The sequence below is a fragment of the Prunus persica genome, chromosome G1, assembly GCF_000346465.2.
Source record: "Prunus persica cultivar Lovell chromosome G1, Prunus_persica_NCBIv2, whole genome shotgun sequence".
In the NCBI taxonomy this organism is placed as follows: domain Eukaryota; kingdom Viridiplantae; phylum Streptophyta; class Magnoliopsida; order Rosales; family Rosaceae; genus Prunus; species Prunus persica.
In genome coordinates, this window is record NC_034009.1 from 21972467 (window position 1) to 22116645 (window position 144179).

Sequence of the window (144179 nt, forward strand, 5' to 3'; positions counted from 1 at the left end):
TCCGTTCTGAAATGGAGTGGTTGGTGTATTGCATAGTTTTAGCCATTGGAATTCACTCAAAACTCACCAAATGTCTCCTCCCACAACATTATGATGTTCCCCAAGTTTTGGACGCAATCCGATATCGATTGGTCCATGAAATCGGACAATTCAGGTTTGTACGAAGTTTGTTCTGAAATGGAGTGGTTGGTGTATTGCATAGTTTTAGCCATTGGATTTCACTCAAAACTCACCAAATGACTCCTCCCACAACATTATGATGTTCCCCAAGTTTTGGAGACAATCCGATATCGATTGGTCCATGAAATTGGACAATTCAAGTTCGTACGAAGTTCGTTCTGAAATGGAGTGGTTGGTGTATTGCCATTGGATTTCACTCAAAACTCAACAAATATTCCTCCCACAACATTATGATGTTCCCCATGTTTTGGACTCAATCCGATATCGATTGGTCCATGAAATTGGACTATTCATGTTCGTACGAAGTTCGTTCTCTAATGGAGTGGTTGGTGTATTGCATAGTTTTCAGCCGTTGGATTTCACTCAAAACTTACCAAATGGCTACTCCCATAACATTATGATGTTCCCCAACTTTTGGACTCAATATGATATCGATTGGTCCATGAACTTGGACTATTTATGTTCGTATGAAGTTCGTTCTGTAATGGAGCGGTTGGTGTATTACATGGTTATTGCGATTGGATTTCACTCAAAAGTCACCAAATGACTCCTCCCACAACATTATGATGTTCCCCAAGTTTTGGACTCAATCTGATATCGATTGGCCCATAAAATTGGACTATTCATGTTCGAACGAAGTTCGTTCTAAAATTTAGTGGTTGGTGTATTGCATAGTTCTAGAGATTGGATTTCACTCACCAAATGACTCCTCCGACCATATTATACGTTCCCCAAGCTTCGGACTCAATCCGATATCGATTGGTCCACGACACTGGACAAGTGAAGTTCGTACGAAGTTCTTTTTAAAATAGGGTGGTCGGTGTATTGCACAGTTCTAGAGATTGGATATCACTCAAAACACACCAAATGACTCCTCCCGCCATATTATGCTGTTCCCCAAGCTTTAGACTCAATCCGATATCGATTGGTCCATGAAATTGCACAATTCAGGTTCGTACGAAGTTCGTTCTAAAATGGAGTGGTTGGTGTATTGCATAGTTCTAGAGATTGAATTTCACTCATAAGTCATCAAATGACTCCTCCCACAACATTATGATGTTCCCCAAGTTTTGGACTCCATCCGATATCGATTGGCCCATGAAATTGGACTATTCTTGTTCGTACGAAGTTCGTTCTAAAATTTCGTGGTTGGTGTATTGCATAGTTATAGCGATTGGATTTCACTGAAAATCCACCAAATGACTCCTCCCTCCATATTATGATGTTCCCAATGTTTTGGACTCAATCTGATATCGATTAGTCCATGAAATTGGACAATGCAGGTACGTACCAAGTTCGTTCTAAATAGAGTGGTTCGTGTATTGCATAGTTTTAGCCATTGGTTTTCAGTCAAAACCCACCAAATGAGTCCTCCCACCGCATTATGATGTCCCTAAAGTTTTGGACTCAATCCCATATCCATTGGTCCTTGAAATTGGACAATTCAGGTTCGTACGAAGCTCGTTCTGAAATGGAGTGGTTGGTGTATTGCATAGTTCTAGAGATTGGATTTCACTCAAGACTCACCGAAGGACTCATCCCACCATATTATGATGTTCCCCAGGTTTTAGACTCAATCCGATATCGATTGGTCCTTGAAATTGGACAATTCAGGTTCGTACAAAGTTTGTTCTAAAATGGAGTGGTTTGTGTATTTCATAGTTCTAGAGATTGGATTTCCCTGAAAACTCACCAAATGACTCCTCCCATAACATTATGATGTTCCCCAGGTTTTGGACTCAATCCGATGTCTATTGGTCTATGAAATTGGACAATTCAGGTTCGTACAATGTTCGTTCTGAAATGGAGTGGTTGGTGTATTGCATAGTTCTAGAGATTGGATTTCACTCAAAACCCACCAAATGACTCCCCCCCTCCCCACTATATTATGATGTTCCCAAAGTTTTGGACTCAATTCGATCGATTGGCCCATGAAATTGGACAATTCAGGTTTGTAAGAAGTTCGTTCTAAAATGGAGTGGTTGGTGTATTGCATAGTTATAGAGATTGTATTTCACTCGACACCCCCCAAAATGACTCGACCCACTATATTATGATGTTCCTTCAGTTTTGGACTCAATCTAATATCTATTGGTCCATGAAATTGGACAATTCAGCTTCGTACGAAGTTCGTTCTACAATGGAGATTGGATTACACTCAAAACCCACCAAATGACTCCTCCCACCATATTATCATGTTCCCAAAGTTTTGGACTCAACCCGACATCGATTGGTCCATGAAATTGGACAATTCAGGTTTGAACGAAGTTCGTTCTCTAATGAAGTGGTTGGCATATTACATAGTTATAGCGATTGGATTTCACTCAAAACTCACCAACTGACTCCTCCCATAAGTTTATGATGTTCCCCAAGTTTTGGACTCAATCCGATATCAATTGGTCCATGAAATTGGACAATTCAGGGTTGTTCGAAGTTCGTTCTGAAATGGAGTGGTTGTTGTATTGCACAGTTTTAGCCATTGGATTTCACTCAAAACTCACCAAATGACTCCTCCCACAACATTATGATGTTCCCCAAGTTTTGGACTCAATCCGATATTGATTGGTCCATGAAATTCAACAATTCAAGTTTGTACGAAGGTAGTTCTGGTAATTGGATTTCACTCAAAACCCATCAAATGAATCCTCCCACCATATTATGATGTTCCCCAAAATTTTGGAATCAATCTGATATCGATTGGTCTATGAAATTAGACAATTCAGGTTCGTACGAAGTTCGTTCTGAAATGGAGTGATTGGTGTATTGCATAGTTCTATAGATTGAATTTCACTCAGAACTCACCAAATGACTACTCCTACCATATTATGATGTAACCCAAGTTTTGGACCCAATCCGATGTCGATTGGTCCAAGAAATTGGACTATTCATGTTCATACAAAGTTCGTTTTCAAACGGAGTGGTTGGTGTATTTCATAGTTTTTGCAATTGAATTTCCCTCAAAACTCACCAAATGACTCCTCCCACCATATATTATGATGTTCCCCAAGTTTTGGGACTCAATCCGATATCGATTGGTCCAAGAAATTGGACTATTCATGTTCGTACGAAGTTCGTTCTTTAACGGTATGGTTGGGGTATTTCATAATTTTTGCGATTGGATTTGACTAGGGGTGCAAGTTGGATTGGAAAATCCAATTCCGACCGATTCCGGTCCGAATATTTCCAAAAAAATCCGACTCTGACAAATCCGAATTCGATAAATGCCGAAGTCCGAAATTTCTGAAAAAAATCGGATCAGATTCGGAATGTACATGAAACATCCGAAATTTCTAAAATTTTCGATCCAAAATATTCCGAAATTTTCCAAACTCATTCCTATCCGATAATTCCGATATATTCCGATTTTTAAAATTTCGAATATTTGAAAAGCATTCCAATCGAAAAATTTCGATTCATTCCGAAATATTTTGAATTAATCCTACAAAAGTTTAGACAGCAATCAATATATTTAATTTATATGCACAACATTTAATGCATTCCCACAATTTTTAATTGGTCCATAGTTCTGTCACAACCAACAAAAGACACAATTTTTCGTTGATATTATTGGCGAAGATTATATATACATTATACATACATAATGAAAAATTTTAAAGTACATTTAAAAATATTAGTAGAAGGAAAAAAAAATTTGTAATGCAACCAATTTTGAATTCATCTAAATTACGTAGTGTATTGATTTTTTTTTTCTTTTAATTCTAACTCAATTTCTTGAATAGGACTCATTGAGGTATGAGCTCATGCATTTAATTATGAACATATTTTCTTTATAATCAATTGTCAAGGTGCTAATGTAGTACTATTTTCTTAATAATGTGAATATAAACAATAGGGGGTTACAAAAAAAATTAGGTACATCAATAGGTAACTTACCCTTAAAAAAGGTAGGACATTGACATGTTGTATCAAATACAAATAGGTATCAAACTCTTATTCATGCATGAATCATGATTATGAAAATTAAAAAATAGCGATGATCATAGAAACACATTGGGATTGAACCCTAATAGTAAGTATGTAGTAGCATCCAAGATAAAGTTTATATAACATTATTTTTTATCAAATATATTCACATGATATATAATATAATCAATAACATAATATAATATAATATAATATAATATTATAATATTATAATCAAATATATTCACAAGATAAAGTTTATAATATAATATTATATTATATTATATTATATTTGTAGATATTTGTTTAATCAATAATAGTAATTCGTGATGGCCAAAATAATGATGGCCAATTGCCATATATATCTCATTCAGGCAAATATATTCACGAGTATATTCACGAGAAAGTTTTATTTTATTTTAAAAAAAAAAGGTGAGAGAGTTTACTTTAGATCCAAATCAGAGTCCCCTCATATTCTCCCCCAGCAAGCAACAAAGAGATTTCACTCCATCTCTTGGAAAACCAAACGACTCTTCTCTTTCTTCACTAGAGAAGAAAACAAGATGGAACTTCAAACGTTTTCATCAATCTCACTATTAACCTCCTTCCTTTTGCAATACCACTGCAAGTCTACACCAAAATCTCTATCATTATTCACTATTCAGTAAGTTTTCTTTTTTATTTTCTCTTGATCTTGTTATGTATTATTGGGCAATTGAATTTGTTAACTTGTCTACCTAATTAGAATGAAATATTGAAAAAAATAAGAAAGTGTTTTCATTGGGGCATCCACTTCTTCTCTTTTGTTGCTGATCTCACAACGAGAGCAGCTCCTTGTTCAGGGTTATAAGATAAGAGATATTCGTTATTGGTTTAAGTTCATATCAAAATAGAGATTAGGATTCAGTTAGTAGAGTGAACTATCGAGATTCTAACCAAAAAATTAGACATTCCATGTTCTCAGAGAGTGCTCTGTCGGCTTTGCCAGTTCAAGTTTTTTTCGTTTTAAGGGTGTTAACATAGGGTTTTGAATAATTTATTTTAAGTCTTACAGGGTTTGATCTTCTAATTTTGTGTATCATTCTTGTGTGCCATTATCGGATTTTATTGCATAATTTGTGGTATTAAAGATGAACAATACATATTCTTATAGCCACTGGAACCACTTGCCTTTCTCTTTAAGTGGAAACTTTTTGTTATCATATGTCTTTTTCTTATACACCTAATAGATTGCCTGATTATTTTATATGTTTATTGCAGATCTAAAAATGGCACAGGACGTGGATCATAGCCCAGGTTCCCAATCAATTTCTCGATCAGGTTCCTGAGCAAGCTACCATTCGTGGCAATCCAAAGAAGCAAAAAATTACCAAGAAGTCTGGTTTAGCTGGAAACCATGGAAAATCTGAGGTATGGAATTTTGTTAAGAAAGTTTTGGAGGAAGAAACTGGAAAATACAAAGGAATTGCAATTTGTGTGTTTTGTGAAGCTAGAATTACTGCACCTTCTAGGATTGGCACTAATAAGCTATGGTCTCATACTAGGACTTGTAAAAAGTTTCCTCGTGATGAACAAGATAATGCACATACACTAATTTCTGTAATGGGAGGTCAAACTTGCAATTGGAAGTTTGACTAGGAGCTATGTAGGAGTTTTCTTGCAAAAATGATTATCTTTTGTGAACTCCCATTTAGCTTTGTAGAAAAGGAGGGCTTTAGGATGTTTTGTGAAGTTATACAGCCCAAATTTCATGTGGTTTCCAGAACCACAATCACAAAGGATTGTTTACAAATATATCATGAGGAAAAAAGCAAGTTAAAAGATTATTTCAAAGAGATTTCTCCACGAATATGCATGACAATAGATTTGTGGACTTCGGTTCAAAATCTTGGATATATGGCCTTGACAGCCCACTTTGTGGACAAAGATTGGGTCCTTAGAAAGAAAATCATAAATTTTCAAGTTCTTCCACATCCACACAAAGGAGAGGTTATTGCAAAAGCTATAGAAAGTTGTCTCTTAGATTGGGGAATAGAAAAGGTTATGACAATAATGCGAAGAATAATGATACATGTGTGATGGATTTAAAGAAAATATTTAACAAGAGAAATATGATGTTATTAGGTGGAGAGTTCTTTCATGTAAGGTGTTTTGCACATGTCATCAATTTGGTTGTGAGGGATGGAATTGAAGAGATGAAGACAACCATCAAACATCTTCATCGAAGTGTTAAGTATGTGAGGAGTAGTTCATCACGTTTGCAAATGTTTAAAAAATGTGCTTTGGAGGAGAGTGTAACTTGCAAGAGGTTGTGTGTTTAGATGTTAAAACAAGATGGAATTCAACATATTTGATGATAAATGCAGCAATGGAGTTTGAGAAAGTATTTGATAGGCTTTTGGAGCATGATCCATTCTATAGAAGTGAATGTGAACTGAAAAAAAAAAAAATAAAGAAGATGGAAGTGACCTGGGTTTGAAGAAAAAAAAAGGTGGAAGTGGCTGTCATGAGGGGGGTCCCATAAATGAAGCTGATTGGAGAAAATTGCGAAGTTTCCATATGTTTTTGGAAGATTTTTCTCTTCTAACAAAGCGTACATCTGGTTCTTATTACATCACCTCTAATACTTACTTTGATGAGGTGACACAAACTAAGGATATGCTCTTGCAATAAATGGGCAGCAATGATGTTTTTCTTAGTTCCATGGCTAAGAAAATGAATGAAAATTTTGAAAAAATTGTAACATTGATGCTTTGAATTGATTGCTTCTATTGTGCTAGACCCTAGATATAAATTGGATTATGTGACATTTTGGTATAGAAGTTACTTGGATAGTGATATTCTTCTAAGTGAGGATGAAAAAGATAAAAAAATTGAGGATTGGGTTGAAAGATTCAAAAGTATGATGTCACGTCTTTATCTTCATTATAAGTCGGAAGCTACATCTTTAGATGATCAATCTGCAAATTCAGAGAGTGTTGTGGCTAATCAAGATGGGAATCGATCCAAGAAGGAGATGTTTAAGAATAAATTGAAAAGAAAGGAGCATGCAGATGCTAATAATGATCTGGACAAATACTTGAGTGATGGAATTGAGGATGAATCTCCAAACTTTGATGTATTGGTTTAGTGGAAAGGGAAGTATGCAACCTACCATGCACTTGCAATAATGGCACGAGATGTTTTATCAATTCCAGTGACATCTGCTGCTACAGAATTTGCTTTTAGTACAGCTGGAAGAGTTCTTGACCCAGTTCGAAGTTCCTTAACACCGAATATCGTGGAGGCTTTGGTGTGTACCCAAGATTGGTTAAGATATTCCAAACTAGAGTGCGAGAGTGTTGAAGAACAACTTGAAGAGCTTGAGGAAATTGAAATTGGTATGTAACATCTGTCTTTAAATTATTTACAGCTCTTAAATTGCTTTATTTATTTATTATAGTATTGATTTTATGCTTGTTGTAGTTGTAAGCCAAGGGTTGAAAAATCTATCACATCAATGAATGGAACTAAATATGAAGGTATAGAGTTCTTTAGTTGAGCTTAATGATGGAACATTCACATTCTATACATTTAGTATAGTTTTCTTTCTTTTATCAAGTTTGATGATGGAACATTGTATATATTTTGTTTTGCAGCTTCTTTTATTGACAAATTATTTCAAGGAATTGGAGATGTTGTGCTTTTTAATTTAGAGAGGTGAGTGTTGATTTTTGTTCAAATAAATACTATTACTGTAACATTACCCCTTTTTAACTAACATCATAGAACTTCCCATCACACATGAATGTATGATACTTCTAGTTAATAATTACACCAAGAGATCTATATGCTTTGATATTCATCATTTTAGGTCATGACTTGCAACTGATTTCTTTGTTGCTGACTTCTATTCCTTCCATTCCATATATGTTTTTCATATCTTGTAGCAGATACAGCTTGTATCACTCTTGTACAGTCAACGATTTAAGGATATGCATTTTCTGAGTAGAACTAGCACTCTTATGTTCCTTCCACTTTTCTCTTCATGTGCCCATGTTGTCTACCGAAGTATGCATAACAGTTCACATAGCATTTGACTGTTCATAACTCCTTTGCATAATAGTTCAGATTATATATATCCTCAAAACGAGTGAGTAATTAGCTGTAACCTTGGAATTGTAGGTTGGCATATTCGTGATTTCAACAATGGTGTTGCAAAACATGATGTATTGATTAGCTAACTTCCAGTGATGAGTTGATTTTGAATGTATTATGGATCTATGTTAAATGTTGTAGTTTTCATTTTCTGTTTTTATTGTGGACTAGTTTAAATTTGAACATTATGTCATTTGAATGTAAACATTGGAATTCTTCTGGAATATTTTTTCCTGTTTGGTTGGCTTAATCATGATTCACAAGAAAATTTCAAATTTTGATTTCCCAAATTATTCTCCAAAAATGCCGAAATTATTATCCGAAAATATCAACTTCCGAAAATTCCGATAATGCCGAAAATTCCGCATTGGAATAGAGTTAATACATTCTGAAATTTTGGAATCGTACTCGGAACTAAAAGGTAATTCCTAAAAGTTTCGGAACGGAATGCGAAACAGTGGTTTCCGATCCGTTCCGGCTGAAAAACACCCCTAGATTTGACTCAAAAAACTCACCAATTAACTCCTCCCACCGTATTATGATGTTCCCCAAGTTTTGGACTCACTCCGACATCGATTGATCCATGAATTTGGACAATTCAAGTTCGTACGAAGTTTATTCTGAAATGAGTGGTTGGTGTATTGTATAGTTCTAGGGATTGGATTTCACTCAAAACCCACCAAATGACTCCTCCCACCATATATGATGTTCCCCATATTTTGGAATGAATCCAATATCGATTAGTCCATGAAATTGGACAATTCAAGTTCGTACAAAGTTCATTCTTAAATGGAGTGGTTGGTGTATTGCATAGATCTAGGGATTGAAGTTCACTCAAAACCCACCAAATGACTCCTCCCACCACATTATGATGTTCCTCAAGTCATGGAATGAATCCGATATCTATTAATCCATTAAACTGGACAATTCAAGTTCGTACGAAGTTTATTCTGAAATGGAGTGGTTGGTGTATTGCATAGTTCTAGAGATTGGATTTCACTCAAAACACACCAAATGACTCTTCCCACAACATTATGATGTTCCCCAAGTTTTGGGCTCAATCCAATATCGATTGGTCCAAGAAATTGGACTATTCATGTTCGTACGAAGTACGTTCTCTAATGGAATCGTTGGGATATTTCATAGTTATTGCAATTGGATTTCACTCAAAACTCACCAAATCACTCCTCCCACCATATTATAACGTTTCCCAAGTTTTGGACTCAATCCTATATCGATTGGTCCATGAAATCGGACAATTCAGGTTTCGTATGAAGTTCATTGTGAAATGGAGTGGTTGGTGTATTGCATAGTTTTAGCCATTGGATTTCGCTCAAAACTCACCAAATGACTCCTCCCACAATATTATGATGTTCCCTTAGTTTTGGACTCAATCCGATATCGATTGGTCCATGAAATCGGACAATTCATTGTCGTACGAAGTTCGTTCTAAAATTGAGTGGTTGGTGTATTGCATGGTTATAGCGATTGGATTTCACTCAAAACACACCAAATGACTCCTCCCATAACTTTATGATATTTCCCATGTTTTGGATACAATCCGATATCGATTGGTCCCTGAAATTGGACAATTCAAGTTTGTATGAAGTTCGTTCTCTAATGGAGTGGTTGGTGTATTGCACAGTTATAGCGATTGGATTTCACTCAAAACTCACCAAATGGCTCAGCTCAAAACTTTATGATATTTCCCAAGTTTTGGACTCAATCCGATATCAATTGGTCCATGAAATTGGACAATTCAGGTACGTACGAAGTTCTTTCTAAAATGGAATGGTTGGTGTATTGCATAGTTCTAGAAATTGGATTTCACTCAAAACTCACCAAGGGACTCCTCCCACCACATTATGATGTTCCCCAAGTTTTCGACTCAATCTGATATTGATTGGTCCATGAAATTGGACTATTCAGTTCGTACGAAGTTCGTTCTAAAATAGATTGGTTGGTGTATTGAATAGTTTTAGAGATTGGATTTCACTAAAAACCCACCAAATGACTCCCCCCCCACCAAATTATGAAGTTCCCAAAGTTTTGGACTCAATCTGATCGACTAGTCCATGAAATTCGACAATTCAGGTTCGTACGAAGTTCGTTCTAAAATGGAGTGGTTGATGTATTGCATAGTTCTAGAGATTGGATTTTACTCGAAAACTACCAAATGACTCGTCCCACCATATTATGATGTTCCCCAAGTTTTGGACTCAATCCAAGATCGATTGGTCCATGAAATGGGACAATTCCGGTTCGTATGAAGTTCGTTCCAAAATGGAGTGGTTGGTGTATTGCATAGTTCTAGGGATTGGATTTCACTCAAAACCCACCAAATGACTCCTCCCACCGTATTATGATGTTCCCAAAGTTTTGGACTCAACCAGATGTTGATTGGTCCATGAAATTGGATAATTCAGGTTCGTACAAAGTTCGTTCTCTAATGGAGTGGTTGGTGTATTGCATAGTTATAGCAATTGGATTTCACTCAAAACTCACCAAATGACTCCTCCCAAAACATTGTGTTGTTCCCTTAGTTTTGGACTCATATCGATATCGATTGGTCCATGAAATTGGACAATTTAGGTTCGTACGAAGTTAGTTCTGATAATTGGATTTCATTCAAAACCCACCAAATGACTCCTTCCACCATATTATGATGTTCCCCAAAATTTTGGAATCAATCTGATATCGATTGGTCCATGAAATCGGACAATTAAAGTTCATACGAAATTCGTTCTGAAATAGAATGGTTGGTGTATTGCATAGTTCTAGAGATTGAATTTCACTCAAAACTCACCAAATGACTACTCCCACCATATTATGATGTTCCCCAGGTTTTGGACCCAATCTGATATCAATTGGTCTAAGAAATTGGACTATTCATGTTCGTACAAAGTTCGTTCTCAAACGTAATGGTTGGTGTATTTTAGAGTTTTTGCAATTGGATTTCACTCAAAAATCACCAAATGACACCTCCCACCATATTATGATGTTCCCTAAGTTTGGGACTCAATCCGATATCGATTGGTCCAAGAAATTGGACTATTCATGTTCGTACGAAGTTCGTTCTCTAATGGAGTGGTTGGGTTATTTCAGGGTTTTTGCGATTGGATTTCACTCAAAACTCACCAAATAACTACTCCCACCATATTATGATGTTCCCCAAGTTTTGGACTCACTCTGAAATCGATTGATCCATGAATTTGAACAATTCAAGTTCGTACGAAGTTTGTTATGAAATGAGTGGTTGGTGTATTGTATAGTTCTAGGGATTGGATTTCACTCAAAACCCACCAAATGACTCCTCCCACCATATTATGACGTTCCCCATTTTTGGAATGAACCCGATATCGATTGGTCCATGAAATTGGACAACTCAGGTTCGTACGAAGTTCATTCTTAAATGGAGTGGTTGGTGTATTGCATAGTTCTAGGGATTGGATTTCACCCAAAACCCACCAAATGACTCCTCCCACCACATTATGATGTTCCCCAAGTCTTGGAATGAATCCGATATCGATTAATCCATGAAATTGGACAATTCAAGTTCGTACGAAGTTTATTATGAAATGGAGTGGTTGGTGTATTGCATAGTTCTAGGGATTGGATTTCACTCAAAACGCACCAAATGACTCTTCCCACAACATTATGATGTTCCCCTAGTTTTGGGCTCAATCTGATATTGATTGGTCCAAGATATTGGACTATTCATGTTCGTACGAAGTTCGTTCTCTAATGGAATGGTTGGTGTATTTCATAGTTTTTGTAATTGGATTTCACTCAAAACTCACTAATGACTCCTTGCACCATATTATAATGTTCCCCAAGTTTTGGACTCAATCCTATATCGATTGGTCCATGAAATCGGACAATTCAGGTTCGTACGAAATTAATTGTGAAATGGAGTGGTTGGTGTATTGCATAGTTTTAGCCATTGGATTTCGCTCAAAACTCACCAAATGACTCATCCCACCATATTATGATGTTCCCCAAGTTTTGGGCACAATCCGATATCGATTGGTCCATGAAATTGAACAATTCAGGTTCATTCGAAGTTCGTTCTGAAATGGAGTGGTTGGGGTATTGCATAGTTTCAGCTGTTGGATTTCACTCGAAACTCACCAAATGACTCCTCCCACCATATCATGATGTTTCCCAACTTTTGAGGTCATTCCGATGTCGATTGGTTCAAGGAATTGGACTATTCATGTTTGTACGAAGTTCGTTCTCTAATGGATTGGTCGGTGTATTTCATAGTTTTTAAAATTGGATTTCGCTGAAAACTCACTAAATGACTCCTCTCACCATATTATGACGTTCCCCATGTTTTGGGCTTAATCTGATATCGTTTGTTCCAAGAAATTGGACTATTCATGTTCGTACAAAGTTCTTTCTCTACTGGAGTGGTTGGTGTATTTCAACTTTTTCGAAATTGGATATCACTGAAAACTCACCCAATGACACCTCCCACCATATTATGTTGTTCCCCAAGATTTGGACTCAATCTGATATCGATTGTTCCAAGAAATTGGACTATTCATGTTTGTACGATGTTCGTCCTCTAACGGAGTGGTTGGTGTATTTCATAGTTTTTCCAATTGGATTTCATTCAAAACTTACCGAATGACTCCTCCCACAACATTATGATGTTCCACAAGTTTTGGACACAATCCGATATCGATTGGTCCAGAAAAATGGGCAATTCAGGTTCTTACGAAGTTCGTTCTGAAAGGGAGTGGTTAGTGTATTGCATAGTTTTAGCCATTGCATTTTGCTCAAAACTCACCAAATGACTTCTCCCACAACATTATGATGCTCCCTAAGTTTTGAACACAATCCGATATCGATTGGTCCATGCAATTGGGCAATTCAGGTTCTTACAAAGTTCGTTCTGAAATGGAATGGTTGGTGTATTGCATAGTTTTAGCCATTGGATTTCACTTAAAATTCACCAAATGACTCCTCCCACAACATTATAATGTTCCCCAAGTCTAGGGCTCAATCCGATATCGATTGGTCTAAGAAATTGGACTATTCATGTTCGTACAAAGTTCGTTCTCTAATGGAGTGGCTGGTGTATTTCATAGTTTTTGCAATTGGATAACACACAAAACTCACCCAGTGAAACCTCCCACCATATTACGATGTTCCCCAAGATTTGGACTCAATTCGATATCGATTGGTCCAAGAAATTGGACTATTCATGTTCGTACGATGTTCGTCCTCTAACGGAGTGGTCGGTGTGTTTCATTGTTTTTGCAATTGGATATCACTCAAAACTCACCAAATGACACCTCCCACCATATTATGATGTTTTCCAAGATTTGGACTCCATCCGATATCGATTGGTTCAAGAAATTGGACTCTTCATGTTTGTATAAAGTTTGTTCTCTAATGGAGTGGTTGGTGTATTTCATAGTTTTCGCAATTCAATTTCACTCAAAACCCACCAAATGACTCATCCCACCAGATTATGATGTTCTCCAAGTTTTGGACTCAATCCTATATTGATTGGTCCGTGAAATCGGACAATTCAGGTTCCACGAAGTTCGTTCTGTAGTGGAGTAGTTGGTGTATTGCGCAGTTCTAGAGATTGGATTTCACTCAAAACTCACCAAATGACTCTTCCCACCATATTATGATGTTCCCTAAGTTTTGGACTCAATCCGATATCGATTGGTCCATGAAGTCTCACAATTCAGGCTTGTACGAAGTTCGTTCTTAAATGGAGTGGTTGGTGTATTACATAGTTCAAGAGATTGAATTTCATTCAAAACCAACCAAATTACTCCTCCCACCATATTATGATTTTCCCCAAGTTTTGGACTCAATCTGACGTTGACTGGTCCACGAAATTGGACAATTCAGGTTCGTACGAAGTTCATTCGGAAATGAACTGGTTATTGTTTTGCATAGTTTTAGCCATTGAATTACGTTCAAAACTCCCCAAATGACTCGTCCCACAACATTATGATGTTCCCCAACCTTTGGACTCAATCCGATATTGGCTGGTCCATGAAATTGGACAATTCGGGTTCGTACGAATTTCATTCTGAAATTGAGTAGTTGGTGTATTGCATAGTTCTAGAGATTTGATTTCACACAAAACCTACCAAATGACTCCTCCCACCATATTATGATGTTCCCCAAGTTTTGGACTCAATCTGATATCGATTGGTTCATGAAATTAAACAATTCAGGTTCGTACGAAGTTCGTTCTGAAATGGAGTGGTTGGTGTATTGCATAGTTTTAACAATTGGATTTCACTCAAAACTTACCAAATGACTCCTCCCATAACATTATGATGTTCCCCAAGTTTTGTACACAATCCCATATCGATTGATCCATGAAATTTTGTACAAAGTTCGTTATGAAATGGAGTGGTTTATGTATTGCATAGTTTTAGCCATTGGATTTCACTCAAAACTCACCAAATGAATCCTCCCACCGTATTATGTTGTTCCCCAAGTTTTGGACTCAATCCGATATCGATTGGTCCATGAAATTGGACAGTTCAGGTTCGTACGAAGTTCGTTATGAAATGGAGTGGTTGGTGTATTGCATAGTTGTAGAGATTGGATTTCAATCAAAACCCACCAAATGAGACCTCCCACCATATTATGATGTTCCCCTAGTTTTGGACTCAATCCGATATCAATTGGTCTATGACATTGGACAATTCAGGTTTGTATGAAGTTCGTTCTTAAATGGAGTGGTTGGTGTATTGCATAGTTTTAGCTATTGGATTTCACTCAAAATTGACCAAATGACTCCTCCCCCAACATTATGATGTTCCCCAGGTTTTGGACTCAATCCGATATCGATTGGTCCACGAAATTGGACAATTCATGTTCGTACGAAGTTCGTTATGAAGTGGAGTGGTTGGTGTTTTGCATAGTTCTGGAGATTGGATTTCACTCAAAGCACACCATATTACTCTTCCCACCATATTATGATTTTCCACAAGTGTTGGACTCAATCCGATATCGATTGGTCCATGAAATTGGACAATTCGGGTTCGTATGAAGTTTGTTCTGAAATGGAGTGGTTGGTGTATTCCATAGTTCTAGAGATTGGATTTGACCCAAAACCCCCCAAATGACTCTTCCCACCATATTATGATGTTCCCCACGTTTTGGACAATGATTTTTGCTAGTCCTCGAGCAAAACTGAAACTAAAAACACACAGGACAATAAAATCTGACTAGACCACTTTCGCTGGTGAAACGATTGCACTAAGCATGTGCAACAAGCCTTTAAACCCCTAGGTGTCCCTAGTAGGAGGAGTTGTGTCTCCTGAGGGTTTACAGTGAGGACGCTCACAAACATCTGCATACTTGCAAGCAAATTGGTTAAAGCATACTTATAGCAAACTAATAAGAACCAATGAAAGCTTAGTCATACATTTGAACCACTAGTCTGCCACTTCAAAGAATCATATCATAAGTATAGTGTAAAAAATAATAATTACTCCATGTCCCATGACTTCAAAGACACCATACTCAAATGCCAAAGATAGAAATCGCCTCAACTCTAGTCCTCTTAGATATCACTCAAATTTTCACTCGAATCCTAAGGTGTGGTCACTCCTCAGCCATATGTGAGTGAAGTTATGTAAAAGGGAATCAAAATCCTCACGTATGAAATATGAAATAAAAGCGCAATTTCTGGACAAATCTCATGAAAGGAATCAAACACTAAGAATATGGATAGCACACATACTTAGCAGCACCCATGAATACATCCTCAAAGATCAGCTAGGTCTTTCACAAGGTTTGTAATGTAAGGCTTAGGTCAGGGGCTATGAAAGAAAGGATAAGAAATACGAAAGCTTGGGACATACCAAAGTGCCTTCCTTGTAAAAGCAGCAAGCTCTCCTCTTGAATTGATCTTTGTTGTTTGTTTGTGGCATCCAGGACCCGTGCGATAATGGAAGGATTTAGAAATTACATCCTCTTTGATTCTTTTTCTTTTCTTTTCTTTTTCTAAAACTTTATTTTTTTTTTCTGTTTTTTCTACAATTTCAGCACACATACCTCGATACACGCCACTTTCTTGATGTAGAGCTTGAATTATCTTTGTCTTCATCACTTTGGTATTCCCCAAACTATAGGGTATAGCTGTAATGGGCTAAATATCTCATATTGAGCTAAAAGGATACGGGGAAAAAATGTGAGAAAAGAAAATGGCTAAAAATGATTGGCTTCAAAATAAGGTAATGGCACACCCATAAAGGTAAGAAATTAGGCCTTGTGGTGGTTAAGACATGCATAGCCTAACATCGTCTCAATGAGTTCATTCATGAGTGTTACCAAACACATGGTATCTGTGAAAGCAAACAATTCTTAGCATTCAATCAAACAAAAATAATGAGATCATTTGAAATGAAATTGAAGCAAAAAGATAGGAGTACAAATACTTTAAACCCTCTCAAAGAAGTAAATAGGCTCAAAATCACTCACTAGGGTAGTCTCCACAATTCTTCTTCCAAAATTTGAGCATGATACTTTAACCACCATGATTCCAAGAGTAATAGCTTTGAAAAAAAAAAAAGATATGATACGAACTTTTTCATGACAACACAGTAGTCCTCATTGTAAACCATAGCCCTCATATACATTCACATTAGTAAGCAAAAGCAAACTTTAACCAGAACTAAAAACAAACGAAAATCTCACACCCCCAAACCTAAAATAAGCATTGTCCTCGATGCTTAAAAAAAAAAGAATGGAATGGATGCAATGCAAATTGGTACAGTGTGCATGGAATGAAATAAAATAAAAACTAAAAACTAACACAAATAAAAGGAAAGAACACAAACCCAGCTAGGTTGCCTCCTAGCAAGCGCTTTATTTAATGTCTAGCCAAGACATGGTAGTGTGTCTAAGTTGTCATAAACTCGAGAGAATCTATAACTACATAAACCTGCTCCTGTGAAACATTCTCCAAATAAGGCTTCAAACGCTGTCCATTGACCTTAAAACAGGTGCCATTCTTGATGTTTTCTATCTCCATAGCTCCATGGGGAAATACTTGAAGCATTTTGAATGGTCCAACCCATCTAGACTTCAAATTACCTGGAAAAAGTCGCAAACGTGAGTCATCCAAAAGTACTTTCATACCTGGTTGAAACTCCTTCCTAAGAATTGCTTTGTCATGGTAGAGCTTGGTTCCTTCTTTGTAGATCCTTGCATTCTCATATGATTCATTTCTGAGCTCTTCTAACTCATTGAGTTGGAGCTTCCTCACTGTACCAGCTTCTTTGAGATCAAAATTGAACTTCTTTATGGCCCAATATGCACAGTGCTCGATCTCTATTGGCAGATGACATGCCTTTCCAAACACCAGTCGATAAGGGCTCATTCCAATTGGGGTCTTGTACGCTGTTCGATACTCCCAAAGTGCATCATTCAACCTTAGTGACCAATCCTTCCTTGTAGGGCTGACGGTTTTCATCAAAATGTTCTTTATTTCTCTATTGCTGATTTCCACTTGTCCAGAGGTTTGAGGATGGTATGGAGTTGCCACTTTATGTGTGATGTTGTACTTCTTCATCAATCCCTTGAAAGGTTTGTTGCAGAAGTGACTACCACTATCGCTAATTATAGCTCTCGGAGTTCCAAACCTAGTGAAAATCATATCTTTGAGAAAATTCAAAACAAGTTTGTGATCATTAGTTCGTGTAGCTGTTGCCTCAACCCATTTTGATACATAATCTACTGCCACTAGTATGTATATGTATCCAAAAGAAGATAGGAATGGTCCCATGAAGTCAATTCCCCACACATCAAACAGCTCTACCACTAAAATGTTGTTTAATGGCATTTCATTCCTGCAGCTGATGCTTCCCATTTTCTGACACCTATCACACTTAGAGAAAAAAATCAAAAGCATCTTTAAACAATGTAGGCCAAAAGAAACCAGATTGTAAAACCTTTAAAGCTGTCTTTTTGGCACTGAATGACCTCCGCATGCCAATGCATGACTGAATGTTAGTATGCTTTGCTGCTCACTCTCCGGAACACATCTTCAAATGATTTGGAAAGCGCAATACTTGAACAAATAGGGCTCATCCCACATGTAGTGTTTCACCATTGAAAAGAACTTCTTTTTCTCCTAAAAAGTCAAATAATCTCTAATTGCACCAGAAGCAAAATAATTGACAAAATCAGCATACCATGGCTCTTTATCTTGAATGACAAAGAGTTGTTCATCCAGGAATGATTCGTTGAGAGGCAAAATTTGTCCATCTCCATAGTTTTCATCAACGAGTGATTAGCAACAACATTTTCACTCCCTTTCTCGTCTTGAATTTCTAGGTCAAACTCTTGTAACAAGAGTATCCATCTGATCAAATGTGGCTTAGCATCTTTCTTGGTCAAAAAAAACCTAAGAGCTGCATGATCAGAGTAAACAATAACTTTAGAGCCAACAAGATATGAACGAAATTTCTCTAAAGCAAAAACAACAGCAAGCAACTCCTACTCAGTTGTAGAGTAATTGAGTTGAGCATCATTTAATGTCCGACTTGCATAGAAGATTACGTGTGGCAGCTTATTTACTCTTTGACCTAAAACAGCACCAATAGCATAGTCAGAGGCGTCACACATTAGCTCAAAAGGCAAAGACCAATCTGGTGCCATAATGATATGAGCATATGTTAGTCCACGTTTCAAGGTATTAAATGCATTCATACAATCTTTATCAAAGTGAAATATAACATCTTTGGCCAAAAGATTGCACAATGGATAAGTGATCTTGGAAAAATCTTTAATGAAACGACGATAAAAACCAGCATGTCCTAGAAAGCTTCTCACTCCCTTCACTGAAGCAGGGGCTGCCATATTTGAGATGATGTCAATTTTTGCTTTGTCAACTTCAATACCCTTCCTGGATATTACATGTCCCAACACAACACCTTGTTTCACCATAAATTGACACTTTTCCCGATTGAGAATCAAATTTGTTTCTTGACATCTTTGAAGCACTAGAGACAGATGGTTAAGACAATTATCAAAAGAAGAACTAAAAACTGAAAAATCATCCATGAATACCTCAATAAATCTCTCAATCATATCTGAAAAGATTGCCAGCATACATCTTTGGAATGTTGCTGGGGCATTGCAAAGGCCAAAAGGCATCCTCCTATATGCAAAAGTGCCAAAAGGACAGGTGAATGTAGTCTTCTCTTGATCTTTCGGAGCAATCGCAATTTGATTATAACCTGAATATCCATCAAGAAAACAATAATATGCGTGACCAGCTAATCGCTCAAGCATTTGATCAATAAAAGGCATAGGAAAATAATTTTTTTTACTGTCCGAATTCAACTTCCTGTAATCGGTGCAAACACGCCAACTAGCTGCCGGTCTCGTTTCAACAAGCTCTTTATGCTCATTTTTTACCACTGTGATTCCAATCCTCTTAGGCACTACGTGAACAGCGTTGACCCATTTGCTATCAGAAATCGGGTATATGATACCCACATCTAGCAACTTCAACACTTCAGCTCTCACTCTTTCCTTCATGTGTGGATTGAGCCTTCTTTGTGGTTCACGAGTTGGTTTCGCTCCCTCCTCCAATAAAATTTGATGCATGCACATGGCAGGGCTTATTCCCTTGATATCTGCAATAGACCAACCAATGGTTGATTTGAACTCTTTTAACACCCTAATTAGCTTATCTTCTTCCAAAGGGGTGAGGTCAGATGCTATGATAACTGGGAGAGTTTCAAACTCAGCTAGGTAAGCATATTTTAGATGTGATGGAAGTGATTTAAGCTCAAGTTTTGGAGGTTTAACAACAGAAGGGATCAGATGTATGGCAGATGGTCCTAATGGCTCTATAAGAGGTGAAAAAGTGGAGGGATATGGTTTTAATGCTTCCAAGGCAGCCACCATCTCCATGAGCACTTCTTCATCAAAGTCATTTTGAGATTGACTCAAAACATATTGTAATGGATCATTGGATTGTGCCAGCAAAAACTTAGAGAAAACAAGTGAATCAAGCACATCAATCGAACAACAATCAATTGAACTAGAAGGGTGAGAAAGAGATTCAAACACTTTGAATTGTACAATTTCTCCCAGCATGGTCATGGTGAGGAGACCATTTTACACAGCTATGATAGTCATTGCCATGGTCATAAAGGGTCTCCCAAGCAAAATAGGTAACTCACGATCATGTATAGGAGCCTCTTCCATGTCCAACACTACAAAATCAGCATGCAAAATTAGTTTGTCAACTTGAACTAAGATACCTTCCACTATACCTCTTGGATATTTCACTGATCGATTAGCAAGTTGCAATGAAATAGTTGTTGCCCTCAAACCCCCCCAAACCTAATTGAAGGTACACTGAATAGGGCATTAAATTGATGCTAGCCCCCAAGTCAAGCATAGCCTTTTCAACTAGCTTGTCTCCAATGGTGATATTGATAGAAAAACTGCCCGGATTCTTGAGTTTTGGTGGGACCTTTCTTTGAAGCACAACACTCACATTTTTAGACACCATCACCTTCCCATTAGGTCCATACTTCCTCTTATAAGTGTTTAGCTCCTTGAAAAATTTCCCATACGCTGGCATATTCCTAATGACATCAAGCAAAGGTAAATTAACATTCACTTTACTTAAAATATCAAAATTTTCTTTAAATGACTTATCCTGCTTGCTTTTGGCAAGTCTTCCAGGAAATGGGATGGGAGGAGTGTAAGGTTTTTCAGCCTTGTGAAAAGTTGGAGCTTCAGACGAAGAAGTGGCATTGCTTGGATCGTCATTCGGTTTCTCATTCTCTTCTTAAGTGGGACCTGCATTCACATGATCAGGTTCATTAGTAACTTCATTGCCAACTGCATTATTAGTAACCTTACCACTTCTAAGTGTTATGATAGCTTTGGCTTGCTCTTGGTTCCTTTGAAGTATCACCGGTTGGCTTGGATATTTCTCGGGTTCTCTTTGACTCAAAGCATCAGCAATCTGACCTAATTATGTCTCCATTTTGGTTAGAGCAGCTGAATGTTGTTGGAGAGTACTATTGGAAGTTTGCTGGAATTGAACGGTGTTTTGAGCTAGCATTTTGACCGTATCTTCAAGCGTAGTGGTAGGCTTTGGTTGGAAATTTTGAAATTGATTGTTATTCTTCCATGAGAGATTGGGATGATCTCTCCAACCAGGGTTATATGTATTAGAGAATGGGTCATTCCTCAGCCTCTGATTGTAAGAATTCATGAGATTCACTTGCTCTTGAACGAATTCGGGATAAGCCTCACTAGCCGAGCACTGATAAGTAGGATGACCGGGATAGGCCTCAGCTATCTTAGGCACCATATTGAGCATAGAATCGAGCTTCTTTTCCAAAGTAGCCACCTACAAGGCGAGATCATTATTAGAACTCATTTCATACACTCCAACTCGTTTACCTCTTGTACCTTTGTGTTGAGCATTAGATCCCAACATCTCATAAATGTTATATGACTCTTGAACATTTTTTTTCTTCAAAGCTCCACCTACTGCATTATCAACAGTCGATTGACATGTTTGGGTTAGTCCATCATAAAAAATTTGCATTTGTAAGTAAAGAGGTAACCTATGATGTGGACATTGCAGCAACAGCCCTTTGAAACGCTCCCAACATTCATTGAAAGGTTCTCCATCATCTTGTTTAAAGTTAAAGATTTGCCCTCTCAAAGTAGCTGTCTTTTGAGTAGAGAAAAACTTCTCCAAAAATTTCTTAGCTACGGCATCCCAAGTGGTGAGCGAACCAGGTGCTAAAGTCATTAGCCAACTCTTTGCTCTATCTTTCAATGTATAAGGAAAAACCCTCATCCTCAGATTTGCTTCACTCACTCCCAGCAAAGGTAAACTACTCACAACATTGTAGAATTCCTTAATATGGGCTAATGGATCTTCGTTAGGTAAACCATAAAAAGAAGGAAGCATATGAAAATGTGAAGATTTGAGATCATAATTTCTAGCTTCAGTAGGCAGCAAGATGCACCAAGGTGAATTTGGTATAACCGATTGAGCATAATCTTCCAAAGCTCAGTTGTCATCATTATTGCCAGCCATCTCTTCTTCTATGTCAAAATTAGAGTTATCCAAATAATCTACACTCGCAGAGGTAGAAGAACTATTGTCCTCTTCTACACGGCTAGTCAGGGCACTAGCTGATATAGAATTCTCAAAAGTGTTGCTCTTTAACCGTTCAAGTCTTTGCCCTATCTCAGCAAGTGTATTTGACATATACTACCTGAGAAACAAAAATAAAATGAAATTAGGGTTTGAGAACAAGAAATTATAGAGGACTGAAATCAGTCCTCGGCAACGGCGCCAAAATTTTGTTGTATTCCTTCCAAGTGCCAATATATGGTTAGTATAGTGGTATAAGTAAAGGTGTCGAACCACATGGACTGATTGGACCTCTATAAATTACTAACCCTAACTAAAAATGAAAGTGACAATTTGAAAGTAGTTTTTGTGTTGTAAATGAAAAATAACTTAAAATGCAAGAAGAATGTAGCAGTGAATAATATATTGATGTAGAAAGAATAGGGATGAGACCAGGGATTTTGAATTCATCATTGTAAAACTAATTCCATGTTTATAAAATTAAACCGTATTTAACTACCAACCTGTTTCCAGAGTTCGTTTTACATATATATGATCAGCCATATGATGTGTGGATTTGATCAAATTCTCCTAATCTGCAACCTAATTGGGATGTTCAACTTTGGTTCCAAGTTAAGAGTCTAATGCATGCAAGAAAAGGTTAAAGAACTAAAGAAAATACACGGCAGGATGTTTGCACAACATTCTCTTCATTCATTCGCATGTCTACCAAGATTAAGCATGATGTTACTATAACCATGTCCAGATAATCTGTAGGTAACCTTAATGGTGATCAAACAATAAAATTGACAAACAAATTGAACAATAGATTCAGTGAATGAAACAAGAAGCAGATTGATGAATTGAATACTTTAACTTAGAAACATGGATCAATGTTGCAAGGCTACATCGAAATCCCTAGCTATGAATTTAGTTACACATCATGTTCAAAGAGATTAAAACAAAAATAAAGAACATGAGCGAAAATAAATTCATGAGAGGAAACCCTTGAACCAATTCTGATGTTGAACTTCTCCAAGAACCACCTCTTGCGCTGAGTCTTGATGGTGGAAATTTATGGATGGCTAGGGTTTTAGTGTGCATGAAAGGAGAGAATAACCAAGAAGTGAGGTCCAGGGTTGTGAAATTCGTCCAAAATAAATAGGCTCTGTAAAAGTGGCTAAAAGGCAAGTTTTTATGGGGTAAAAGAGGCTGCAAGATATTCTAAAGATATCCTAACAAATCAGCCTTTATTTTGCACATTTTTGCCTTATTTGGTACCTACAAATTAGGCTAGAAATCCCCATTGCTTTCCCATTCTGCTCTTAGTCTTCAAACAAGCCAAGTTCGCCTTGGATTCTTTATTTGGACTTCAAAACAGGTCACGAAACTTGTTTCCGCGCTTGAATAAGGGACATCTCCAAAAATGGCATGTTTTCATTTCTTTTGCCTTCAACTTGATCCTAAAGTAGATGCAACTGCATACTAACACAAAATAGGTAAAATGCAACAAGTTTAACTCAAAAACATCACAAATAGCCTAGAAATGGATGGTATATATGTATAAATATATGAGTTATCAGACAATTCTGAAATCGATTGGTCCATGAAATCGGACAATTCAGGTTTGTATGAAGTTCGTTATGAAATGGAGTTGCTGGTGTATTGCATAGTTTTAGCCATTGGAATTCACTCAAAACTCACCAAATGTCTCCTCCCACAACATTATGATGTTCCCCAAGTTTTGGACGCAATCCGATATCGATTGGTCCATGAAATCGGACAATTCAGGTTTGTACGAAGTTTGTTCTGAAATGGAGTGGTTGGTGTATTGCATAGTTTTAGCCATTGGATTTCACTCAAAACTCACCAAATGTCTCCTCCCACAACATTATGATGTTCCCCAAGTTTTGGACGCAATCCGATATCGATTGGTCCATGAAATTGGACAATTCAGGTTCGTACAAAGTTCATTCTCATATGGAATGGTTGGTGTATTGCATAGTTGTAGCCATTGGATTTCATTTAAAACTCACCAAATGAATCCACCCACCATATTATGATGTTCCCCAAGTTTGGGGCTTAATCCGATATCGATTGGTGCAAGACATTGGTCTATTCATATTCGTACGAAGTTCCTTCTCCAATAGAGTGGTTGGTGTATTTAATAGTTTTTGCAACTGGATTTCAATCAAAACTCACTAAATGACTCCTACCACCATATTATGAAGTTCCCCAAGTTTTGGACTCAAGCCGATATCGATTGCTCAATGAAATTGGACAATTCAGGTTCGTACGAAGTTCATTCTGAAATGGAGTCGTTGGTGTATTGTATAGTTCTAGAGATTGGATTTCATACAAAACCCACAAAATGACTCCTCCCACCATATTATGATGTTCCCCAAGTTTTGGACACTAGACCCACCAAATGACTCTTCCCACCATATTATGGTGTTCCCTAAGTTTTGGACGCTAGACCTACCAAACGAGTTGAATCCAAAATAGATTGGCATAAGAAATTGGACTATTCATGTTCGTACGAAGTTCGTTCTCTAATGTAGTGGTTGGGGTATTTCACAGTTTTTGCAGTTGGATTTCACTCAAAACTGACCAAATGACTCCTCCCACCATATTATGATGTTCCCTAGGTTTTGGACTCAATCCAATATCGTTTAGTCAATGAAATTGTACAATTCAGGTTCGTACGAAGTTCGTTCCTAAATGGAGTGGTTGGTGTATTGTACAGTTCTAGAGATTGAATTTCACTCAAAACCCACGAAATAACTCCACCAACAATATTAAGACGTTCCCCAAGTTTTGGACTCAATCCGATATCGATTGGTCCATGAAATTGGAGAATTTGGGTTCGTACGAAGTTCGTTCTGAAATGGAGTGGTCGGTGCATTGCATAGTTCTAGAGATTAGATTTCACACAAAACCCACCATATGACTCCTCCCACCATATTATGATGTTCCCCAAGTTTTCGACTCAATCCGAAATCAATTGGCCCATGAAATCGGACAATTCAGGTTCGTACGAAGTTCGTTTTGAAATGGAGTGGTTGGTGTATTGCATAGATTTAGCCATTGGATTTCACTCATAACTCACCAAATGACTCCTCCCACTGTACTATGATGTTCCCCAAATTCTAGGGTCAATCCGATATCGATTGGTTCAAGAAATTGGACTATTCATATTCGTACAAAGTTTGTTCTCTGATGGAGTGGTTGGTGTATAGTTTTAGCATTTGGATTTCGCTCAAAACTCACCAAATGAATCCTCCCACAACATTATGATGTTCCCCAAGTTTTGGACTTAATCCAATATCGATTAGTCGACGAAATTGGACAATTTAAGTTTGTACGATGTTTGTTCTGAAATATAGTGGTTGGTACATTACATAGTTCTAGAGATTGGATTTCACTCAAAACACACCAAATGACTCTTCCCACCATATTATGATGTTCCCGAAGTTGTGGACTCAATCTGATATAGATTGGTCTATGAAATCAGACAATTCAGTGTCGTACGAAGTTCGTTCTGAAATGGAGTGGTATGTGTATTGCACAGTTTTAGCCATTGAATTTCACCCAAAACTCACCAAATGACTCCTCCCACAACATTATGATGTTCCCCAAGTTTTGGACTCAATCCGATATCGGTTGGTCCAAGAAATTGGACAATTCAGGTTCGTACGAAGTTCGTTCTGAAATAGAGTGGTTGGTGTGTTGCCCGATTAGAACGAACTTCGTATGAACCTGAATTGTCCGATTTCGTGGACCAATTGACATCGGATTGAGTCCAAAACTTGGGAAACTACATAATATGGTGGAGGAGTCATCTGGTCAGTTTTGAGTGAAATCCAATCGCTGGAACCATGCAATACACCAACCACTCCATTTCAGAATGAACTTCGTACGAACTTGAATTGTCCAATTTCATGGAACAATCGATATCGGATTGAGTCCAAAACTTGGGGAACATCATAATGTTGAGGGAGGAGTCATGTGGAGAGTTTTGAGTGTAATCCAAGGGCTAAAACTATGCAATACAGCAACCACTCTATTTCTGAATGAAGTTCGTACAAACCTTAATTGTCCGATTTCTTGGACCAATCAATATCGGATTGCGTCCAAAACTGGGGGACATCATAATATGGTGGGAGGAGTCATTTGCTGAGTTTTGAGTGAAATCCAATTGCTATAACTATGCAATACGCCAACCAGTCCATTAGAGAATGAACTTCGTACGGACATGAATAGTCCAATTTCTTGGACCTATCGATATCGGATTGAGCCCAAAACTTGGGGAACATTATAATATGGAGGGAGGAGTTATTTGGTGGATTATGAGAGAAATCCAGTCTCTAGAACAATGCAATACACCAACCACTCCATTTGAGAACGAACTTCGTACGAAAATGAATTGTCCAATTTTGTGGACCAATCGATATCGGATTGAGTCTAAAACTTGGGGAACATCCTAATGTTGTGGGAGGAGTCATTTGGTGAGTTTTGAGTGAAATCCAAAGGCTAAAACTATGCAATACGCCAAACACTCCATTAGAGAATGTACGAACATGAATAGTCCAATTTCTTGGACCAATCGATATCAGGTTGAGCCCAAAACCTGGGGAACATCATAATATAGTGGGAGCACTCATTTGATGAGTTTTGAGCAAAATCCAATGGCTAAAACTATGCAATACACCAACCACTCCATTTCAAAACGAACTTCGTACGAACCTGAATTGTCCAATTTCATGGACCGATCGATATCGGATTGAGTCCAAAACTTGGGGAACATCATAATTGTTTGGGAAGAGTCATTTGGTCAGTTTTGAGTGAAATCCAATGGCTAAAACTATGCAATACACCAACCACACCATTTTAGAACGAACTACATATGAACCTGAATTGTCTGATTTCATGGGCCAATCGATATCGGATTGAGTCCGAAGCTTGGGGAACGTCATAATATGGTGGGAGGAGTCATGTGGCAGGTTTTGAGTGAAATCCAATCTCTAGAACGTACTTTGTTCGAACGTAAATTGTCAAATTTCAGGGACTAATCGGTATCAGATTGAGTTCGAAGCTTGGGAACATCATAATATGGTGGGAGGAGTCATTTGGTGGGTTTTGAGTGAAATCCAATCTCTAGAACTATGCAATACACCAACCACTCCATTTCAGAACGAACTTCGTACGAACCTTAATTGTACAATTTCGGGAACCAATCAATATCGGATTGAGCCCAAAACTAGGGGAACAACATAATGTTTTGGGAGAAGTAATTTGCTGAGTTTTGAGTGAACTCTGATGGCTAAACCTATGCAATACACCAACCACTCCATTTCAGAATGAACTTTGTACGAACCAGAATTGTCCAATTTCATAGACCAATCGATATCGAATTTAGTTCAAAACTCGGGGAACATCATAATGTTGTGGGAGGAGGCATTTGGTTTGTTTTGAGCGAAATCCAATAACTAAAACTATGCAATATACCAACCACTCCATTGGAGTACGAACTTCGTGCGAACCTGAATGGTTCGTAAGATGTTCATTCTGAAATGGAGTGGTTGGTGAATTACAAAGTTTTAGCCATTGGATTTCACTCAAAACTCCCCAAATTACTCCTCCCACAACATTATGATCTTCCCCAAGTTCTAGACTCAATCTGATATCGATTGGTCCATGAAATTGGATAATTCAGGTTCATACGAAGTTCGTTCTCAAATGGGGTGGTTGGTATATTCCATAGTATTAGCCATTGGATTTCTCTGAGAACTCACCATATGACCCTTCCCATGACATTATGATGTTCCCCAGGTTTTGGACTCAATCCGATATCTATTGGTCCACGAAATTAGTAAATTCAGGTTCGTACGAATTGCGTTCTAAAATGGGGTGGTTGGTGTATCGCATAGTTCTAGAGATTGGATTTCCCTCAAAATCCACCAAATGACTCCTCCCACAACATTATGATGTTCTCTACATTTTGGACCCAATCTAATATCGATTGGTCCATGAAATTGGACAATTGATGTTCGTACGAAGTTCGTTCTGACATGGAATGGTTGGTGTATCGCATAGTTCTACAGATTTGATTCCACTCAAAACCCAACAAATGACTCCTCCCGCCAAATAAAGTTGTTCCCCCAGTTTTGGGCTCAATCCGATATCTATTGGTCCATGCAATCGGACAATTCATGTTCGTACAAAGGTTGTTCTGAAATGGAGTGGTTGGTGTATCGCATAGTTTTAGAGATTGGATTTTAGTCAAAACACACCAAATGACTCCTCCCAGAATATTATGAGGTTCGCCAAGTTTTGGACTCAGTCCGATATCGATTGATCTGTGAAATTGGACAATTCCAGTTCATACGAAATTCATTCTGAAATGAAGTGGTTGGTGTATTGCATAGTTCTAGAGATTGGATTTCACTCAAAACCCACCAAATGACTCCTCCCACCATATTATGATGTTCCAAAATCTTTGGACTCAATCCGATTTTGATTGGTCCATGCAATTGGACAATTCAGGTTCGTACGAAGTTCGTTCTGAAAATGGAGTGGTTGGTGTATTGCACAGTTCTAGAGATTGGATTTCACTCAAAACCCACAAAACGACTCCTCCCACCATGTTATGATTTTCCCCAAGTTTTGGACTCAATTCATTATCAATCGGTCCATGAAATCAAACAATTCAGGTTCGTACAAAGATCGTTCTGAAATGGAGTGGATGGTGTATTGCATACTTTTAGCCGTTGGATTTCGCTCAAAACTCAACAAATGACTCCCCACAGCGTATTACGATGTTCCCCAAGTTTCGGGCTCAATCCGATAATAATCGGTCCAAGAAATTGGACTATTCATATTCGTACGATGTTCGTTCTGAAATGGAGTGGTTGGTGCATTGCATAGTTTTAGCCATTGGATTTCACTCAAAACACACCAATGACTCATCCCAGAACATTATGATGTTCCCCAACTTTTGGACTTAATCCGATATTGATTGGTCCATGAAATCGGACAATTCAGGTTCGTACGAAGTTCATTATGAAATGGAGTGGTTGGTGTATTACAAAGTTTTAGCCATTAGATTTCACTCAAAACTCACCAAATGACTCCTCCCACAACATTATGATGTTCCCCAACTTCTGGACTCAATCCGATATCGATTAGTCCATGAAATTAGACAATTCAGGTTCGTACGAAGTTCATTCTTAAATGGGGTGGTTGGTTTATTCCGTAGTATTAGTCATTGGATTTCTCTTAGAACTCACCAAATGACTCCTCCCACAACATTATGATGTTCTGCCGGTTTTGGACTAAATCCCATATCGATTGGTCCACGAAATTGGAAAATTCAGGTTCGTACGAAATTCATTCTGAAATAGGGTGGTTGGTGTATCGCATAGTTCTAGAGATTAGATTTCCCTTAAAATCCACTAAATGACTCCTCCCACAACATTATGATGTTCCCCAAATTTTGGACTCAATCCGATATCGACTGGTCCATGAAATTAGGCAACTTAGGTTCGTATGAAGTTCGTTCTGAAATGGAGTGGTTGGTGTATTCCATTGTTTTAGCCAATGGCTTTCACTTAGCACTCACCAAATGACTCCTCTCACAACATTATGACGTTCCCCAAGTTCTGGACTCAATCTGATATCGATTGGTCCATGACATTCAACAATTCAGGTTCGTACAAAGTTCGTTATGAAATGGAGTGGTTGGTGTATCGCGTAGATCAAGAGATTGGATTTCACTCAAAATCCAACAAATAACTCCACCCACCATATTATGATGTTCCCCAAGTTTTGGCCTCAATCCGATAACGATCGGTCCAATAAATTGGACTATTCATGTTCGTACGTAGTTCGTTCTGAAATGGAGTGGTTGGTGTTTTGCATAGTTTTAGACATTGGATTTCACTCAAAACTCACCGAATGACTCCCACAACATTTTATTGTTCCCCATGTTTTGGACTCAATCCGATATCGATTGGTCAATGAAATTGGACAATTCAGGTTCGTACGAAGTTCGTTCTGAAATGGAGTGGTTGGTGTATAGCATAGTTCTAGACATTGGAATTCACTCAAACCCACCAAAAGACTTCTCCCACCATATTATGATGTTCCCCAAGCTTCGGCCACCATCCGATATCGATTGGTACATGAAATTGGACAATTAAGGTTCATATGAAGTTCGTTATGAAATGGAGTGGTTGGTGTATTCCATAGTTTTAGCCATTGGATTTTACTCAGAACTCACCAAATGACTCCTCCCACAACATTATGTTGCCCCCCAAGTTTTGGACTTAATCCGGTATTGATTGGTCCATGAAATTGGACAATTCAGGTTCGTACGAAGTTCGTTTTGAAATGGAGTGGTTGGTGTATCGCATAGTTCTAGAGATTCGAATTCACTCAAAACCCACCAAATGACTCCTCCCACCATATTACAATGTTCCCCAAGTTTCGGCCTCAATCCGATATCGATTGGTACATGAAATTGGACAATTCAGGTTCGAACAAAGTTCGTATTGAAATGGAGTGGTTAGTGTATTGCATAGTTTTAGCCATTGGATTTCTCTCAGAACTCACCAAATGACTCCGCACACAACATTACGATGTTCCCCAAGTTTTGGAATCAATACGACATCGATTGGTCCATGAAATTGGACAATTCAGGTTTGTACGAAGTTCGTTCTAAAATGTAGTGGTTGGTGTATTGCATAGTTTTAGCCATTGGATTTCACTCAAAACTCACCGAATAATTCCTCCCACATAATTATGATGTTCCCCAAGTTTTGGACTCAATCCGATATCGACTGGTCCATGAAATTGGACAATTTAGGTTCGTATGAAGTTCGTTCTGAAATGGGGTGGTTGGTGTATTCCATAGTTTTAGCCATTGGATTTCACTTAGAAATCACCAAATGACTCCTCCCACAACAGTATTATTTTCCCCAAGTTTGGAACTCAATCCGATATCGATTGGTCCATGAAATTGGAAAATTTAGGTTTGTACGAAATTCATTCTAATATGGGGTTGGTTGTGTATCACATAGTTCCACAACATTTTGATGTTCACAAAATTTTGGACTCATTCCGATATCGATTGGTCCATGAAACAGGACAATTCAGGTTCGTATGAAGTTCGTTATGAAATGGAGTGGTTGGTGTATTGCACATTTTTAGGCATTGGATTTCATTCAAAACTCACCAAATGACTCCTCCCACAACATTATATTGTTCCCCATGTTTTGGACTCAATCCGATATCGATTGGTCCTTGATATAGGACAATTCAGGTTCGTATGAAGTTCGTTCTAAAATGGAGTGGTTGGTATATTGCACAGTTTCAGCCATTGGATTTCACTCAAAACTTACCAAATGACTCCTCCCACAACATTATATTGTTCCCCATGTTTTCGACTCAATCCGATATCAATTGCTCCATGAAATTGGACAATTCAGGTTCGTACGAAGTTCGTTCTGAAATGGAGAGGTTGGTGTACTGCATTGTTTAGCAATTGGATTTCACTCAAAACTCACCAAATGACTCCTCCCACAATATTAGGATGTTCCCCAAGTTTTGGACTCAATCCGATATCGATTGGTCCATCAAATTTGACAATTCAGGTTCGTATGAATTTCGTTATCTAAAGGAGTGGTTGGAGTATTGCATAGTTCTATCGATTGGATTTCACACAAAACCCACCAAATGACTCCTGCCACCATCTTATGATGTTCCCCAAGATTTTGGACTCAGTCCAATACCGATTGGTCCATGAAATCGGACAACTTACGTTCGTACGAAGTTCGTTCTGAAATGGAGTGGTTGGTGTATTGCATTGTTTTAGCCATTGGATTTCACTCAAAACTCACCAAATGACTCATCCCACAACATTATGTGTCCCCTAAGTTTTAGACTCAATCCGATATCGATTGGTCCATGAAATTGGACAATTCATGTTCGTATGAAGTTCGTTCTGAAATGGGGTAGTTGGTGTACTGCATAGTTTTAGCCGTTAGATTTCGCCCAAAACTCACCAAATGACTCCTCCCACCATATTATGATGTTCCCCATGTTTTGTGCCCAATCCTATATCGATTGCTCCAAGAAATTGGGCAATTCATGTTCGTACGAAGTCCGTTCTCCAATAGAGTGGTTGGTATATTGCATAGTTTTAGCACTTGGATTTCACTCAAAACTCCCGAAATTACTCCTCCGGCAACATTATGATGTTCCCCAAGTGTTGGACTCAATCCGATGTCGATTGGTCCATGAAATTGGACAATTCAGTTTCGTATGAAGTTAGTTCTGAAATGGAGTGGTTGGTGTAGCTTAGTTCTAGAGATTGGATTTCACTCAAAACCCACCAAATGACACCTCCCACCATATTATGATGTTCCCCAAGTTTTCGACTCAATCCGATATCGATTGGTCCATAAAATTGGAGAATTCAAGTTCGTACGAAGTATGTTCTGAAATGGAGTGGTTGGTGTATTGCATAGATTTAGCCGTTGAATTTCACTCAAAACTAACCAAATGACTCCTCCCACAACATTATGATGTTCCCCAAGTTTTGGACTCAATCCGATATCGATTGGTGCATGAAATTGGACTATTCAGTTTCGTACGAAGTTCGTTCTCTAGTGGACTGGTTGGTGTATTGCATAGTTATAGCGAGTGAATTTCACTCAAAACTCAACCAAATGACTCGTTACACAAAATTATGATGTTCCCCACACTTTGGACTCAATCCGATATCGGTTGGTCCATGAAATGGGACAATTCAGTTTCGTGCAAAGTTTGTTTTGAAATGGAGTGGCTGGTGTATTGCATAGTTTTAGCCATTGGATTTCACTGAAAACTCACCAAATGTCTCCTCCCACAAAATTATGATGTTCACCAAGTTTTGGACTCAATCCGATATCGATTTGTCCATGAAATTGGACTATTCATGTTCGTACGAAGTTCTTTCTGAAATGGAGTGCTTGGTGTATTGCATAGTTTTAGCCAATGGATTTCCCTCAAGACTCACCAAATGACTCCTGCCACAACTTTGTGCTATTCCCCAAGTTTTGCACTCAATCCGTTATCGATTGGTCCATGAAATTGGAGAATTCATGTTCGTACGAAGTTCGTTCTAAAATGGATTGGTTCGTGTACTGCATTGTTCTAGAGATTGGATTGCACTTTAAACCCACCAAATGACTCCTCCCTCCATATTATAATGTTCCCCAAGTTTTGGACTGAATCCGATATCGATGGGTCCACAAAATCGGACAATTCAGAGTCTTACGAAGTTCGTTCTGAAATGGAGTGGTTGGTATATTGCATAGTTTTAGCTATTGGTTTTCACTCAAAACCCACCAAATGACTCCTCCCACCATATTATGATGTTCCCCAAGTTTTGGACTCAATCCGATATCGATTGGTCCATGAAATTCGAGAATTCAGGTGCGTACGAAGTTTGTTCTGAAATGGAGTGGTTGGTGTATTGCATAGTTTTAGCCATTGGATTTCACTCAAAACTCACCAAATGACTCCTCCCACAACATTATGATGTTCCCCAAGTTTTGGACTCAATCCGATATCTATCGGTGCATGAAATTGGACTATTCATTTTCGTACGAAGTTCGTTCTCTAATGGAGTGGTTGGTGTACTGCATAGTTATAGCGAGTGGATATCACTCAAAACTCAAGCAAATGACTCCTCCCACAAAATTATGACGTTCCCCACGCTTTGAACTCAATCCGATATCAATTGGTCCATGAAATTAGACAATTCAGGTTTGTACGAAGTTCATTCTAAAATGGATTGGTTGGTGTGCTGCATTGTTATAGAGATTGGATTTCACTCAAAACCCACCAAACGACTCCTCCCACCATATCATGATGTTCCTCAAGTTTTGTTCTCAATCCGATATCGATTCGTCCACGAAATTGGACAATTCAGGTTCGTACGAAGTTCTTTCTGAAATGGAGTGGTTGGTGTACTGCATTGTTCTAGAGATTGGATTTCACTCAAAACCCACCAAATGACTCCTCCCACCATATTATGATGTTCCCCAAGTTTTGGACTCAATCCGATATCGAGTGGTCCGTGAAATTAGACAATTCATGTTTGTACGAAGTTCATTCTAAAATGGAGTGGTTGGTTTATTGCATAGTTCTAGGGATTGGATTTCACTCGAAACCCACCAAATGACTCCTCCCACAAAATTATGATGTTCCCCACGCTTTGGACTCAATCCGATATCGGTTGGTCCATGAAATTGGACAATTCAATTTCATACGAAGTCCGTTCTGAAATGGAGTGGCTGGTGTATTGCGTAGTTTTAGCCATTGAATTTCACTCAAAACTCACCAAATGACTCCTCCCACAACATTATGATGTTCTCCAAGTGTTGGACTCCATCTGATATCGATTGGAATGGTTGGTGTATTGCATAGTTCTAGAGATTGGATTTCACTCAAAACCCACCAAATGACTCCTCCCAACATATTTTGATGTTCCCCAAGTTTTGGACTCAATCTGATATCAATTGGTCCATGAAATTGGACAATTCAGGTTAGTACGAAGTTAGTTCTGAAATGGAGTGATTGGTGTATTGCATAGTTGTAGCAAGTGGATTTCACTCAAAACTCACCAAATGACTCCTCCCACAACATTATGATGTTCCCCACGTTTTGGACTCAATCCGATATCTATTGGTCCTTGAAATTGGACAATTCAAGTTCGTTCTGAAATGGAGTGGTTGGTGTATTGTTCAGTTTTGGCCATTGGATTTCACTCAAAACTCACCAAATGACTCCTCCCACAACATTATGATGTTCCCCAAGTTTTGGACTCAATCCGATATTGATTGGTCCATGAAATTGGACTATTCATGTTCGGACGAAGTTCATTCTCTGATGCAGTGGTTGTTGTATAGTGACAGGACCCGCCTTTGAAGTTCTTGGAAACCGGAACGGACCCTGTCTTTGTTCCAACTTCATCCCTATGTGGGCCCACTTACTAAAAACCGGGACTCTACCAAAATTTTGGCAGAGTCTCCCCTGCAAATTGAGCAAACCCAACAAAAATTCAACCTGCAACGTACATGAAAATATTCCCAACCAGCAGCATGCTTTCATCATACAACAAAACATACTAAATGACCTCCGGCCTCACAAGTAAAATCTAACATGGGCGATAATAGAGCACTACTGAATTTAGTTTACAAAAACAGTTGAGTAGAAGAAATTATTCAAATCCTAACTAGGGAAGTTCACAGTTCGAGCCTCGTACACCACTTGCACGCTTTCTGGAGCGATTACTGGCTCGGGGGCGCAAAACAGAAAACATGTGAGTGGACAAAAATAAGATTTGCATTTAAAACAATATAGTAACCCCACCATGTAAAAATGATGCTCAAGACATGCAGGTTCACAATTCATAATTTAATTGTTCAAAAACATATTTCATTGAAAACCTTTTAAAAACACAAATCACTCCATCCATAACCCTCATTCCCACAATTTTGCTGTTCCTGCCAACCCACTAATGAACTCTAATTTCTTCACTCTCCCAACTATATATATATATATAATTATATAAATATAACTATACAATATACTCATCACACTACCTAGGTACCGAGGAAACAATCCAACCAGGGGATCGTTTGACTAGGCCGCAGGATTTTCAGGTGCTATCCTGCATCTAGAGATGAGCAGTCCAACCGGGGGATGAAACTCCATAGCTCACACACCGGAACATCCAATGCCATGTGTGATGATCCCAAGCAATATACAGAGTATTCCCATACGCCGGAACATCCAACGCTGCATATAAAAATTGTCTCACACGCCGGAACATCCAACGCTACGTGTGAGACTGATAACCTATTCGTCCCATACGCCGGAACATCCAACGCCACGTGTGGGAAGTCTAATAAATGGGGAAGTCTAATAAATGGGGAAGATACTTACATAGTGTAATCAAACAACTTCTCTCCACAACCTCTCATATTCCTGTTCTTCCACACACTCACCTCAACAACCCAAGTATCCCACCTATAGAAAATATATATAACTTCCCCAAAATCCAAATAAAACATACTCTCGATAACCAAATATCCCAAACCCACAATATATTGCTAAAGTGCTATACAAACATTAAATTCAACCCATGAATATAATACATTCAATAAACCATTAAAAACATTATGCATAAATCTTTCATCAATAAAATCATGCATATGATTGAAAACAAAGTCCACTCACAAGTATTTCCACACTGCCTGACCACGAGAGGGTCCTACCTGTTGAGTACATGCTGTCAGAGCACCTATTTCAAGATACAAACCCTTAATTAATATAAAATTACTTCGAAGCTGAAATCACAAATTAAATACTTAAATCCCCAAGTTCCCAGTACGTGTTCTCGGAGCACCTATTTCGAGATACGAACCCTTAATTAATATAAAATTACTTCGAAGCGGAAATCACAAATTAAATACTTAAATCCCCAAGTTCCCAGTACGTGTACGTTGAACGAGGTATCCTAAGGTCCAGTTACATGTTTAGGAATCGCTCACGATTGTACGGTTATCGCTAACCCACAAACTTTGCATTATTTAATCAGAACATCCGGGGCTCCGATTCATGATCCGTGAAGTCCTACACGGTCCTAGGAATACCTAGAACAATATTTTTTTAATTGGAAAACGATCCAATGGTTAGAACCTATCGAACCCGGATAACGCACAATATGCGAAAATCCGTTCGATAGTCAAACGACGTCCGAATTGAGATCCGCAAAATCCTACGCACTCGTGACAACCTAAGGATCTCATCGGAACAAAGTGCAACTTCACCACCCTCGCCCACGCGCCGGCAGCGTGTGGGTGTGTACAAGAAATTCCGGTGACGGAAAAACTCCACACCCGAGCTCACCATCCCTACCCTAGCTTCTACTCGAGGTCAGGATCACATTATTCAACTACAAGGAGGTCCAATTCGGACGGCAACTTGCCGGAATTTCACTTTGAAATCCGGCCGAAACCTAGGTTTTTAAAATTGTTTCGACACATCAAATCGATCCAAACCTATCCCAAAAATAGCTAGAGCTCAGAAAATGGATGAGAAACCTCACCTTACACACCGGGTTTGGGCGACGGAGACGACGAAGCGACAACAGCGATTCACCGGTTCAAACCAGTTGAGATTGTGGGCGGAATTCGTGGTTTCTGACGGGGAAAGCTGGTGGTTCTGGTTCGAGGTTTCATGACGAATCGACCGGGACTGGTCTCGAGGCCTGGGGTGGTCGGATGTGGCGGTGGTGTGGTGGTTTTCGTCTCGGTGAATAGTAACAGGGAAGGGGGAGGTCGCGCGCAAAGGGAGAATCGGGAGAGAGAGAGTGAGGTAAAAGTCAAAAATCAAATTTTTACTCTAACCCTTTTTAAAATAATTACAGTTTTGCCACTGAATTACTTTTGATCGCCAAATCTTCGTTCGAACTCCGATTCAAGCCTACCATGTGTCCACGAATTCGTCTCAGTACGACCTACCCAACAATACCAGTCATGGTCCTAAAATCCTTCCGGATAAGAAAATGACCAATTTACCCATACTCCAAGGGTAAATTCGTAATTTCACTTTAAATAAATTAAAATAAGAATTAAATTTGGAGTCGGGGTGTTACATATAGCATAGTTTTAGCCACTGAATTTCACTCAAAACTCACTAAATGACGCCTCCCACAACATTATGATGTTCCCCACGTTTTGGACTCAATCCGATATCGATTGGTCCACGAAATTGGACAACTCAGGTTCGTACGAAGTTCGTTCTAAAATGGAGTGGTTGGTGCATTGCATAGTGCTAGAGATTGGATTTCACTCAACACCCACCAAATGACTCCTCCCACCATATTATGATGTTCCCAAAGTTTTGGACTCAATCCGATATCGATTGGTCCATGAAATCGGACAATTGAGGTTCATACGAAGTTCGTTCTAAAATGGAGTGGTTGGTGTATTGCAGAGTTCTAGAGATTGCATTTCACTCAAAACCCACCAAATGATTCCTCCCACTATATGATGATGTTCCCGAAGTTTTGGACTCAATCCGATATCGATTCGTCCATGAAATTGGGCAATTCAGGTTCGTACGAAGTTCGTTCTAAAATGGAGTGGTTGGAGTATTGCACAGTTCTAGAGATTGGATTTCCCCCAAAACCCACCAAATGACTCCTCCCATCATATTATGATGGTCCCCAAGTTTTGGACTCAATCCAATGTCAATTGGTCCATGAAATTGGACAACTCAGGTTCGTACGAAGTTCGTTATGAAATGGAGTGGTTGGTGTATTGCATAGTTTTAGCCACTGGATTTCACTCAAAACCCACCAAACGACTCCTCCCACCCAATTATGATGTTCCCAAAGTTTTGGACTCAATCCGACATCGATTGGTACATGAAATTGGACAATTCAGGTTCGTATGAAGTTCGTTCTAAATGGAGTGGTTGGTATATTGCATAGTGCTAGAGATTGGATTTCACTCAACACCCACCAAATGGCTCCTCCCACCATATTATGATGTTCCCAAAGTTTTAGACTCAATCCGATATCTATGGTCCATGAAATTGGACAGTTCAGGTTCGTACGAAGTTGGTTCTAAAATGGAGTCGTTGGAGTATTGCATAGTTCTAGACATTGGATTTCACCCAAAACCCACCAAATGACTCCTCCCACCATATTATGATGTTCCCCAAGTTTTGGACTCAATCAGATGTCGATTGGTCCTTGAAATTGGACATTTCAGGTTCGTACGAACTTCGTTCTAAAATGGAGTGGTTGGTGTATTGCATAGTTCTAAAGATTGGATTTCATTCAAAACTCAACAAATGTCTCCTCCCACCATATTATGATCCCCAAGTTTTGCACTCAATCCAATATCGATTGGTCCATGAAATAGGACAACTGAGGTTCGTACGAACTTCGTTTTGAAATGGAGTGGTTGGTGTATTGCATAGTTCTAGAAATTAGATTTCACTCAAAGCTCACCATAGACTCCTCCCACCATATTATGATGTTCCCCAAGTTTTGGACTCAAGCCGATATCGATTGGTCCATGAAATTGGACAATTCAAGTTCGTACGAACTTCGTTCTAAAATGGAGTGGTTGGTGTATTACATAGTCCTAGAAGTTGGATTTCACCGAACACCAACCAAATGACTCCTCCCACCATATTATCATGTTCCCCAAGTTTTGGACTCAATCTGATATCGATTGGTCCATGATATCCGACAATTCAGAGTCCTACGAAGTGCGTTCTGAAATGGAGTGGTTGGTGTATTGCATAGTTTTAGACGTTGGATTTCACTCAAAACTCACCAAATGACTCCTCCCACCATATTATGTTGTTCCCCAAGTTTTGGGTTCAATACGATATCGATTGGTCCATAAAATTAGACAATTCATGTTCGTACGAAGTTCGTTCTCTAATGGAGTGGTTGGTGGATTACATAGTTACAACGATTTGAATTTACTCAAAACTCACCAAATGACTTTTTCCACAACATTACGATATTGCCCATGTTTTGGACTCAATCTGATATTGATTGGTCCATGAAATTGGACAATTCAGGTTCGTACGAAGTTCGTTTTGAAGTGGAGTTGTTGCTGTATCGCATAGTTCTAGAGATTGGATTTCACTCAAAACCAACCAAATGACTCCTCCCACCGTATTATGATGTTACCCAAGCTCCGGACTCAAGCCGATATTGACTGGTCCATGAAATTGAACTATTCATGTTCGTACGAAGGTCGTTCTCTAATGGAGTGGTTGGTGTATTGTATAGTTATAGAGAGTGGATTTCACTCAAAACTGAATGAAATGACTCCTTCCACAACATTATCATATTCTCCAAGCTTTGGACTCAATTCCATATCGATTGGTCCATGAAATTGGACAATTTAGGTTCATACGAAGTTCGTTCTAAAATAGAGTGGTTGGTGTATTGCACAGTTTTAGCTATTGGTTTTCGCTCAAAACTCACCAAATGACTCCTCCGACCATATTATGATGTTCCCGAATTTTTGGGCTTAATCCGATATCGATTGGTCCAAGAAATTGGACTATTCATGTTCGTACGAAGTTCATTCTCTAACATAGTGGTTGGTGTTTTTCAGAGTTTTTGCAATCGATTTTCACTCAAAACTCATCAAATAACTCCTCCCACTGTATTATGTTGTTCCCCAAGTTTTGGACTCACTCCAATATCGATTGGTCCATGAAATTGAAGAATTCAGGTTTGTACAAAGTTCGTTCTGAAATGGAGTGGTTGGTGTATTGCATAGTTTTAAAGATTGGATTTCGCTCAAAACTCACCAAATGACTCCTCCCACCATTTTATGATGTTCTCCGTGTTTTGGGTTCAATCCGATATCGATTGGTCCATGAAATTGGACTATTCATGTTTGTACGAAGTTCCTTGTCTAATAGAGTGGTTGGTGTATTGCATAGTAATAGCGATTGGAATTTACTGAAAGCCCACCGAATGACTCCTCCCACAACATTACGATCTTCCCCAAGTTTTGGACTCAATCCCATATCGATTGGTCCTTGAAATTGGACAATTCCAGTTCTTACGAAGTTGGTTATGAAATGGAGTGGTTGGTGTATTGCATAGTTCTACAGATTGGATTCTATTCAAAACCCACCAAATGACTCCTCCCACCATATTATGATGTTCCCCAAGCTTCGGACACAATTCCATATCAGTTGGTCTATGAAATTGGACAATTCATTTTTGTACGCAGTTTGTTCCGAAATGGAGTGGTCTGTGTATTGCATAGTTTTAGCCCTGGCATTTCACTCAAAACTCACCAAATGACTCCTGCCACAACATTATGATGTTCCCTAAGTTTTGGGCTCAATCCGATATCGATTGGTCCATGAAATTGGACAATTCAGGTTCGTACGAAGTTCGTTCTGAAATGGAATGTTTCATGTAGCACATAGTTCTAGAGATTGAATTTCACTCAAAACCCACCAAATGACTCCTCCTACCATATTATGATGTTCCCAAGTTTTGGACTCACTCCGATATCGATTGGTCCTTGAAATTGGACAATTCAGGTTTGTACAAAATTCGTTCTAAAATGGAGTGGTTGGTGCATTGCATAATTCTAGAGATTGGATTTAACTCAAAACCAACCAAATGACTCCTCCCACCATATTATGATGTTCCCCAAGTCTTGGACTCAATCCGATATCGATTGGTCCATGAAATCGGACCATTCAGAGTCGTATGAAGGTCGTTTGTAAATGGAGTGGTTGGTGTATTGCATAGTTTTAGCCATTGGTTTTCGCTCAGAACTCACCAAATGACTCCTCCCACCATATTATGATGTTCCCTAAGTTTTGGGCTCAATCCAATATCGATTGGTCCAAGAAATTGGACTATTCATGTTCGTACAAAGTTCGTTCCCTAATGGAGTGGTTTGTGTATTGCATAGTTATAGCGATTGGATTTCTCTCAAAACTCACCAAATGACTCCTCCCAGGACATTATGATTGGTCCATGAAATTGGACAATTCATGTTCGTTCGAAGTTCGTTCTAAAATGAAGTGGTCGGGGTATTGCATAGTTCTAGAGATTGAATTTCACTCAAAACCAACCAAATGACTCCTTCTGTTGGACCTATTCTTAACAACTAAAATGACTTATTAAAAACAGCAACTTGATTTCTCACAAGTGCACGAACCGTTTATAGTATAGCTTATGTAAATACGAGGTCAATCCCACAGAGAATGGTAACTTGGTTTCAAGTTAAGTTACTTAGAATGCTAGAAAAACATAGAACAAAGAAACTGACTAACTAGCTAAAAGCAAGTTCGAATTCAACAATGCCTCTTGCTAATTACTCAAGGTACAGAATCCTAGCACCACACACGCACTCGAAATGGGGGGGGGGGGGGGGTTTGATGTTGAAATGAAAAGAAGAAAGTGAAATGAAAGTGCTCAAAAGTAAACACTGGCAGCAATCAACAAGTTGTGAAATAGTGATTGAGGGGTGTTAGAGCCTTGGAATCCACCACCAGTTTTCCTATCCAAGTTATGAATGCATAGAAATTGACTCAAGCTTCATCAACAATAGATTATCGCATACAAGCCTATGGTATCTTGGTGCAAGATACATGATTCTTCTAAGGCATGTAATTGTGCATGGTATCTATACAACACGTGATCTCTAATATGCAACCTAAGCATGGTATCTACTTAGAATAAAGCATACAAGGGTCATTAAGCTCCATGAGAATATGATAATCACACAAGTCCTAGAACATGGTATCTGTCCTAGTCAACCTATGGTTATTAACCCCTTGAATGATTCTTAGGCCATTCATGTGTTGCTTGTGAAAGGAGAGTAGAATTGGTGAATCTAAACCCCTTCCCAACCTGTGCTAGATGCATAAAATCCTAGTTAGCTACTCCAAAAAAATATACATTAAGCACATAATAAACTGGAGATTAACAACTTGATATTGAAAGCAAGGAAATCAATTAACTATAAAATCATCCATAACATTGAATATTCATGACTAGGGCTTCATCCTAAGCCCTAACTAAATGGATTAGTTAGAGATAACTATGAATAAAGAAAATAAGAAATACATAGGTAGAATAAAGAGAAGAGAAGAACTAGCTGGCAGCAATGCAGTTCCTAGGACAGCTCCAAGCTCTCTTCTCTCTTTGTGGTGAATCTGAATGTGTGTATGAGAGTAATGGATGAAGTGAATGTGTGTCTGACCCTCTCTTGAATGAGTGTGTAGCTCTCTATTTATAGAGTGCAATTTCCTCCTCCCCTTTGGCTGCTGAAGCACACCTCTCTTAGCTGCTCTCAACTGCTCCAGCTGCCCATACATGCCAACTGCTCCAGCTGCCCATACTTGCCAACTGCTCCAGCTGCCAAATACATGCTTTGGTATGGTTTCTTTATGGAAAGCTTGACTTTTGTTCATCCTTCTGAGTTCCTGAGCTGATTTGACTCCCATGTGTGGCTTCCCATGTATAGCACATGGCTCTGGGGATGTAGCCACATTAAATGTGATGGCAGCCAACATGACAGTTTTGTGAACTTGGTTCAGTGATTGACGTGCTGAGGGCTCCAGATGTATCCAATTGGGCTGAAAGTCGGATATGTTATAACAGACACCCGTTGGAACAACTTCTATCAAGGATGTCTACTTATCCGACCTGTGTAAGTTGCTGAAATGAGGCCTGCAAGATGACCAACGAAACTGGACTGACAAGAAGTGTGGCTCAAATTGATTTTGTCTTTAAGCTAATATTCCTCTTGTGCCACTCAGCCCTTAACATGCATGATTTGTGTCAAATGTCATCCCCTTGCTGTCTTAACCTACAAAACACACAACTATAGGTAAGAGACTCAAAATAAAGAGAAGCTAAACAAAATTACTAACCAAAGAAGGCATGCAAATATGTGAAATTAAGACCTTATCACCTCCCACCATAGTATGATGTCACCAAGTTTTGGACTCAATCCAATATCGATTGATCCATGAAATTGGACAATTCAGGTTTGTACGAAGTCCGTTCTGAAATGGAGTGGTTGGTGTATTGCATAGTTCTAGAGATTGGATTTCACTCAAAACCCACCAAATGACACCTCCTACCATATTGTGATGTTCCCCAAGCTTCGGACACAATCCGATATCGATTGGTCCATGAAATTGGACAATTCAGGTTCGTACGAAGTTCGTTCTTAAATGGAGTAGTTGGTGTATTGCATGGCTGTAGAGATTGGATTTCACTCAAAACCTATCAGATGACTCCTTCCACCATATTATGATGTTCCTCAAGTTTTGGACGCAATCCGATATTTATTGGTCCATGAAATCAGACAATTCAAGTTCTTACGAAGTTCGTTCAGAAATGGAGTGGTTGGTGTATTGCATAGTTTTAGCCCTTGGATTTCACTCAAAACTCACCAAATAACTCATCCCACAACATTATGATGTTATTCAAGTTTTAGAATCAATCTGATATCTATTGGTCCACGAAATTGGACAATTCAGGTTCGTACGAAGTTCATTCTGAAATGGAGTAGCTGGTGTAGCACATAGTTCTAGAAATTGGATTTCACTCAAAACCCACCAAATGACTCCTCCCACCATATTATGATGTTCCCCAAGTTTTGGACTCACTCCGATATTGATTGGTCCATGAAATTGGACAATTCAGGTTCATACGACGTTCGTTCTAAAATGGTGTGGTTGGTGTAGCACATAGTTCTAGAGATTGGATTTCACTCAGAACCAATCAAATGGCTCCTCCCACCACAGTATGATGTTCCCCAAGTTTTGGCCTCAATCTGATATCGATTGGTCCATGAAATTGGACAATTCAGGTTCGTACGAAGTTAGATCTGAAATGGAGTGGTTTGTATATATCATAGTTCTAGATACTGGATTTCACACAAAACCCACCAAATGACTCCTCCTACCATATTGTGATCCCCAACCTTCGGACGCAATCCGATGTCGATTGGTCCATGAAATTGGACAATTCAGGTTCGTACAAAGTTCATTCTGAAATGGAGTGGTCGGTGTGTAGCATAGTTCTAGAGATTGGATTTCACTCAAAACTAACCAGATGACTCCTCCCACCATATTATGATGTTCCTCAAGTTTTGGACGCAATCCGATATTTATTGGTCCAGGAAATCGGACAATTCAGGTTTGTACGAAGTTCATTCAGAAATGGAGTGGTTGGTGTATTGCATAGTTCTAGGGATTGGATTTCACTCAAAACATACCAAATGACTCCTCCCAACATATTATGTTGTTCGCCAAGTTTTGGACTCAATCCAATATCGATTGGTCCATGAAATTGGACAATTCAGGTTCGTACGAAGTTCGTTTTGAAATGGAGTGGTTGATGTATTGCGTAGTTCTAGATATTGAATTTCACACAAAACCAACCAAATGACTCCTCCCACCATATTTTGATGTTCCCCAAGCTTCGGACTCAGTCCGATATCTATTGGTCCATGGAATTTGACAATTCAGGTTCGTAAGAAGTTTGTTCTGAAATGGAGTGGATGGTGTATTGCATAGTTCTAGAGATTTTATTTCACTCAAAACCCACCAAATGACTCCTCCCAACATATTATGATGTTCCCCATGTTTTGGACTAAATTCGATATCGATTGGTCCATAAAATTGGACAATTTAGGTTCGTACGAAGTTCGTTCTGAAACGGAGTGGTTGGTGTATTGCATAGTTCTAGAGATTGGATTTTACTCAAAACCCACCAAATGACTCCTCCCACCATATTTTGATGTTCCCCAAGCTTCGGACTCAATCCGATATCGATTGGTCCATGAAACTGGACAATTCGGGTTCCTACGAAGTTTGTTTTGAAATGGAGTGGTTGGTATATTGCATAGCTCTAGAGGTTGGATTTCACTCAAAACTGACCAGATGACTCCTCCCACCATATTATGATGTTCCTCATGTTTTGGACGTAATCCGATATTTATTAGTCCATCTAATCGGACAATTCAGGTTCTTATAAAGTTCGTTCAGAAATGGAGTGGTTGGTGTATTGCATAGTTTTAGCCATTGGATTCACCCAAAACACACCAAATGAGTCCTCCCACAACATTATGATGTTCCCCAGGTTTTAGAATCTATCCGATATCGATTGGTCCATGAAATTGGACAATTCAGGTTCGTACGAAGTTCATTATGAAATGGAGTGGCTGGTGTAGCACATATTTCGCTCACAACTCACCAAATGACTCTTCCCACTATATTATGATGGTCTCCAAGTTTTGGACTCAATCCAATATCGATTGGTCCATGAAATTGGACAATTCAGGTTCATACGAAGTTCGTTCTAAAACGGAGTGGTTGGTACACTGCATAGTTCTAGAGATTGGATTTCAAAAAAAAATCCACCAAATGACTTCTCCCACCATATTGTGATGTTCCCAAAGCTTCGGACGCAATCCGATATCGATTTGTCCATGAAATTTGACATTTCAGGTACGAAGTATGTGCTGAAATGGAGTGGTTGGTGTATTGCATAGTTCTAGAGATTGAAATTGACACAAAACTGACAAGATGACTCCTCCCACCCTATTATGATGTTCCCCAAGTTTTGGACCCAATTCGATATTTATTGGTCCAAGAAATCGGACAATTCATCTTCTAACGAAGTTCATTTAGAAATGGAGTGGTTGGTGTATTGCATAGTTTTAGCCCTGGGATTTCACTCAAAACTCACCAAATGACTCCTCCCACAACATTATGATGTTCCCCAAGTTTTGGACTCAATCCGATATCGATTAGTGCATGAAATTGGACAATTCCGGTTCATACGAAGTTCTTTCTAAAATGGAGTGGTCGGTGTATTGCATAGTTCTAAAGATTGGATTTCACTCAAAAACCAACCAAATGACTCCTCCCACCATATTTTTGTGTTCCCCAAGCTTTGGACCCAATCCAATATCGATTGGCCCATGATACTGTACAATTTAGGTTCATGCGAAGTTCGTTCTGAAATGGTGTGGTTGGTGTATTGCATAGCTCTAGAGATTGGATTTCACTCAAAACCGACCAGATGACTCCTCCCACCATATTACGTTGTTCCTCAAGTTTTGGATGCAATCAGATAAATATTGGTCTAGGAAATCGGACAATTCAAGTTCTTACGAAGTTCGTTCAGAAGTGGAGTGGTTGGTGTATTACATAGTTTTAGCCCTTGGATTTCATTCAAAACTTTCCAAATGACTCCTCCCACAACATTATGATGTTCCCCAAGTTTTAGTATCAATCCGACGTCGATTGGTCCATGAAATTGGACAATTCAGGTTCGTACGAAGTTCATAATGAAATGGAGTGGCTGATGTAGCACAAAGTTCTAGAAATTGGATTTTACTCAAAACCCACCAAAGGACTCCTCCCACAATATTATGATGTTCCCCAAACTTTGGACTCACTCCGTTATCGATTGGTCCATGAAATTGGACAATTCAGGTTCATACGAAGTTCGTTATGAAATGGGGTGGTTGGTGTAGCACATAGTTCTAAAGATTGGATTTCACTCAAGACCAGCCAAATGGCTCGTCCCACCATAGTATGTTGTTCCCCAAGTTTTGGACTCAATCCGATATCGATTGGTCTATGAAATTGGACAATTTAAGTTCGTACGAAGTTCGTTCTCAAATGGAGTGGTTGGTGTATATCATAGTTCAAGATATTGGATTTCACAGAAAACCCACCAAATGACTCCTCCTACCATATTGTGATCCCCAACCTTCGGATGCAATCCGATAACGATTGGTCCATGAAATTGGACTATTCATGTTCGTACGACGTTCGTTCCCGAATGGAGTGGTTGGTGTATTGCATAGTTATAGCGATTGGATTTCACTCAAAACTCACCAATGACTCCTGCCACGACATTATGATGTTTCCCACGCTTTAGACTCAGCCCGAGATCAATTGGTCCATGAAATTGGACAATTCAGGTTCATATGAAGTTCATTCTGAAATGGAGTGGTTGGTGTAGCACATAGTTCTAGGGATTGGATCTCACTCAGAACCCATCAAATGACTCCTCCCACCATATTATGATGTTCCCCAAGCTTTGGACTCAATCCGATATCGATTGGTCCATGAAATTGGACAATTCACGTTCGTACGAAGTTCGTTCTGAAATGGGTTGGTTGGTGTATTGCATGGTTCTAGAGATTAGATTTCACACAAAACCAACCAAATTACTCCTCCCACCATATTTTGATGTTCCCCAAGCTTTGGACTCAATTCGATATCTATTGGTCCAAGAAATTGGACAATTCAGGTTCGTAAGAAGTTCGTTTTGAAATTGAGTGGTTGTTGTATTGCATAGTTCTAGAGATTGAATTTGACTCAAAAACCAACAAATGACTCCAGTCACCATATTTTGATGTTCCCCAAGTTTTGGACTCAATCCAATATCGATTGGTCCATAAAATCGGACCATTCAAAATCGTGCGAAGTTCATTCTTAAATGGAGTGGTTGGTGTATTGTATAGTTTTAGCCATTGAATTTCGCTTAAAACTCCCCAATGACCCCTCCCACCATATTATGATGTTCCCGAAGTTTTGGACTCAATCCGATATCAATTGGTCCAAGAGATTGGACTATTCATGCTCGTACGAAGTTCGTTCTAAATTAAGTGGCTGGGGTATTGTATAGTTCTTGAGATTCGATTTCACTCAAAACCAACCTAATGACTCCTGCCACCATAATATGATGCTCCCCAAGTTTTGGACTCAATCCGATATCGAATGGTCCATGAAATTGGACAAGTCAAGTTCGTACGAAGTTCATTCTAAAATGGAGTGGTTGGTGTATTGCATAGTTCGAGAGATTGGATTTCGCACAAAACAAACCAAATGACTCCTCCCCCCGTATTGTGATCTTCCCCAAGCTTCAGACGCAATCTGATATCGATTGGTCCATGAAATTCGACAATTCATGCACGAAGTATGTTCTGAAATGGAGTGGTTGGTGTATTGCATAGTTCTAGAGATTGGAACTGACACAAAACCGACAAGATGCCCAAGCTAATGGGCAGGCAGAATCAAGTAACAAGGTGATCATCAACATTATTAGAAAAATACTTGAGAGAAATCCAAAACAATGGCATGAGAAGTTGTCAGAAACTCTGTGGGCATATAGAACATCGAAAAGAGAAGCAACTGGCATGACCCTCTATGCTCTATCCTATGGCCATGATGCAATTCTGCCTATGGAGATAGCAGTCCAATCCCTCATAATTGCTCATCAACACAGTCTGGTTGCAGAAAACTACTCTCAAGTCATGCTGCTAGAACTGGAAGGATTGGATACAAGCAGGATTGATACCCTCAACAAACTCTTAGCAGGAAAGCAAGCTGTATCAAGGGCTTACAACAAAAGAGTCAAGAACAAGAGTTTTGAAGAGGGGGAAATAGTCTGGAAAGCAATTCTGCCCCTTGGAACGCATATAGCTGGTTATGGAAAATGGTCACCTACATGGGAAGGTCCTTTCATAATTAATCAGATCCTCGGAATGGGGGCATACAGATTACATAATCAACATGGAGATGCCCATGCTGCACCAATTAATGGCAAATGGTTAAAGAAGTTTTATCCAACTATGTGGGATTCACAGGCTGTGCAGACAGATCCTGGAATAGAGAGACAGCAAGATGAAACTATTGTTTAAATTTCTGATCACTTTCATTTTTGTTGTAATTTGTTAAGTATGCTTTAACTTACTTTCTCTCTTTCTTCTTTTTTGTCAAAAGAAATCGAATTCTCACAAAAATAAATAAAATTTTATTTAAATATAGCCACTTTTTATGGCTAATTTATTTATTACATTGCTAAAAGCTAGAATCTAAAACCCTAATTTCCTAAGGGTTTCTTGCAAACTGGCTTTCTTGATAGAAAGTTCCTTCTGAAGTAGCACCCCCTGATGGATTGAAGCCTCTGCGATTTCCAAAGCTAGCCTGGAAGCTAAAACCAAGCTCTGCATAAGGAAGGTAGCCTTGGTCTTGGAACTCAATCCAGCCCCAAGCCTGCTCTGTACCTCCCTGCACTCCACCAGCCGCTTTTGAAGCATCTCAATCTGCTTCTCCAGCCTGTCTGCAGTGACCTTAGCTTCCTTATACCCTGCAACCATTTGATCCAGTTCAGCCTTTTGCTTTGCATAGTCAGCCAAGTTGGCTTCATGGGTGGCTTTGCAGGACTCAGAGGTCTTGAAGGTGGGCTTGAGATCCTCATAACGGTCGTGAAGGTTGAGCACATCTCTTGCCAGGCCAAGGCTCATCTCAAGTATGGGTTTGGGGGCCATGTTCTGTTTGTGCAGTAGGTCCAGATCCTTCATCAGTTGTCAATGGCTTCCCTATCCTCATCTAGCTCCAGCTCAGTAGATTGCCAAATCTTCAGCCTGTCCATGGCTTCCTCCACTACCTTGGACTTTGCCTTGCCAGGAGTGAAGCTGAGTTTCTCAAGCTTGTCCAGCTGGGCGTCTAGATCCATAGCCTCAAATTCTGCCAGCTTTGGATCAGCATAGGAAGCCGTGGCAGATGAACCTGGAAGGGAATGGATAGGCATCTGCAGAAAAGAACGTAAGTCAGAACCAGGCAGAGACAAAAAAGAAAGAAGCTCAAGAATGCATTAACACTTACAGCAACGATGGGAGGCTTCAAGGGACTGGTCACCACTGCCAAAGCCCCAGCAGTCCTAGGCACTTCTACCTGAAAAGACTAACAGATAAGGAAGCACAGACAGAACAGAACTACAGGAAAACATGTGGACAAAGTTAAAATAAAATTTACCACAAGGTCAGGAAACAGCAGCAGCTACTTTCACTTCAGGTTTTGGGACTGCAACCATTTGTTCTGTTTGATCCACAGGTTCTGACACAGACTGCTCCGCCTGTTCCTCAGGTGCCAGAATAGTAGTGGAGTGTTCTGCCTCTGCATCCTCAAAAAGAGCCAACTCTTCTCTTGGGATCTCTTGCTGTTTCTGTGCCAAAGTGATGCTCTCTGCAATCACTTCAGCAGGGATTTCCTCCTACGAAAAAACAGAAGTCAGAATGAAGGGAATCAAAAACAAAAAACCACTGATACAGTCAACAAAACTCATCTCTTCTTCTACTTTAGTTTTTTCATGGGGTTCTTCTTCTTCGCCTCGCTCCTTCTCCTGCTCCACAGCTTCAAAGGCCTCCCTCAGTTCCTCATATGTGCCAGAAGTGATTGTAGGAACTATTGCGGGTTCTTCTATGGCTACATACTGCACCACAGTCCTCTTTCTAAGTCTTTTGGACTTGGCAGGAGGAGGATGGGGACTTTCAACTGCAAAGAAACAGGCAATAAAGACGATTAGAACATACGAGAGGAAAGAGAGAACAAGATTAAGAAAGCTCAGAACTCTCGAAGACTTTACGTGAAGTGTCTGGTTGGGCAGTACGCTCATAAACTGCAGCAGTTTCTTTTCTCTTGTTCTTTCTGCCAGAAGGAGTCGCCTCAGCAGCTAGTAGTTCACATGAGTTTCACCCTCTTCATCTTCGGAGGGAAGCTCCAAATCTCCAGTAGCAATGAGAGAGTTGACTAAGACAGAAAAACAGAAACAAGTCAGAAGTCAATCCAGTGAGAAAATAGTAAAAGAAAAAGAAAGACAAAAGGCTTACTAATCACTTCTCCAGCCTGGACAGACTGTCCACCTATGTTCCTTGTAAGGGAGGGGTTTGATACAGACAGAATAGAAGTGTTAGGCATCATCACCAAAGGCAGGATAAGTAAAAAATGGACAGAATTGGGAGACTACCTTCTATGACTTGAGCATTTATGTCCTTGATGGTCTGCACCATGAATTTGTGAGTCTCCTCTCCTGCATGAACAACCCAGGAATCCCAGCCATCAAAAAGCACCTTGAGTGCAGTGCTGGAGGCAAACAAACCTGGAAACCTAGCTTTTCACCAAGCGTCAAAATCGACGGAACTGTAGGAATTAGGCTCCCAAGCTGAATAGAGAGCGTCTGCACTATTATTTATCTTGTTGATTGCACATCTAGCATCCTTATACACTTCCAAATCATCTGCATCTCTCCACGAAGTGGCCCGATTGCAGCTCCTGTAGGATTTAAGAGGAATGAGTTGTGGACAGCCAAGTTGTCGCGTGCAGAAGTTGGGATGGTACACTTCTGCCCCCAAATGATAATTGGGAGGTTTCCCACCTCCATGGGGCAGATCTCTGGGAAGGGTGATGCTCAGGAATTTCTTCCTGAAGTCAATTCTGGCAGCTTCTGCCTCTGGTTCCTTCTCAAACAATCTAAATCCAGGCTGGAACCAAGGATATGTTCTTCTGATCACCACTTGCCACTGAGCTGCAGACCTCTTGGTGCAGTGCCTAAAGAACATTAGGTACTCCTCAGTCGAGTGCTTGGGCACTTCTGCTGATAATAGAGGATGAGCCAGAACTTGATCTTCAGGCAGAACTATGTCTAGGAATCTCAGTTCTGGGAAATAAACTTGCAGCCAGATCTGGATCATCCAGAATGCGCCAAGAGCCGACAAGTTCAGGGGATTCTCCAGAGTGGCAGTGTGCAGATTCTTGAACAAATGGGCTAGAACTATAGGTCCAAGCCCCACATCAGTGTGATTGTGCAAAGCCTTTGCCAAATGTCTGTATTCTAGCAGAACTGCTGAGGAACGGTTTGGAAAAACAAACCGGTTTAGCCAATATAGAAGAAACAGCATGTGCTGCTGATCCTTGTCTTTCTCAGCACTGAAATTCTTCAAAAAATTGGAGAAGGAGCAGTTCTGGTTGATTGTTGCCAGAGGGATGGTGAATGGTATTGCCACTTTTTCTTGGTTCTTCCTCCTGTGGAAGTCCCACTGCATCTACAGGTCTTCCATAAGGCCTGAACCCAAAGATTTGAGCCATGGGACCCACACGAAAATCAAACGTATTGCTTGCAAAATCCCAAAAACAGAGCGGCAGCAAGCAGATTCTCATCTCTATTAATGGACTGCTTGGACAGAAGAATGGCGTCATAGATACCAGCCAGTTTCCAATGAGCTCTATACTGTGGGAGAAGTCTGTCAATCCAGTATGCCCATTTGACTGGACTATTCCTCACCTCACTGGATGGAAACGAACGGCTCAAATTTTTGTTGACCCAAGAATGAGAAGCCAGGGCAGAGGAACTCTCAAAGCATAAAGGAGCTTCAGCATCATCTTTGAGCAGTCCTTCCATTGCAGCAGGTACAGGACCAAACCAGTGAGGGCCTAGCACCAAGGTGTTTTTAAAAAGGTGAAGGACATTCTCGTCTAGATTCTTTTGGGCAAAAAGGTGAAGCTTGCTCCGAACCTTAATGGCATGTTTATCAACACCAGCCCCAGTGATGTAATCAGGAGGAACTGATGAAGACGAACCCTGGGCACGAGTTTTTGGAGAAGACATTTTTAGGGGTTACTAGTCAAGAAAGGAAGGATTAGGGTCTGAACAAAGAGAAAGGGTAGAAACTTCGGAGAACAATGGAAAGGAGAAGGTCTGAAAAGCTAGGTATTTTCGAATGAACAGGAATTGTAAGTTTGAATTTCTTTTTAAGAAAAAAAACTCAGAAATGTGAGAGGAAGAAGGCAAAGTGTCATCTATCGATAGCTAGCTGGTAACTAGCTATTAATTACCCAGTTCCCCACGAACTCTAGCTCAACAAACAAAACGTGGCAGACGTGGGTTAGCAGAAACGGAAGAAAGTGGCTTGCAACATTAATGGCCAGTTGATTGAATCTGAACCGTTAAAAATCGAAGCCAAACAGTTCAGATTCAAAGGGGCATTGTTTGGGACAAAATCCTGCGCACCCAGCCCAACGCTACAGAGCCCAGAATAACAAAGACAAAAATGCTAGGGCCCGAGAAGTCTGGACTCTGAAAATAAACAGGAACCAAAGGTCCAAAATCCAACAAAAGTCCGGCCCAGAACCTATCTCAAGCTTGGGCTTCGAAGAAACTAAATTGGGCTTGGCATGATCAAAGTAAACAAACAAACCCATGTGATTTTTTTTCTGACTTCAAAAAGCCAAACAAATTCAACTGGGTTGATAAAAGAGTTGACAGAAGCAGGCAAAAAGAAGGGACGTCTCTGAAATCTCTGCCACCACAAGATCAAGACCCTTTTTATATATTCAGAGATATTGTTTCTACTCCAAAGAAAGCACCATCTTTCAAGGGATACGCATGCTAAAGTTCTCAAAAAGAGATAAGCATGAAAATAGGGAGTTGTTCAAACTGGAAAAAGCAAACTGAACATCACGGTTTGAGCTCTCACAAAGGGGTAGTTGGAATTAAAGAGGGGTAAGGTTCTCTTCCAAAACAAAAAATAGAGAAGTGATTGGTTTTAAAAAGAACAGACTATTGAAAGCCTATATGCTAGAAATTGATAAAAACCCCTTCTTCTTTATATTTAAAAAAATGAAAGATCTTTTGAGAATTTTTTCCACCCATTATTGAAAGAAAGAAACCCTACACTAGAAAATTTCTTATAAGTTTAAAGAGAGGGTAAACAGAGCAGGGGACTCATCATTAGACAATCAAACAAACAACCAAAAATCAGCCAAAGGCAAAAAACTCAAAATGATAACTTGATCACTGAGAACCTTCGAACAAACTAGAGCAATCAAAAGCTCTCTCCCTCTCTCTCTCTCTCTCTCTCTCTCCTAGAATTTCCAAGCTCAGACTTAGAGAAAAGTCATTCAAAACAAGGACTTCTCTCGTTACAAATTTGGTTCAGCAAAGGCCAAAACAAGTAGAGTTTGAGTTTTCACAAATATGAAAACCTCAACAAATTTATGGAAAGCCCTGACCAAGCAGAACAGGTACAACAGTGCAGTTCCAGCTCAGTAAACCTCAAATCCAGCCATTTCTGCCTCTTTCAGCCAGAAGAGACTGTAGTTCTACCTGCTCAAAAGCCTCCCAAGGCTTGAAGTAGATTAAAGCTCTGCGAAAATTGAACTTTGATATCGATTTACAGCTAAAGCTAAGCAATTGAAGTTGTTAACAGCTCAGTCCAGCATGAACGTATTCGGTCTAGCCCGAATCAGAAGTTTCTACCCAGGCAGAAGTGGGATTCCAACCATCTTTTTGTCTTTTTAGAGTTAATTTTTCCTTCTTAATTTTGTAAAAGGCAGTTCTGCCTAAACAATCTATTTTATTATCATCTATTTTGGCCAGAACTACCAATTTTATACTGTGATAAATTATAAGGTCCTCACCATCCTGAGGCAGGAAAAGAACTTACTTGGGAGATATTCTTCTCCCAAATTCACAATCACTTGTTTAGAAATCAGTAACTTGGGGCGCAAGTTATCCATTTTTAAGAAGTTTGTTAGGATTTTCATTGCTAACAATGGCACGCTCACACACCAAAGAAAGCTGACTTGCTGACCAGTCAGTGGTTTCCAAGGCAGTGGGGAACTTTACCCTTCCATCACAAGAGTAAAAACTGAACGGGTGAACAGGCTGCTTTATTTTTTATTTTTTGAAATCATGTTTTTGACATGATTTAAATTGCCGAGAGTATCACCTAATTTAAAGTTTGTATGCTTATGGGTCCTCCAATGAATGCATGAACATGTAGTTTTTTTTTTTTTTTTTTTGTTGCTATATGACCACTATTAATTGAAAACTTGTATGCATGCATGTTGTAGCTAATTAAAACACGATTAGTATGTAATTTATTTACTTTTTCTTTCTTTTCTACTTTGAAGTTTTTATTTTATTTTATTTAAACACAATACGTTACGATGAGTTTTTTTTTTCTTTTTAATAAGAGATCAAGGCCTAAAGTTCCTCGATCCTCATAATAGATAAGGATCTGAAGTTTCTTTATCGAATCAAAACCTAAGTTTCTATGATTCAAAATAATTGAAGGCATGAAGTTCCTCGATTCTAATCGTCTAAACGTCCCAAACCAGAAGTTTTGGTGATTATATTTATGTTTTACTATATCAACAATTTTTCTTGAGCTCTAACATATTCCATTTTCTTTTATATAGAGAATGTCGAACTTGGCAAAGTTCGAATTTGTTGCACTTGACATCTCTGGAAAGAACTACCTTTCATGGATCAATGATGCTGAGGTTCATCTTGAGGCTATGAACCTAGGGGAAACCATTGAGGAAGGCAATGAGGCATCCTCTATGGATCGAGCAAAAGCCATGATTTTTCTCGGTTGCCACATCCATGAAGGATTGAAGTGTGAATACCTTACCGTCAAGGACCTGCTGGCCCTTTGGGGAATTCTCAAGGAAAGATATGACCATGAGAGGACGGTTATTCTTCCTAAGGCTCGCCGTGACTGGATGCACTTGCACCTACAAGATTTGAAGTCAGTGGCTGACTATAGTTCTGCCTATTCAGAATTAGCTCCAAGTTACGATTTTATGGAGGGAATATAACTGATGCAGACCTATTGGAGAAAACTTTCACCACATTTCATGCCTTCAATGTGGTTTTGCAACAACAATATCGAGAGCGAGGTTTCCACAAGTATTCAGACCTCATATCTTGTCTACTTCTAGCTGAACAGAATAATGAGCTTTTGATGCCGAATCATCAGTCCCGTCCCACTAGATTTGTACCACTCCATGAAGTGAATGCTGCCTTGGCACCATCTCATGAGGCATATGCTACCTCATCACATGGCGTCGAGGACATGGTCATGGTAGGGGTACCCATAATGGTCAAGACCAAAACAGTAATAGCAACCGCTTGGGTCCAAGAGAAGGCAAATGGCTCCCAACCTTCAGTTGACAGGGTGATTGAGAAAGCATGTCATAGGTGTGGTACAAATGGGCCTTGGGCACGTGTATGTTGCTGGATGGATGCTAATCCAACAGAGTTAGAACCAACGGATGCAACTCCCTTGATGTTTCAGACTTCTTTGTTGATACTGATGACAAATCTTTTGATCCTATGATTGGTGATGGGATGCTCCCCAATTAATTTTGTTGTTTTTTTTTTCCTTCGCTTTATGTTGTTTGAGCTAAGTTTATTTCCTGTTTATTTTTCTTTTTCCTTTTCACATGTTAGTTTGGATCTTTTTCATTGAATAAAAGACTTTATTCACATTTTTTTTTCCGAATAACATTTTAATATATATATTCTTATAAATTTGAAGGCATGAAAAACAATCATGGATGCTCTCGTTTTGGGAGAAATGACGAAGATATTTGTCTTGCGGATAGTGCAACTACGCACACTATTCTTCGACATAAAAAATATTTTGATAATTTACATTTACCAAAAGCAAAGGTAACTACCATACTAGGTTCTGCAAACCTAATTGATGGCTCTGGAAGAGCTCAAATTTTGTTACCCAATGGGACTCAATTCTCCATTGATAATGCTTTGTATTCTTTGAGATCGAGAAGAAATTTACTCAGCTTTAAAGACATTCGAATGAACGGATACCATATTGAAACTAGAAAGGATCACAATGTGGAGTATCTTTGCATTACCACCAAATCAACAGCCAAAGGCGTGTATTGGAAACACGTCCTACTTTCTCTTATGGGTTGTATTATACAACCATCAAAGCAGTTAAAGTCCATGCTATTATGAACCAGAAGTTCATTGACCCAACGACTTTCATGTTTTGGCATGATCGTCTCGGGCATCCTAGATCCACAATGATGCGTAGTATTATTTCAAGTTCAAATGGACATCCTTTAAAGCCTTACCATAGTACTTTGTCCATTGACCAGTCTTGCAAAGTTTGCTCCCAAGGGAAATTGATCATCAGACCATCTTCGTCAAAACTTGACTTTGAATGTCCATCTTTCTTACAGAGAATTCAAGGGGATATTTGTGGGCCAATTCACCCATCTTGTGGACCATTTCGTTATTTTATGGTTTTAATCGATGCATCTACAAGATGGTCACACGTTTGCGTATTGTCAACTCATAGTGTTGCTTTTGCTAGGCTCCTTGCTCAGATAACGCTGGTGAGTTTACCTCTCAAACTTTTGATGCCTATTGCATGTCACTTGGGATTGATGTTGAGCACCCAGTTCCCCATGCCCATACTCAAAATGGATTAACAGAAGCTTTTCTTAAGCGTCTCCAGTTCATTGCTCGCACTTTTCTATTGAAGACAAAGTTGCCAACTTCTGCTTGGGGACATGCAATCTTACATGGAGCAACTTTAGTCCACTTAAGGCCCGTTGCCCACCACCAATTCTCCCCTTTACAACTTGCCTTTGGGAGAAAACCCAATATATCACATTTAAGGGTTTTTGGTTGTGCAGTTTATGTGCCAATTGGACCCCTACAACGCACTAAAATGGGTCCTCAACGTCGATTGGGAATTTACATTGATTTTGATTCACCAACTATCATTCGCTATCTTGAACCTATGACAAGAGATACTTTTACAGCACGCTTTGCGGACTGTCACTATGATGAGATATTCTTCCCGCCGTTAGGGGGAGAAAAGGCTGTTCCTGAATAACGACGTGAATTAGGTTGAAACATATGCATCATGTCTCATCTGGACCTTCGTACAACTCAAAGTGAAAATGAAGTACGAAAGATTGTCCACCTTCGGCAAATTGCTAATTAAATGCCAGATGCATTCACTAATACAAGATAAGTGACAAAATCATATATACCTGCTGTAATAACCCAAAACAAAATATCTAAAAAGTAGGATTAATTTATTATGCCAAAAAGACGACTTTGCCCTCGCATTATTTAATAGGGAAAAAGTTGACTTTTTGATCGAGAAGGAATTTGGCAATTCTGCTTACGCCGTTGCGTAGAGCACGGCGAAACGAGTCCGTAGACATGGAGTAGACTCGAATCGGAGTTGTAACGAAGAAAATACGATTAAAATACCGCGAAGGGCAAAACGGTAATTTGGACAAAAAGTCAGATTTTTATCTCTCTTTCTCCCTTCTCTCTCCTCATTTTTCTCTCCTCTCTCTCTCTCTCCTCTCGTGGCACCCAGCCGCGCGACCTCCGTCCCTTCTCGTCGCCACAGCGGCCACCACAGGCCGGCTTGATCTCCGGCGTGGGTACCAACGGAACCGTCACACCCTCGCCGTCACGCCATGACCCGTCGCCGCCCTTGCCTCAGTCGGAGCTCGCCGGAATCTGGAGATTTTCGCCGGTTTTCAGTCGAAACTTCATCTCCTTCGTTCTCCTTCGTTTCTCAACCAAATCGTTCGAGTAAGGTATGGTTTGTCACCTATTTTTCGTGCTCTAACGGGCGGTTGGCTGGGTTTTGATCGATTTTACCTCTAGGTCATTCGATTTTCGAATTGAAAATCGGCTGAACTTCGGCCGTCGTGATCGGCTATTTCTGGCCACTTTTTGGGGTTTGTCCCAGAACAAAAGTGACTCCAAATGGGGTGTTTTACCTAGGATAGGAGTTTGGAGTCTTGGTTTCAAGTTTTTCCGGCAACCCATAATCGCTTTGGACACCCAATCTGCCCGCGCGTGTGGCGGCGAGTGGGCGAGGGTGGTGAAGTGACTCTGTGTCGTTTTGTGATCCTCGTGTTGTCACGAGCGCGCATGATTTCGCGGATCTCGATTTGGAGTCCGTTTGAGCCCCGATTTCGCCAGTTTGCGGCTCGGTTAGACTTTGTGTCGCCCGAGACCTGCCAGGGGATTTGATGGATTTTACAGGGGTACAATTAGGTGGTAGTTTCAAAGGATTTTGAGCTCTTTTATGCAGTTATTGTTTTCACTCATTATATATCATCTTCTTCGATATTCACGCATGTGTTATATCCATATATCCTTGTTCAGTTATACGAGTATCTATACAAATATATTTATCTATGTTTATTGGAATATCTCGAGTTGAATTATAATCATGCGTTAGATTTTCTATCCCTATGTATTTCAAAATGGGGGTTATTATGTTCTAAATTGCTTTCAAGAACCTTATTTTTGTCCACTCACAACTTTAAACTTGTTTTTCGCCCCCAGGCCGTAGAAGTACGCAGGATCCACCACCGGGCCATTCCTAGCTTCCGCGCCACCAAGTAAGGTAGAGTTCATGGAAAAGTCCTTGAAACCCTATAAACTTTAGAAAATGCTCTGATATCTAGTTTAGTGGAAAACTGGAGCTGGTGAATACTTGGTTATTCTATTCTGGCAGTTGGTGTGGATTTATTTAATTGTTTAACAGGTGGAAGATTTTGGGTTTAGTCAAAATACAGGGGAGACTCTGCCGAAATTTCGGCAGAAGTCCAGGGAAAGTTTTCATAGTAACTGTAGCAGGAAGGGTAAAATGGTCATTTGTGCCCGTCAGTTGCCAGATGTCGGACACGCACAGGGCTTGGTTCAAATTCCAAAGTGGAATTGGGATCGGGTCCTGTCACCTGCAGCAAATACACCAACAAGGATTGACATCCCAATTGGATTAACCAATGTTGCAGCAAATGAATCATCTACTGCACGCCTGAAGTGAGGTAGACCTATTGGTTCGAAGGAAAATGCCCATGAAGATATTATTGGGAAAGAGATCCACTGAAGAGGAAAAGATACCTAATACAGAAATTTCTATAAATTTCGCATGCAATGATGAATTGTGGGACCGTAGGGAAATGGTTATCGATGATATTTTTTCTTTTGTAGCAGCTGCTGAAATTATAAAAGGTCATGAAGATATTGAACTATGATCTGTTGATGAATGCAAAGAGAGGCCTGATTGGTCAAAGTGGAAAGACGCAATCCAAGTTGAGTTAAATTCCTTGGAAAAACTTGTTGTATTTGGACCTGTGGTTCAAACACCACAAGATGTAAAACCTGTGGGATATAAATGGGTGTTCACAAGAAAGCGTAATGAGAAAAATGAGATTGCAAGGTATAAGGCACGACTCATTGCGCAAGCCTTTTCTCAAAGGCCTGGGATTGATTCTGACGAAACATATTCTCCTGTTATGGATGCAATTACGTTCAGAAAAACTTGACATGCGTCTTATGGACATTGTTACAGCATACTTGTATGGGGAGTTAGATGCCAATATTTATATGAAAGTCCCAGACGGACTCAAGTTGGCAGAATCAAACACTAAATCACGGAACATGTACTCCATTAAGTTGAGACGTTCACTATATGGGTTGAAACAATCTGTACAATACATTATCAAATCTCCTCATAAAGTAATGGAGTGGCTCCTCCTCAATCCAAGCTAGATTTTGACAAGATATAAATGAAAAGTTCGGCCACTATTTCATATTTTAATATATATTATTTTTATTCAATAATATATGAAAAATATTTAACTGCTACAATTTATAATCTAAAATTTTACACCCATATACAATTATAAAATTATGTAAACTAGTAGTTAAGATATATATATATATATATATAATCGATAATTGTATCCTTAAATTAGGCGCAAAGATCATCAGCTACAAGAGTAAATAAACGAAAAGGGTTAATACAAATATGGAAGCATAGTAAGCATACAAGGTTAATCCAGATATAGGCCACAAAAATATCAAAGAAATTTCGCCATAAAAGCCACATGCCTAAACAAACCAGACTCATAAATCGCAACACCCAAATCCACCAATACAACTACAACATTTAAACTCTCATAAGTACAAAATACGAGTAAGAGATTCGAAGACAATCAAACACCCAACTCACACAAAGTTCACGTGTAATATTTTGGTTTAATAAAGAAGGAAAAATTAATAATTTTGGTTGGTTATTTTGGTAATTCATTAATTGATTCAAAAACTTACTTTACCTATGGTTCGTGCATCAATGTCAAAGAAGACCAAAAAGAACATATCAAATTTTTTATTTTTTATTTTTATTTTTGTGTTTTTTGCGAACATTTCAGATTGGGAAGTCCAAACATTTTCCACTAAGACGTTCTGTTAATTTTCCAGGATGAAAGACTTATGCAAAATGAAGATTTTTACTGACTAGAACAGGTGTCGTTGTGCAAACTTTTGTCGTATTAATTTTTTTTACTGACTAGAAGGTTTTCAAACCGTCATGAAATCAACCACCATCTTTTGATATATAAAACGACGACGGCAAATAACCGACGTCGTTAAGACATTCAACTTCATACAAAAATAAAAACTGACGTCTAAGTACTATATAAATAGCATAAAAGGAAAACTTCGATAATATTAGACGACAGTTTTAGGAAAATAGAGATGTTTAAAGACTGTTACATGTCAAGAAGAACATAAACACCAACGCAAAGAAAGTTATCCACCTCTCTATTTGAAGGAATACCATCATGTATAACGTAGAAACCGTTGTGGCTAACATATGCTACGTTCACTAAATAAAAAACTAACGTCTAAAATATATAAAAACGCAAAAAACAGAAAACCTCGACAAACTTAGACAAACGCTTACAAAAAAGAACAGACGTGTAAAGTATATTACATGTCAATAATCATACCATAACCGACGTAAAACATATTAACCACGACACGCATGTGGAATGACCGTCGCTTTTAAATTTTTCCACGTCGCTATGGAGGAAAACACCGCCTTGTTAAGTATATTCCACTTCTGTTTCTTGCGAGAATCGACGTTTAAATGATAAAAATAGCCACTTGGACAAAGTTAAACGACGTTTTTTTTTAAAACACTGACGTCTGAAAGATTTAACATGGCACAACTTTACTGAAAACTGGCGTAACAATTCCTAACCACGACTTATGTGGTTACCCGCAGATAGCGTGAACAGGAAAAGAAACGTCGTGGATTAGAGCTTGAACGGCAGTTCATCTAAAATAACGGATGGGGCTAAATCCTTCACTACGTCCCAGGAATCCAATTTTTCGAAGTTGTTATTCACTTACCACGTCGGTTTTTGTATAGGCCTTGATGTGGTTGGCCTTTTAAAAGTCGCTTTTATAACCCTCTTTGACATGTGTATTCTCTAAGATGTCAATTAGTTTATACCATAGTCTGAAATATCGATAATATCGACGAAATATTGAGGATATTTCGGTTTTTTCGAATCACGGATATTTCGGAACATATCCATGTACATATCGTATAAATATCGACAATATCAACGATAATATCGAAAAATATTGATATCGATAATTTCGCTCACATTTCAGCAATATTTTGTCAAAATATCAGTGTAATATCGCTAAAATATCGAAAATATCGATGTGAAGGAAAAAAAAAGAGTAAAAAAAAAAGGGAAAAAGGGGAGAAAAAAGCACAAAGGGGATATGAACCCCTCCCATTTTACTCCTCCAACATCTTAAACATCATATCACTTATGTTTTTGTGATAATATGCTAAAATATTTATATTTATATGGGTGGTATGTTAATAATTATATGCAAAACTATTTTGGGGATTTATCATTTGATGACTACTCACTACTACAAAAAGTGAAAAAGACGACCAGAAAACAACGACGGTCTAAGTGAAAACCGTCGTGGTTTTTAAAAAGACGACGGTTCTAAAAACACCGTCGTGTAATACCACCTTAGACAACTAAAAATGGAGATTCAAATGGCTGTTCAAAAACAACGACGTACCTAATTAAAAAACCGACGTCTATTTGAAACAGATTTTCCGCAGTGTAAAATCAAAGCCAACAAAGAACGGCAGAAGTTATGAATCGACCGACGTAGAAAGTAAAGACGACGATTTCAATAAAAGCCGCCGTTTTTACTCATAAAATAACACGACGAAATTTTCGTATAAGACGCCGTATAATTACAAACAAATCCACGGCTTTAAAATACAAAATGTCGCCGTATTAAATTAATGTACAACGACGGAAAATATAAATATATCGACGTCATTCTCGTATAGTTCTACGACGTTATCTTTAAATCGTACTATAAAATTTAACGTCGTATTTATTAATTTTATACGTCGTACCTTTAATTTAAACCGTCGTCTTAATAAGAATTTTTGTTAACAATTTTTTCCTTTATTTTCTTATCCTACGTCGGTAGATCTACTTAATGACAAGAATTGAAATCTGTCATCCAAAAAAGAAACTTTACATAATCCAGAACATTAATTTCCTTCATTTTAAATTTTCTCCGGAAAAAAAACACTATTTATAACGCACTGTAATTGAAAAATAAACTGAAAGGTCACGGGAAAAAAATTTCTATTCATAATTTTAACAATTCAAATCCACGTCGGTTATATTAAACCTAACGACGTTAAATGAAAAGATTCCACGTCGCAAAACAAATATTGCGTCGTGTTAGTTTATGGTTTCTTTAATAGTTTCAGTTTCTTTAACAGTTTGGTCCTTTATCTTTCTGCAGGACTTGTATAGTTCAAAGCATTGACTTGTATAGTTCAAAGTATAGTTCAAAGCACTGATTCGATTGCTTATGCTTTATCGCATTCATGAAGCCATTTCTATTCTTTATCGCATTCTTGAAACCCATCTTCTTCTTCTGAAGCTCTACAGATAAAGGAAGAGGCTATCACAAATCTGACAGATCTTCTTAGCCAAGAAAATCAAGCAGAGGATCAGGCACATCTGATCTTCAGATTTCCCTGAGAAGCGAACTTTCCTTCGACAGCGAGTGGAGGCCAGGCTTGCATCTCTTTTGATGGAAAGCAAGGAGTATTCAGAAGCACTAAATGTCCTATCAGGCTTGATCAAGGAAGTGAGAAGGCTAGTTGACAAGCTTCTTCTTGTGGACATAGATTTGATGCGAGTAAGCTCAATTTCTCTTTGAGAAAGACATCCAAATTACTGTCTTTGAGATGTGAGAGACAGTGTCTCTGAGAGAGGAAGAACTTGGAACCCTAAATGTAAACCGAAAATGAATGAAAGCGACAAATTTATAGAATAAATTTTTAAAACCAACGGCGGTCCTTACAAAAAAACCGCCGTTTAAATTGCAAAATCAACGTCGTTATTACCGACGTATATTACATAAATCCACGTCGGTACATTAATAAAACCGACGTGTTAAATGATCTACCATGACGCGAGTTATTACTTATGTACTTTAATTTTTGAGTTTACTACGACGGTACCTACAACACTACTGTCGTACTTATTTACCACGTCCGAAGTTAAACGTACTGTCGTATTTTGTAATTTATACGTCGTAGTTATATGTAACCGCCGTATTATTTTTTGAAATGGTTTTATATGTAAGCAACTTTTCGTGTACCTGACTTACACATGCACTGTTTCCAAACCCGATTAAAAATTTCAATCTCCCAGAGAAAACTTTTAGACTTTTTTCCTTGTCAGAGCACTTTCAGAGTATCTCATCGTCTTCCTCTCGTCCTCTTCGTCGTCTCTGAACTTAAACATCGATCGTCTTCCTCTTGCTTTCATTGCACGCAAAAGGTAAGCTTTCATTTTCACTATTTTGGTTGCTGTTTTGCATGCTCATACGTTTTTTGTTTGAAAAATCTTTTTACCTTTTTTCTGGCCAAAATCATTTTACTTCTTTCCAAGTTCGAAAAAATATACAGACAAAGAGGGAAAGTTTCCAACTTTGAAGACAACTACCTCAACTAAATAAGACGACGGTAGCTTCTTATTTACGTGGTTAAATATGTAGACCACGACGGTTCGTCAGTCGTTCTAGCGTCGTCTGAAAATTGACAAAGTTGTTTTTAAAATTATAGTCTTTTTTTTATTTGCTTGTTTAATTGCAGGTTTGATTTCTCTGAACAATGGTTTTTGTTTTTCCCTAATTTGATAAAATATAAAGAAAAAGAAAGTAGGGTTGGTATCTAATATAGACGACAGTATCTTATTGTTTTACGTCTTGTGAATGTTAATACCACGACGTCATATTAAAATACCGTCGTCTATATAAGATTCCAAAAATTTCTTTCTTGGCCTTGTATTTTATCAAATTAGAAAACAAAAACCATGGTTCAGAAAAATCAAATCTGCAATCAAACATTCACAGAGAAAGAAAGAAGGGTTTTGGATCCTTATATAGACGACGGTATATTACTACTGACGTCGTGTGAACATCAATACCACGACGTTATATAAATATTCCGTCGTTTATAGTTTATTATTACGTCGTTTGTAGTTAATTATTTCGTCGTTGTTTAATTACCTTGGTTTTAAACATTTATTACGTCTGATATTATTTCATTGCGTCGTTTAAAATCATATCATACGTCGTCTTTTATTAATAACCGTCGTTTGTGTTCTTAATCTTTTCTTGAAATATTTTCACTTGCAGTTTTGTCTGTAAAAATGGTTTCTCACCAAGACCAAAGTAAGGATTCTGGCTCCAACAAAAATGGAGGTAAGGAGCAAGTACCTCCTCAAGAGAAGTCTTCGAAGATAATGAAGTCTTCGAAGAAGATGAAGTTTGCTTCATCATCTGCTGATACAGAACCAACCAGCGCGACAACAATCTCTGATGATTCAAAGGCTGGTCGAGGTATGAACACAATGCCTCGTGTTGTGAAGAGAAAACTTCAGAAACTGAGGCCAATTGTTGAGTACAATAAAAGGGGGAAAGGAATTGGCCAAGCACACAGCGAGATGCAGTCCTATATTGGTGTGTTGGCACGCTCCAGAGTCCCACTTGTGGACTTGAAATGGGCTCAAATCCCCAAGGATATAAAGGAGCAGATTTGGGAAGCAGTTGACATTGCTTTTGTAGTAGGTCAAGGGGGCAAGAACTCTGTCTTAGCTTCTGCTGCCGAGAAATAGAAGGATTTCAAGTCTACACTAACGAGGCATTATATCCTTCCATACACCAATGACAGGGAGAGATTAAGCCAACCCCCTGAAACATATAAATTCATAGAGAAAGCACAATGGGATGCCTTTGTAGCTTCAAGGTTATCCAAAGATTTTGAGTCTGTGCATTCTCAACATGCACAGATTAGGGAGAAACTCGAGTACAATCATCGATTGTCTCGAAAAGGATATGCTGGTTTGGAGGATCAATTAGAGGAAACCATGCCTGGGGTAGAAATTGATCGATCTACCTTATGGAAGAGAGCTAGACAGGACAAACATGGTAACATCCCTGATCCAAAGGTGGCAGAGAAAGCAAAATTAATTGTAAGCCTACTCACTCTGTTTTAAATTTTTATTAAACTGTGAATAATTCTTATTACGTCTTATGTTATATTTTGCGTCGTGTGAATGATATTACCACGTCGACATTTTTTAAAACACGTCGTTAAAGGTCTAAATAGGAATCACAACTCTGTTTTCTGTAATTATAGCATAAGATGTCGGTGGTTCAATTTCGCGTCGTCTGTAGTAAATTACTACGTCGAAATATTTTAAACAACGTCGTTAAAGGTTTGAATATTGAATCATCCCTCTGTTACATAAGACGTCGGTGGTTTATTAAGTTCGTCGTTTTAAAAAACTAACCACGTCGGTATAGCTACCGTCGTGATAAATTATAATAACGTCGATTTATATGTTATTGCGTCGTGAGAAATTATATAATACGTCGTTTGTATATAAATAACCGTCGTGTGTTTTTGTTCTTACTTTTTTATATATCTTTGTTTCAGGATGATTTGCAAAAACAAGTCTCGGAAGGCAAAGTCACCGTCTCTGGCAACAATGATGTGCTGACCATGGCTTTGGGCCCCGAGCATCCAGGCAGAGTCAGAGGAGTAGGTGCTGGGATCTCACCAAAGCAATATTTCAATTTACCCAAACCACAGAGAGTGAGCTTTGACGACCGTTTGAAGGACAGTTTAAGAGTTCTCCTTCAAGAAGAGACTAGAAAGATGGAGGCTAAGGCAAGGGAAGAGGCTTTAAGGATGGAGGCTAGAACGAAACAATTGGTAGAGGCTGAGAGGGAGCATTTCCTGAGTCAGCTTTCCCAATTGATTCCCAATTTTGATCCAAGCATGCTGAAACCCAGAATTAGCCAAAGTCCCAAAAATCCAATGTCTGACAAAGCAAGCTGCTCTAGAGGTGATGTGAGATCCCAGCATTTTGAGGATGATACTGCCAAAAATGGGAAACATCAGGAAGAAAAGGTAACATATCTGAACTTTGAATTCTCTGTTTTTTTAAAAACCATTAGACATCGTTATTATTAATAAAACCGTCGTTTGAAATACATACCACGACGATTTTAAAAATAAACCGTCGTTTGTATTTCAATACCACGTCGTATTTAGTTTACTTGTTTTACATGCCATTAAACGTCGTTATTTTTAAAACTTTGTGGTTTTTAGACGACGGAGTTAATCATTCCCGACGTCATAGATGAAGAGAATAAAGAAGAAAAACAAGATGAAAAGCAGAAAGAAGATGACGACCAGGTATGTTCACATAACTTTGCCTTTTTTATTTGTTTTTCAAAATTCCAGACGTCGATATTTTTCTTTAAACCGTCGTTTGTTTACAACTTAGACGGCGGAATTGTTTTCTAAGACGTAATAAATAATTCACCACGACGGTTTTTTCACCGTCGTTTAAATTGTTTTCAGACGACGTTTTATTCCTTAAACTGTCGTTTTTATTGAATTACCACGTCATTTTTTTTATTTCTTTAAACAGGTTAATAAAGTTGTTGATTATTCAAATATGGAGGCGCCATCTTTTTTACAAACCCTTTGTCGTTATGTGGAAACGACACTCGTGCCTCAGGATAAGACCCTGCACTTTACAATTGATAAGGAGGTCTTTGGTCTAGAGTGCGATACCTTCCTCCTGCCTGAAGATATTACACAATTTGCAGGCATGGAGGAAATAGGAGCTACAGTCATTGCTGTATATATGAGGTTTGTCATTCTAAAATAATACGTCGTTGGTTTATTTATTGCGTCGTCTTAACTAACTAACCACGTCGTTAATATGTACCGTCGTGATAAATTTATTATAACGTCGTTGTCTATTTCAGTACGTCGTGTGAAACCTTATAATACGTCGTTTTGTTATACATAACCGTCGTGTGTTTTTTTTGCGCTCACTTGTTTATATTATTTTATATATTTAGGTACTTACACGATGTTTTAAAACAAGCAAATATGTGCACAATGGTTGGCTTTATCGACCCTGCTACAGTTAGTGCCAGCTCTGGCACAATAGCTGACAGATCACGAATGGTAGCATCACGACTTCAGAAGACTGACGGTGAACAGATTTTCCTGATGCCTTACAATCCAGGGTTAGTCTCCTTAACAGGATTTTGTTTTTATGATTTTCAATAAATGACAGCGTATAAACTAACCACGTCGGTGTTTTATTTTATTGAGTCGTTTGAAACGACTAACCACGTCGGTAGTTATTTATCGTCGTGATAAATATATAATGTCGTCGATTGCTACTTTATTTCGTCGTGTAAAATATTATAATACGTCGTTTTTTATAAATAACCGTCGTTTTTATATTAATTTTGTGCAGCCGTCATTGGATCTTGCTGATTGTAAGAGCAAAGAGGGAAACAGTCTATTTTCTGGATCCTCTGCCAGGAAATCGTGTGGTCGATGAAGAGGCCAAAAACATCGTGAACAGTGCCATAAAAATTTATAATTCCCACACAGCCAGATCAGGCCGTAAGGCAGTCATTTGGAAAACTCTGTCAGGCACACCAAAGCAACCCAGCAATGTCGAATGCGGGTATTACGTGATGCGCTTCATGAAGGACATCATCATGGATCCTTCCTTGGGGTTTGAGAAGAAGGTAAGAAGAAATAACCTTCAAACATTTTACGTCGTTTTTTGTATTATCAACGACGGTCATGTAAAATTACCATCGTTGAATAGATATACTACGTCGGTTATGGTCGTCTGTGATTGAATTTCCTTTTATTTATAAACCCTAATAGTCATTGTTTTTATGCAATATGCGAAGGGAAAACAGGAAGAGCCATACCCCCAAGAAGCAATTGATGAAGTCCGGAATGAATGGGCAGAGTTTGTTTGCCTTCAACTGGAATAGGGGAATTATTGGACACTTGATATTTATGTATAATGTACAAATTTTGTCTATAATATATAATGTAAAAATTTGTTGAGGTTTTCTTAAAGTAAAAACAAAAACAAACATACAAAATGCGTTACCGACGTGTAATAATTTTCCAACGACGTAATAAAGTCAAAAGCCATCGTTTTTTGTGGTTTCGTTTTAAACAAATCCGACGTAAAAGGATATTTAGACGACGTTCTTTGAACAATGGAGTCGTTTATGGTTTACAACGTCTTCAATTTCTTAAGGGTTCAGGGTAGTACTTTGTAACGACAGCGGTTAAGTCGAGGAATATATATTTTACGTCGAATAGTTAAATATCCGCCATCGTTTCTCATTTAAACGACGTCATTTTAACAACTTAGACGTCTATTACAATTTACAACGTCTACAATTTATTAACACCGACGTGGTTTGTTGTTGTGATAAGAATATTTTATTATTTTTATATCAAAATATTCAAAATAAATTTAAAATAAATCAGAAAAATGCAAAGTCAACTCCTATGAAGTCATTGATATATTTTCTTCCCCCTAAACCTTGAAAAAATTCATTTTGAATAACAAAAATTTAAAATGAACATCCAAAACAAAATTGTTTTGATGAGTCATAAAATCACTTCTAGTTTTATGGTTTAGGGTTTAGAGTCTAGGGTTTAGAGATTAGGGTTGTTATTTATTGGGGTTTATTTTTAAAGTATAATTTTTCGGTAGTCTAGGGTATATATTAGGCTGTAAAACCATAAACCCTTTTATAAACTTAATTTTTAAAATTATATAATTTAGTTTTAAGGGTTTAGGGTATTAATTGTTAACGACGGTGGTTGAGTCGTGGAATACATATGTTACGTCGTGAAGTAAATTATCCGACATGGTTTCTACTTTAAACGACGTCATTTGAATATGTAAGTCGTGTATTATAATTTACAACGTTTTCAATTTCTTAACCCCGACGTGGTTTTTCAGTCGTCTTTATATCAAAATATTGAAAATAAATTTAAAATTAATCCGAAAAATGAAGCGTCAAAATAAACGGCGTTACGTTCAGTGTTTCCGTCGTGGAATATTACATTTACGTCGGTTCTTGTAGAACTTTCGCCATGGTTTTTCTTTCGACGTTTTAAAGAGCGCGCGCTCTAAAAATTTTCGCGCGTCCTAAATTTTTTTATATTTGGCTCTTAATCTTATTCTTCTAACCCTGAACCCTAAAATTTTCAGATTTCGCGCAACATAACATTTCGCTCTCTCACTTCTACTCTAATTAAAAGTTGCTCTGTCACTTCTGCTCCGTCGAATCTGTGAGCTCGTCCAACCTGTAAGTACAAACCCTATCTTCCCCTTGTAAATTCATTGAATGATATTAGGTTGTTTTGTTAAAGGGTTTTAGGTATATGCTTTGCGATCTGTTAATAATGTGCTTATAAGTATGGGTTCATGGATTTTCTGTTTAATGGGTTCATGGATTACATTATCTGTTATGTTGAATTGGGAATGGATTTAATTTTGTCGGATCTTTTAATCACCCTATGTTATGTTGAATTGGGAATGGATTTATTGTTTTCATGCTTGGTTTCATGTATATGTTGTTTTCTTGCTTGGTTTCATATATATGTTGTGTTCTTAATGGGTTTTGGGTTCTTGAAAATAAACTGAGACACGACGCCTTTTTAGGCATACGACGACGATTACACGACGGTTTATGAAAAAACCGTCGTTGTATTACTTATACACGACGGTGTTTTCATAAACCGTCGTTTGTATTACTTATATTAGACGACGTCTGTTGAAAATCCGTCGTCTATATATGCCAAATACGTCTATTTTTGTTTAAAACCCGTCGTCTCTGTTGTGTATTACTTGCTATTAGATCTTTGTATAATCTGCTATAGTGATGGTCATTGCCTGTATTTTCACTTTATTATAGATAATAGGTTATAGTGTCGGAGATGGATAAGTCATGGATGCACTCGGATAGAAGATCGAAGGCATATGAGTTTGGGGTGGAAGCATTTTTGAACTTTGCTGTAGAAAATCTTCTAACTACAACACATATCCGTTGTCCATGTGTTAAATGTGTTAATTTGAAGTTGTTTGGGGTTGGAATTATAAGGGATCACTTATACTTTAATGGAATTGACCAAAGCTATAAGAATTGGACATTTCACGGAGAACCTTGGGAAGCAACTACTAATGCTAGTAGAAATGTTGAAGAAGATGATGGCCATAGTAGGTACAGTTTTGTGTCTGAAGAAATTGATATGGATGATAATGATTTTGGTTCTGATCCGTATGAGTTTGCCAATGTGATTGGGGATGGAGATCAATCAGTGTACCCTGGTTGTAGAAAGTACACGAAGTTATCGGCATTAGTGAAGTTGTATAATTTGAAGGCAAAACATGGGATGAGTGATGTCTGTTTTACAGAATTATTGATACTTCAAGGCGATTTGCTTCCAGAAGGAAATACAATACCAACCTCTATGTATGAGGCTAAAAAGACTTTGTGTGCATTGGGGCTGAGTTATGAGAAAATGCACGCATGCCCCAATGATTGCATCTTGTATAGGAAGGAGTATGAGGATTCAACTAATTGTCCTACTTGTGGTATCTCAAGGTGGAAGGAAGGCAAAGATTCAATCTTGAAAGAGGGTGTGCCAGCGAAGGTGGTGTGGTATTTTCCTCCAATTCCAAGGTTTAAAAGGATGTTTCAATCACATGAGACAGCTAAGAGTTTGACTTGGCATGCTGCTAGAAAATCAATTGACGGTCAGATGTCTCATCCGGCGAATTCCCCGTCTTGGAAACTTCTTGATGATAAATGGCCTGAGTTTGGTAATGAGCCGAGAAACTTGAGATTGGCTCTTTCATCTGATGGATTCAATCCCCACAGTTCTCTAAGTAGCAGATATAGTTGTTGGCCGGTTATCTTAGTTACATATAATCTCCCTCCATGGCTGTGCATGAAACGAAAGTTCATGATGTTAACCTTATTGATTTCCGGTCCTAAACAACCCGGAAATGATATAGACGTCTACTTGGAGCCTTTGATTGATGATTTAAAATCCTTGTGGGTTGGGATTAGAGGAGTGTATGATGCACATAATGGAGAATCTTTACACTCAGAGCTGCATTAATGTGGACAATTAATGATTTCCCCGCCTATGGAAACTTATCTGGTTGTGTTGTTAAAGGATATAAAGCTTGTCCAATATGCGGCGATGATACACCTAGTCACAGGTTGAAAAATGGCCACAAAATTTGTTACATTGGGCATAGAAAATGGTTACCAATCAATCATCCATATAGGAGGCAACGTGCAGCTTTTAATGGGAAACCTGAATATGGCATACCTCCCGAGCCATTAACCGGAGAAGAAGTGCTGCATATGGTTGAAAATGGTGATAGTGTTTGTTGGAAGAAGAAATCAATATTCTTTGATCTCGAGTATTGGAAATACCTTCCTGTGAGGCATGCCCTAGATGTTATGCACATTGAGAACAATGTTTGTGATAGTATCATTGGTACATTGCTGGAAATCCCTGGAAAAAATAAAGATGGGATTGCTGCTCGATTAGATTTATTGAACATGGGGGTCAAAACTGATTTGCAACCCGAGTATGGAGAAAGACGTACTCGTTTGCCTCCTGGGCCTTGGAATTTGTCAAGAGCAGAGAAGAGAGAGGTTTGCAATTCTTTCTATGGTATGAAGGTCCCTGAAGGTTATTCTTCAAATATTAAAAATCTTGTATCTTTACAAGATTCAAGACTTCTTGGCCTTAAATCACATGATTGTCATACCTTAATGCATAAATTGCTCCCTGTGGCAATTCGTTCTGTTTTGGAGAAGCCTGCAAGGTATGCAATAACTCGTTTGTGCTTCTTCTTCAATGCTATATGTGCAAAGACTGTTGATGTTTCCAAGCTAGATAAGTTGGAAGAAGATGTAGTAGTTACTCTGTGTTTGCTTGAGAAGTACTTTCCCCCTTCATTCTTTGATATCATGGTTCATCTAGTAGTACATCTTGTCAGAGAAGTTCGTCTATGTGGGCCAGTATATTTTAGGTGGATGTATCCGTTTGAAAGATATATGAAAGTGCTGAAGGGGTATGTTCAAAATCGTACTCGTCCCGAAGGTTGCATTGCTGAGCGGTATATAGCTGAAGAAGCGGTAGAGTGTTGTACTCAGCATTTATCTGATGTTAGTACAGTTGGAGTGCCTTCAAGCCAAAAGATGGGACTTTCAAAGCCATTATCAGGTTGCACAGTGAGCGTAGTTGATCAGGACTTGTTGAATCAAGCACATCTATATGTCTTGGAGAATACGGAGGAAGTCCTACCTTATATCGAGTACGTATGAGCTTTATTCTTTAAGTTTCCATTTTAAATTATTTCTTATGTTTATCTTCTATATTTAGGACTGTAATGCTTGAATTTTTCGTGTCATGTAGGCAACATATGATTCACATCAAGACTGCTTATCCAAGATTTAGAAAGAGAACAAAGTGGCTGCAGGATAAGCACAATAGCACTTTCATTCAATGGCTACGCTTCAAGGTATATGTTGTTGAATAACATATTTCTCTTTTAATTTTCTTCTTATTTATATGTTAGATTGAATTAAGATATGATTAATTTGCAGGTTCAAAGTGAACTTGAGGAAGACAATCATGGCGTATCAGAAAATTTAAGGTGGCTAGCAGCTGGTCCAAACATGTCAGTGCCATTATATAGGAGCTATCTTATTAAAGGTATTAAATTCAATATCAAGGCACAAGATGATGTGCGGACAACTCAAAATAGTGGAGTTTATTTACTTGCACATACCATGCAAGTTGCTAGTGCCAAGGATAAAAACCCAATTCTCTCAAATATGGGTTTCTATGGTGTCATTCAAGAAATTTGGGACCTTGACTACCAAAAGTTTACAATCCCAGTCTTTAGGTGTGATTGGATAGATAGTTCTGGTCTTGTAGTCGACGAACTTGGATTTACCCTTGTAGATTTGAGTAAAATTGGACATAGGAATGACCAATTTGTTTTGGCTTCTCAAGTCAAACAAATATTTTTTGTTGACGACCCGATGCATCGTGGTTGGTCGGTAGTGTTATCAATGCCTAATAGAGAATATAATGATGTTATTGGTGATGAAGTCTTAGGTGATGTGATAATTGAGTGTGAGCCATTTACTAGAGGGATGCCAAATGTTGACACATTTGATGAACTGGTAGGTGAGTTAGGCGGTCAAAATATTCAAGATGGGTGTGAAGATATATGGATTGAATGATGCTTATGTAATTGGCAGTGTATGACATTAATTTTGTAATATATTGTAATGCGATTTCTTCACTTTCTACGTTCAAATAAAACACGACGTTATTGTGAATCAGTTATTCAGCATATTTACCGACGTCTTAAAGCAACGTAACAATGAAGAACCACGACGCTATTGTGAAGCAATTATTCAGGATATCACGTCGGTGAAGGATTAAGAACCGCCATGTAATTCAGAATAACACGACTCCAATCCCATAATACCGACGTCTAAAAAACGAGATATATAATCTGAACGTTAAAAAATACGACGTCATCATACATTTTCCACGTCGCAAGTTCTTTTATAAACGAAGAGGAACGAAATGAATTCCGACGGAAATTCATTATAACCGCCGTCTAATAACAATTAAACGACGTTATTTGTAATACGGCTCTCATCATAATCTACGCCGTCTATATGTTCTGTAATACGGCTCTCATTTATTTGGAACCGACGTTGTTTAGAAGTTCAACGTCGTCTATATTATTAAGTGCGTCGTGAGTAATGAATACATATAAATACAACGTCGACTATATAAATGTATACGTCGTAAATAATGACACTGACAACTATTTCCACGTCGTATTTTTTAGAAAAATCGAAGTGGAAAATTTATTTCACGACGGTTTTTTGTAAATAAGAGACGTAGTAGATTTCAATAACGTCGTCTTCTCATGTATTTAAAGACGTCATATTTTTTCTTGTCGTGTAAATTATATTTAACGGCATAGTATTTTAGTTGTCGTCGTTGTATGTATATCTTGCGGCCTTGTTCTTTTAATATGTGTCATATTTTTCCTTTTTAACGACGGTGATTTTTTTGAGTTGGTCGTCTATTCTCATCCTCGACTATTTTCTAGAACTTTAGCAGACTAAACACGTCTGTTTTTATTTTTTTCCGACGTTGTTTTATTTAACAACGTCTAATATTTATCGTCGTTGTTTGTTTCTGAAAATAGGACGTATAAATTTTGTAATACGACTCTCATATATTTGTAACCGACGTTGTTTAGTTTTTCAACGTCTACTCTATAAACATATACGTCGTAAATAATGACACTGACAACTATTTCCACGTCATCTTTTATCGAAAAATCGAAGTGGAAAATTAATTTTACGACGGTTGTTTTTATATATGCGATGTAGTAGGTATCAATAACGTCGTCTTCTAATGTATTTAAAGACGTTATATTTTTTATTGTCGTGAAAATTATATTTAACGTCGTCGTATTTGTATTTTCGTCGTTGTATGTCTATCTTGCGGCCTTGTTCTGTGTCATATTTTTCCTTTTTAACGACGGTTTTTTTAGAGAGTTGGTCGTCTATTATCATCCTCGATTGCTTTTTTTAGATCTTTTTGCAGTACAAAGACGTCGTTTTGTATTTGTTGATGACGTTGTATATTTTAACAACGACGGTTATTTAGCGTCGTGGTTTATGAGGGAAAAGATGACGGTGGATTCCACGACCATTGAAAAACCCAATACACGACGGTGATTTACCGTCGTCTTTTTGCTTTTTTGTAGTAGTGACTCTTCACAATACACTTACTCTACACATAGAGATGATGAAGATAGTAAAAAATTTGAACCTCATAGGAACTCTATGTGGTACTAAGTCACTCATGTATCTTACCATGCAATGTATAAAGTGTAAAATATTGTAGTAAATCATTATATATAAATGATTATGGTGTGTTTAATATTTTTTCATTAATTATTACATATTTTTTACACTCACAATGTTTGCCCGCTTGCTGTATAATCAATTTAAATTAGTTAAATCCATTATGCGATGCATTTCCTTCTAATTTTTTGTGATAAACTCATAGATAATTGACTAAATAAACATTCTCCAAAGTTTCAATAAAAATTTCCAAGTTTTTCTTACAATTTTCGTGGTTTTTATTCAACTTTTATCGATATCAATAATATCTCAATATTTCCATCGAAATTTCCATATTTTTGGACTATCGATATTTCCGATATCATCGATATTTTAGAACTTGGTTTAGACTAATCAACGTGCAGAAGAGCTGTCACGACAGTTAATGGAACTGAGTTGCCTTCATTTCCTTCTTTAGACGACGGTAATTATTAATCGGTGGAAGTAGTGTTTTCCAAATTCGTCGATTGGAGAACTGTTCCGTCGTGTTATTCTTAAATATACGACATGCATTATTTTCATGACCTTCGTTGTTGTTAATATCTATTAGCCGCTTGTAATTTAATTTTAATTAACAGACGTGTTTTCTTTTTCAAATGGCGGTTTTTATTTCTTTATTGCCTTTTGCATTTTCATTCCACGTCGTTTGTAAAAATACAATGTTGGTTATATTTTAGACGTATGTTTTTGCGATTTTTTTAACTTAACTGTCGTAGTTTACACCTTTAATCCAGTATTTTTATTTTTATTTTTTTGTCCTGCACAAATCCTACATAATGAAAATGTGATCAGAATTAAAATTTTATACAAAGATATTAATTAATGTCATACAATTAACTGCACAACTAATGTCATAAAATACAACAATCAATCAATCCATATATCTTCACACCCATCTCTAATATTTTCACTCCCAAACTCACCCACTCATCATCAAATGTGTAAACATTTGGTATCCCTCTAGTAAATGGCTCACACTCAATTATAATATCACCTAGCACATCATCACCAATAACATCATTATATTCTCTATTAAACATTGATAACACTACTGACCAACCATGATGCATTGGGTCGTCAACAAAAATATTGTTTCACTTGAGAAGGCATAACAATTGGTCATTCTTATGTCCAATTTTACTTAGATCTACAAGGGTAAATCCAAGTTCGTCGACTACAAGGCCCGAAGTGTTATCTATCCAATCACAACTCAAGACTAGGATTCTAAACTTTTTGCAGTCAAGGTCCCAAATATCTTGAATAACACCATAAAAACCCATATTGGACACAATAGGGTTTTTATCCTTGGCACTGGCAACTTGCGTAGTGTGTGCAAGTAAATAAACTCTACTATTTTGGACAGTTTGCACATCATCATGTAACACCATTAATAAGATAGCTCCTATATGATGGCAATGCCATGCTTGGACTAGCTGCTAGCCACCTCAAATTTTCTGATACGTCATTAATCTCTTCCCCAAGTTCACTTTGAACCTGCAAATTAATCATATATCTTAATTCAATCTAACATAGAAAGAAGAAAATTAGAAGTTCAATATATGTTATTCAATAACATATATCTTAAAGTATAGCCATTGAATGAAAGTGCTATTGTGCTTCTCTTGTAGCCACTTTGTTCTCTTTCTAAATTGATAAGTGGTCTTGATAAACATCATATGTTCCTTACATTGACACGAATCCTTACACACTTGGTGAAGGTCCTCACCTTCACCCATTATCCTCCCTTTATTTCTATTCTGCATCCAAGCTTTTGCAGCGAGAACACTTTCAATTTTATCTCGAATTTTGGAAATTTAATGTTAGGTTGGAGACTTGCAACACAGCTGAAGATGTCATTTGTGTTATTTTTTCTTTCTCTCTCTTTTTGGTTTGAGAGCTAATTGTTACTTTTTTATTTATTTATAAATAATAATAATAATAAAAGGGGATTAGGCGAGATTAGCTTCTCAGTGAAAGTCACAGGATGCAAGCTTCCATCCTCAGTTCCAAAGGAGAAGGGACCTACACTTCCGGGAGCTAATTGTTAGTGTCAACAACTATAAGATTATATATGGATAATAAACTACAGTATATGTCTCTCCACTTTTTAAAATTACACGTGGATTGAATCTGGTAGAAGGAATTCTCTATACCTAGGGCTGTGCAGGATCCAAACCAATCCAATCCAATCCAATCTTTATTGGTTTCGACAACATCGACGGATTGGATTCGATCAAAAAATTGAAAATCCAATTGAATCAGTTTGGATGGCGGATCAAGTTTTTAAAATCCAACAAATACCGAACCAATCAAATATATATATACATTCATATATATATATAATATTGTTCTTCCCATACGTTCCTATTGTAAAATATATAAATATATATTGATTAAAAATTAATATATTGACCTTACCCATACCCAGCATGATAAACATGCTTAGAAAGTCTCATATTTGTTTCCTACAGACAACACAACATGCTTAACATGCTCACAAACTCCCATATGTTATTAATAGGACAAACTACAGTAAACTCCCAACCTATAGGGTCATTTACGAGTTTATACTTGATTTTGAGGATATTTACCAATACATACTTAATAGCACGAAAATCCTACAATTTGCCCCCTCCGTTAGCCAAACTGTTAGTGAATCTGTTAAATGTTGACGTGTCAAAAGTGGGACCTTTTTTTTTACTTTTATGACATGGACTTCCATGTGGACCAAAATTTAATAAAAAATTTATTTTTCAAAGTTTTTACAAAAATTAAACATATTAAATTAAAACACAACCAAAAAAAATTAAAAACCCTACCCAATTCTCTCTCTCTCTCTCTCTCTCTCTCAATTTCTTCCCCCTTCCTCCCAATTAAGACAAGCAAATATTATTTCACGATAACTTTCATATTTTAAATTAATTAGTATTGATTTGATTTGATTTATTTTAATATGATATTTTCTTCTTTGTAGAAATTTTGAGTCCTACATCAAAACCCACATTGAATGAAAATTGATTTGGATGATTGCATGATCTCTAACATGGAAGGATTGATGGACCTGGAAGTGAAAAAGAGTTCTGAAAGTTTTTTTGTTAATTTTATTTTTTTTAAAGAATGGATGTAGCTCTTAATGTAATATTGTTTTTAAATTTTATGTTGTATCTTTAGATTGAATTTTGAATTGAATTATAAGCAATGAAAAACTAAAGTTCTTTTGCAATGATTATATTTTCATACAAACCGATCATCCAATCCAATTCAATCCAATCTAATAGATTGGATTGGATTGTTAAGAAACTATTGGTTTTGACCCGATGCTCACCCCTATCTAGACCGTTGTGTTTACATTCAATATCTGCTGGTATATATATAGGGATTGATATGGCAATATAGATCCCACAATTATGCAGTTAGCCAAACTAGGAACCTAAACACCAGGCCACACTATCTCTAAACTAGAAAAGAATCAATTACAATATTCCCAAATTATCAATTGGAATAAACCCATATCTCAATGCTCCCTCTCAAGTTGGAAAGTGGATATTGTACACTTTTGACTTGCCAAGTAGTGTTCCAAAGGCAGCCTTCCCAAATTTGTTGGTGTGTATGTAGTGGAAACCAATCCTAATGTAATATTTTGTTGCACCAAATGACAATCCAGGTCAATATGTTTTGTCCGTTCATAGAAGACAGGGTTTTTGGCAATGTGTAACGTTGATTGGTTATTGCAGTGTAGTGTCGCTGGTTCTGAATGTCCAATGCCCAAATCATTGAGAATATTTCTCTGCCATGTTAACTCACAACATGTATCCTCCATGGCACGGTACTCCGCTTCTGCAGACGAACCTGCAATGGTGTTTTGTTTTTTTGATTTCCATGAGATTAGAGAGTTTCCAAGGAAGGTACAGTAACCCATCACAGATCGTCTTGTGGTGGGACAACTCCCCCAATTAGAGTCATAAAAGGCCTTGAACTTCAAATCATTTTCAGTTGCAAAAAAGATCCCTTGCCCTGGAGAAGACTTTAGATAATGTAACACTCGTGGTGCTGCATCAAGATGCGGTTGATGGGGTTGATGCATGAAGCAACTCAAGATGTGAATGGAAAAAGCAATGCCTGGGTTATAGATAGTGGCGCAACAAACCATATCACCAATTCTCATGCACTCCTAACCGAAAATTCACCAACACATCTTCCACCAGTAGGATTACCCCCACCATTAACTTTGATGATCTTTTTCATCTTACCAATGTCTTATGTGTCCCTTCTTTCAAAGTTAATTTATTGTCCGTCCCTTGCCTTACTGCATCACCAAATTGTTGTGTTTGTTTTTTCCTCATCTTTTGTTATATACAGGACTTGCGCACGAAGAAGATGATTGGGTTGGGTACGAGGCATGGAAACCTATACTATTTCGATCCACAACGCCTTGCTCCGTAGCTCCATTCTTCCTCCACATATCATGTGTCTGCTTCACACAACCTCTGGCATCTCCGATTAGGACACCATTCTAATGTCAAACTTCTCTTCATCTAAACATTTTTCTAATATTTCACTTCCTACGCATGTTTCTGATTTTTTTTTCTTTGGCCAAACATGACAGGACCCAACCCAAATTCCACTTTGGAATCTATGCCGAACTCTGTGCGTGTCCAACACCTGGCGGGTGCTGGGCACAAATGACCTAATTGCCCTTCTATTCAAAATTCAATTAAATATCAGGTTTGACTTCTACCGAAAATTCAGCAGAGTCTCCCCTGTAATTTGATCATTTTCCAAATTTACACCTATCAAATAAGCATATATATATATATACATCCAACTACCAGCATGCGTATATATATACATTCCAATAGTTAAATTTAAGTTCTAGGGCAAGTTATCAGAGCAACTACTAAGAGATTCCAAAGAAATTCGTTCATTTACAAAAGAAACCCTACGTCGAGGTGGATAGCCCTGTGATGGTACACTGTGCATGTCTACTGCTTGGGGGCGCAAAACATTGAAAATGTGAGTGGACCAAAAACAAAGTTTTTGAAAGTACATAAGAACGTACTAACCCCACTGTAAAAACAGTTTATAAAAAACTCAATCAAGTTTTTCAGCATTACTCGTACTGAAATCATGCATTCATATTTATACATATATTATCATTCACAGATTTATACAAAACATTAACCCTGCTGAAAAACACTGAAATAGAGTTCAACCAACCACCTAGGTATACCCATTTTATTTTCATCAATTCCTTTAATTTCTGTCAACTCCTCGTGTCACCATTGGTGACACGTCCTCACAGGTCTCGGTAATACAAGGTCGACTCGAGCCGCAATCCTCGCAGGATTCAGGAGACACTTGGTGAACCTGATCCACAATCCTCGCAAAACTCAGGGGACACTTATGAAAACAAAAGTCCACTCACTCCTGGTCCGAGCTAGTTGGGCCTCTCAAAGGTCCTTCCTGTGGGTCAGTCCAGGCATGTGTGCCTGATTAAACCATCATGAATATTTTATTAATAAACTGCTCGGTATAATATATAATATTTTATTAATAAACTGCTCGGTATAATATATAATATTTTATTAATAAACTGCTCGGTATAATATATAATATTTTATTAATAAACTGCTCGTTATAATATATAATATTTAATGAAAACCCTGACCCCTGTCTCCAAAAAGTGTGTGCATTAACTTTAAAGTCATTCCTATGCCCACAAAAGCTTCTCTCAAGTATAGAATGGTTTGGAGAAGATTCGAGACTCAAAAAGCAATAAAGTCTAAAAAGTCAACCCCGGACCCCGTGGGTCCACAACCTCAAAATTCTGATCCGGAAGTTCCTAGAGGTCCCAATATGCCTAGGACACATGTCCCGAAAGTTTGGTCTCGATTGGACGGCCGGATTGGACACGATCGCACAATCAGACAGTTTTTGTAACCCTAAACCTAGGGTTGGCATTTTCAGAGTATTCGGGACTCCGATTTACGATCCATTGACTCCTATACGATCCTAGAATTATCTTGATCAACATATTTGAAAATGACTATAATCCAACGGCTCAAACGTATCAAACCCAGAAATTGTACAATAGGCGAGATTCGTTCAGGGTTCAAACGTTATCCAAATTGAAATTCGCAAGTACCTACGTGCTCGTGAAGACCAAGGGATCATTCAAGGACTGAATGTGGTCCCACCATGCTGCCCACGCGCTGCCACAAGCGCTAGCAGAGAGTGGGTAGCTTGATAAATTTCTGACTGCCGAAAAACACCAAACCGTCGGTCCAAACTCCTACTGTAGGTTTAAAACCCTATTTGGAACCACTTTTGTTCTTGGACCTACCCCGAAAAATGGCTGGAAGTGGCCGGAATTGCGATCCCAAAACCGGCCAAACTCTAACTCGAAAATGTTACCGAATCTTACCATACCTTTCCACGGCAACAACTTTAAGAATACCCAGTCACCAACCTCAAACTGAAGATCTTTTCTTCTATTATTAGCATAACTCTTTTGTTGGTCATGGGCTGCCTTGAGTCTTTCTCTAATGAGTTCCATCTGTTTCCTTGTCCGTTCAACATCTTCAGATACTACCAATCTGTGCTCACCCACTTTATCCCAGTACAAAGGTGTTCTACATTGCTTCCCATATAAAGCAGCAAATGGTAACATCCCGATACTCGCCTGGTAACTATTATTGTAGGCAAATTCCATGAGTGGTAACTTTTCATCCCAGTCACCCCGAAACTGCAATGCACAAGCTCTCAACATATCTTCTAAAGTCTGAAACATCCTCTCTGACAGACCATCTGTCTAGGGGTGAAATGCGGTACTAAACTGCAGTTGGGTCCCAAAAGCTTCCTGTAACTTTGTCCAAAAACGGGATGTAAATAAAGGATCTCAGTCTGAGACAATGGATATTGGCACCCCATGCAATCTCACAATCTCATCAATGAAAATCTTAGCCAGTTTATTCAAAGTATAGTTTGCTCTCACCGGTAGGTGTTTGGGCCAAAAAGAGATCCACACGCAAAAATTACTGGGCTTTCCCATATCTTTTACGAAAATGGCAGAATCGTAAAAACGTCAAAATTAAATGGCAATTGATCACTGATGCGGATCTTGAAAGAAGAATTGGATTGGGCCCAGCTTTTGAATACTCACTATTTATCTCAAAGCCCAGAGTAAAAGATCAGCAGATTTTTCTTTTGCAAGGTCTATTCACCCACATGAAAACCTGACTTTGAAAAGTCAATTATTTCAACTAAGACACAAGAGAACTTGACAGGGAATTGATAAAGGTAGTCTTACAGGAAGATTACTCCAGTCTTTCACATATAGAGAAGTGATTAAAATCCTTTTTATATATTCAGAGAAAATTCTGCTCCAAAGAAGGCACCATTTTCAAGAGATAAGCAGACTATGTCTCGGGAGATAAGTAGGAAACAGGGAGTTGTTCATCTCGAAAATCAAACTAACCATCACAATTTGAGATGTTAAATTAAAGAGGAGGTAGGTTTTTCTTTCAAGAAAAACAGGGAAGTGATTGCTTTAGGCAAACTGACTATTAAGAGCTTATCTGCCATAATTGATTTAATCCCCTTTTCTTTACATTTAAAAAATAAAAGATCTTTTTGAGAAACTTTTGCTGCCCATTATTAAAGGAGAAAAGAAACCCTACTCCAAAACATTTCTTATAAATATAGGAGATGGTGAATGGAGCAAGGGACAATCAATCAAACAACCAAAAATCAGTCGAAAGACAAAAAACTCAAAATGATCACTTGATCTCTGAGAACCTTCAAACAAACTGAAACAGCCAAAAGCTCATTTGAGCCACAAAAGAAGCCAGCTACAAATCAGAACTTCCAGTTCAGACCTAGAGAAATAAGTCATTCAAAAAGAGATTTTCTCTCGTTACGAATTTAGTTCAGCAAAAGCCAAAACAAGCAGAGTTCAGGTTTTTACAAATATGGAAATCTCAACAAATTTACGGAGAGCCCTGATCAAGCAGAACAGGCATCACAATGCAGTCTCAGCTCAGTAATCCTTAAATCTAGCCATTTCTGCTCCCTTCAGACTGAAGAGGCCGCAATTCTATCATTTCAAAAAGCCTTCTAGGGCTTGAAATAGATTAAAGCTCTGCCAAACTCAAAAGTTGGTATCGATTTATAGCTGAAACTTGATGGTTGAAGTTGCTGACAGTCCAGTCAAGCACAAGCATACCCAGTCCAGCCCGGATCAGAAGATTTTTCCCAGACAGAAATGGAAGTCCAGCCTTCCTTTTGTCTTTCTAGGTTGATTTTTTACCGTAGAGTTTTGTAAAAGTCAGTTCCGCCTGAAAACAGTCCATTTTCTCACTATCTATTCTGGTCAGAACTACCAATATTATACTGTGAAAAATTATGAAGTCCTCACCAGTCTGAGGCAAGAAAAGAACTTACTTGGGAGATATTCCTCACCCAAATTCAGAATCGTTTGTTTAGAAATCAGTAACTTGGGGCGGAAGTTATCTATTTTTAAGAAGTCTGCTAGGATTTTTATTGCTAGCAGTGGCACGCTCGCACACTAAAGAAAGTTAACTTGTTGACCAACCAATGGTTTTCAAGGCAATGGAGAATTTTACCCTTCCATCACAGGAACAAACACAAAACGGGTGAACAGTAGAAAATGGGCGGACTTGGTGAGTCGATCTACAATTACCCATACTCCATCATGGTTATTGAATATTCGAGGAAGCTTAAACACAAAATGCATAGTGATGTGCTCCCACTTCCACTCAGGAATTGGAAGTGGTTGCAGCAATCCTGATGGTTTCTGCCGCTCGGCTTTAACTTGTTGACAAATTAAACACTTACTGACATACTCTACTATCTGCTTTTTCATGAAAGGCCACCAATAATGCTCCCTCAGAGTACGATTCATCTTTGTGCTGCCAGGATGCATGGCAAAAGTCGAACAATGAGCCTCCTCAAGAATTTCCCTTTTTAATGCTTCATCATCAGGAACATACAACCTGGTACCCACCATCAAAGCTCCATCATTTCTCGCTGAATAATCAGTCCTGTTACCATTCTCAACCTCCAATCTTAGCGGACAAATCAATGGCTCCTGTGACTGGGCTGAAAGTATTCTTTCCACTAGCACTGGTCTCACTTGGAGAGTAGCCAATAGTGCTCCTTGATCATCCACATCTAGCCCAACTCTCAGTTTTCTCATTTCAACCAACAATGGCGGATACCTCCCTCGGAGATAAGCTATAGATCCCGAGGATTTCCTGTTGAGGGCATCAGCTACCACATTAGCTCTCCCTGGATAATGCTCAATAGTATAGTCATAGTCTTTAATCAACTCTAGCCATCTTCTTTGCCTCAAATTTAATTCCTTCTAGGTGAACAGATACTTCAAACTCTTATGATCCGTAAAAATCTGGCAAGTTTCCCCATAAAGATAATACTGCCAAATCTTTAAGGCAAGAACTACTGCAGCAAGTTCCAAGTCATGAACAAGATAATTCAACTTATGCTTCTTGAGTTGCCTCGAAGCATAAGCGATTACCCTACCATGCTGCATCAACATACAACCAAGTCCTTGTCGGGATGCATCACTGTAGATAACAAAGTTCCTGCTATCATCCGGAAGGCCCAACACCAGAGCTGTGGTCAACCTAGTCTTGAGTTCATTGAAGCTCTCCTCACACTCATCTGGCCACTGAAACTTAACTCATTTCCTTGTCAATCGAGTGAGAGGTTCCATTATAGTAGAGAAACCCTACACGAAGTGACGATAGTAACCAGCTAACCCAAGGAAACTCCGTATCTCAGTAACACTGGTTGGTCGTGGCCAATTCACTACTGCCTCAATTTTCTAGGGATCCATATATTTACCCTCTGTAGAGATCACGTGTCCCAAAAAACTTACTCTGTCCAACCAGAACTGACACTTGTTGAATTTGGCATACAATTGCCTCCTCTTAAGGTTTTCAGCACAATATCTAAGTGCTTCATATATGCCTTTTGACTCTTAGAATACACCAAGGTGTCGTCTATGGACACAATCACAAAGCGATCCAAATAACTCTGAACACCCTGTTCATGAGATCCATAAACGCAGCTGGCGCATTAGTCAACCCAAATGGCATCACCAGGAACTCATAATGCCCATACCTTGTCCGAAAAGCTGTCTTAGGCACATCTTCTTCTCTAATCCACAGCTGATGATACCCATACCTCAAGTCGATCTTAGAAAATACCTTGTCACCCCTTAGCTGATCAAATAAATCATCAATACGCGGAAACGGATATCGGTTCCTCACCGTGACCTTATTCAACTGCCTGTAATCGACGCATAATCTCATGTGCCATCCTTCTTCTTAACAAACAATGATGGAGCGCCCCATGGTAAACAACTAGGTCGGATGAAACCCTTATCCACCAGCTCCTACAACTGTGTCTTCAACTCCCATAACTCTGTTGGTGCCATTCTGTACTGCACCTGGGAAATCGGATTTGTTCCTTGAACAAGCTTAATAGTGAACTCGATCTCTCGGTGAGGAGGTAACCTAGGAAGATCATCAGGGAATACATCTAGAAATTCATGTACCACTGGAATATCCTCCAACCTCAATCCATTATCTCGGGTGTCAATAACATGAACTAAATATCCTGAACACCCCTTCCTGAGTAACCGTCTTGCCGTCATGGCTGAAATGAGGCAAGATGGTAGAACTCTACGTTCACCATAAACTGTCGCCTCGGGTTGTCCGGGACTACATAGTACAACCTCCTTCTTGAAGCGGAAGTATGGAGTCCGGCTGGAGCTTTGATACCATATAAAATCTGGTATAAGGAATTCTCTATACTGTTGTGTTTACATACAATATTTGCAAGTATAAATATAGGGATTGATACGGAAATTTAGATACCACAATTATGCAATTAGCCGAACTAGCACTACTACATTTTACACTTTGCGCGACGAAGAGAATTTCGTCATGCAAAATACATTGTAGTCGCACAAATTTTAGCGCGACAAAAACTTCGTCACGCAGAATCCATCGGGCAAAAATCGTGAAGAAAGACTCTGCGCGACGAAAAAATATTGGTCGCTCAAAGTAACTTTGCGCGACGAAAAAATATTGGTCGCTCAAAGTAACTTTGCGCGATGAAAAAATATTGGTCGCGCAAAGGTTTGTGCGACGAAAAATATTTGTCGCGCAAAGTTTTACACGACGAAACACATTGGTCGTGCAAAGTCTTAAAAAAATTTATAAAAAATAAAAAATTCCCACGTCCCATTTTTGGTACCTACCCAAATTTTTAGAGTTTTGCGCGACGAACACTAACATCGCGCAAATATTTGCTCGACGAAATATTTTTTGTGTTTAAAATGTTTTTAATTAAAATAAACTAATTTAATAGTTTGCGCTACGAAATATTTTGTCGCGCAAGGTTTTTGACTTTTTGTTTTATTATTTCTTTAATATTAATTTATTTATATTAATTTTTTTGAATTTTTACTTTTTAAATTTAATTTAATTGTATGATTTTTTTAAAATCACTTTAATTTAAATTGATATTAATTTAATTATATTAATTTATTCGAATTTTTACTTTTTAAATTTAATTTAATTGTAAGATTTTTTTAATTACTTTAATTTAAATTGACATATTCAAAATAAAATTACATATGAAAAATAGTGATGAAATTATCCAACAAATATATATATAATATTCAAAATGTACACATAAATTAACAAAGTACAATAATAAAATCCTAATACAAGCGTATTGTGATTGTAGTGGCGGATGATATGTTTTGATAGCTTCCTAATCCTCAACTTTAGCCATCAAAGTCTCGATGAGTACCTACAAAAAAATAAATATGGTCAAATAACAACAACAAACAAAAAAAGAAGGCATAATCTCTCCTAAAATTGTTATACCACAAATCCAACCCAAACTCCAATATCTCCCCTTTACTCAACACCAAACCCCACACAAACTCAAAACTAACTCCAAAAACACATATTAATGAAAAAAATTTAAAATTTGGAGAGAATATACCTTTTGGCAAGATTGAGAGTGAGTGAGAATGAGAGGGAGAAGTGAGTGTGAGAGAATTAGATAAGATAGTGATAGAGAGATGAGAGAGTGAGAGATAGTGAAAAGATAGATGAAAGAGTGAGTGAGAGTGAGAGATAGTGAAGAGAGAGATGAGAGATTAAGTGAGAGGAGTGAGTGTGAGAGAAAGGGTGGGATTTGGGGAGGGGAAAAAAGAGAGGAGAGGTAAGAGTAGAGAAAGACATTGAGAAAATGGTGGAGGAGTTATTTCGGTTTTAAAAATCGTATCACTTTGCGCGACGAAAAAATATTGTTGGTCGCGCAAAGTTTTGCGCCACAATAAATATTGGAATATTGGTTGCGCAAACTTTTGCACGACGAATATAGGAATATTGGTTGCACAAAGTCTAAAAAAATTATTTTAAAAAAAAAAAAAAATTTCCCGCATCCCATTTTTGGTACCCACCAAAATTTTTAAATTTTTGCACGACGAAAAATACATATTGGTCGCACAAAGTCTAAAAAAATTATATAAAAAAATTCCCGCGTCCCATTTTTGGTACCCGCCCAAATTTTTGAGCGACGAAAAATATATATTGGTCGCGCAAAGTCTAAAGTTTTTTTTTTATTTTAAAAACCCGCGTCCCATTAATTTTTAAATTTTTGCACGACGAAAAATACATATTGGTCGCACAAAGTCTAAAAAAATTATATAAAAAAATTCCCGCGTCCCATTTTTGGTACCTGCCCAAATTTTTGAGCGACGAAAAATATATATTGGTCGCGCAAAGTCTAAAGTTTTTTTTTTATTTTAAAAACCCGCGTCCCATTTTTGGTACTCGCCCAAATTTTTTGAGTTTTGCACAACGAACTGTTGGTCGTGCAAACTTTTGAGAGACAAAAAATTGGTTCGTAGCACAATATTTATAAAAATAATTGTTATGAATAATAAAAAAATATAAAAAAAAATTACTTTATGATTCAGAATATAATTAAGGTGAAAGCTACTTAATAAATATATATACTATTCAATTTCTTAAGTGTTATACGTACAAAATAAATAAATTTAAAGCTACTTAATAAATATATATATATATACACACACACCATTCAACGATCCAACCGTAAGACTTGTTTGTATATACTTCAAGATCGTATACCCCAAAAATCGCAAAAAATAAACATTCAGAGATCTAGTAAAGAGACAAAACTTTTCGATGGTTATAAATGAAAAATCACGATTTAACTGTTATTTTAACTCCGATTTTGATGATTTTTTTACAGCTACACTCCTTGATCCTATATGAATACAATGACTGAATTTGATCTTCAATTTAAAATATTTACATTAGTAGATACCACAAAATCTTATGTTATATTTAAAGAAAGTATAAATAAACTCTTAATTGTTAGTGAATGTATTGTTTTGATGGCATATGCATTCTACGAAACTAGTTTCAACGATCCAACCGTCAAACTTGTTTGTTTATACTTCAAGATCATATACGCCAAAAATCAAAAAAAAGAAACATTCATAGATCAAGTAACGGGACAAAATTTTTTGACGGTTATAGATGAAAAATCATGATTTAACGGTTATTTTAACTCCGATTTTGATGATTTTTTACAGCTACACTCCTTGACCCTATATGAATACAATGACTGAATTTTGATCTTCAATTTAAAATATTTACACTAGTAGATACCACAAAATCTTATGTTATATTTAACGAAAGTATAAATAAACTCTTAATTGTTAGTGAATATATTGTTTTGATGGCATATGCATTCAACAAAACTAGTTTCAATGATCAAATCATCAAACTTGTTTGTTTATACTTCGAGATCATATACGCCAAAAATCGAAAAAAAATAAACATTCAGAGATCAAGCAATGGGACAAAACTTTTCGACGGTTATAATGAAAAATCACGATTTAACGGTTATTTTAACTCCGATTTTGATGATTGTTTACAGCTACACTCCTTGACCCTATATGAATACAATGAACTAATTCGATCGTCAATTTAAAAAATATATTTTCTAACAAAAATCCAATCTGAACAACAATACTATATTTTTCTAATAAAAATCCGATCCGATCTAAAATAATAAATTTAAAGCTACTTAATAAATATATATACCGTTTTGTTTCTTAAGTGTCATGCATACAAAATAAAAAACAAAAATAAATTGGTTTAGGCGAGGAAATGTTTGGATTACGTCATGCAAAGATTTTAAAAAATAATTTTTTTATTTTATTTATTTTTATAAGGACTTTGCGCGACGAAGTTTACTGTTTCGTCGCGCAAAGTCACTTTGAGCGACGAATTATTTTTCGTCGCACAAAATTTGGTCGCGCAAGACTTTGAGCGACGATGTATTGTCATCGTGCAAAAGTTTGTCGCGCGAAGTGACTTTGTGCGACGAATTATTTTTCGTCGCGCAAGACTTTGAGCGACGAAGTGTCGAATTTCGTCGCGCAAAGTGATTTTGAGCGACGAATTTTTTTTCGTTGGGTAAAATTTGGTCGCGCAAGGAGTTTTTTTTACTAGTGTAGGACCCTAAACACTAGGCCACGCTATCTCTAAACTAGGAAAGAATCAATTACAATATTCCCAAATATCAATTAGAATAAACCAATATCTCAACATGGATAATAAACTACAGTATATGTTATATAAAAATGCTCCTTGGTGAGAGATGCCTATAGTAAGACTTTAGTCAATCTGGTTCTGGAAAGCTCCCTATGTCATTGCTCTTGAACTCAGTCACGTCAGTATTTTTTTGTTTTTTGGAATATCGATCCAATAGAAATGAACTTACCCTCTGATATTCCATCTTATGCTGGATTGATAAAATTCGAAGTCTGTGTACAAGTATTTGGTTTTCCTCGTTGTTATATTCATTTAAAACAACCGAAGCGTGATCTTGTCAGGAAGATAAGTTCTATTTGTGGTTCTCCAATCACTTATAATTTGGGCAAAACCTGGCTATGCCCCTTTTGCACTTAGAATCAATCAGGGGACTTATGGGAACTTGGACAAAGTGTTGGAATTTTTGTGAGTATTTCAAAATACAAAATTATTATTAAATTTATATTTGTTGTTATTACTATATTTATTGAATTGAAATTTTAAATATGTGTTAAATGGTGGTTGATTTGTAGCACTTTGCAAAACTCAAGCAAAGGTGTCGTATAGCAGTGTAGCTCGAAAGTCCGAGTGTCGTTTCCACAAAGAGCAGTGTAAAGAAAATAACAAAGTTGAAAAGAAACAATTGCGATGTAGAAGTAGATTTAAGCAGGATTTGATTTAAAGAAAATTTAATTCATCAAAACACTAAGGCATTAAGGTTCCACTTTTAACTTAAGCATGCAACTCTTAATAGTTTGGTCCACAAAACATTTTCCATTGTAGTTGTTCAAAATAATTAAAGCTCTTTCAATTTCCTTTAGAAGTATTCTAAGCATAACTTGTACCATTGGCAACAAACTATCAAAAAATAATCTTCATCGAAATTCTATTTATCTTAGTAATTATCTCCTCTTTTAAAAGCATGAAAGTTTTTACTACACAATGGGAAAAACATGATTGAACCCATGAAATAGAATATCAAACATTCATCAATGAATTAATAAGAAAAACTACAAATTCCATTGAACAAAACTACAAAATCACATTAAAGCTTAAGTTTGGATCAAACTAATAAAAATTACACACTCATATTAAAAGGTTTCCCCTTAGCCTTAGCTAGGGAGTTAGTTCCCCATAAAATAAAACTAAAACATAAATTTAGAACTAGAAGAATTGGAGGAAGAAGAGAGAGCTCAAGAGAAGATTGTGAGCCTGGTGTCTGTTCTGAAGCTTGAAGACTTCTCTATTTATAGGTCTAAGAGGGAGGAACATCATGATGAATTCCAACACCACCATTTCTATTTTAATACAATCCATAATTCCCACTTCATCTTGTCTATGTTGGTGAGGTTGCCATAATTCCATTATTGAATTCTTTTATATTCTTTTCCATTTCGTTATGGCTTTCATCATCTTTTTAGTCAAGTGACATTGAATTTGAGCATCTTTGGAGTGGATGACATCTCACAAGCATGTGAATTCAATTGATTCTTTCTTGCTTCCATCCCATTTGCATGTGTTAATTTCTTGGATGCTTCACTTTGTTGGTTGTACTCCATTTCTTCTTCATCTTTATTTATACAATTCATTCTTTTCAAGGGGACATTTCTAGTCATGTATGTGTTTTTTTTATTCTTCTCACAACACACACACATGCACACCTACAAAAAAATAGAAAATCATTTATCAAAGTTAATAAAATAGCATTAAACCAATTTGACCAATTAAAAATATAATTACACAATATTCTTTAATTACCCCTTATATTTGTTTTGAAATAAAATGTTAAGGGCAATAAACATGTGTTATTGTGTTATTATTAGTGGTTTTAATTCTTTTAAAGTTGAGATTTCAAAATCTTTTCCTTTTGGTATATATATATATATATATATATATATATATTTCTCTTTTGGTAGTTTTTTTTTTTTTGGATTTTAATGTCTTGAATTTGGAGAAAACATGTAGGCCAAATGTAATTGGCTATGATTTGATTGTGTATTAATTTGATATATTTATATTTGGTTTTAAACCATGTTAACGTTGGCAACTTATTGCCTATGGGAGCATTTTATGCAGCTTAATTGCTTGTTTAATAACCAAACCTCCACTTGGAAGTCAAATTGGTGACACATTTCTTCATTTTCTCCCCTCCATATTCTTAAGTTTGTGTTTCAATTTGTTTTTATTTTATCAAGGGAAATATTCAGGTGGTTCATCCGACTCAAGTATTGCGAGTGTACGCTTATGAAGGTCATAGATTGTTGTATCCTGGAGGGTAGGGCGCCATACAACCTTGCTACACCAAGACATTGTCTTTGAGGGCGAAATCTACTTTTAAGGACAGTGAATGACATTCATCAACCTAAAACTATTATTCTACTCAAGTATCAATGAAGACCAACTTCTACATACCAAAAGATAAGCATCTTGCTGTAATTTCATTGGTTTTATTTAATCTACTATATCAATATAAATTACAATTTTCTAATATATATTTCTATGATGTTTTGCAGGAAAGTAGCATTCTTCAACCAAATTTCAATACAAAGTTCATTAGAGGCTTGCTGCTTGGAAGAGTAAGTTGTAATCTATGGCTGGAAGAGCCACGCTTGTTCAAGTTGTGACTACTGCCATCCATGTGTATGCTATGCAAACTATTAAGTTGCCAATGAGTGTTTGTGATAACCTTGATCAGCTTAATATGAATATTTAATGAGAAAACACTAACTAGGTAATAAAGTAATGGAGTGGCTTCTCCTCTATCTAAGCTGTGAAATCATGATTATTCTTCAGTTCATGGCACGATTAGCTAGTGCATGTGCTGCTTTATTTCCTTCTCTTGGTGTTGCCATACACATGCAAAGCTGCGAAACCTTTTACTCCATCTAACCACTTCGTCAGACAACCTTCAACTTCAAATAGCATGCATGCAGTACTGATCATCGTATAAATGGGCTACACATGAATTGAATTTCAGTAACAAGGGACCTTTTCCTGTGCAATGGGCATTAAAAATACTTAAAATTCATACTTAAATAAATACAGAGCATGCTGGAATTAATTATAAGACAAATCATGCCCTATCATACATACACATGTCCCTTTACCCAATTTAGATTCAATGGTCAAAATATTTGACTACTTATAATCTAAGATCTTACACCCATATGTTAGAAATGTGCCCTAAGAGCTAATACATTTGATGTAATCTCCTTAGTTGAAATGTACCCATATGTTAAAAGGCAATCTTATTTTGTTATCTTTTAGATCGTGTAAAGAAACAAATGTCCAGGGTGTACTACATAAGAGATAAAGTAATCTAAAGAAGTTTAGATTAGAGAGACCTTTAATCTCTAACTATAGTATCCCCAAATGTTCCTAATCGTAGGGTTATCAAATGGGCAGTGATAAACCGTCAAGATTGGCACATATTATGTATGCTCAATAATGAGGATGGTTGTTCTCAAACCATTTGTGTAGTTGACACTAATTCAAGTATGCCGGTGCTCATTAGTGAATGAGTACACTGAATGCGATCAACTGTAATTCTTGTATGGAGTATTTATCTATATTGTCAAACGAGAACTCGTAGTTTCAATAATGCAAATTAGTCTTTAGACTTGAGGCATCATGGTTGTCTTGTGATGGGTTGTTGATATTTGATAGCTCGCAAAGGCAAGTCGTAAAAGATTTTCCTTATGTTCTATTGGGATCTCTTAATTCATCATGGAGGCACGTGAATGTACAATAAGGAATCTCTACATTTGATAAGAAAAGGAGAATGTTTCAAGATATGATTCAGTGAATCTTCGGCCGAAGTACTTGAACTTGATTTAGAAAGTGGTTTTTAATCATGAATCACATGAGGTTAACCATAGGGGTTTGACATTATCAATCCGTACCCTAAAAATATGATTGGAAACATTGTATAAGAGAAGGACCGTATTGCTTGCAATTCCAACTGAATAGGTTCTTCGTCTATTCTAATTAGCTTGGGTAGCCATGGTATATTGCTAGATGTCATTCTTGGTTTGTGGAAGTCCTAGGATTGATTGTGATCGATCTAAATAAAGGAAGAATTAAAAAGGGGTTTAAATTCCAATTGGTTAGAAAGAGTTCTAATATTTTCCCACTGCCTTGCTAAATTAGAACCTAATGGATCGCACACCTTAAATGGTTAACTTTGAGTAATACAAATGAGAATGAGGAAATCAATTTGATTGATTTGATGTGGATGATTTACTATGTGTAAAAATGTATTTGGCCTCAGTAATAGTTAATGAGAAGCCCGAATGGTTGGGTATTAAGCCCAAGGGCTTAAGACACCTAAATATTATGGTTTAAGTGTCACAAGGCCCAATTTTGAAAGCCCAATGGGGTTTGGCCGAAAATGCTTAAGTAAATGTGTATGGGAATTGTTTCCAACATCAACCAAATAGGTTTGGGAGATCAAAGAGAGAAAAAGGAGAGTTTTCAAGAGTGAAACACTTTCATCTTTCAAAGGGGTTTAGATTGAAACCAATCTTGAGAATCTTGAACTAGCATCCTTGTATTATCAAGATACTTCTTCTCATCTCAAGGTTCCATTGGTGTGAAGACTTAGAGGCCATATCCTTTTGTGGCTCACAAGGAGGAGAAAGATCAAAGAGGAGATCAACAAAGGGAAATCATCAAGAGAAGACCAAAACACAACTTGGTTCATATTATGGCATCAAGGGTAATTAACACTTATCCTTTTCTCTAGTGCTTTCCTTTATGAAATCATATCAATGTTCATGGCTTAAGATACTTGGAAGAAGTTTTATTTTTGAATTTAAACAACCACCATATTCTTCCGCTGCGATTAATTTGATTTAATACAAGTTTAATATTCAAATGAACTTCTTAAAAATGTTTTAAAACTAACAATTGGTATCAGAGCCATAGGTCATGAACTTGAGATGTTTTTAGGGTTTAGAGATGCATATATATGGGTTACAAATTCATTTAAAAGTATAATAGTTATACTTGATTTATTTTGATATGATTGAATAAAAATCAAATGGAGTGAAAAAGGTTTGTTTGGGATTTTGAATTTCTAGTTTTATGTTTTGATGATTGATGCTCTCTTTGTATGCATATATGTATGTATGAACACTAGAGCATGGTTGTAACACCCCGACTCAGAATTTAATTCCTATTTTAATTTATTAAAGTGAAATTATAAATTTACCCTTGGAATAGGGGTAAATTGGTCATTTTCTTATCCGGAAGGATTTTGGGACCACGACTGGTATTTTTGGGTATGTTGTACCGAGACGAATTTGTAGACATGCGGTAGGCTTGAAGCGGAGTAGTAACGAAAAAGTTACGAGCAAAACATCATCAGTGGCAAAATTATAAATATTTCAAAAAGTTTGGTAAAAATATGATTTTTCACTTTCAACCCCACTCTCTCTCTCTCTCTCTCTCTCTCTCTCTCTCTCTCTCTCTCTCTCTCTCTCTCTCTCTCTCCCGAGTCCCTCTCTGCGTGTGAAACCCCCTCCCCCTGTTATTGTTCACCAAGACGGAAACCACCACACCGCCGCCACATCCAACCACCCCAGCTCCCGAGATCGGTCTCGTTCGACTCGTCGTGAAGCCCCGAACCAGAACCACCAGTTTTCCCGATCGGAAACCACCAGTTTTTCCAATCGGAAACCACGAATCCCGGCGATGATATCGATTGGTTCAACTGGAGATTTTCCCATCGTTGTTGTGCCATCTCCGCTGCCAAATCCCGGTGAATCAGGTGAGGTTTCTCATCCATTTTCTAAGTTCTAGCTGCCTGTTGCATAGGTTTGGATCAATTCGTTGTCTAGAAAACGATGTGAAAACCTAGGTTTTGGCCGGATTTCAAAGTGAAATTCCAACCGGTTGCCGTCCGATTTGGACCTCCCCGTAGTTGAATAAAGTGATCCTTGCCTCGAATAGAAGCTAGGGTAGGAAGGGTGAGCTTGGGTGTGGAGTTTTTCCATCGCCGAAATTTACTCTACACGCCCACGCGCTGCCGGCGTGTGTGGCGGTGCATGGGCGAGGGTGGTGAAGCCACATTTGGTCCTGATGAGATCCTCAGGTTGTCACGAGTGTGTAGGATTTCGCGGATCTCGGACGTCGTTTTACTATTGAACGAATTTCGCATATTGTGTATTATCTGGGTTCGATAGGTTCTGACTGTTGGATCATTTCTCAATTAAAATATGTTGATCTAGGTACTCTTAGAATCGTATAGGAATTTGCGGATCGTGAATCGGAGCCCCGGATGTTCCGATTCAATAATGCAAAGTTATGGGTTCGATAACCGTCTTTTTCAGATCAAACTTTCAAGACATTCCTAAACCTGTAACCGGACCTTAGGATACCTCATTCAACATACACGTACTGGGAACTTGGGAATTTAAGTAATTAATTTGTGATTTCCGTTTCAAAGTAATATTATCTTAATTAAGGGTTCGTATCTCGAAATAGGTGCTCCGACCGCTTGTACCCAGCAGGCGGGACCCTCTCATAGTCAAGCAGCGTGGGAATACTTGTGAGTGGACTTTGTTTTTAATCATACGCATGGTTTTATTGATGAAATATTTATGCATAATGTTTTAAATGGTACATTGAATATATATAGCGCTTTGGCAATATATTGTGGGTTTGACATATTTGATTATCGAGAGTATGTTTGTATGGATTTTGGGGAAGTTCTATATATATATATATATTGTCTATAGGTGGGGGTACTTGGGTTGTTGAGGTGAGTTTGTGGAAGAACTTGAGTATGAGGGGTTGTTGAGAGAAGTTGTATGATTACACTATGTAAGTACCATCCCTAGTTACTAGGCTACCCACACGTGGCGTTGGATGTTCCGGCGTGTGGGAAGAACATATTATTATTAGTCTCACACGTGGCATTGGATGTTCTGGCGTGTGAGACACTTCCCATATGCGGAGTTGGAATTTCCGGTGTATGGGAAGATTATGTATATTGCTTGGCATCATCACACATGGCGTTGGATGTCACAGTGTGTGAGCTATGGAGTTTCGTCCCTCGATTAGACTGCTCATCCCTAGACGCAGGATAGCACCTGGAAATCCTGCGGGCTAGACAAACGATCCCCCGGTTGGATTGTTTCCCCGGTACCTAGGTAGTGTGATGCGTATGTTGTATAGTTATATTTATATAGATATATGTATGCATGTATGTATATGTGAAGAAATTAGAGTTTATACAGTTGGTTGGTTGGAGCAGTAAAATTGTGGGAATGAGGTTTATGGATGTAGTGATTTGCGGTTTTAAAGAGTTTTTCAATGAAATATGTTTTTGAGCATTTAATTATGACTTGTGAATCTGCATGTTTTGAGCATTATTTTTACACGGTGGGGTTACTATGTTGTTTTAAATGCAAATCTTGTTTTTGTCCACTCACATGTTTTCTGTTTTGCGCCCCCCAGCCAGTAGTCGCTCCAGGAAGGTTGCAAGCAGTGTTCGAAGGCCGAATCGTTTACATCAGTAGATTAGGCTTCGAGTAATTTCCTTCTACTCAACTGTTCTTGTAAACTAAATTCAGTAGATGCTCTGTTATTGCCCATATTAGATTTTACTTGTGAGGCCGGAGGCCATTTAGTATGTTTTGTTGTATATTGAAAGCATGCTACTGGTTAGGATTATATTATGTATTTTCGCAGGTGGAAATTTTTGTTGGGTTTGTTCAATTTACAAGGGAGACTGCCAAAATTTTGGTAGAGAATCTCGGTCTTTAGTAAGTGGGCCTGGTATCGGGGTGATGTCGGTAACAAAGACGGAGTCCGCTCTGGTTTCCGGAAAATTCCTGGGCGGGTCCTGTCAATGGTTGCATTAAAACCCCATGATTTTAACTTCATGAAATATTTGATATTAAGAGCATGAGATGGTTAAAATGGAATATGGATTTTTTCGGAAATAGCATGAACATTCATATTAGTTCATATATATATGTGTGTTCTTGGTGTTCTTGATGTTCTTGTGATCCATAAGTTAGGTGACTAATCTTGATGATTGTGTTAGTGGAATTTTTCACAAAGATAGGTCAAAAGATGATGATGATGTTTTATTATAAAATTGAAAGTTTTTCAAAAATGTTTCCACTTGATAAACATCTACTCACCACACTAAAATTAATAAGATTACTTTTGACAGGACCCGACCCAAATTCCACTTTGAAATCCGAGCCGAACCCTGTGCGTGTCCGACACTTGGTGGGTGCCTGGCATAATGACTAAATTGCCCTTCTAGTTAAAATTCAAGTTTATTACTAGTTCAACTTCTACCGAAAATTCGGCAAAATCTCCCCTGTAACTTGATCATTTCCTGGAATTTCAACCTGTCAAAAAGCATATATATAAATATCTCAACTACCAGCATGCTTCCAATTTACATCCAAACAGTTCTGATAAACTAAACGGCCTCAGGCCACACAGAAAGTCCTAGGGCAATTCATCAGAGCAACTAATTCAAGAATATACAACAGAACAATTTGATTTCAAAAGAAAATTTTATATAAGAGGGAGAGTGGAGCGGAGTATGAAATCTGCCCGTTGGTGGCGCTCTGGTGCACGTCTATTGCCTGGGGCGCAAAACATTTAAAAATGTGAGTGGACCAAAATAAAGGTTTAGAAAATAGCATATGAACATACTAACCCCACTGTAAAAAAACAGTTATGCAAAACTGAATTATCCTCTTCATTATATTTGTATATGCCAGTCATACTCATGGTCAATAAAACTCTCTTAAAAGCATTGAAATCAATCCGTTAATTCCTTATATGCCGTCAATTCCTGATATCCATAAATTCCTTATATCCGTCAATTCCTTATATGCCGTCAATTCCTCGTGTCACCATTGGTGACACGTACTCGCAGGTCTCGGTAATACAAGGTCAACTCGAGTTGCAATTTTGCAGGATTCAGGAGACCTTTAGTCCACCTGATCCGCAATCCTCGCTCCCACGGTCCAGGCATCCCCTAAACTCGTGGGGCAACTATCAAGCACGCTGACTAAACCGAAGGCAACTGTTATGTCCATGAACATTATCATAACCGAAGGCAACAATTTATTCCGTAGGCAACATTCATTCCGAAGGCAACATTTAATTCAAAGGCAACCTTGGGTACATAAGGTGGTTTTTAAAATAAATAAATATTTCTGAAAAAGATTAGAACTAATAAAACTATTTCTTAATTATCCTTAAATCCTGCTGCCATTCAATCCGATAATATCTCAATCTTTACTTTCCATATCCTTTTAGCATATTCAACTAGGTAGCATATAAACAAAGATATTTAACTTCAACAAATCATGCTAGGAAAGCCATAATCAATAAAACTTATTCAAGATCAAATAAGGAAAGTCAATTGCATAAAAATCATTTATAAAACAAAAGTCCGCTCACTGCTGGTTCGAGCTAGCTGGACCTTTCGAAGGTCCCTCCTGCGGGTCTGCCTGAGCCCGTATGCCTTGGCTCGACGATCAATTCCACCTCTAAAGCCCTTGAACAAAGCTTTCTGAGTTGTGGCGGCCGGAATTGGCCGGAAATGGCGTCGGTGTCCACTGAAAATTCCGGTTTCGAAACTGCCCGTTTTCGAGCTCAACTTTGGCTTGATTTTCTGGTTGATTCACTTGGAATCAAGACTAGATATGGATATTTATGGAAAGAGGAGAGAGATACGAAGCGTTTGCAAGTTATGGCGTTGGAATTGGTGGATAGATTAAGGAGAAATCGAAGTTTGAAAACTGCTGCTCGTCAAATTCGCGAGAGAGAGAAGAAATTTGGGTTTAAAAATTCTGAACTTCGAAAAATTTACGATTTTGCCACTGAACTTCTTTTGATCGTAACTTCTTCGTTACAATTCCGATTCGAGTTCACTACGGATCCATGGACTCATCTCGACGTGCTCTACGCAATGGTATAACTGAAATTCCCAAATTCCTTCTCGAGAGAAAAGTCCACTTTTGACCCAATAAAATATTCCCGGGGTAAAATAGTCTTTTCCCATAATAAATTAATAATTAAAAATTTAATTAGGATCGGGTTGTTACAACTTTGGTGATTGTGTAGGTTCTATCTAGATGTAAATGATGGTGATTTGATATAAAATGCAAAAGTTGATCAAATTATTCCTATCACTAATTATTTACTCACCATACTAAAATTAATTTTGAGTACTTTGGTAAGTGTGGTTGGCCTACCTAGTCATATTCCTGATTATTCAACTTGTTGGAATAATCATGATCACCACTTTGTGTTATAAAATTGCATGCTTTAACTCACACCCTAGTGGATCAACTTTGGATCCATTATTAATTGTTGAATAATTTTGGACCTAGTTGCAATATATGATAAGTGTAACTATGCCTAAAAGGTTTCTACAATTACATTTACTATTGTAGTAAAATATTTTCACTCCATGGTAAATTTATTTTGTTTGAATATGGTTACCACTTGAATTAAACCCATATATATGTCTGCAACCCAAGAGCATGTTTTTATATTGCTAGTTTAATTGTTTAAAGCGTTTAAATAATTAAGGGATGGCCGTAGAATCTTGACTACATTTAAAACAATTGAGCTCTGTGATTGGCCGCTTATTGGATATGTATTCGATTTTGATTGGCTATGTAATAATGAAATGGCTTTCGTGCCTAATTTATTTTTATCTGCACGTAATTAAAATGAATCGCCTTCTAAGACCATGATCCAACATGGTGGCTCGTGTTGGATCAACAAGAAAGTCTATAATCATCCTATAAGCCCAATGCAATTGTAATGTTCGGTAATGACAATAATTAACCAATTAGTAGTACCATGTATTCTCACTATCTCAAGCAAATGGTTTCTAAAATATTTAGTGGGAGTATTATGTGCTGCTAATATGTTGCATTGGGAACCATTTAATGAGATTAGATAGGCAATTTTAACATGATTAAAATTGGATTAAAATGAGACCAATTTAACTACCCTCAAAGCATATTAAGTTGATAAGCGAAATGGCACTTTGAATGCTATTTTGTGGCCTTCTACTGTGGTAGTCTCTTATTGGGTGGCACATTTACACTTTGTTGTACCTCAGTGAGGTAGCGTCCAGTACTTGTATCCATCCAAGGGAAGCTTATTACACATACTTGGTGTAGTGCGGATAGATAACGAGTGTGGCTAACAAATCGTTAAGTTGAGGTCATACTGTAAGACCCTAATTGAGTTTGCATCTATTTAAGGCACAGAATCTGTTAAGGAATAAAAGTGGAAAGTTTTTATTTGATTAGCCGGATACTTGAAGGTGAAGAAGGAATGAAATAAAAAGAGATATCTATCCTATTCTATCATGGATTCTAGAGGTGATTAAGGCATGATTTAGGTAGTCTTTTATGGGCAAGAAACCTAGGTCAAATCACCTATAAAAACAAGGTTTAGGTCCCTGATCTTATACACATTCAAGCATACAAATCCTACCCCATATTAGGAGTGCATAAGGCGTGTAGAAAGATTGGAAGACCTTTGCTTGCTGCTCAAGATCTTTTCTGTCCAGTTCTCATGGCTTCTCAAGGTTAGTACTTATAGATTTTTGATCTTAAAGTCTAACATGTGGTATCAGAGCCTAGGTCATGCATCTATAAGTCTAAATCAAGGTAAAACATAAACTCCAGACTGTTTTTCCAATTCTGCATTTTGTGCTGTGCTGTAATGATTGTTTGCTAAACTCAAGAATTAAAATCTGTATTCTGGGACTGCACTGTGTGTGTTTTAAATATTAAACCAATTTATATTGTTTAGCATATCTAGCTGTAGATGCACGTAGAATCTTGACTACGTTTAAAACCCATTAAGCATGAACATAATGAAATTTCGCATCAAGTAAACATATCAAGGAAGTCATGTTTTGATTCAAAATCATTGTCTGATGTTCAATCCACAGATGAACATGAGGCAATTATTTTAAATCATCTCCAGGTTTTTGATGACAAAATTGCATCATGAGACACATCGGCTGAGGTTTTCTGCTTACAAGTGTGAACCTCATTCGATTATGCCTTAAGATGGAATAAGCTGGCACATCAACTGCTATGAGGATCAAGATCTTTTCTGTCCACATATGGGAAGATCTTGATAACAGCTTGTCATAGACAGTTTATGACGTTAGACTTGCGAAAGAAAGTCAAGCATATTTGATATTCTGTCCACAGATGTTTATCACATATGTATGAAGATTTTTAGGATAAAAGATTAACCATATTGCATAATTTTGTGTTTTCAGTTATGAACCCTACCTCTATCACTTCGATTGAACCCTTGACTGGTAGCAACTTTAAGAAATGGAAGCGTGATTTAGAGATACTCTAGGTCTCTTAGATCACGACATAGCTTTAAGATAAGAGAAACCAGTGCTCACTGCTGAGAGCACTGCTGAGTAAAGGCTAAAACTTGAGAGATGGGAGAAGGCAAATAGGATCTGTCTGATCATAATGAAAAAGTCCATGACTGAAGCCATTTATGGAGGCATTCCTGATTCTGAAAATGCTAAGGAGTACTTGAAGGCAGTGGCTAAGAAGTTTAAAGAATCAAGTAAGGCTGAAACTAGAAATCTGATGAATAGGCTAGCTACTATGAAGTATGATGGTATGGAAGATATGAGGGTGTATCTCCAAGGCATGGTAGAGACTGCCAGCAAGCTAAAGGCACTTAATGTTCCTATAGCCGATCCTTTTCTAGTTCATCTTGCTTTGAACACTCTCCCTTCATCATATGGACAACTTAAGGTAATTTACAATGCTCAGAAAGACAAGTGGGATCTCAATGAGCTCATAACCATTTGTGTTCAAGAGGAGGCTCGGATCAAGAAGGAAAAAGAAGTTAACACTGTGCACCTCACCACCAATGCTCCCAAACGTCACTTTTTAAAGCCTGGCTCACATACTTCTGCCAACAAAGAGAACTCTAAGGCTAATCTTCCTCCTAAAAGGTCTGACACTTTAAAAACCAACAAAACTACTCTTTAAATGTTACTTCTATGACAGAGCTGCTCACATGAAGAGAGAGTGCCACAAATACAAGCGTTGGGTAGATTAAAAGGGAAACAAAGGTAAGTCTGAAACTGTCCTAGTTTGTTTTGAGTCTAACAATGTCATAGTTCCTACTAACTCATGGTGGATTGACACTAGTTCATCAATCCATGTTGCCAATTCCTTGCAGGACTTCACAAACCAGAGGAAACCAAGTAGAGACCAAGACCATCTGTTCGTAGGGAATGGGAAGAGAGTACCAGTCCAAGTAATATGCTCAGTTAGACTCCAATTAGTTTCAGGCTTTCCTTTAATTTGAAAATTGTTGCTTTTGTACCTTCCATGAGAAGGAATTTGATTTCAGTTTCTAGATTAACTAAGGAACTTTTCAGTTTTGTTTTCTCTAAAGTTGGATTTGATTTAGTCTTTAATAAAAATTCAATGGGCAATGGCTCTTTGATTGATGGTTTGTATTGTTTAAATCTTTCCAGTAATAATGTTGTTTCCACCATTGAAATCATAGGACATAAACGATCACTAGATAATGAGAAGTCTGCAAAACTGTGGCACAAAAGATTGGGTCATGTGTCTAAGAAAAGAATGCAAAGGCTAATTCAAGAAGGAATTCTTCCTTCCTTGAATTTTGCAGACTTCACTGAGTGTGTTGAGTGCATAAAGGGAAAAATGACTAACTCTAGAAAATTGGGATCCACACGCAGTCAGCAACTCCTAGAGATAATTCACACTAACATTTGTGGTCCTTTTTTAGTTGAAACTCTAGAAGGACATAGGTACTTCATCACTTTCATTGATGACTTCTCTAGATTTTGCTATCTCTACCTAATCCAGACCAAATCTAGTGCCTTTGAAGTTTTAAAATATTTAAAACTGAGGTTGAAAATCAATTTGAGTTAAAGATTAAAGTGTTAAGATTTGATAGGGGAGGAGAATACTACGGCAAGTATGATGAGCAAGGTAGACATCCATCACCATTGGCTCGATATCTTCAAGATTGTGGGATAGTTGCTCAATACACAAACCCAGGAACTCCTCAAGAGAATGGAGTGTCAGAAAGAAGGAATAGAACCTTGAAGGATATGGTGAGAAGTATGATTTGCACCACTGACCTTCCAAGTTTTTTATGGGGAGATGCTGTCAAGACAGCTAATTATGTCCTAAATAGGTGTCCAAGTAAATCAGTGCCTAAAACACCTTTTGAGCTTTGGAACATAAGGAAGCCAACTTAAACCATCCGCATATCTGGGGTTGTAAAGCTAAAGCCAAAGTTTACAATCCAAACTTGGGAAAATTGGATCCCAAGACTGTGAGTTGCAGGTTTATAGGATATGCAGAGAGATCAAAGGGTTTTCATTTCTATTGCCCCAACTATACCAATAGAGTTGTAATAACCCGATCCTTAATTAATTATTCATTATTAAGTTATTATGAGAAAAGACTATTTTGCCCCTAGAATATTTTATTGGGTCAAAAGTTGACTTTTTGCTCGGGAAGGAATTAGAGAATTTTAGTTACACCGTTGCATAGAGCATGTCAAGATGAGTCTGTAGACACGTAGTGGACTCAAATCGGAGTTGTAACAAAGAAGTTACGATCAAAATGAAGTTAAGTTTTGAAAAGAAGGTCAATTATGTCATTTGTGACCGACACCTGCCAGGTGTCGGACATGCACAGGGTTCTGCTCAGATTCCAAAGTGGAGTTTGGGTCGGGTCCTGTCAACGTTGTATCAGAGCATTAGGTTTAACTTCCTGTAGACTCCGCACTACATGTGCATTCCAGTTTTAATGAATTTCTGCTTCTTGTGACAATCTTGTGCCCAAAGCGTGGTGGCTTTCGTAGAAGGACTAGGCTGTCATCCCGACTCTGGGGACAGGATCCCCAAATCGGACCAGAGGAATTCCTTATTCCTGCACCGGTACCTGAACTGGTGGAGCAGTCATTTGTTGGAGATTCTGCAGGGGCAGCACCAGTGATGCACACATTACTTGGAGATCTCCACTTCCAGCAGACTTTAGAGGTGTTCACCAAGGCTCTAGCTAGGATAGGGCAACCCAGAGATCCCTCCCTGAGTTATGCCGACCAAGCTAGGAGGATTGAGGCCACCGATTTTGATGGTGATGGTGACCCAGCTATAACCGAGGAGTGATTAGAGTGAATGGAGCGGATCATGGAGTTGATGGCCGTTCCATAGAATCGCAAAGTGACCTTGGCCACTTTCTTTTGGCCAGAAATGCTAGGTACTGGTGGGAATCAATCAGGAAGAGATATCAGGACCCATCAGCTATCATGTGGTCGTTAGTCAGAGCAGCGTTTGATAGCCAGTACTATCCACTCGCATACCAGAACATGAAGATGGAAGAGTTCCTGTAGTTGGCACAAGGGTGATGATCGCACTGGAGTATGAAAAGAAGTTTAATGAGTGGTCTAAATATTGTATTCCACTGGTAGAGAATGAAAGGAAGAAGTGTCAACTGTTTACAGCGGGATTAGTATGTTCTTATGTATTTTCTAAACTTTATTTTTGGTCTACTCACATTTTCAATGTTTTGCTCCCCCAGGCAATAGACGTGCATCTGTGAGCCACCATAGGGCAGTTTCGACTTCATGCACTACCTCGGTTTGATGTAGGGTTCTTGGTTCACAAGTTGTTACCTTCCTTGTAAATTGATCAGTATAGTTGCTCTGATATTGCCCTAGGAAGTATTTAACTATTGGAACGTATTTATATATATATACTGGCAGTTGGTGTATATATCTAAATGCTTGTTGACAGGTGTAAATTTTGGGAATGTTCAATTTACAGAGGAAATTCTGCTGAATTTTTGACAGAAGTCAAACCTAAAATGAAGTTAAGTTTTGAAAAGAAGGGCAATTAGGTTATTTGTGCCCGACACCCGCCAGGTGTCGGACACGCACAGGGTTCGGCTCAGATTCCAAAGTGGAATTTGGGTCGGGTCCTGTGTTGAGACAGGAAAGGCTAAGTTTTTAGAATATGATGAGGGCAATGAAGGGGCAAACAAGAATTTTACTTTTGATGAAGAAGGAGAAATAGGAGCAGAAGATTGCAATCCAAGCAATATTCCTATCATAACCTATGAGTTAACTCAAACTTTGTCACAACCTGAGGCACCAATTGAGCTTAGGAATGAAAACCAAAATGCTAGGGAAATACAAGAAGAACTAAATGAAATGGACCTGCCCATAGAACCACAACCACAACAACAAGAAATTAGAAGATCCACAAGAGAAATGAGAGCTAATACATTGCCAGATTTTGTTTACTTGAATGAGACATATTCTGATGATTGTGATTTTAATGACCCAATGAGTTACAATGAGGCTATAACTAGTGAACATTCTGAAAAATGGCTTGAGGCAATGCAAAGTGAATTGCAGGCAATGGAAGCCAATAAAGTGTGGGAGTTAGTTGAATTGCAGCAAGGAATGAAGCCTATAGGGTGTAAATGGGTGTTCAAAACCAAAAGGGACTCAAAGGGCAATATTGAGAGGCATAAAGCTAGACTTGTAGCTAAGGGTTTCACACAACAAGAGGGGATTGATTATACTAAAACTTTCTCCCCAGTTTCAACCAAAGATGCTTTTTGGATTATTATGGCACTTGTGACACATTTTGACATGTTTTTACATCAAATGGATGTAAAAACAGCCTTTCTAAATGGTAAATTGAGTGAGGAGATTGTTATGCAGCAACCAGAAGGATTTGTCGAAGAAGATAGTAAGCAGTTAGTGTGCAAACTGAAGAAATCAATCTATGGTTTGAAACAGGCTTCAAGGCAGTGGTATTTGAAGTTTCATAAGATAATTACATCATATGGCTTTGCTGAGAATAGGTTGGATGAGTGCGTATACTTGAAGAATAGTGGGAGTAGATTTATCTTTCTTGTTCTCTATGTAGATGATATTCTCCTTGCTGATGAGAGCCTCTTATATGAAACAAAGAATTTTCTATCTATGAATTTTGAAATGAAGGATCTTGGAGAATCTTCCTATGTCCTAGGTATTGAGATTCATAGAGATAGAGCATGGGGGCTGTTAGGTTTATCGCAGAAAGCTTACATAGAAAAGGTGTTTAAAAGGTTCAATATGCAGCAAAGTAATGGAGCAGAAGTGCCAATTTCAAAAGGAGATAAGCTGAGTCAAGAAGATTGTCCAAAGAATGATTTTGAGAAGGCAGAAATGAGAGACAAGCCATATGCTTCAGTTGTAGGAAGTATCATGTATGCACAAGTGTGTACACGACCAGATTTAGCTTTTTCAGTCAGTGTTTTGGGAAGATACCAAGCTAATCCAGGTTTGGTTCATTGGAAGGCTGCCAAGAAGGTTCTCAAATACATGCAAAGGACTAAAGACTACATGTTGGTTTTTAGGAGGACAGATAAATTAGAATTAGTTGGCTATTGTCATGCAGATTTTGCAGGATGTGCAGACACAGCTAGATCAACTTCTAGTTTTGTTTTTATGATGGGAGGTGGAGCTGTTGCTTGGAAGAGTGTGAAGCAATCAATAATAGCTACATCTACCATATATGCAGAATTTATAGCTTTTTATGAGGCTGCAAACCATAGTAATTGGCTTAAGAATTTTATACATGATTTGAGGATAGTAAGTTCCATAGAAAGACCAATTCAGTTGTACTATGATAACAAAGCAATAGTTTTCTTCTGTAGAAATAACAAGAGATCCTCAGGACTCAAACACATGAAAGTTAAGTACCTATCTGCTAGGGAACAAGTCAGAGATGGTGAAATAAATGTTGATTACATAAACACTACAGAGATGATAGCTGATCCATTAAACAAGACATTGCCTAATTCAGTTTTCATAGGCATGTCAACAGTATGGGAGTGCTATCAAGCTTTGAAGACGCCTTATTTGCCAATATGAAGGAATATTTTGACTTTGATTCTGTTGAATTTTTGCAATATGAGTAAGGACAGATTATAAATATTAAGGAGCTCTTTATATATATTGAGCATTAAAGTTAAACCACTCAGTGGTTATAAAGTGGACCATTCATATATCAGGAATGATACTTCACAGTTTAGCACTTCTGATATATGCAAACATAACCATGACTTGCTGGTACTCTATGTGGATTTTGTTGCTTGTGGTGATTGTAGGTGGATGATACCATATCATTTAGATATCATGTCTGCAATCCTATGAGTTGATGATACCATACCTTATCAAATGAGCTTTCCAAACTGTGCACATAAGGAACCGATTCTGAGGCAGTAAGGAAGTGTTTTAAATAGATGTTGCACTCAAGTGGGAGAATGTAAGACCCTAATTGAGTTTGCATCTATTTAAGGCACAAAATCTGTTAAGGAATAAAAGTGGAAAGTTTTTATTTGATTAGCCGGATACTTGGAGGTGAAGAAGGAATGAAATAAAAGGAGATATCTATCCTATTCTGTCATGGATTCTAGAGGTGATTAAGGCATGATTTAGGTAATCTTTTATGGGCAAGAAACCTAGGTCAAATCACCTATAAAAACAAGGTTTAGGTCCCCGATCTTATACACATTCAAGCATACAAATCCTACCACATATTAGGAGTGCATAAGGCGTATAGAAAGATTGGAAGACCTTTGCTTGGTGCTCAAGATCTTTTCTATCCAGTTCTCATGGCTTCTTAAGGTTAGTACTTATAGCTTGTTTGATCTTAAAGTCTAACACATACTTCAAACCCTATACCCACAAGCATGGTGGGAATAACTTAACTAAGACGAACGAAACCAACAAACTATTAGGTTGAGGTCTAGTTCTCTAGAGGCATCATATTACGTCGACTAATTTTTCCCAACTTTTGACAACTTGGACAAGTCTTGCAAAATTCATACACATCTTTGAAAAGTCTAGGCCAATAAAAACCACATTGAAGAATTTTGGCCGAAGTCTTTTTGGAAGAAAAGTGACCTCCACAAGCCTCAGAATGACAAAAAGATATGACACTAAATATTTCATCATCAGGAACACATCTACGGATTACCTGGTCGGGAAAATATTTGAAGAGATACGGGTCATCCCAAAAGAATTTTCTCACCTCAACCATAAATTTCTTTTTATCTTGTGAGGTCCAATGAGGTGGGATAAGACCTGTAGCAAGAAAATTCACAATATTAGCAAACCATGGTAATTTAGAAACACCAAACAATTGTTCATCAGGAAATGAATCTTTTATAGGCAAATATTCAGAAGGCTCCTCAAAAGATATCCCAGAAAGATGGTCTACAACAACATTCTCCACTCCTTTCTTGTCCTTGATTGTAAGATCAAATTCTTGGAGAAGCAAAATCCATCTAATCAATTGTGATTTGGCTTCCTTCTTTGTCAATAAATACTTCAAGGCTAAATGATCTGTAAAAAAAAACAATTTGTGAGCCCAAAATATATGACCTAAACTTTTCCAATGCAAAAACTACAGCAAGCAATTCTTTTTCAGTTGTAGTGTAATTTTTGTGTGCACTATTCAAAGTTCTGCTTGCGTAGCAGATAACAACAGGCTTCTTGTCTTTTCTTTGGCCTAACATTGCTCCAATAGCACCATCACTAGCATCACACATTATTTCAAATGGCATGGACCAATCTGGGGGCTGCATTACAGGAGTTGATGTTAGCATTTTAATCAATTTCTCAAATGCTTCTTGACATGCATAAGTCCAATCAAATTTAGCATCTTTCTCTAAGAGATTATTCAATGGCCTTGCAATTGCACTAAAATTTTGTATGAATGTCCGGTAGAAACCTGCATGTCCCAAAAAAGATCTAATATCTTTAACAGTTTTAGGAATAGGCAAATTAGCAATTAAATCAATTTTTGACTTACCCACTTCAATTCCTTTGTGAGAAACAATGTGTCCAAGTACTATGCCAGATGTGACCATGAATTGGCATTTCTCCCAGTTAAGCACCAAATTTTTCTCTTTACACCTGATAAGAACATTCTCCAAATTAGATAAACAATCAGAAAATGAATCACCACATACAGTAATATCATCCATGAAAACTTCTAAATATTTTTCTACCATGTCACTAAATATGCTTATCATGCAACGTTGGAATGTGGTTAGTGCATTGCAAAGACCAAAAGGCATTTTTCTAAAAGCGAAAGTTCCAAATGGGCAAGTGAAAGTGGTTTTTTCTTGATCTTCTAATGAAATCTCAATTTGATAATATCCTGAATAACCATCTAAAAAATAATAATACATAGGCCCTGCAACTCTTTCCAAAATTTGGTCAAGAAATGGTAAAGGAAAATGATCATTTCTTGTGACTGAGTACAATTTACGATAATCAATACACATTCTCCATCCAGTAGTGACCCTAGTTGGTACCATTTCTCCATTATCATTTTCAACTACTGTGACTCCTGATTTGTTAGGAACAACCTGTGTAGGACTTACCCATTTGCTATCAGAAATTGGATATATGACACCTGCATCCCAAAGTTTAAGTACTTCTTGTTGCACAACTTCTTTCATTGTTGGGTTAAGTCTACGTTGAGCCTGCCTAACTGGTTTAGCATCTTCTTCAAGAAAAATTTGGTGTATGCAAACCAAAGGACTAATACCTTTAATATCAGATAAAGTCCATCCAATAGTAGTCCTATGATCTTTCAAAACTTTAAGTAACATACCTTCATCCAAAAGCTCGAGTTTAGAAGATATTACCACAGGATAAGTCACATCTTCTCCAAAAAAGCATATTTAAGTCCAGTAGGAAGAGGCTTCAATTCACACTTTGGGGCTTCTTCACTTGATGATTTTGTCCCATCACTCACAGTTGGCAGCTCCTCATATTTTGGTATCCAACCATTATGTTCTTGTACCTGTGCAGAATCCAACAAAGAACAAAGATATTGTACTTCAAAATCTTGTGCAAAATTACAATCCCCATTTACTAAATAAATTTGCAATGGATCAGAAGAAAAAGAAGAATTAAAGCAATTTTGAACAATTGTCTTGATCATGTAAACTTCTTTGTCATCATTTCATTGTTTGCGGGCTGCTTGCAAATGTTGAATATGTTGAGCTCCAATGTCATGTTCCCAAATGATAGTTGCATAAGTCCATTCCTGCAATTTATATGAGCATTAGATGTAGCAAGAAATGGCCTTCCAAGAATAATAGGAATTTGAGAATTAGAATACACAACTGGTTCAGTATCCAAAACTATAAAATCAACTGGAAAATAAAATTTGTCTACCTGAACCAGCACATCTTCTACCATACCTCTTGGGATTTTGACTGAACGGTCAGCCAATTGCAATGTTATTGAGGTGGGTTTTAATTCACCAAGACCCAATTGCTTATAAACCGAGTAAGGCAACAAATTAACACTAGCACCCAAATCCAATAAAGCTTGCTCAATGATAAAATTTCCAATAATATAAGAATTTGTGGGACAACCTGGATCTTTGTACTTGGGTGGAGTATTAGTTTGAAGAATTGCACTTACATTTTCAGTTAAAAATGTCGTCTTATCAACATTGTGCTTTCTTTTGATAGTGCATAAATCCTTTAAAATTTTTGAATATGAAGGAATTTGTTTTATAGCATCCAAAAGAGGTATTTTGATTTTCACTTGTTTAAAAACCTCCAAAATTTCAGGATTTTGATTTGTCTTTACATCCTTAAGTGCTTCTGGGAATGGAGCAAGAAAAGGGCACTTAACAATTTCAGAATCATTATTTTTTTTTTCATTATTTTTGGATTTTTCTAAATTCTTTTTATTTTCAACTGCTACTAAATCATCTTTCCCAATTATTTTTCCACTACGAAGAGTAGTGACAGCCTTCACATATTCATGCTTATTTTCATTCAAAGAAGAAGAAGAAGGGGTAGTTACCTCTAACTGTGCATGTGGATTAGGTTGGACTTGAGAAGGAAATTTACCCTTTTCTTGAATTGACAGTGAAGAAGTGAGTTTGGAAAGAGTGCTCTTAATCTCACCAATGTCTTGTGCATTCTTTTGATTTGTGGCAGTTTGGCTTTGTATGAATTGCTTCATAACATCTTCCAAATTTGATGGCGATCATTGTCCTTCCACCTGTGAAGAAGAATAATAAAAAGAATTAGATTTTTGTTGAGGCACATTATTATTAGTATTATTTCTCCAACTGAAATTTGGGTGGTTTCTCCATCCTGGATTATAAGTTTTAGAAAAAGTGGATGGTTTTTTAAATAGATTCACAAAGTTTGCTTGATCATGCAACATTTCTCTGAAATCTGGAAGTGTTGGAAACTCTTTTGTTACATGTCCCATGACCCCGCAAACTTCACAAATCTCAAAAATTTCTTAACTTGCAATTGAATTAACTTTTTGAGGCAATTTTGATTTTAGAGTTTCAACTTCCCTAGCCATTGTTGCCAATTGAGTTTTGAGACTATCTTCCTCCTTAAGGTGATAAATACCGCCTCTAGAAGGATTAATAGAAAATTTTGCCTTTTGGGAATTAGGCTTAAATGTGTTGGGAGTGCTCCAAATCTAAGATTTCTCTGCAAGTTCACCAAGAAAATCAAAAGCATCTTCAGGATCTTTATACATAAAATTTCCATTGCACATCATCTGAATAAATTGTCGATCTTTAGGTGTTAAGCCATCATAAAAATGACTTACCACCCTCCATCTTTCAAAACCATGGTGAGGACATAACATTAACAAATCTTTAAATCTTTCCCAAGCTCGAGGTAAAGACTCAGTGTCTTTTTGAGAAAATGTGGTCATTTGTCTTTTCAAAGAATTTGTCTTTTGAATTGGGAAAAATTTCTTGACAAATTTAGTTTGGATTTCAAGCCATGTTCCAATTGTTCTTGGCCTTAGCGAATAAAGCCAAGTTTTCGCTTTATCTTTCAGTGAAAATGGAAAAAGTTTTAGCAAAACTGCATCAAGCCTACACCCTTGTGTTCGAAAAGTTCCACAAACTTCCTCAAACTCACGCACATGTGAGTATGGATTTTCAGATTCCACTCCATGAAAAGTTGGTAAAAGTTGTATCATGCCTGGTTTAAAATCAAAAGTTTGACCATTTAACGGAAAAATGATTCATAATGGCACACTAGTACGAGCAGGATGCAAATAATCATGTAATGTCCTAACAAGTGGATTCTCATCATTATGAACACTACGATTCTCATCATTATGAACACTGCGATTATCTTCATCATTTTGGGGCCCTTCCAATGCATTATTGTTATTATTATTATTCTCAGCCATTTGTGATGAAATTTGGTCAAATTGAGGTTTCTTTGTAAATCTACCAAACCGATCACGATATCTCATAAAAAAAAATAAAGAAGCAACAAATAAAAAAAACTAAACTAATTTTTTTTTATTTAAAAACAATGACAAAAGCAAACAAAAAACAAAAAATAAAAACATAAATGAAAAATTGAGTTTGATAAGCCTTACCGAATTAGCTTTGGAAACTAAAACCGCAAACCTTAACAATGAATTTCCTTGTGCTACTTTTCGCTTCACCGCTACCCGGCAATGGCGCCAAAAACTTGTTGCGTCTACCCAAGTGCAAGTAGTCACACGTACTAATAATCTTGGAAGTCGAAGTATCATATCCTCAAGGAGCAGGTAGGCAAATATCTGCACACAAAGAAATAATTAAACGTATCACAATAAAAGTGACAAGCAAAATGAAAAAGTAATTTGATTTGATTGTTGTGGAAATTGAGTCTAAAAATGAAATATCAATAATGGAAATGCTAAGGCATCAAAGTTCAATTCTTTAAACAAAGTATGTTTCATGCTCTTTAATCCAAATTATAACTCGATTAAAATCATCATTGAGAAACTTTAACCGGAAGATAAAGAAATTAAAACCAATTTAATTTTTCAATGTTATCTTTTATTAATGATTGTTCAGAAAATGGAATTTCTTAATATTTACTCTTTTAATTTAAAAGCAAGCTAAGTCAGTTCTTAACAATGAGAAAAATATAATTGAACTCATGAAAAGATAATAGCACTTAACATCAAACAAAATAAAAGGATATGAAAATATTGAACAACCAAAAATAAAAGAATTTAGCAATTCATACCGTATATTGGATTAAAGAACAATTCACAAACTTACTCAAAGAACATTCCCATTAGTCTTAGCTAGAGCTCTAGCAACTCATTACAAAGGAAAACATAAACTAAATGTATAAAGAAATCTGTCGTAGGGGTGCCCTTTCCAACTAAGTTGAAGGGTGATTTATAGTAGTCAATGAGGTGAGTGTGAAGTAGGGATTAATTGGATTAAGCATGTGTTGATGGTGGAGAGTTAGTGGAAAATAAATAACGGTGACGTAGGTGGGTGTTAAATGGCTATGAATGACATAAAATAGGCTTTTTAGCTTCAACGGTTTTGTCTTCTCTTCTCCCTCTTTACTTCTCTTTACAATCACAATAATCCCACAATCAATTCTTCAATAAAAATCCACCAGCAATTCTCTTCACACCTAGCTTGAACTTGGACAAATGTATGTCTTCATCTTTTGGCTTTCCAACTTCCTACAGAAGATAAATTCACCTAATAAGTTCACCAAATTAGTATAGAAAATTCATAAATTCAGTTGGTGAGAATAAAATGTAACAACAAGTGAATTATATTTATTAAGCCAAAATTATATCATAAAGTCTCCAAAATAATATTAAAAAGATGTAATTTGAGACTCTCATCAGCTTCGCAAAGTGAAACTTGTCCTTAAAATGGATGAGATTGATTATGTGTTGACACAAGCCCCACCACATATTCCTCCTGACCAAACAGCTACTTAGGAATAACTGGTTATGAGAAGCATGATAGTAGAGGTAAATGTTACTTACTAGCATCCATGAACAATGAGCTACTAAAACAACATGAAGATATGGATGATTGTGCTTCCATATTGCTTCACCTTAAAGAGCTTTATGGTGAAGCTACTCTTAGCTTGCGTTACAATATAATATGTGAACTTGTCAACATAAAGATGACAAGAGGGACTCCGATTAATCAGCATGGTCTCAAGATAATATCATTACTTGAGAAATTAGAAAAATTGGATTCTCCATTTAATGCTAAAGTTCAGCAAGACTTTTTTCTTTTGTCCCTCTCATCAGATTTTTCCCAATTTGCTATGAACTATAATATGGGAAAGATGGAAAGTTCCTTATCTGAGATACTCAATATGGCTATAGTAGCTGAAAAGAATATCTCAAAGGATAAAGGGTTGAAAGGGACAGTTGCGGTGTTTGAAAAGGATTCTTCCTCCTCTTCCAAATCCAAACCGAAAGGAAAGGATAAGGGAAAAAAGAAGAAAAGTTTTCTAAAACCCAAGGAAGGAAAAATAACAAAGAAAGTCAAGGAACCGAAAGGAACTTTCTTTCACTGTGGAAAGGATGGACATTGAGAGAGGAATTGCAAGGATTACCTCGCAAGCTTCAAGAACAAGCCTTCGAATGGTAACACTCTTGTTCTTGAATCAGTTTTTACAGTTAATACTTCTACCTAGATAGTTGATTCAGGAGCTAGTCAACATATTTGCAATTGTGTGCAGGGACTAATGGGAAGTAGAAGACTCGCAAAAAGAGAAATGGTGCTAACTGTGGGTAATAGCACTAAGGTAGCTGCCAAAGCTGTAGGCACCTATCATCTCAATCTACCTTCTGGGGAGACCCTGAATTTAAATAATTGTTATTTCATTTATGGTTGTGTAAAGAATTTAATATCTGTCTCTATGCTTTTAAGAGACGGATTTGTTGTTTTGTTTGACAAACTACTTTGTTCTATTTCACATAATAATCGAATTATTGCTTATGCAAATTTGATTGATGGTTTTTTTCATTTGGAAATGAATGGTATTATTAATTGTATGAATAAAGATGCATCTAGACTTAAAAAGGCCTAGTGATGTGGATAACTCAACTAAATTGTGGCACCTCAAACTTGGACACATTGGCCAAGATAGGATTCACCAGATGGCCAAAGATGAATGCCTTGGATCTTTAGACCCTGCTCCTATGCCTACTTGTGAATCTTGTCTACAAGGTAAAATGACCAAGTCTCCTTTTACTAGTAAAGGAGAGAGTTATAGAATTGTTGGGGTTGATCCACAAAGATATTTGTGGACCTTTGTCTACAAACGCAAGGGGAGGTTATTCATACTTCATTACCTTTACCAATGATCATTCACGGTTCGGGTATTTATACTTAATGAAGCATAAGTCTGAATCTTTTGAAAAGTTTCAGAAATTCAGAAATGAAGTTGAAAACCAAACTGGCAAGAGTATTAAAATCTTTAGATCCGATCGAGAAGGTGAATACTTAAGCACAGAGTTTCTTGATTACCTCAAGGAACATGGCATCTTATCACAATAGACTCCCCAGGGAATCCACAACACAATGGGGTCTTTGAAAGAAGAAATCGAATCTTAATGGATATGGTTCATTCTGTAACACCCCCCATTACGTACTTTGAGAGGTGCTACTTATCCTACCTACTTGAGAGTTATTAACAAAAGATTGGTCAATTGGACTATAACTAAAATGGAAAACCAACAGAAACAAATTCCTCAAGAAACTCAAGAGTCACCAAATGAAATTGTAGCTCAAATGAAAAAGGTACATCTAGCGGAAGCAAAACCACTTAATTAAAAAAAGTTATGTGTCAACCACTTATTTTTCTTTTCCTTTTTCAAACTAGCTCAAATGACTAAGGACTGCTGCCACCAAGCCTCCTATTACTCCTCAATAACTTCGGTACCTGGAACCACAATAAACTACTAGTGAGATAAACTTAGTAAGTAGCTAGAACATGCTTCAAACAAGCTCAAACAATTACAGTATAATATATATATATACGTATAAATATACTAATACTTAACAATATGCTCATACGCTTGTGCACCTAGCATGAGAAAGAATGCATGAACTTATCCAAATTGTACATAGAGTGATCCTTCAGTACTAGAGGCCTATCAAATACTTTCACGGACAGATAAAGGGGCCTTGTCGTCGCCCGTCGGCAACACCCACAATGTGAGCCTTATAACATTCTTATTGTCATCCGTCGATGGCACTCAAGTTATGAGCCTTATAACTTATCAGAAGTTACCCGTCGGTGACACCCACACTGTGAGCCTTAAACTTGTTGCGCATCCCAACGCACGAGGCCTCATAGTGACGTAGGATTCTCTAGAGGTCCTTACTTAAACTTAGTCATAGCCAAAGGGTGTACTAAGACTTGTACATGTCTTACTCATACTTACTTGCTATAGTTTGGACACACTTACATACACCAATCCAAGAACATACAAACATCGCAATCAACAGATACAATCACATATACAGTTATTTATTTACGTACGTATATGCACACATTCACATATATATTTATCATGGTTCAAGAGCAAGTCTAGGATACTTACCTCGCAAAGAGCACCCCAACAAGCACTTGAGATATAAGCCTTAAACAAGTGCTAACCTATACGCAAACTCAACCAGTAAGGCCCTATACAAAGGCAAAGTAGTCTGCCAACACTGGCAGCGTGTACTCAAATAATTTTCGTAAATTCTAATAAATACAAAACAGTTTCAAAATTGATATGCTTAAAATAGACATGTAGATCGTCTCAAGGTAAAAATTTGAAAACAAAACTACACTGTTAATCCCTAAAACAAAACCCAACAATCAAAACCCTAAACTAGAATTCTGCTGTCAAACAGCAGTGTTCCACCACCGCTTATAAAAATACCTAGCTTTCTAAAAATCGTGAAATTTCATAAACATAAGTCAAAGGTCTTAATCTACGTATCTTAAAAATATAGAGTCATTTTATTATCCAATCTGTTCCTGAAAACAGTTTAATAGGACATCCGACCCTGACCCAGTCCAATTCATAAAACTGTTATAAAATAACTAGGTCATAGTAGACTTAATGTTTTACATCATATCAAAATTTGAGGTCAAACGGAGTTCGACTTCCATGTCATCTACCAATTATGAAACTGACATTCGTAACTGGGAGACTAAAATCAAAGTCACAGGACCAACTTTGAAAAATCACCGTGAATTGTGTACTTGTCCAAATTCAAAGATCTTTATAGTTACAGAAATTTGGGCAAGTCTAGTTTCTTAATTTCAAAATTTCAGGAGGAGAAACGATTGTTACCTTCTCGAACCCTCCTCTCTAAACTCCAGCTGTCAGTCTGCCTCCAGAAAAATCTTTTTCCCTTTTCCGAACTCTCTCTCTCCTTTTTGGACGTTTTTTCCTCTGTAACCAACTGAGTTAAACCCTAAAGTTCCCTTTAAATGTGTCACCTAATGGGCCAGCCCTATTCTTAGCGCTAAAACCCTAGCTGGCCTCAAAGAACATATTAGAGAGTCGGCCCGCTCACACTAACCTACTTGGGCTTTCGTAAATTGAAGTATCTTGGGCCTAAAAGCTTATAATAATCTCAAGTTTACCATTATCCTTTTGAGAATTGACTTAAATAAGTCGGGCCTTACATGTTCCATGATGAGCTATACTGATTTACCTATATTCTTTTGAGGATATGCACTTAAAACAACAATTAATTTGTTAAATAGAGTGCCTTCCAAATGTGTTCCAAAAACTCCATACGAAAAGTGGTTTGGGAAGAAACCAAGTCTTGGTCATATCAAGATTTGGGGTTGTCCAGCATATGTCAAAAGACAAGATGCAGATAAACTAGATGCAAGGTCAGTGAAGTGTAGATTTATAGGGTATCCCAAGGAAACTATGGGATATTACTTCTATCACATGGATGAGCAAAAGGTGTTCGTCGCAAGGTCAGCTACCTTCCTAGAAAGAGAATATGCTCTTGATGGGAAAGGGGGACATGAGACAGAACTCAAGGAATTGTCCAATGAGCTAGAAATCAACATTGAACTGAATGAAATTCCAGATCCATAACCTATTATAACACAAACTCTGCGTAGTTCAAGTAGGGTTAGAAGAATGCCTGAGAGGTATTATGGTTTCCTTCATGAAAACGAAGTAGAATTAAATCTCCTAAGTGATTGTAAGGATATCGAAGACCCTTCGAACTACAATGAGGCAATGTCAGACATTGACTCACAGAAATGGCTTGGAGCTATAAGATCCGAAATGGATTCTATGTATACCAACCAAGTCTAGACTCTAGTTGATCCACCTCCTGGTATTGTACCAGTAGGAAATAAATGGATTTTCAATAGGAAGATAAGCTTAAATGGGAAAGTAGAAACCTACAAGGCAAGGCTAGTAGCAAAGGGCTACAAGCAGAGAAAAGGGATTGACTATGAAGAAACCTTCTCTCCTGTTGGTATGAAAAAGTCTATTCAAATTTTGCTTGTAATAGCTGCATACCATGATTATGAGATTTGGCAAATGGATGTGAAGACGGCTTTTCGTAATGGCCACCTTCAAGAAGAATTATACATGGATCAACCTGAAGGCTTCATTTCTAAAGCTGATAAGCATAAGGTATGCAAGCTACATAAATCCATTTATGGATTGAAGCAAGCTTCTAGGAGTTGGAACATCTGCTTTGATGAAGTTGTCAAATCATTTGACTTCATACAAAACATGGATGACCAATGTGTGTACAAGAAGGTTAGTGGGAGTTCGGTAGTATTCCTAGTGTTATATGTAGATGACATACTGATTATTGGAAACGATATAGGAATGCTATCTTCAGTGAAGCTGTGGCTCACTAAATCATTCACATTGAAAGATATAGGAGAGGCATTATATATACTTGGAATAAAGATTTATCGTGATAGATCTTAGAGAATAATTGGATTATCTCAATCCTTGTATATAGATAAGGTGCTGAAGAGATTTCATATGGAACAATCTAAGAAAGGGCTTCCAGTTAGACATGGACTTCACCTTTCTAAGAACATGTGTCCGAAAACTCTTGAAGAGATACAGCAGATGAGTAAAATCCCTTATGCATCTACAATAGGGAGTCTCATGTATGCCATGGTTTGTACAAGACCAGATATCAGTTATGTTGTTAGTGTAACGAGTAGATATCAGTCAAACCCAGGATTAGATCATTGGGGAGCTGTTAAGTGTATCCTTAAATACTTACGAAGGACTAAGGACATGTTCCTTATTTATGAAGGAACATTAAAGCTACAAGTGGAAGCGTTTACTGACTCGAATTTCGCATCCGATGTAGATGATCATAAATCCACATTGGGTACGTGTTCATCTGAATGGAGGCGTTGTTAGCTAGAAAAGCTATAAACAAAGTGTTACTACTGACTCCACCACTGAAGCTGAGTACATTGCTGCCTTAGAAGAGGCAAAGGAAGCTGTTTGGATGAAGAAGTTCATTCCCAAACTAAATGTGGTTCCAACCATAATATCACCAGTATCTTTGTACTGTGACAACAATGGGGCGATAGCTCAAGCCAAAGAACCCAGGCCTCATCAGAGATCCAAGCACATTGATAGAAACTTCCACAAGATTCGAGAACTCATTTCGAATGGTGATGTATGCATTCTAAAGGTTGCATCTGCAGACAATGTAGCAGAAAATATTTTCTATCTAGATTTATCGACATACCCACTCACTAAGCCTATGTCACAGTCACAACTAGTAGACATACAGAGAAAATGGGTATTAGATACATGGCTAAATAGCTCTAGTGCAAGTGGGAGATTGTTAGAAATGTGCCCTAAGAGCTAATACATTTGATGTAATCTCCTTAGAATGCATTTCGTATATTATAAATAAAGGAGAATCTTACTGTGTTATCTTTTATGTCGTGTAAAGAAACAAATGTCCAGGGTGTACTAACTAAGAGATAAAGTAATCTAAAGAAGTTTAAATTAGGGAGACCTTTAATCTCTAACTGTAGTATCCCAAAATGTTCCTAATCGTAGGGTTACCAAATGGGCATTGATAAACCGTCAAGATTGGCACATATTATGTATGCTCAATAATGAGGATGGTTGGTCTTACAAGTATGTGGGTGCTCATTAGTGAATGAGAACACTGAACGCGATCAACTATAGTTCTCGTATGGAGTATTTATCTATATGTCAAACGAGAACTTGTAGTTGCAATAATGCAAATTAGTCCTTAGACCTGAGGCATCATGGTTGTCTTGTGATGCATTATTGATCTTTGATAACTTGCAAAGGCAAGTCGTAAAAGATTTTCCTTATGTTCTATTGGGATCTCTTAATTCGTCATGGAGGCATGTGAATGTACAATAAGGAATCTCTACATTTGATAAGAAAAGAAGAATGTTTCAAGATATGATTTAGTGAATCTTCGGCTGAAGTACTTGAACATGATTTAGAAAGTAGTTTTTAATCATGTTCTATTGAATCACATGAGGTTAACCATATTAGGGGTTTGACATTATCAATATGTACCCTAAAAATATGATTGGAAACATTGTATAAGAGAAGGACCGTATTGCTTGCAATTCCAACTGAATAGGTTCTTCGTCTATTCTAATTAGCTTTGGTAGCCTTGATATATTGCTAGATGTCACTCTTGGCTTGTGGAAGTCTTAGGATTGATTGTGATCGATTTAAATAAAGGAAGAATTAAAAAGGGGTTTTAATTCCAGTTGGTTAGAAAGAGTTCTAATATTTTCCCACTGCCTTGCTAAATTAGAACCTAATGGATTGCAAAGTAGTGGGAAAATATTAGAACTCTTTCTAACCAACTGGAATTGAAAATTCTACCTTTATTTGGATTGATCACAATCAATCCTAGGACTTCCATAAGCCAAGAGTGACATCTAGCAATATATCAAGGCTACCCAAGCTAACTAGAATAGATGAAGAACCTATTCAATTGGAATTGCAATGCAATACGGTCCTTCTCTTATACAATGTTTCAAATCATATTATTAGGGAACGGATTGATTATGTCAAACCCCTAATATGATTTATAACCTTATGTAATTCAAAAGAACATGATTAAGAACAACTTTCTAAATCAAGCTCAAAATACTTTGGCCAAAGATTTGCTGAATCACATCTTGAAACATTCTCCTTCTTTTATCGAAAGTAGAGATTCCTTATTGTACATTCACATGCCCTTATGATGAATTAAGAAATCCCAACAACACTTAAGACAAATCTTTTACGGCTTACCTTTAAGAGCTATCAAAGATCAATAACGCATCACAGTTCAACATGATGCCTCAGGTCTAAGTACTAATTCGCATTATTGCAACTATGAGTTCTTGTTTGACATATAGATAAATACTCCATACGAGAACTACGGTTGATCGCATTTAGTGTACTCATTCACTAATGAGCACCCACATACTTGTATTAGTGTCAACTACACAAATGGTTTGAGACTAACCATCTTCCCAATTGAGCATACATAATATGTGCTAATCTTGATGGTTTATCAATGCCCATTTGATAACCTATGATTAGGAACATTTTAGGATACTATAGTTAGTGATTAAAGGTCTCCTGAATCTAATGTTCTTTAAATTACTTTATCTCTTATTTAGCATACCCTGGACATTTGTTTCTTTACATGATGTAAAAGATAACAAAATAAGTTTTCCCTTTATATATCATATACGAAATGTATTCTAAGGAGATTACATCAAATGTATTGGCTCTTAGGGCACATTTCTAACAATTATCACAAGAGAAGTGTTCGAGTTGGTAAAGCCAACAAAGAGAGTTGACTAATCAGGGTGGACAAAGTTAGTGAGTGGGCTTTTATCTTCATAAATGATTTTATGCAATTAAGTTTCATTATTTGATCTTGAATAAGTATTAAATAGCTCAAGTTTTTCTAGCATATTTTGCTGAGGTTAAATATTTTATTTATATGCTACCAAGTTGAAAACGCTTAAATAATAAGGAAAATAAGAATTTCAGAGAACTATCATATGAGTGGCAACAGAGTTCTAAGACAAAAAGAAATTTTTTTATTTATTCCAAACCTTCCATAAATTTATATTTTCTTAAAACCACCCTAGGTACCCAAATATAATAAATATTGCCTTCGGTATTTCAGTTGCCTTCAAATAAATTGTTTGCCTTCGGCTAGGTCAGCATGCTTGACTTTTCTCCACGAGTCTTAGGGGTACCCGGATCATGGGAGCGAGGAATGCGGACTAGGCTGACTAAATGTCTCCTGGATCCAGTGAGGATTGCGGCTCGGGTCGATTTTATGTTACCGAGACCTGTAAGGATGTGTCACAAATGTGACACGAGGAATTGACAGTTATTTGTGGGATTAAACGGAAATAAAGGAATTGACGGAAATAAAATGGGCACGCCTAGGGTGGTAGACTAAATTTCATTTACAATGTCTTTAGCGGAAGGATGTTTTGAATAATTGTGTGAATGGTTATTTAATATAGATATGAATGCGTGTTGTTCAGGTTGAACCAATAGGAGGTCACATTCGTTGTGGTGCCCTAAAATAGGAAACTTGTTGTTTGAGGTGATTAAGGTAAGCAAATCACATGGAAGTATGTACCTTTTGAGGTCCTTAAGGGCACTTCTATGTCATGGAGGGGCACTAAAAGAGTATGTCATGGAGTTAATTATGGAAGATTGGGAAGGTACTCATGGCGAGATGGATGAAGATTACAATTCGGTAAAGATGATCCTTTCTGGTATTCCTCTCGAATAATCAAATTGGTAATACCGTTTGTCAATTCTAAAGAAAGAAAGAAAATTTTAGCAAGTCAAAGAATTCTGACTTCCCTTAGTGGGAGAGCCAGAGAGAATCAATCACGAATGGAAGTGTTTAGTTTTCAGAGGAAGACTAAGCATTACATCCACTATTAAAGGATATTCTTATTTTGAGAAGGAGATTTCTCCTTCTCTGTTCATTTGGTCAAAGCTGTGGTTTGGTTGTAAATCTGGTTGTGACTTTTGTTGACCCCAGAGGGTCTTTGATGCTGAAGTATTCAAAAGCCTTGAGTTATGTGGAATAATTAGAGGCATGGGGATGTATAGTATTGCATAAGGTGTGGGTTCACAGCATGAGCCATCACCCTTCTCTGATTAAATTACGCCCTGATTGCATAATCAAAAATTTTTCTCATGCCGATTAGTTTCTTAGCTCCTTTGTTTATGAACGGAACAGGTTCTAAATTTGGTTTCATCAGGATTTGATCAGGGGACTTGAGTCCTTGACAGCAAACAAAAGTCCGGAGAGGTACTAGAGTCCCGGCATTTAAGTTTGCGTTTAGGTGATATTCATGTTTTAAAGCCCAGCATTTGGAATGTTTTGAAACCGAGTGAACCTTGGATCGAAGTTTCATCTTGTAGAGATGTGGGAAACCCGAGAAGTTGTGTTCCCGTTATATCAAGTCAAGGAGGGTACCACTTGGGAACTCGAGGAGCTGATGCGAGCCTAATATCCTTATCTCTTATAGTGACAGATATGAAATTTCGAGAACGAAATTTTTATAAGGGGGGTAGATTATAAAAACCTGATCCTAAATTAATATTTAATTAATAAAATAATCACTTAAAAGACAATTATACCCCTAGAATATTTTATTAGGTTTCAAGTTGACTTTTTGATTGGGAAGGAATTTGAACATTTTGACTGTACCATTCTGTAGATCACATCGAAACGAGTCCGTAGACACGTAGTGGACTTAAATCGGAGTTGTAACGAAGAAATTACGATCAAAAGAAGTTCAGTGGCACAATCATAAATATCTCGAAGTTCAAATTTTTTTTAAACCCAGATTCTGCTATTTCGCGATTTTGGGGAGGACCAGCCATTTTCAAACTTCGATTTCTCCTCCGCCACCATCTCCGGCAAGTGAGGTACGGTTTCTCATCGACTTTTCGAGATTTAGCTGATGGTTGGGTAGGATTGGATCAATTCCTAGCGTAGATAACCCAAATCACGAATTGAAATTTGGCCGAATTTCGGGATGAAATTCTGGTCACTTCCGGCCATTTTTAAGGGTAGGTCCAAGAATAAAAAGTGACTCCAAATGAGGTTTTACACCTAGGGTAAGAATCTTGGCTGGCGGTTTGGAGTATTTCCGACCGCCGGAATTTGATTTGCACACCCACGCCCACCGGCGCATGGGCGGCTCATGGGCAATGCGTTGGGGGCTACACTCTGTCCTAAAACGATCCTCATGATCTCACGAGCATTGTGGGCAAAACTAGGTGTGACAAACAAGTGCGTAGCCCCAAGATCAATCAAAACTCTAGCAGGGATTCCAAAGACAGGTAAAATACCTGTAATTACATCAGGTGATGCATGTGCCTCCTACTGGGACATATTGTACACTCTGCATGTGGCCCTGGAACGTCCACCACGTCCCCTTTGCTGACTGCTGTCTCGGCTGGCTACACTGGTCTGGGCCCCACCACTGGACGAAGCCGCCACAAACTGTGGCATCCTCTGTGATCTACCCTGGATACCTGTCCCCGGAGTCGATGCAGTTGTGGTCTCTCTATTCTGAAGGAGCAGCGGGCAATCCTTCCGAAAATGTCCAGACTGTCCACAATAATAACATCCAGTAGTGCCCTGTTGGCAAGTCCCAGAATGGTACCTACCACACTTGGCACATTGGGGGCGACTCCTCCTGCCAGATACGGACAACAACTGTCTCCCAGTACCTTTAGCTGCACTACCCCCGGAACGGTTCCCAGAACTGCCACTCTGGTTGGACCCTCCACTAGAACTGAATCCAGGCCGGTAACCTCCGTAGCTGCAGCCACTAGATGATCCAGAACTGTAACTACCTCTCCTGGATGATCTCTGACTTGGACTGCCTATGTCAAACTGTTGCCTACGGGGTTCACCCCGTGTTCTGACCATCATCTGGCTGCTCTCAATCAACGAGGCAGACATCACCACATCACCAAAGTTAGTCAACTGCTGACTGATCACGATATCTCGAATGGAAGCTTTTAACCCCATAGTGAAAAGTTAACACTTCTTGATTTCATCCTCCACCAGTGGAACACAATACTTAGACAAATCATTAAACTTTTTCTCGTACTCTAATACTGTCATTATCCCCTGTTCCAGTTGTAAAAACTCTTGCATCTTCACATTCTGGTAGGCTTGTGGATAGTACTGACTGTCAAATGCGGCTCTAAATACATGCCACGTAATGGCTAAAGGATCCCAATATCTCCTCTTAACCAAGTCCCACCAATGTCTGGCATTTCTGATCAAGAAGAAGATAGCTAGAGTAACCCTGTAGTTCTGTGGAACAGCCATGACTTCCATGATCCGCTCCATCCTTTCTATCCATTCCTCAGCTACCGCTGGGATACCATCACCATCAAAATCAATAGCCCTAATCCTCTTAGCTTGATCAGCATATCCCAGGGAGGGATCTCTGGACTGCCCAGTCCTGGATAAAGCCTGAGTCAGCAACTCCAAAGTCTGCTGGAAGTTGGGATCTCCCAGCATAGTAGGCACAGTAGGTACGGCTCCAGACGGGCCTCCAACAACGGACTGCTCTACCGGTTCAGGTACCGGTGCAGGAGCTGGGAATCCTGTCTCTTTCTGTCTCTTTTGTCGGGACGACTGTCCAGTCCCTCTACGGACACCACCATGCTTAGGGCCCATCTTTACTGTCACAAGAAACAGATATTCAGGAAAACGAGAATGCACAAAGTGCAAAGTCTACAGGAAATGAAACCTAATGCTCTGATACCAAGTTGACAGGACCCAACCCAAATTCTGCTTTGGAATCCGAGCCGGACCTTGTGCGTGTCCGACACCTGGCGAATGACGGGCACGAATGACCTAATTACCCTTCTATACAAAGCACAATAAAATAACAAGGTTGACTTCTACCGAAAAATCGGCAGAGTCTCCCTTGTAACTGGGTCAATACCAAAACATTTACACCTGCCAAACAAGTATATATATAAACAACCAACTGCCAGCATACGTATATATACATTCCAACAGTTAAATGCTAAGTCTAGGGCAAAATATCATAGCGACTACTAAGAATTTACAAAGGAGTAAATCTTTTTACAAAACAAAAGTCCTACATCAAAAAGGAAAGCGCGGAAGGTGGAAAACGGCACGGTGGTGGATCCCTGTGCACGCCTACTGCTTGGGGGCGCAAACAATTAAAAAGGGTGAGTGGACCCAAAAACAAAGTTTAGAAAATAGCATATGAACATACTAACCCCACTGTAAAAACAGTTATACAAACTAAACTATTCTCTTTATTTCTGAAATCAATGCACTCATATAATTATACATGTATATAAGCCAGCATACTCATGGTCAACATTAATTTCTTAAGGCATTGAAAACAGTTTAAAACTACCACCTAGGTGTACCCCTTATTTCCGTCAATTCCTTGCATCACCATGGGTGATACGTACTCACAGGTCTCAATGACACAAGGTCAGTCCAAGCCGTAACTCGTAGGATTCAGGGGACCGTAGTCCACCTGATCCGCATTACTCGCCCCACACGAGTTCGAGTACCAAAGAACTCGTGGGGCAACTGTCAAGCATGCTGACTAAACCGAAGGCAACCAATACAATCTGAAGGCAACATTTAATGTAAAGGCAACTTATTTACGGAAGGCAACATTTGTATATCTGGGTACAAGGTGGTTTAGGAAAATATAAAGTTTCTATTGAAAATCTGTTGAATAACTGAATTTCTGTAACCTCTAAAATTCTGCTGCCATTTATCTGATAAGTAACTAGAATTTCTTTTCCGATATCCTTTAAAGGGTATTCCACTCGGCAGCATGCAAAACAAAATATTCAAAAGCATAGAACAGCTTATAAAACACTAATCTTTGAATAAAATTTATTCAAGATCAATTACTGTAACTGAAACTGAACTGCTTAAATTCATTTATATAAACAAAGAGTCCACTCACAGATGGTTCGTGCTCGCTGGACCTCTTGAAGGTCCCTCCTGTGGGCCAACCGGTGCCCGAGTGCCTGATTCAATCTCTCCAAGAATTGCCAACAAAGAATATGCTGCAAAAGGGCAAAGTTTAAAGCTAATTCTCTGTGGTAAAGTCAAGTAATCTCCACACTAGCATGCAAAAATATGAACTTCACAGGCCAAGCAAAGCAAGCTATCTCATGCCAAGCGGAATGTGTAACAAAAATATTTTTGGAGCATCATGCAATCTATTACTCTAGCTTATAACAGGCAAAGTTTCCATTCCATGCCCAATCAATCATTCCAGCAGACCTTTTTTCACAAAGTAAGTGTTACGGACTGACCACAATTTACTTGCTCTTGCAGACCCATCATACACATGTTGATATCTATCCCTATAAAGCCAAAATAAATAAATAGTTATCCATGTCCAAGCTCTAAGCTCATAAAAATAAACCAATGGTGCTTTCCCCAAGCTTTCAACAGCCTCTAATCCTATGTCTTAATCATGCAGTTACAAGCATAAGCTCGTGATGCATATAGCTCAACAACAATAAATAAGGTGGTCAAGAACGTAGCACATGCAAAATATACGCCAAGCAAGGCAAGTCAAGCTCACGCCAAAGAAAACCCTTAAGCAAATGTCCAAGCAGCATGCAATTGACCCATAGCAAGCAAAATTCTCAAGCAATTCCCATGACAAGCAAATTCTCCCTCAAAATGCAAAAAGATTCAAGCATTGCAGAGCATGCTTTCTGTCAATTTCTATTTTCACAACATGGGAGAAAAGTCCAGTTTTAATCAAGCATGTGTTCACAAGAAAGACAAGCCTAGACCAAGATGTTAATCTATATCTATTCCTACAGAGTTAAAAAGAAGGACTTGAGATTCCAGTAAATGAGTAGAGCTACTTACAAAGAGAACAAGATGGAAGTCTAAATGCTCAAGTTATGAAGTCAGTGCACTCAAAGTTTCTAGCAGCGAGGAATGCGACACAAGCTTTCGACACCTCTCCCTTTCCTATGCCAAAGAAGTATAAATCTACAAACACAGGAGCAGTGGATCACACAAAATTTACCCTTTTGCGTAGCACAGAGGGCCCATCACGCAATAAAGAAATAAAGAAAGGGAGAGAAGCAATACATACCAGCGGTGTCTCCTCGCGGTTTCGTCTGTACCCTTCCAGCAGCTTGTGAAAAATCAAAAAAGAGAGAACCCATCTTTGAACTCAGGCACATGGGATAATTTCATCCATCTACTCTTTACAGCAGCCCAACCCATTTATAGCTGCCGGAAGGAAAAAGCCCATATAGGTATCTCCAAGGCCTACAAGTATTGCTGCTTGAGTAGACTTGATGTCTCCGAGGCCTACGAGGATGGAATTGACGGATCAGGAATGGGGGTACGCCTAGGTGGAGAGAATCTCGGTTTTGAGATGTTCTTAAACTAAAATAGAGGGAGTACAGTATATGACATATTTATAATCAGTATATGACTGTTACGTGCATTGGAAAGTTGCAAAGTATTGTTTTAGAATTGTGAATAGGATTGAGTACATCACGCACATGAGAATTCAGTTTGATTTGCAAAACACATGGCAATATGATGAATGAATAAGATATTCAATTACATTATTAAATAGAAGAACTACGTGTGGCTTGATCCCTTGTTAAGGGTACGTAGGCAACCAAGAATTCTAGGTACAGCCGAGAGGTCAAATGATTGAAAAGCAGTCCAGTTAAGTTATTTTGAAACTTCATACGGTTCTGGAGATGTTCTAAGAATTAGAATTGAGTTTTGTTGGCAGAATATTTTATTTGAATTATTGAGGCCTGAGGCCAGAGTGATATGATGCTTGATTTTCTTGGATATAATTTATTGCATGCTGGCAGTTGGATTATATATAAACATACATGCTTGTTTTACAAGTGGGAATTTTTGGAACATGTTCAATTTACAGGGTAGACTCTGTCGAATTTTCGGTAGAAGTCGCACTTGAATTTCATAGAATTTTAGTTAGAAGGGGAATTTGATCAATTATGTCTGGCAACCACCAGGTGTCGAACACGCATAGGGTTCGGCTTGGATTCCAAAGTGGAATTTGGGTCGGGTCCTGTCAAGTCAATCCTCTGATCGGCTTATAGAACAAAAATAAGATTGGGCTTGATTTGCCGCATAACGACACCCTTGTCATCAACATCTAGACTGTGCAGGCCGTGATTGATTGACTTCACATGGATGAGGGTAGCACAGCCACCATCTTGCAGCTTTCAATTGTCCGGCAAATTGGCATGGAGACTAAGATCAAGAAGTTAGCCAGGCCATTGACCAGCCTCAATTGATCGACCATAGTCACTGTGGGGACAATAGCGCTAGATGTCTATTCTCCAAAGGTGATTAGTTCATAAATATTCAAGATCATTGACGAAGTCTGGAATCTTGAGCAGGCCATGCATTAGCAAGATTAACGTGATCATTTTTGCAACACATCAGAAAATCTGCTACCCGATTCTTGGAGGTAGTGTTGGATAGATCAACAGCGATGAAGTGATGGCGAGAAGATTCCCAACCCAAGGTGTTGGCTGTGCAAAATCTCACGGCCTGGTGCTCCAACATAGGTCATCCTACTTTGTGTTGGATGGGTGTGCGCAGGCATGCCAGCATAGTCTATCGAGCATTCGAAGATGATTTGGATGGATGGATGGATGGATTGAGTGCGCCTGTTTGGATCTGACTTCGCTCAAAGCAATTGTGGCTGAGAGAGGAACAGTTATCGACTGTCAATTGGGGTTAATGGTGGAAGACAATCAGTGGATTTGGATGGTGCTCCAGTGCCTCGCTAAATTGCAAAGGTTATATGATATATGGGGTGGACAAAAAAGTAACAGGGATGGTGCTCCTACGCCTTGAAAATCAAATGTCGTATGATATATTTGATGGATAGAAGGACTTAATTTTACCACAACCCCTAGAAACGCATTTAAAGATATTGAAAGTACATTACAGGAAGATAAATTACAAGTAACGATAATTTGCTATGTGCAAGGATTGTTTGGTCGAGGCCCTTTTGAACATTGCTGATGGTCAAGTATTTATAGTAAGAAGATGAAGATGGTGGAGGTATGATTTGGGGAGCTGCATCTGCCCTTTTTCTTTAATGGCAAGTCCCTAAGACTCCTGGCTTTGGATTTGTTTATTTCAAGTGGTCTGAATGGCGGACAACCTGGAGATGGTGGGCATGCCAAAACCTCCACCTTCGGCCGAGTATTGTTCATACCCTCGGTTTGAGTGGGAAAAGAAGAAAAGATTGCACCAATATGATTAAAATAATTATTTTGTGGGCAAGTTGAGTTGGTGGGAAAGCATGGAGTATTAATTGATTGGAGAAAGTCATTGTGGGAGCGATTTTCATCCCACTAGAATATTCATCTAAGATTTAGTCTTCCTCTTCGTTGTCTCTTTCTCCCTGCAAAACAAATCGGAATAAAAGGACCATACACGCGGGGTGTTGGCCAAAGGTCCTCTGATGCCTAAGTTAGTTCAAGTGTTTGTAGGAAAATAATAGCTAACAAAAGGGTACATAGATGCATGTATAGTATGAACCGGGTGGCCGGAGAATTGTGTGAGAGAGAAAGAGTTATGGCAGCTATAGTTTGTGAGATGGAATTTCTGTAGAGTTTCAGACAGAAGTTTAGATGTACCTCAACCCTTGGTGTAGCCATGTATTTATAGGAGCCTCAGAGGGTAGGGTTTCAGAAGAATAATTTTGCTGATGGAAATGAATTATTCTTCCCTAATTCCACAGTATCTTTGGCCACTCGCCTTTGGCAGCTCCAAGCTTCTTCTTTAGCGTCTTTTTGATGATCTTGTTGGTGGTGTCCACTTGTTCGTTGGAATGTGGGTGTGCTGGAGACGCAAAGAAGATGTTGATGTTGAATCGGGAGCAGAAGTGCCGAAAGCGAGAGGAATCAAACTGCTTGCCATTATTCATGATGATTGCCTATGGGAGGGCAAAGTGATAGATGATGTATTTCCACACGAAGTGTTCTATCTTGGCTACAGTTATCATGTCTAGAGCTTCGTCTTTGACCCATTTGGTGAGTAATCAACGGCAATGATTGCGAATTTGACTTGTCACTTTCTTTGCACGAACGACCAAGGACTGATGATTAGGAAGAGGGGCTCGGTAGGTAGGTTCAGCACGAAGCTGAAGCACTGGCACTTACACAGTCGTGGACGAGTTTGAGAGCATCGACATGGAGAGTCAGCCAGTAGTAGCCTTGCCGAATGGTTCTGAAAGCTAAGGATCGAGCGGCCGAATGTTCGCCAGAAGCACCTTCATAGATTTCTCTCAAGACATAGTTTCCCTATTAAGGTGTAATGCATCGCAGCAATGGTATGGAATGACCTCATCAATAAATAGTTTGTGAAGAATGAGGTATATTGCCGAACGGTAGCAAATGCTTTTGGCTTCTGCCTTATCTTCTGGTAGCGTGCCATTGGCAAGGCAGGCATAGATGGGATCCATCCAACTGGGGTCCTATCGAACGACATGTACCTCAACTTCGGTTAAACTGGGTCAAGTGAATATTTCGATCAGTACGCGCTGCCTAACTTGATCGTTGATGTCCGAGGCACTGGAGATTGAAAAATGACTGATCGCAAGTATATGGCGACCGATCATTTTCTGGTGATTTTCCAGATCTACAGTCTGCTTTGAAATGACCGGTGGTGTATACTCGGTGACCAATCGCTTTCTTCGAAGCTTGCATCTTTTGGTGAGCCAATTTTCCAACATCGTCCACGTGAAATGTCAAAAAAAGGATCTTTGGGTTGAACGGTCCTTCGGCTAGAGGTAGGTTGGGCAGTGATGTGGATGGCTCTGGCAAGAGTTCGTCTGCTGATGATATTGTGAATTTAGAGATGAAATCAGCTACAGCTTGGCCTTTTTCAGCACATCTGGGCTAATAGTGAATGTCGAAATTGTCGAGCTCAGTGGCCTATTTGATTAATCTTCCTAACGTTTATGGCCTCTATAAGACTTGGCACAAGGGCTGATTAGTGATCACTATGATGGTGTGAGCTTGGAAGTAAGGCCGAAGCTTGCAAGCAAAGATGACAAGGGCATAGGCGAGCTTCTCCGGCCTTGGGTACCAAAGCTCAACATCTTCCAAGGCATGGCTGGTGCAGAAGAAGAGGATGTTTGATACCTTCGGGCTTACGAATCAGCACAAAGATGAATGCCATTGTCGAGACCGAAAGGTCACGAACAGGTGTTAGGAGGTGGAAGGCTTGGCGGCTACCATTTGCTTCCCCATGTCACGACCACTAGGCTTGGGTACACTCTTGAGCGACTGCTCCTGCCGATGATGCATGATCTGTTCAAGGCCATTCCGCACCTAGGCCGAATGATTTTGTTGCTCGTACAACTGCCTCTGAGTGTCATCGAGCTTGGAAGAAAGGATGTTGGTGTGATCCTGCATCTTCGCCATGTCCTGCCGTAGGGATTCTATTTGAACCAAGAGGTTGGCTTCAACAGTGCTTTCCCGAGTAGATGTCTCTGCCACGATGTGATGGGTGGAGGAGCATGACTCGCTCCGGTGTTAAGGCCGAGGATAGAGCCATCAGGTGTGAAGGATGAAGGTGCATTCATATTCACTCCAGAGAGATATGGGTCAATCAGTGACATTTCCCATAGATGGCACCAATCTGTTGGTGCTCAAAACTAGACGAGTAGTGGTGGGCCCAACTTAAAGATGAGGTGGATGATCGATGGATAAAATATGCCTTCAGTAAAGACTTCGCTTCAGTAGGTTGAGTGTTATTCTACGCACCGAGAGAGAGAGAGAGAGAGAGAGAGAGAGAGATGATAAAATTCTTGGAGGAGATATAGGGCTTAGCTTGTATTTTCTTAAATTGGAGCAACGCTTTGGAATTGAGGTAGGGGTTTCTTTGGGGCCTTTACGGGGATTGATCTAATTAAATTTTGCGAGCACTATATTATGCATGATATTATTATTTGATTATTATTGATGTTGGGTGTTTAAGTGTTATTAATTATCATTATTTTATTTTATTAATATTGACATAATTATATGTTATCGATGATGGCTGGAACTCTTAGGTTGATAAGGAAAGTATGGAAAAGAATGGGAAGGATCTTTTGTGTAGTTGAGTCTAACTCTTGGCAGGTACTAGGTCTCAGGGATCCCATAGTGCACATGATTTTTATTGGGTGATTCGGGACTGGCGACAGGGAGTTAGACAAGATAACTAACAAAAGGGGAATTATAGGATGATTGAGATGGGTGTTAGTTGATATAATGGGCATTCGAGACCAAGTGGTATAAGCATGGTATGGGACGTGCAGGTCTGCTTGTCCAGTTATATGAATTAACGGGATTAGATGAAGAGCATTCATGCATTAACACTATTAATGTGATATTTGGTTGTGCGATTGCATGTCACTTAATTTAGTTTTATCAATCTACTAAGGTAAGGTCTCATTCCCTACTGAGTGGTGGTTGCTCACACCTTACCTTGTTTAATTTTTTTCAGATGAATTAGTGGGCAAAACAAAGACTAAACCAGTTGAGGCTGAATTGGATGAGAATGATAGAGCTTTATTTTTTAATTGTAAAGTTGTATGATTTTGGGAGCTATTTTTATAAGAGAATTTTATTTTAAACTCATGCTTCTTTTAATTTTATTTTACATTTTATTTTCTCACGCACCGGGCGCGGGGTTTCCACCGCTAGGGCGTGACAAAGCATCCACATTGGTTAGATCAAAGAATAGACCTTGTTTTGTGCTGGTTTGTTCATTACAAACTTGCCTGTAAATGGAGGTGGCTTTTAATCCTTTGGTGGCTTGATCAAAGCCTTGCAGCCTGAGCCTTGTTTCAACTTTGCGTGATAGGATGTTTCGACTTTGCCATTTCTGCCACTACTATCTCCGTTTCTGCATAATCTTCTTGGTCTTCTTCTGACTCTACCTCAACCAAATGGACTGAGGAAGATGGCGTTTTGTAATATGTGCCCTTGGAAGAATTTCTCTTCTGTTGCTCTTCCTTCAATAGATCTTCATATTTAGAGGCCTTGTCTGCCAGTTCTGCCAGATCTACAAAGAGTATTCCATCAAATCTCTTTCACAAAGAGATCTTGAGGGCAGCCTGGGCCATTTGGATGAAGTGTCTTTCTTCTATTAGAATCCTACATTTCATTTTTAGCTTCCTGAACCTGGTAATGAACTCCTGGGCAGGTTCGTCTTCAGCCTGTTTGAGAGCTGCCAGGTCACTAATCGTGATTTCTAGCTGGATCCTGAAATAGTAGCCACTGGTAGATTAGCATACTAGGTGAAGGCTTGACCGGATAATGAATTTCCAAAAAGCCTGAGCTTCAAAAGAGGATTGTTCTCAATGGCTATGCACTGGATAGAAAATCTGCCTATATGTTCGATATCTTCTTCATTAAACAAAGTGAAATTTGGTACTTTAAAATCGGGGGGGGGTGAGAGGGTTGAGGCATCCAATCAATATAGGCTAGACATGGCTTTCGGTAAGTACAGGGGCTACGTTATGTCCCTGTTCTAGCTGATTCTGTTCAACCCTTTATTCCATTCTGTAAGCTCTGGGAGCTTCTTCTTCCTTATGTTCCTATTCTTCTTCAAAATATGGAAGATTCTCCAATTTGCCCCCGATCTGTTCCTGTCATTATTGGCTAGAGGGTTAGCTCCTCCTCTGCCTCTTCTGCCTTTCGGTAGTGGGGGAAACGGATGAGGATCCATTCTCCTAGTTTTGTATGGTAGTACCATCTGCTGTTTAGGCAGATAAGCAGCTAGTTGGTTGCGTGGAACTTCTGGCGGCAGAGGAAGAAGTTCTGGCTGGTTCTGGGGAGCCTAGATTGGTGGCGGACCTATTGCAAGAGCTAAAACTTCCTGTTCTTGGACTACAAGAGCTTCCCCCCCTCTGTCTATCCTAAATTCTTGCATGTTCTGGTATTCCAGCTATCTGTGCAATTAAAGGGTTCTCTTGATATGGCCATACGTCTGCTCATGGTACTGCCGTGAGCTGACTGTCTAGCATCACTTTCTTTTGATTCGTGTACTTCCAGCCGGGCAGTTGGCTGATCTCTCTCCATGGTAAAGCTTGGATTCTGGCTAGAACTTCCAATAGTCATACACTAAATGATATCTTTTTAGGGGAAAAGGCCAACATTGTAGGATGTGACGACCGAATCGCGTCCTCTGCTTTCAAGAAAGGCCTTCCAGCTGAACACAACTTGTACCGTGAGCTAACTATCACTCACAGCCAGACTCTGGCAGAGGTCTTCACGACCGCGGAATGCTACGCGCTCTGGGATGACGATCGAATCGCCGTAAAAAGGTCTACTAAGTAGGAAGATCAGCCGACTAAACGGGCAAGCCAAAGAAGCGACAGGTTTAGCAACAGGAACAAGGACAAGCGCAGGTCACACCACAAGGAGACGCTGTGGCAGCAGAGAACTACACCAAGTTCACCATCCCCATGCATCAAATCTTAGCTCAAGTGAAAGACACACCTTGAGTAAGAAGACCGCCACCCTTGAAAGAAGATCTGGACAAGAGGGATACTAGCAAATACTGTGCCTTCCATGGGACACATGGGCACACTACGAACAACTGCTTCGCTTGGAAAGCGCACCTTGAAGAACTCATGAGAGAAGGTCACGGCACGAAATTCATTGCGAAGTAGGCCATCCAGCAGATTGAGGATCGTGACACCGCCAAGGAGCCACCTCAGAAGGTCATAAGCCGACTCCGAAGAGTCTGGGCTGACCAGCAAAGAAAAGGAAAGGAAGATTAAGTAGGCCACTGTCATCTCCTAAGTCTTGACTGACCTTTCACCGGCAGAAGACGATCCTGTGATCAGCTTCTAAAAGAAAGATCTGATCGGCCTCGACATGCCACATAACGATGCCCTTGTCATCAGCATTCAAATCGCTCAGGCCATGGTCGACCGAACCTATGCAGACGAGGGTAGCGCAGCCAATATCCTACAACGGGCGGTCATCTAGCAGATGGGCTTGGAGACAAAGATCAACAAATCAGCCAGATCGCTGACCGGCTTTAATGGTGCAACAACGGTTACTGTGGGAACGATAGACCTCGACGTCTACTCCCCACCTGTAATCAGCTCGCAAACATTCATGGTCATTAATGAGGTCTCACCCAACAATGGCATTCTAGGCAGACCATAGATAGACAAGATCAACGCCATCACCTCCGCCATACATCAGAAAATCCGGTGCCTAATCCTTGGGGGTGGTGTCGGCCAAATCAACAGCTACCTGGCGATGGCGAGGAAATGCTCTGCCTAAGGACTGAAGAAAAGCAAACAAGCGTAGTTCCTCCATGTGAGTCAGGCAGATCTGAAGGAGGTTGAACAACCGAATCTTGCTCCCTTATAGCAATCAAAGCGTCAGGACCAAGCTGAGGAAATCTGTTCAAAGGTTTCTCCTGAAGATGGATGGAAACCTGAAGAGGACGTCGAGCTAATACCCTTGGATCTTGACCAGCCAGACAGGAAAGCGCGGATCGGCTCGCGCCTAATCTCAGACGAGAAGGTGAAGCTGACCACCTTCCTCCAGAACAACAAACACATGTTCGCATGGTCGCCAACAGACATGCCTGGCATTGACCCAATCATCATATGCCATCGACTCCACATCAACCCTGCCAGCAAGCCAGTGGCACAGAAAAGACACAACTTCGCTCCTGAGCGGGTCGTTATCATTGAAGCCTAGATGGACAAACTCCTAGCTGCCGGCTTCATCAAAGAGGTCTCCTACTCGAAGTAGCTGGCCAACGTTGTTTTGGTGGCAAAACAAGAAAAGGGCAAATGGAGAGTCTGCGTCGATTCCACTTCTAGCAATCAGCTGCTCAGCTTCATGGACGCTTACTCTGGCTATAACCAAATCTTGATGCACAAGGATGACAAGGCAAAAACTTCTTTCATCATCGAGAGAGGGACCTACTGCTACAAGGTCATGCCCTTTGGGCTGAAGAACGCCGAAGCAACCTACCAAAGGCTCGTGAACAAAATCTTTAGGGAGCAGATCGGTAAAACTATGGAGGTCTACGTGCAGTTCACATCAAATATCTCGCCGAGGCATTCAGCCTGCTTCGCCAGTATCGCATGAAGTTGAATCGAACTAAATGCACATTCGGTGTATCCTCCGGCCGATTCTTGGGATACATAGTCACACAACGGGGTATCGAGGCACACTCATAGTGAAGGAAATACAAATTCTGAATGGCAGAGCAGCAGCCCTGAACCGATTCCTCTCGAGATCTACCGACAAGTGCAGACCATTCTTCAAAGCTTTGAAGAAACGACAAAGAGACAAATGGCTAAATTGGTTTAGGCCCAAATGAATTAATATAAATATGTTTACAAAGAAAATATTAGCGTACTGAAAGCAATATCAGAACATGTACGTTGAGGGGGTGATTGTACACTACTACAAAAAGTGAAAAAGACGACCAAAAAACAACGACGGTCTAAGTGAAAACCGTCGTGGTTTTTAAAAAGACGACGGTTCTAAAAACACCGTCGTGTAATACAACCTTAGACAACTAAAAATGGAGATTCAAATGGCTGTTCAGAAACAACGACGTACCTAATTAAACAACCAACGTCTATTTGAAACAGATTTCCGCAGTGTAAAATCAATGCTAACAAAGAATGGCAGAAGTTATGAATCGACCGACGTAGAAAGTAAAGACGACGATTTCAATAAAAACCGCCGTTTTTACTCATAAAATAAAACGACGAGGTTTTCGTATAAGACGTAGTATAATTACAAACAAATCCACGGCTTATACAAAATATCGCCGTATTAAATTAATGTACAACGACGGAAAATATAAATATATCAACGTCATTCTCGTATAGTTCTACGACGTTATCTTTAAATCGTACTATAAAATTTAACGTCGTATTTATTCATTTTATACGTCGTACCTTTAATTTAAACCGTCGTCTTAATAAGAATTTTTGTTAACAATTTTTTTCATTGATTTTCTTATCCTACGTCGGTAGATCTACTTAATGACAAGAATTGAAATAACCACGACGGTTTATATAGAAAACCGCCGACATAATCAGATTTGTCTGAGATCCCAAGGGTTACGAAATCTTACCAGATGGAACTCTGTTCCACATCATAATCTTAACAGATGACACAGATTTGCAATCAGAGAGACAATTTTTTGGAAGTTGATGATGTGTGTGCGTTTGTGTATCTACAAATATTATACCTAACGTCGTTGCAAATTTGCAATCAGAGAGACAATTTTCAACGACGGTTATATTATACCTAACGACGTTTAAAAAACAAATCAACGTCGCTCAACAAATCTATTACGTCGTCTTAGTCTTACTTAAGACGACGAAAAACGACGACAGTAATACAAAAACAGTCGTTGTTTTTATATTCTTATTTTATTTAAATCTGTCATCCAAAAAAGAAACTTTACATATTCCAGAACATTAATTTCCTTCATTTTAAATTTCCTCCGGAAAAAAAAACTCTATTTATAACGCACTGTAATTGAAAAATAAACTGAAAGGTCACGGGAAAAAAAATTCTATTCATAATTTAAAAATTCAAATCCACGTCGGTTATATTAAACCTAATGACGTTAAATGAAAAGATTCCACGTCGCAAAACAAATATTGCGTCGTGTTAGTTGAAAACGACGGCATAACAAAAAACCGTCGTTGTTTCAAACTGAATTAATTTAAAATTTCTTCGGGAAAGCAAAATCTATTTATAATTTCCTCGGGTTAGTAATATTGCATCGTGTTAGTTTACAAATTCTAGAACATTAATTTCCCTCATTTTAAATTTCCTCGGGAAATAAAAATCTATTTATCACGCTTTGTAATTGAAAACTAAAACTGAAAGAATTCGGGAAAAAAAACTCTATTTATAATTTAAAAATAAAATCCACGTCGGTTGTAGTACACTTAACGACGTTTAACAAAATAATCTACGTCGGTAATTATAAATCTACCGCCATCTTACCTTAATATAGACGACGAGAAAAGACGACGGTAGAACAGAACATCGCCGTTGTTTCAGTTTCTTTAACAGTATGGTCCTTTATCTTTCTGCAGGACTTGTATAGTTCAAAGCATTGACAATGTCTTCATCATATCTCCCAGCAACTACTGATTCGATTGCTCATGCTTTAGAGGCCATCTGAAGCCATTTCTATTCTTTATCGCATTCTTGAAACCCATCTTCTTCTTCTGAAGCTCTACGGATAAAGGAAGAGGCTATCACAAATCTGACGGATCTTCTTAGCCAAGAAAATCAAGCAGAGGATCAGGGACATCTGATCTTCAGATTTCCCTGAGAAGCGAACTTTCCTTCGACAGCGAGTGGAGGCCAGGCTTGCATCTCTTTTGATGGAAAGCAAGGAGTATTCAGAAGCACTAAGTGTCCTATCAGGCTTGATCAAGGAAGTGAGAAGGCTAGTTGACAAGCTTCTTCTTGTGGACATATATTTGATGCGAGTAAGCTCAATTTCTCTTTGAGAAAGACATCCAAATTATTGTCTTTGAGACGTGAGAGACAGTGTCTCTGAGAGAGGAAGAACTTGGAACCCTAAATGTAAACCGAAAATGAATGAAAGGGACAAATTTATAGAATAAATTTTTAAAACCAACGGCGGTCCTTACAAAAAAACCGCCGTTTAAATTGTAAAATCAACGTCGGTATGACAGACGTATATTACAGAAATCCACGTCGGTACATTAATAAAAACGACGTGTTAAATAATATACCATGACGCGAGTTATTACTTATGTACTTTAATTTTTGAGTTTACTACGACGGTACCTACAAAATTACTGTCGTATTTATTTACCACGTCCGAAGTTAAATGTACCATCGTATTTTGTAATTTATACGTCGTAGTTATATGTAACCGCCGTATTATTTTTTTGAAATGGTTTTATATGTAAGAAACTTTTCGTCTACCTGGCTTACACATGCGCTGTTTCCAAACCCGATTAAAAATTTCAATCTCCCAGAGAAAACTTTTAGACTTTTTTCCTTGTCAGAGCACTGTCAGAGTATCTCATCGTCTTCCTCTCGTCTTCTTCGTCGTCTCTGAACTTAAACATCGTATTCCTCTTGCTTTCATTGCACGCAAAAAGTAAGCTTTCATTTTCACTATTTTGGTTGCTGTTTTGCATGCTCATACGTTTTTTGTTTGAAAAATCTTTTTACCTTTTTTCTGGCCAAAATCATTTTACTTCTTTCCAAGTTTGATAAAATATACAGACAAAGAGGGAAAGTTTCCAACTTTGAAGACAACTACCTCAACTAAATAAGATGACGGTAGCTTCTTATTTACGTGGTTAAATATGTAGACCACGACGGTTCGTCAGTCGTTCTAGCGTCGTATGAAAATTGACAAAGTTGTTTTTAAAATTATAGTCTTTTTTTTATTTGCTTGTTTAATTGCAGGTTTGATTTCTCTGAACAATGGTTTTTGTTTTTCCCTAATTTGATAAAATATAAAGAAAAAGAAAGTAGGGTTGGTATCTAATATAGACGACAGTATCTTATTGTTTTACGTCTTGTGAATGTTAATACCACGACGTCATATTAAAATACCGTCGTCTATATAAGATTCCAAAACTTTCTTTCTTGGCCTTGTATTTTATCAAATTAGAAAACAAAAACCATGGTTCAGAAAAATCAAATCTGCAGAGAAGTCTTGGAAGAAGTCTTGGAAGAAGATGAAGTCTTCGAAGAAGATGAAGTTTGCTTCATCATCTGCTGAGACAGAACCAAACAGCACGACAACAATCTCTGATGATTCAAAGTCTGGTCGAGGTATGAGCACAATGCCTCGTGTTGTGAAGAGAAAACTTCAGAAACTTAGGCCAATTGTTGAGTACAATAAAAGGGGGAAAGGAATTGGCCGAGCACATAGTGAGATGCAGTCCTACATTGGTGTGTTGGCACGCTCCAGAGTTCCACTTGTGGACATGAAATGGGCTCAAATCCCCAAGGATATAAAGGAGCAGATTTGGGAAGCAGTTGACATTGCTTTTGTGTTAGGTCAAGGGGGCAAGAACTCTGTGTTAGCTTCTGCTGCCAAGAAATGGAAGGATTTCAAGTCTACACTAACGAGGCATTATATCCTTCCATACACCAATGACAGGGAGAGATTAAGCCAACCCCCTGAAACATATAAATTCATAGAGAAAGCACAATGGGATGCCTTTGTAGCTTCAAGGTTATCCAAAGATTTTGAGTCTGTGCATTCTCAACATGCACAGATTAGGGAGAAACTTGAGTACAATCATCGATTGTCTCGAAAAGGATATGCTAGTTTGGAGGATCAATTGGAGGAAACCATGCCTGGGGTAGAAATTGATCGATCTACCTTATGGAAGAGAGCTAGACAGGACAAACATGGTAACATCCCGGATCCAAAGGTGGCAGAGAAAGCAAAATTAATTGTAAGCCTACTCACTCTGTTTTAAATTTTTATTAAACTGTGAATAATTCTTATTACGTCTTATGTTATATTTTGCGTCGTGTGAATGATATTACCACGTCGAAATTTTTTAAAAAACGTCGTTAAAGGTCTAAATAGGAATCACTACTCTGTTTTCTGTAATTATAGCATAAG

The 144179-nt window shown here is 38.1% G+C and overlaps 1 pseudogene; it reads right to left on the reverse strand.

Moving 5' to 3' along the window:
- Positions 17135-115178, reverse strand: LOC109946806 (annotated as a pseudogene).